General features: G+C 39.5%; 8 protein-coding genes and 1 non-coding gene across 14 annotated transcripts; 6 read left to right on the forward strand and 3 right to left on the reverse strand.

Annotated features, from left to right (window-relative positions):
* Positions 1 to 12,022: 12,022 nt before the first annotated feature.
* Positions 12,023 to 27,165, forward strand: gata4 (GATA binding protein 4). The gene is made up of 6 exons (XM_017723834.2): positions 12,023 to 12,679; positions 20,444 to 20,610; positions 22,213 to 22,338; positions 23,895 to 23,976; positions 24,368 to 24,498; positions 25,249 to 27,165. Exons 1-6 carry the CDS (start codon positions 12,148 to 12,150, stop codon positions 25,372 to 25,374), a joined length of 1,164 nt encoding a protein of 387 aa, XP_017579323.1. The 5' UTR covers positions 12,023 to 12,147; the 3' UTR covers positions 25,375 to 27,165.
* A 2,434-nt stretch (positions 27,166 to 29,599) lies between these two features.
* Positions 29,600 to 46,266, forward strand: fdft1 (farnesyl-diphosphate farnesyltransferase 1). Of its 2 annotated transcripts, XM_017723836.2 has the most exons (8): positions 29,600 to 29,850; positions 31,730 to 31,827; positions 32,764 to 32,947; positions 33,518 to 33,646; positions 35,152 to 35,343; positions 38,943 to 39,119; positions 40,602 to 40,754; positions 45,174 to 46,266. In XM_017723836.2, the coding sequence occupies exons 1-8, from the start codon at positions 29,752 to 29,754 to the stop codon at positions 45,390 to 45,392; spliced, it is 1,251 nt and encodes a 416-aa protein (XP_017579325.1). In that variant the 5' UTR covers positions 29,600 to 29,751; the 3' UTR covers positions 45,393 to 46,266. The 2 variants fall into 2 exon arrangements, with proteins under 2 accessions (XP_017579325.1, XP_017579324.1); XM_017723835.2 differs by lacking the exon at positions 29,600 to 29,850 and having other exon boundaries at positions 31,523 to 31,827.
* A 986-nt stretch (positions 46,267 to 47,252) lies between these two features.
* ctsbb (cathepsin Bb) lies at positions 47,253 to 57,278 on the forward strand. Its single transcript, XM_017723827.2, has 10 exons — positions 47,253 to 47,324; positions 47,682 to 47,805; positions 48,088 to 48,173; positions 49,123 to 49,237; positions 49,343 to 49,458; positions 49,623 to 49,708; positions 51,181 to 51,324; positions 52,731 to 52,847; positions 53,484 to 53,612; positions 56,935 to 57,278. Exons 2-10 carry the CDS (start codon positions 47,683 to 47,685, stop codon positions 57,009 to 57,011), a joined length of 993 nt encoding a protein of 330 aa, XP_017579316.1. The 5' UTR covers positions 47,253 to 47,324; position 47,682; the 3' UTR covers positions 57,012 to 57,278.
* A 308-nt stretch (positions 57,279 to 57,586) lies between these two features.
* On the reverse strand, positions 57,587 to 57,658 carry trnae-cuc. The gene has a single exon. It is a non-coding gene; the product is annotated as a tRNA-Glu (tRNA).
* Positions 57,659 to 57,881: 223 nt separating this feature from the next.
* On the forward strand, positions 57,882 to 79,060 carry LOC108443283 (nuclear receptor coactivator 7). Of its 4 annotated transcripts, XM_037537736.1 has the most exons (16): positions 57,882 to 58,234; positions 58,962 to 59,083; positions 63,069 to 63,250; positions 65,634 to 65,704; positions 66,549 to 66,656; positions 66,989 to 67,087; positions 67,224 to 67,349; positions 67,721 to 67,905; positions 68,414 to 69,234; positions 70,517 to 70,688; positions 70,814 to 70,961; positions 71,094 to 71,219; positions 75,653 to 75,805; positions 75,979 to 76,074; positions 76,678 to 76,751; positions 76,847 to 79,060. In XM_037537736.1, the coding sequence occupies exons 2-16, from the start codon at positions 59,046 to 59,048 to the stop codon at positions 76,980 to 76,982; spliced, it is 2,535 nt and encodes an 844-aa protein (XP_037393633.1). In that variant the 5' UTR covers positions 57,882 to 58,234; positions 58,962 to 59,045; the 3' UTR covers positions 76,983 to 79,060. The 4 variants fall into 4 exon arrangements, with proteins under 4 accessions (XP_037393633.1, XP_037393634.1, XP_037393631.1 ...); XM_037537737.1 differs by lacking the exon at positions 57,882 to 58,234 and having other exon boundaries at positions 59,040 to 59,083; positions 68,447 to 69,234; XM_037537734.1 differs by lacking the exons at positions 57,882 to 58,234; positions 58,962 to 59,083 and adding an exon at positions 59,607 to 60,151.
* Positions 79,061 to 79,062: 2 nt separating this feature from the next.
* Positions 79,063 to 86,316, reverse strand: irf4l (interferon regulatory factor 4 like). Of its 2 annotated transcripts, none has more exons than XM_037537738.1 (8): positions 86,287 to 86,316; positions 85,811 to 86,015; positions 85,518 to 85,704; positions 85,053 to 85,135; positions 84,760 to 84,880; positions 82,867 to 83,199; positions 81,809 to 81,912; positions 79,063 to 79,784 (listed from the first exon to the last, which is right to left on the reverse strand). In XM_037537738.1, the coding sequence occupies exons 2-8, from the start codon at positions 85,982 to 85,984 to the stop codon at positions 79,530 to 79,532; spliced, it is 1,257 nt and encodes a 418-aa protein (XP_037393635.1). In that variant the 5' UTR covers positions 85,985 to 86,015; positions 86,287 to 86,316; the 3' UTR covers positions 79,063 to 79,529. The 2 variants fall into 2 exon arrangements, with proteins under 2 accessions (XP_037393635.1, XP_017579268.1); XM_017723779.2 differs by lacking the exon at positions 86,287 to 86,316 and adding an exon at positions 84,388 to 84,495 and having other exon boundaries at positions 85,811 to 86,019.
* An 8,997-nt stretch (positions 86,317 to 95,313) lies between these two features.
* On the forward strand, positions 95,314 to 100,248 carry bphl (biphenyl hydrolase like). Its single transcript, XM_017723777.2, has 7 exons — positions 95,314 to 95,521; positions 95,845 to 95,936; positions 96,361 to 96,527; positions 96,793 to 96,946; positions 97,817 to 97,948; positions 99,347 to 99,470; positions 99,625 to 100,248. The coding sequence occupies exons 1-7, from the start codon at positions 95,442 to 95,444 to the stop codon at positions 99,713 to 99,715; spliced, it is 840 nt and encodes a 279-aa protein (XP_017579266.1). The 5' UTR covers positions 95,314 to 95,441; the 3' UTR covers positions 99,716 to 100,248.
* Positions 100,249 to 100,529: 281 nt separating this feature from the next.
* Positions 100,530 to 102,678, forward strand: psmg4 (proteasome (prosome, macropain) assembly chaperone 4). The gene is made up of 3 exons (XM_017723778.2): positions 100,530 to 100,918; positions 102,142 to 102,217; positions 102,467 to 102,678. Exons 1-3 carry the CDS (start codon positions 100,730 to 100,732, stop codon positions 102,586 to 102,588), a joined length of 387 nt encoding a protein of 128 aa, XP_017579267.1. The 5' UTR covers positions 100,530 to 100,729; the 3' UTR covers positions 102,589 to 102,678.
* An 858-nt stretch (positions 102,679 to 103,536) lies between these two features.
* LOC108443241 (solute carrier family 22 member 23) lies at positions 103,537 to 121,648 on the reverse strand. The gene is made up of 10 exons (XM_017723776.2): positions 120,497 to 121,648; positions 118,327 to 118,430; positions 113,965 to 114,119; positions 112,656 to 112,824; positions 110,390 to 110,517; positions 110,175 to 110,277; positions 108,852 to 109,063; positions 108,677 to 108,709; positions 108,435 to 108,558; positions 103,537 to 107,103 (listed from the first exon to the last, which is right to left on the reverse strand). The coding sequence occupies exons 1-10, from the start codon at positions 120,911 to 120,913 to the stop codon at positions 106,740 to 106,742; spliced, it is 1,809 nt and encodes a 602-aa protein (XP_017579265.1). The 5' UTR covers positions 120,914 to 121,648; the 3' UTR covers positions 103,537 to 106,739.
* Between the last annotated feature and the right edge of the window lie 11,668 nt (positions 121,649 to 133,316).

Raw genomic sequence — 133,316 nt, forward strand, 5'->3', positions numbered from 1 at the left:
ATGCATGTTTGCTGTAAAAAGGATTTTGATGTGACAGAATAGAAGTGTTCAGGATCTCGGCATTCAGTCCAATTCAGTACAATTTTTGAAGCCAGTATTTAGAAAAGTTTTACATTTTTAGGAAATACTTCTAGACAACATATTTCAAAATACATAACATTAAAAAACCCACCATCTATGCTTATTTATTAACTATTTTAAAATCAATGCACGGTGTGTGAACATATCCTTTAAGTAAGAACTCAAAAACGGCTTCTTTACAAACACTGAAGTTCTGTCCAAAAGCCTGAGTAATCACTATGATGGTTATTAATCCATAAATCACTATGATGGTTATTAAACTCAGTGTTATTAAACTCTGTTACTGCCTCAGCAGACTGAAAACCAGTGTGATGTGCAAGTTATTGATCTCAACATTATTAAACTATTATAAGTGTGAATGCACTGAATTAAGTAGTGGACATGTGTATTGCTCTGGAGTCAAGTCACATACATGCCGTCAACTGAAAATGCCATAGCTACCCACATTAAAGTCAAATTTGTAAGATTTTGTTGTTGGGATATGGCAAATTCTAACATTAGAATAATCTTTTTTAAAAATTGTGAGTTTATATGGTAATATGTCTGCTTAACTATTCCGGTCCCCTCCTTAAGGAAGCCAAGTATTTTTGTATTTATATTCCCATATGTGATCTGGAAAAACAGTACTTTAACAAATTCAGTAAAAGTGCTGGCAGCATTGGAAACTTAATCCTCATAAGAGAGAAAAAAGTCCTCTCGTTTTTTTTGCTGTATTTATGTTTATTTGTTTTAATTCTAATGTGTCAAGTGGTTGCAAATGAATCAAACATAACTATATAAACATAATGATTGCCAAAAGAAGTAAACATGAAACATGAAAAATAAATTGATATGATAATGTAATATATATTTGTGTGCAACACTTTTGCAGACATATTTAAATTATTAGCCTTTTTTTTCAATGCATAAACCTCAGATATTTCATCCTGCTCAAGGCATAGACAGGTATTCAGTTGAATTTATAATTAATTCCATTAATAATTAATTACGGGAATTCCACTGATTTTTTTTCAAAAGAATCTGCAAAGTTAATTCATGGAAATGTCAGTACACAAAAACAGAGGGGTTTGATGTGAAATGCCAACTAAGATTTTCCATTTTATTTACTATCCAAACTACCAGTGAACTTACATGCTATGTTCTTATAAGGTAAAAAAATTATAAATAAGTAAATTACAAAAATTTTGCATTTCACATCAAGCCTCTTTGAATGACTTTGTTTACATTTCAATGATTAAATATAACAGAAATTTTAAAAGATGGGTGGAATTCCCCTTCAAAGGTATTTCATCACTTTCATGGTCCAGTTCTGGTCCAAGAGCCAGCTTCAATTGAACGGTTTGGCTGCCTGAATTTAGTGCACTGAATGGAAAAACATAATGCAAGGGAAAAAAAACAAACATTGTACTTTTGGCAGCAAAATGTTACAGATATTTATAGGTGTATTGATGGGCTTAAGGCAGGTCAAGAGCGTCCCCTTCATGGTGCTCATTAGTACTAATCTGGCTTTGTTACATGGCTACAAAAGGATAACTGTAGCTGATCTGTAACATATCCATGACAACCTATGTAGGTTTTACCACAAAAACCCTGATAACTACATTTTAGAACTTGTTAGTAGCCACGTAAACACGCACCCATAACATCAGCATGAACTCTCATCCAATATAAATGTATATTAGCCATGAATGGGGAATCTGCTCCTACTCATTAGCCACCACAAAGTATGTCTAAATAAGCTGTATCATTATCTCATATGATTTTAAATTAATACTCATAGTTTCTTTCATTACCAATAAGCTTTATCACCAGTCTTAATAGCACTCTACCTCTATAAATAAAGATTTGATATTTTATAAGTACATGAATTAAATCACCTTTAATGGCCCAAGACAATTATACTGAAAATGCTGTTTAAATTGGAATAAAAGTTTATTTTTGTAGAAAACCCTAATATCAGAAATAATACAAATGTGTTTATGTGTGTTAATGTGTTCACTTACCCATACCCAGCCCTCTTCTCACAGCAGTCCAGTATTATTATACTTATCAAGTAATACCTGGTTTAGCTAATCAATGCTTCATTAAATTAAATTAGGAGTGCTGGTATGCAACTATGCAAACTATTCAATGACTGCGGAGCCTGGAAACAAGTCTTTCTCATAATATAGCAAATACTTTTTTGAAAACAAGACATTCTTTTTAATGTCATTGTCTTTATGTTTATTTGTATATATTCTAATTTTATGTAATGTTTCAGAGGCAAAAACACACATTGACAAATGTGTTTGTGCTTAAGTGCCTAAGACTTCTTAGCTGTATGGTGTGACCAGCCAGGTAGTGGGTGAGTTGTTGTGAATTACCCCACCTAGTACAACGTAACTTTGCATGTTTGTAAGATATATAATGCTCAAACATTCTTTGTCCAGATATTTAATGAAACATAATGTAAAGTATGTGGGTAAACTCCAGTTGCCTTCCTGCTGTATGTGTGACTAAGGCAGAGCGAATAAACAGCTGTAGTGGTGGACTGGCCGTCGGTGAGACTACCGTTATCAGCAGCTCAGTGGGCTGCTGGCCCAGTGTTTGCTCGGCCGCCGGACTTTGGTCTGCTCTTATCTCAGGGTGAGGTCCTGGGACCAAGCCACCCCCCTCCATCTCTCCATCCATCCATCCATCTCTCTCTATTTCTTTCTTTCTTTCTCTCTCTCTGCCACTGTGGCTATAAATAAAAATCTTGGATACAGTGACCATGAACACAGTGCAGAAGACAACAAGTCAAACACACCCACCCAGTCATGAAACAGTGAGCAAAAGCAGTCTATTGGCTTGGCCATTCTGTCCATGAATTGATATAATGGAGCAATAGGACAATACATTGGCTTGAGCTTGTCATATTACACTGACTGGAACATGACAACCTGCCCTTTGCAGAAAGTGGAGTATTGTTAGGGGGTGGAGCGATACCTGAGACTTCCTGGGAGCTGATTAGTGAGCAAAGGAGGAAGTCAAATATAATGTCACATTTGTGAGTCCAACCATTCTCACTAAGCTTCAAAGACAAACCAGGCAAACAAGAAGCTCATCTGCCCCACAGTTTATAATAACACAAACACGAAGGGTCATAACCTGCCACATACTCCAAAGCAAAAAAAAAAACAGAACCAAATGCACAATAAGCAAACATAGTTTGACTGAGTCTTGTGTAAAACATTGATTATGAGCACATGTTCCTTCCAAAACCAACGACCTATCAAAAAGCAGATAACCTACTCCAATAATGTTTCACCTGAAGGTTTGATGAACAGGTCAGAGGCCTCTTAGAAAAGGCTCATTACGTTGATGACAGATAGACATGATTAAACGCGGTCCTCACAGGTCAGCCAAAGCCAGAGCATGACTCTGCATATAGACACACAAGTAGGGCATCCACTTGGCCTGATTCAGGTATAATTGATTTGGTGAGATAGCGCCCTGTTCAGATAAGCTTAGAGAATGCACTTGTAAGTGATGTCCAAATAGTACACAAAGCCCATTGATCAGCCTCTGTTTCATCACACAAACACACATATAGATTGATGGAAGACTTGAGTGCAGCAAGGTGCAGAAACAAACAAAGGTCAACAGGCCTGGGCAGAGTAAGATAGTTAGTGTTTAGGGTCTTCAAGGGACAAAAATGAATGCTTGTAAAGTTTTTAAGCTTTAACTGTGTTTTTGTGTAAAGACCCATCAAAGGGCACATATTATATATCAAAGCCTAGATATCAATGAAATATATATATATATATATGGATGGACGGATGGATATATATATATATATATATATATATATATATATATATACACACACAACCCCAATTCCAATGAAGTTGGGACATTGTGTAAAACATAAATAAAAACAGAATACGATGATTTGCAAATCCTTTTCAACCTATATTCAACTGAATACACTACAAAGACAAGATATTTAATGTTCAAATGGATAAACTTTATTGTTTTTTGCAAATATTCACTCCTTTTGAATTTGACGCCTGGAAAACGTTCCAAAGAAGTTGGGACAGGGGGCAAAAAAAGACTGGGAAAGTTGAGAAATGCTCAAAAAACTGTTTGGAACATTCCACAGGTGAACAGGTTAATTGGAAACTTGGAGTGTCATGACTGGGTATAAAGGGAGCATCCCTGAAAGGCTTAGTCATTCACAAGCAAGGATGGGGCGAGGGTCACTACTTTGTGAACAACTGCATGAGCAAATAGTCCAACAGTTTAAGAACAATGTGCAATTGCAAGGAATTTAGGGATTTCATCATCTACAGTCCATAATATCATCAAAAGATTCAGAGAATCTGGAGAAATCTCTTCAAGTAAGCGGCAAGGCAGAAAACCAACATTGAATGCCCGTGACCTTCAATCCCTCAGGTGGCACTGCATTAAAAACCGACATCATTCTGTAATGGATATTACCACATGGGCTCAGGAACACTTCAGAAAACCACTGTCAGTCAACACAGTTCATCGCTCCATTAGCAAGTGCAAGTTAAGACTCTGCCATGCAAAGCAAAAGCCATATATCAACAATTAAATGATTCCAGTTTTGGAAACTCCTTTTTTTCACACTCTATTGCTTATCTTATATCTGATCTTGTCAGAAATATCGACCTGAGAAATTAATAACTTGTAATTAATAGTCATTTCTGACTGAAAATGAAATAAATGAAGGATGATCTCTAACCTTTGCACAGTACTGTATTATGCCCATGCATCTGTCACTGTCAAACCAGTAAAATGAAAATGAGAAAAAGTGGAAGAAAAGCAAAATAAATGATGGGGAATGGAGATGGATATTCTTACTGTTTTCTATGGATTAGTTTGGCAGTGGCTTCATCTGAAGTGGTCTTCCTGGAGCCATGGGTCCAGCTGGCCTGTGCCCTTCAGGAAGCAGGGCCAGAGGGGCCAGCAGGGGCCAGTGACCCCCTACAACCTGGGTGTCTGCTTAGGCATGTGAGACATGTAGGAGATAGATTTGAGAATGCATACAGTACATATGAACACAGTTATAGTCTCCAACTATTACATTCCACTATCTTCGGTTGTCTTCCTTAAAATTCTCTGCCCACTCTCTCAGAAAACAATCAGAACACTTTCCCCCCTCCCATTCAGAAACACTAAGTTCCATCACTCCTCCTCCTCACTCCCTCTATCTGCCCCTTCCATTCCTTCAGCCAGCACCTCATTCATACATATACTGACAGTGTTCTGGCATTCAGGCATTACACAGGCGCTGCTGAGGAGCTTTACAGAAGGTTGCTTTTCGGACAATCCTCTGCTGATGCTCCTGCACACACACACACACACACACACATACACACACACACACACATACACACACACACACACACACACACACACAAACACACCCCACACTTTCTCTTTTTCATAAATTCATAAACACATTCAGTTCTTGTGTAAGACCTATTACATCAGTGATGATTATACCGTGGACATTCCTCCCAAGGGATAATTTCCTATTTCGTTGATTACCCACAATATAAAATCAACCCCCCACCTCCCCTATCTTGTCAGCAGTACTATAAAATTAGAGGCAATTAATGGTCTTGTGTACGACCTGTTACATCAGTGATGATTACACTGTGGACATTCCTCCCAAGGGATAATTTCCTACCTCCTTGATTACTCACAACATAAAACCAACCCCCCCCCCCCCGTTAGCTGTACTATAAAATTAGAATCAAATTAATAGCAATGACAAGCAGTCTTAGTTATGTAAATGTATAACTGGTTAATTTATGTAGTGCTTATAATTGGATGCCTGTCTGGGGTTGTATATTAACTGTAATAAGTTCAACAACCAGTTCAAAAACCTACCTAAATACCTAATAGGCAACATAAGCAGCTGCCTAGGGACAGCCACCTATTACTGTACCACTATGCATGATGCTAAGATGCTCGAGTAAGGAGAAAAAAAGAAAATCATGCCCCCAAAAAGAATGTGTGCATCAGGAGCCAAAATAAATGTGCAAAGAAGAGCATTTATATCAGGTAAACAAAGAATAAAAGGGTCATTGCTTGATACACCACCAGTGTTAGATTGAAATAAGCTGAAAGTTTTCAGGGTAAGCAAAGAAATACTGCATTGTGAACAGACCCCTGAACAGGTGACCTGTAATTTCTCTCAAAAAAAAATTTTTTTACAACTCCAAATGAGAATATAATCATCAGCAATAAACAATTAGCCAGTTATAAATGTACATAATTAAGATGGCTTGTTTGCTTTACTTTCTATATTTCTCATGTTTCATGCATTTGGCTGGCTATGTTTGCCATAAATGCTACGCTTTCATGTGCATGCACCTGAGCATTAATCTTGCTTGAGTAATGAGTATCTAAGACAGAGCAAGCTGGAAAGTAAAGCAAGTTAACCAGGTCTGTGTTTGTTACATGTATCAACAATGTAAGTAATGTACTTTTTCTATGCCACCAAAATATGTCGTGTAAATTCACAAAGTGGGAATGAACATGTCCTTCCTGTTTCCCCAATGTATGGTAATGTACAACCCTATTTCCAAAAAAGCTGTGTAGAATGCAAATTAAAATAGAATGTAATAATATGCAAATCATGTAAACCATATTTTTAAAAGAAAATACTACAAAGACAACAAATCAAATGTTGAAACTGAGAAATGTTATTGTTTTTTGAAAAATATATGTCCATTTTTAATTTGATGCCAACAACACGTTCCAAAAAAGTTGGGACAGGGACATGTTTACCACTGTGTTTCATCACTGCTTCTTTTAACAACACTCTGTAAGCATTATATATATAGGATTTAGGATTTATAGGATTTATATATAGGATATAGTATTTCATTTGGGGTCTCCTTTGCTGTATTTTTCATTTCATAATGCAGGTCTGGACTGCAGGCAGGCCATTTTAGCACCCGGACTCTCCTACTACAGAGCAATGCTGTAGTAATACATGCAGGGTATGGTTTGACACAACTTCCCTGAAAAAGACATTGTCTGGATTGCAGCATATGTTGCCAAAACATCTATAGCTCAGCATTACTGATGCCTTTACATATGTGCATGTCACCCATGCCATGTGTACTAATGCACCCCTATACCATCATGAATACTGGCTTTTGAACTGTGCACTGATAACAAGCCAAGTGGTCTTTATCCCAGAGGACACAAAGTCCATGACTTCCAAAAAGAATGTCAAATGTTGATTTTTCAGACTACAGGACACTTTTCCACTTCCCTTTAGTCCATTTTAAATGTGCACAGGCCCTTAGAAGGTGGCAGCATTCCTGCATCCTGTTTATATATGTTTTCTTCTTTGTGTTTTAGAGTTTTAACTTGCATTTGTGGATGCAGTGACAAACTGATTTCACAGACAGTGTTTTTCAGAAGTGTTTCTGAGCCCATGCAGTAATTTCCACTACAGAATCATGTCTGTTTTTAAAGCAGTACTGCCTGAGTGCCCAAAGATCATGGCCAGCAAATACTGTTTTATGGCCTTGGCCCTTGCATATAGAGATTTCTGCATATTATTTTAATCTTTTAATGATATTATGTACTATAGATGATGGAAAAAAGTTCTTTGCTATTTTATGTTGAGAAATTTGCTCGTTTGCTCACTATTTGCTCATGCAGTCTTTCACAAAGTGGTGAACCCATCTTTAATTCTGAAAGACTTTTTTATACCCAATCATGTTATACTGACCTGTTGCCAATTAACCACGAGGTGTTTTTTTGTCATTACACAACTTTACCAGCCTTTTGTTGTCCCTGTCCCAACTTTTTTGGAACGTGTTGTTGGCATCAAATTCAAAATGGGCAAATATTTTTCAAAAAATAAAAACAATTCTCAGTTTCAACATATGATTCGTTATGTCAATGACATTTAGGGTTTGAATTATTTGCACATCATCGCATTTTGTTTTTATTTACATTTTGCACAGCTTCCCAAATTTTTTGGAAATGAGTTTGTAATAAGTAATAAATGTATGTAATAACTACTTTTAGATACTTTCTATTTCAATATGATGAGGACAATATTCTTGTGTTTTAGGGAAAACTCTTAAGAAAAGCATGACTTGATGTTTGTATTGCAGGGTTATGGGCCTGAACAAATCCTCAGTGCATGCTCTCACTAGTCAGCATGGACCCCCCAGCTCTAAGAGCAATATTATTATGTTTCTGTTTGGATTATCAGCAGCCAAAAGTTACACATTAATAATTCTGTATTTCTGAAGGGGCAATAATGTGTTCCCTTCATGGGGGTAATGGGCAAGTGACAACAAATCAATGCAGCTTCATGTGTGATCTGAGGCCTGGGTGTGTGTAATAGAGCAGGAAAAGAAATCTTTACTCTCCAATATCCTATAGTTTTTAACCTGTATTCCCAGAAATACCACAGGTGTGAATATTTAACAAAGAAAAAGGGCAAAAGGGGTAAGAAAATCTTTTTGAAATGAAACAATCTAATAAAAATTTCCCAGTGCTAGGTTCCTTTTATTTAGACTCATTTTAACTCCACCTTTCACTTCCACCAAATCAGAGACCTTAATTTATTCAACCCCTTAAATGGCCGGGCCCACCGGTGAGCCTGAAGCTTTATTGCACACTTCAGTAACCTAAGAATAACTCAGGCACATTGCATTGAAGACCCTGAATACACAAACACATATTTTCTAAGCCACTTATCCTTCTGGGTCACGGGGGGAGCTGGAGCCTATCCCAGCAGTCAATGGGCAAAAAGAAGGAAACACCCTGGACATGCCGCCAATCCGCTGCTGGAGAGATACTGAATAATAAGTCCTAATTTAATAAGCCTGGGATTCTTAAGGGGTTAACTTTCAGTCAAAAGGCCAGAACAAGTATAAGTGATTTATTTTAAAGAAGATATTTCTGATGAGACTAGATATGTGACCTGCATGAGGAAAAGGGAGTGTCAAAGAAAAAAAAACAGTAGTTTCAAAAAAACTATTAAAGAGAATATATAACTCCTAACAACCTCGCAAGATCTTTTATACCATTAAATCTGTCACAGTGGGATAAATAGCACTTAAGGTTTTCATCTTACCTCTCTTGTTTCTGATTGGAAAAAAACACAGGTGCTTCTGTCCATCCTTCCACAAGGAGCAGACAACTAAATGCTATGGGTCTGAAAGGATTTGTAGCTGTCAAGAAGCTGATACTGAGAAAAGGAAAAAAGAATAACAGTTACAAATCTAACAAAAAAGCTGCTGGTGTTTTCAGAATAATGGAATGACCACCATAGAGGCCATTTAGAGTGCTCCACTACCCTAAAAGCTGCAGCCAAGAGTGGCTCTGATGTGATCAGAAATTGACTACTGATGGAGAACTAGAGGAGGCCTAAAACAGGTGGGCTACAGTAACTGGACAAGAGAATTGTAAAGCTTCAAGGTAGGGATTTCTGATAAAGTGGCCCATAAATGTGTATTTTGCTATGGTATAATGAAATCTCTCACTGCTTCCACAGCTGAGAAAAACTCTCCAGAAAAGTACTCAAAAGCTATTAAAGTAATACAGCCTTGAAAAAAAAACAAACTTTAAAGTCAGTATAAATAACTTTGCTAACCTAACCTAAATGAGGTCATTTTTGGCTGGACAGACAGATAAAGCAATAAATGTGTTCATCCTCAGAGTCTCTTTAGTGAGGGGTAAATGAGAGTATCGAAGGCTCTACCCTGCTACTCTGCCTGTCAGGCTCATGCTGGCACGGAGATCTGCCCAGTGGGCACTACAAAGCCAGGGTGGAACCACTTAGTGGTCACTTCAGTGGGCATCAGATGATGGCTGGACCCACAGAGCCATGTGCTTTGAGGATGGGGATGGAGCCTGGAATGAAACAGTGTGATAGGGCAGCTTCTGCTTAGTCTCCTCTGCCTGGGTCTACGGTCACTGCAACACTGCTACACTGGAGGCTGTGCCTCAGTGGGGGAATAGACAGACTAGTACAAACAACACAGAGAACAGCCATAAAGGAGAGAAAGTTTTTCCAGACTCCAAACAGCTCCATGAAATTCGTAGGAAGTACCTTAGAACACAAAGGTGCAGAGCATCTTGCACCTATCATGTGTAAATAATTGGAACTATAGTATATTGTAAAAATAAGTAATAACTATATTATATTACTATACAGGCCCATATTTGTTTTTATGTATTTGTTTCTATGTATTTTATAAACAATCCCCATACAGGCTCAGGGAAACAACTGAACAGAGAAGCTCATCATTTAGAAGTGATGCAGAGGGAAGTGGAGAGAGAATGATGTGAGGACGTGGATGGCGGCTAGAAATCTGTCAGCAACAACAACAGCGACATTTCCGACTCTGAAAACTCTGGACAATAGTGGCGTCGCGCAACGGCCTTCAGCAACGGGCAACACATCCATCACTGCTGACCCTTAACACCGTGGTGACTGAAGTGGCCCATATTTCAGCATTATTTATTTGTTGTTGTTTCTATAATAATAATAATAATAATAATAATAATAATAATAATAATAATAATAATAATAATATAGTAGTAATAATAATATTTCTAATATTCTTTAAATCTATTTGTTTCTTAGTCTAATGTCTCCTTAGAAAGTAAAACTATGTAATATGTATATGTAATAATACACTGTTATTATTATTATTATTATTAATATTATTATTATTATTATTAATAATAATAATAGTAATAATAATAATACTGTTATTATTGTTATTATTGTTGTTATTATTATTATTATTATTATTATTATTATCATTGTCCTTATTTCTGGAATTACTACTGCTGTACTTTTAATATCATACAATTCGTTCTATTCTTATTATTAGTCTGATTTAATCACTGTATTCACGTTGATTTTGAATTCAAATCGTGTAAATAATACAATTAAATTTAAAAAGGCTGCATTATCAAAATATCCTGACTTCATTTTTGCTTTCGATTGTCAGATTCTGGTCATTCGGTAATGAGAATGACAGAGAATGTAAAGAACAACTGAACAAATAAACAAATAATGATATTATTATCTGATGTTGTTGTTCTTCCTCTTCTTATTATTTTTTTATTGTTGTTGTTATTAATAATTGTTATTAATAATGGCAGTGGTATTCTTGGTGTTGTCGTCATACCAGTCCATTTTAAATAATGTTTAATGGTTTTACTTTTTGGTTTTACTTCCTCCCTCCCAAACAAAGTTGAAGCGAATCCTGGGGGAAAACAGCACAAGTTTCACCGAGTCTTTTTAATCTAAATGTCAACAAAAGCCACAGAACACTAGCTTTCACTAATCCTCTGTGGTCATGATGGGCCCAGCTACGTTTAGCTAATCCAAATAATCGTAGCACGGCCTTAATATCGCACAGGCAGAGAAACCAGACTGAAGACATCATTAACCAGCCGATTTACACTGAAAGCACTTGTGCGGTGCTTCGAATTGACATGATTAAAATGTGCCAAGTGGTTGAACATAATAATAAATGCCGAAACAAGTAAAAGCAATTGTGTTGGTGCGACATGTTTTTCTTTGTTTGAAACCACCTTTGGTTTCAGTGACAGAATGTAGCAGAGTAAGTAACATGATTTGATTTAGTGGTAGAATATTATAATCCACATGTTTTGAAAATAAATTAAAATATGGAGTAATAGATCTAAGTGAGGCGGGAAAATGAAAGAGAGAAAAAGAGAGAGAGAGAGAGAGAGAGAGAGAGAGAGAGAGAGAGAGAGAGAGAGCGATTCTCCAAGTTTCTCCGCTTAGCTCACTCCCCCTCTGTCCCCGCTCTACTCTCTCTCTCTCTCTCTCTCTCTCTCGCTCGCTCTCTCTCTCTCTCTCTCTCTCTCTCTCTCTCACACACACACACACACACACACACACACACACACACATGCTCTCTCCTCCTCCTTCTGATTCAGGTGTGGGTTTTCTCTGAAGCTCAGTGGGCTCGCCATGCTCTCGCTGAGGGGCGTCCTGCGCTCTCCCGCACCCTAACGGCAGCAGCTCCCGCACTCGCGGCCTCGCGCGCCATGTATCAGGGTTTAGCCATGAGCGCGAGCCACCACCACGCCGCTCAGTCCTACGAGGCGAGCTTCCTGTCCTCCGCCGCGCCCGCCGCCACGTCGCCGGTGTACGTGCCGAGCCCGCGCGTGCCCGCCGTGCTCCCGGGGCTGCCCTACCTGCAGGCGCACGGGGCTCCTCAGCATGCAGCCTCCTCCGCGCACTCAGCCTGGGCGCAGGAGCCCGTGCCTTCTTCCTCCTCCTCCTCCTACAGCACCGGCGGCTCGGTCAACTCGTCGCACGCGCCGCCCGTGTCCCCGCGCTTCGCCTTCCCCACCAGCCCGACGCTCGGCTCCGGGGTGGCTGGGGCGCGAGAGAGTCCCGCGGGCATCCCAGGGAGCGGTGCTCGCGGCCTTGGGGCCTCCTACCACCCGAGTCCCTATTCTGCATACGTGAGTCCCGGCATGGGTGGCACGTGGGCCGCGTCCCACTTCGACAGCTCCGTGCTGCACGGCCTGCAGTCCGGAGGCCAGAGCGCCGCCGCCAGACACCCGAACCTGGGTAAGAGCTTCAGAACAAGATCATGGCAGGTTGATACGGGTGAGAATTTACTGCAGCTGTTGGACAGGATTGCATCCTGATTGCGCGCGGCTGCATCCGCAAATTTTTGCACACTCTAAAAACGCTTAGTCAGTTCAAATGAATAAATGCTTTGAATTAAATAATGTTAAGCAAAAATGTTGTTAACATGGACAAAAGCAACACTTCATATCAGTTCAAGCCTTAAAAACAACTCAATTCAGCTCCTGCCCTCTGCACTTTTTACAGTAGGCAGGAAGGTTTTGAGCTTAGTGCATGACTTTACGATATACAAAGAATCTCTTACTGATGGAATCAGACATAAACACGTCTGTTGCGGTTATAATTTAAGAGTTTAGTATTTTCTTGTCTTGTGTATTATTTTATCTCAGCATTTCACAACTCAATATCATATCCCAATTCTACATTCTCTATAAAGAAATATATCTAATTATATATATATATATATATATATATATATATATATATATATATATATATATATATATATAATTCTATATAATACGGCACACGATTTTAAGCTGACATTTAAAGTGTTTTGATCTTGCCTTTGATCTGGTGTGAAGTGCATTATTTTAATAATAAAAAAAAACTTAAAACCTCTTTTAACAACGTAACTCAGCATTGCTATGATGTGATGTATAGTATATACATGTATATACTATATATAGATGTGAGTATAAGGACTTGTTTGTGCAACAAATTCTAGGTTTTCATTTAAGAGTTGAGGGTTTTGACTTCGCCGTCGTGAGTGATTAGAGTGATCAGGACCTATGAAAGGTGCCTGTTCTTTGTGGTGGTGATCAGATCGTGATTAAATCACATGAAGTCGCCGCTTGTGGTCACGTCTTTTAACGCAGTTGCTCTTTGGTTGAGCTGATCTTTCAGCATAAGCCTTATGATTTGTTAGGCGCAAGCTCCGGTTCTAGAACTGATAAGTCGCAGTGGCTGTTACAGTAAGGTGGTTATATTCAATAGACGGAGCCTGCCCTAAACTGTACCCATCAGAGTGAAACGATAGACATTTCACTATTCTAAATATTTATTGCTCTTCCTGGACACGATCGCGCACTGCTTTTTCTACCCAAATTTAAGCAAGAACTGAAATATCCATTGTTTTTCTGGTGCATTCGAAGTGCAGTATTTCAAAACGGGCTTTAAACTGCTTTGACTCGACATGGCCATGTAGTGATTATACAGAAAGATTAATGCCGTTTTTTTGACATGATCATGAGGTGGTTTTGTGTCATCTTACAGACAAACAGGAGGGAATGTACTGCACGACCCTGTCGCACGACCCTGTCGCGATTGTACATCCCAGTCTGAACATTTAGGTTTAAGACTATGAAACGTGTTTAAGCGGCTTCGCCTTGCATTGTTTTTAGTGCACCTGGTTTCTGGTGCACTACTGGATCAGAGTTGTGCAAAGTTTTCGACATGTAATTACAGCCGAACACTGGCTGTTTATAAGTGATCGTACAGGTAATAGGAGAGAATTTACTGCTTTTTATCGCGCGTTAATGGTGCCAAGTTAAGGCTTATAATTCTTCAGATATGCCAAAAGGAAACAAATCACGCTGTGATGAGGAATAGCTGGCGCACGTGATTGTAGAGCTCATTTTCTTATCCAGTGCCGCTGAGCTTGATGGCCTCGTGTAAACTGACTCTGTCTGACAGTCATTTTAGTTATACTCTGTGATGCTCCTCATAATCATTATGCTGTTTAATATTATTTAAAAATGCAGATTTGCATTATTTTAACGAATTCAGCGGGAAATATCAACGACACCTCATAATTAAAGCGTCAAATTCTGAGGGCAGTCATTTACCCGCACTAAGTGACAACAACAACAACAACAATAATAATAATAATAATAATAATAATATCAACAACAATAATAATAGACATTAACAGACCCATTATAACTTTGTTATATATTTATAAATTCATATACTATTTTATTTAGTAACTATAACTATTGCATGCACGTATGTGTCTTAAGTCAACGTTCAAAATGAAAACACACTTAAGTGCACATCCTCAACAGAGAACACACTTCTGTACATTTTAATGCACAATTATTGTTTATTTGCTTTGACCATAGCATAGCGGGGAAAAATACAACATAAAATGTAACAGGAGCAAAAGTTATGGCACAGTTAATATGTGCTTGTTTTTTCAAACATGCAAAATTCAGCAAAGTAACAGTAATTGTCCAATACGTTTTGCAGAAAAATGTCATATTTAACCAGGGCTGTTCAAACTTTTACATACGTCTGTATGAGCATATGTGCGTATATATGTAGGTTATTATTTGACAAGGCTCAACGTTTCTGTTGATTGATGTCGTGCTGTGTTTGTCACATCACTGTTCACTGTACACTGTCCAGTATTATCCTATTGTTTAACGACCTTCACTTCAAGCTTCCCACATTACTGTGGAGCTCACGGTTAAATCTTTATCTAATATTAGACATAATTAAATGATGTACGTCCAGATTCCAAGCGTTTACTTGTGCTTTGATGTGTAGTGGATAGCCAGGTGATCATGCTGAGGAACTGGATTTTATCCTGTCGTCCACTTACTTCGCGCTTTCTTGCTCTGGTTTTTGTAAAAAGCAAAAACAAGAAAAGTTTCCAAACTACACGCTCTGCTCCACTAAGACCAGCGGTTAGTCTTCGGATAGAAAAGAACAAGCACAAACGAAACACTACACTGTAAATGCGCAGCTGTTCACGCAAAAAGAGCTACGTGTAAAAACGTCTTTCGCGCTTAAACGACAAACTCAAAAAGAGGTGATGTGTAATTGACTAAGAAGACTGTGGAACTAGTATTCTAAACACTAGGCTGTTGATAAGTAATAACACTACGACAGACAGAATTTGAGCTTCTTGACTCTTGCGGCTAATCAGACATGAATACTGTTCACGTAGCCGCGAAAGCATTTCGATAGCAGGTTAATGAAATCATCCTGGTATAGATCGCCAGCTGAGTACCTTCCTACCCTGGACCTTTTATGCCCAAAACAAAAAAAAGCTGAATTTACGCTTCACTTTACGTTCTTAAAGGGAAACTCCACCATTTAAAAAATTGTATGCATAATTCAATCGTTTACATGTAAATAAAGTCATTTAGAGTGGGTTGATTTGAAATTTGCCATCTTAAGAAACTTACCGGATCAGAACTGCTCACGGTGTGGGTGATGGGAACCAGACGTCCGAAGCGTCTAAAAGCTACCTCACCAAATCTATGACACAACATGGTTCCGAGTACATTGTCTGATGCCTGAGACATTGTTTTACTATAGTTCTGAAGTTTTACGAAGTTTTGTGTTAAAACATTTTTTAAAAGCCTTTTGTGGCAGAGACGCACCTGATGGGCGATGTAATGAAAATAATTTAAAAAAAAAAATTGAACTACTATTTTAACATCAAGACAACGTTCAGAAGACACGTGTAGGTTTCCCAGTCGCTTTGAGTCAGGAATAGCATGGCTACTGTGTTGCAGCCGTTAAGCTTCTCTACTGTGAACCACACCACATAAAAATCTTTGTTTACATCTCATTGACTGAATGATGCAGAAAATCATAATAAATATGTCTTATGTTTTAATGCAGGCTTAAATACTTCCATGAGTGTCTAACAGTGAAGTACATGGATTAAGAAAAGCAATAGAGAAATCAGTTGGGTGAATTTAAAGTATCAGCTCACTAGATACTATTATAGCTCTAGGACATTGTAAGATCTCAGTGTGTGCTTTATCCAAAAGCAGTCCTGTCCATTAGTTTAGAAGTGCCCACGATATAAATCGTCTGTAAAGCACAGGCATGATCACAAAATGTTGGACCAATCTCCCCAACATGTGAAAAAGCAGAATAATGCTGGCTTAAATATTACCCATCTGTTATCTAATCCTAAAGTCCTGATACTGGCCACTGATTGCAGTCTTGCATTGTTGGCTATGGGCCTGCATGTGTCTGACATACAGGGATACAGTATCAGGTGGGTTTGGAGGTGGTTACCCAAATACCAGCTTGCTATCAGTGGGGTACAGGACACAGAGTGGACTTTGAGCTTGTTAATAATGACCATGTCAGCAGGAAAGAAAGAGAATGGAGACAGCTTGCATGCGCTTGAGTTTTTTGGTGTTAACTTCTAAGGTTTGGGACTATCAAGTTCTAACCTTGCTCTTAGCATCACTAAGCAGTGTGGTGATAAATATCATTGGGTAACTGTTGGGTTAATACATAGAACAGCACTGTTTAAAACAAAATGAGTGAAATTAAAGGCATACCCATTCAATATACAATGCTGAAAGTCATTAAAAAGAGTGGAAAACGAGCAATTCAGGGCTGTAATGCCTATCAGAAAAAGGTTGGAATAGGCACTTGTTACCCCAGAAACGATCAGCTACATTTAATTCTTTATACCACCATTGAACTTGAACAACACAATCTGTTATGATGTATCAAAGGACACAGTCATGGGTTGAACAAGCACATACCTTTGACTCAGTTTTACGTACTGCTATATAGGCTAATATTATATATTCTGCAGTAAGTAATGAAGCAATAAAGGGTGTGACCAGCCTATCTGTCAGCATTTCTCTAGGTCTATGGTCTATCTGACACATTGCCAGATGTATGGTTAAGAGTGATCAGTGTGATTGATATTCTATAATTAGGCCAATGTTCACAGCAAACGTAGAAATCATGAGTTAATCTCCATTTTTGAAGCATCTTTGCATAATTCAAATGTTTAGATGCTAACTTGCTCATTTAGAGTGGTCAGATGTGAAATGTGCTATTCTAGACAACCTTGCCAACCTGAATTTTCTGACCAGTAGTGCTGATAGGAACCAAGGGTCACACTTGTTTACTGTCCAAAATTACCAGTGAATGTGCAGGTCTTTGAGTTTTATACATAATGCTGATAATGGTAAAAAAAAATGGTAAATAAATATATTCTAAAAATATATTATAATGTATTATTATATATCATAAAATGTATAAAAACCCTATCTTTTAAAAACAATGCCTTAAACATCTGGTAATGTATTTGTAGACATTTTGTGTAATAGACTACTGTGATGTAGCTTTCAGAGGCATTAAGTACTTCAGCTCCTATCACCATTGATGGGAAGTATTCTTGGCATTATGAGAAAGAAATAGAGGAATGGTTACTCGTTATCGGGCCTGGCCAGATCATTTGTGAAACATGAATGAAAAAGGCAGTATTGGTATTACTTGGTACTGCAAGACAGCACTCAAAAATGTATTAGATTGCTGCTGGTCTGTGAAGCTGATTAGTTTGTCTAATTAAGTTAAAGTTTCAGCTTCCTGAGAATAAGGCCATCGTGTCATTTTGCAACATTCATAACACACATCCTTTCATGTATTTCCAGTGAACTTTGTTCCATGATCAATCAGCTAGTCTAAATATTTTGACAGGTTCTATAATTGCCACACAGAAATCATTCTCTAAAGCCTGCTTTCTCGGTCTGGATGAACACAGAATCTGACTCATGCTGTGTGGATAAATCAGATTTAGTCCAGTCTTCTGCTTGCAACATATTGGATGCAACTAGATGTTTGTATGATAGGTGGCTGCTGGCACCCGAGGTTGAAGAAAACACTGTCAGTGCTCTTTTGTTCATTGTTCTTCTCACACGTGCCAACTGGCTCTCGTAAGTCTCAAGGTTAGAACCGTAGCAATGTTTCTGTGAACCTTGGGAAGAGGCCACTGTTTGTCTCCAGTTCAGCAACATCCAAATTCCTTACAGAGACTCAAAGTAAGTGTACCCTCAAAGGTACAACAGTGGTTTTAAGGTCCAATAGTGTACCTTATGAGTTTTTCCTAGTGGAAAAGTAGATATTTGCAGAACAGAACATTAATATAAAAAGTCTGGAGATGAGACAGTGTGTGTGGAGTCATTACAGCTTAGAAAATATCATTTTCAAGGATTCTGGTACAGTTATGTCCCCTGCCTAAAGGTACCATCACAGTGACAAGAGGGGTACTGCCCCAGTGATGGTGTCGTACCTTTTTTACTGGGAGTGTAGAGAAACATGCAGGCTTGGATTTCTTTACAGCGGTGCTGATAGGATAAAACTGATAAGGCATTAAACTCTTCTTATGACCACTGCAGTGAACAGTTCTGAGACAGTAATTTACACTAGAATGGCATATTTTCCATCAAACCACTGTGACGGACTTTGTTTAAATCTTAATGATCTAATTAGGCAGAAATCTTGGAAAAAAAACTATTTGAATTTAAATTTAATTCAACAGTTGCAAAATTCCCAGTTAATTAGGCTGATTGTTTCTGGAGTATTAAATGCTTAGTTCAAACTTTCTGGTACGCAGCCACTTTTTCTGCACTTTTAGTGTTATATATTGAAAAACATATATTATCTTCAATTTTTTAGCCGTGTATAGAAACAAAAATTCTCAGTTCAGACATTCAGATTGGAATCAGACATGTGATGTGTTTAATGCTTCTAAAAAGCTACAGCACAAAAAGCTGAAACAGTTACAGATATATTACCTGTTGTCTAAGAAATTGTTTAACAACAGTGCAGAGATGGCCTGAAATGTATTTTATGATACTGAATATGCTAGTTGGAGAGGTACCTGCAGCGAATTGTAAGGCAAAATAGTCCCTAACGAAAATTTTTACATATTCACCACTTTTTTTCTATTATAAACATTACATACAAAGACTTATGCAGGTTTATAGGTCATTTTGGACAGTAAACAGGGATGGCTATATTTGCACTGTAAACCTCATGAGCCCTGGTTCCTATCACCACTACTGGAAAATCTGAGTTGAATCTAAGTTTCTCTATAATGATCTTAACGACTGACGCACTCAGAAATAAAAAAAAGAAAAGTAGTGCTTTATATGATGTCTATGATTCATTTGTTTCCTGAAGGAAACAAATTTCTACTTTCCATCCACCACTGATTAGCACTTCAATGTATAGTTTTATTTTTAATTTTGCAGTATATTCCATAGTTTAATTTTTTTTTTCAGCAAAAGTGCCCAGGCCCTTTTTGCTGTGAGGTCATGTTGCCCCCTGATATAATAAAGCTAAAATATATAATAAAACTGAAAATATTGTAATGTAAGCAAGCTGTACACTTTTGTGGCATGTATATTTTTAAGTATCTATATTTATGTTGGAAGAAATAATGTATTTATAGACATGAAGAAGCACATGGAGGGTTAAGAGCCCTTGTGTTCAAAGAGATTAACGTAAGTTAACACAAATTCTGCCTGACACAAACTTAATGGTCACTCGAAAGACCATGAATAATATTCTTGGAAAATAAAACACATCAATCTTGGATTATAAGGAAATAAACACACTGACTTAAAGTGTCCTCTCTATTCTCCCACTTGTTTTTACTGATCCATCCTTCAGCAACACTGTTAAGAGCCCCTCAGGGACTCTGTGTGATGTTTCCATTTATAAAGATTAGCTCAATTTCTGCTCTATATACAGAGCAGCCTTTTTATCAAGAGAGGACCTGTCTCAAACTGAGAAAGAGCAGACCCCGAGCAGACCTTGGCACTAAAGTATGAGAAATAGCCCCTCCTGCTGGTCAAAGGAATAGAGCACAGCTTGGTCTATAGAATACAGCTGGAGTTTGCTCATGTATGTGTCAGACAGAAAATGGACAAAATAATATTCTTTATGTTTCTGTCTTTGTTTTTCCAGAGCTGTTTGATGATTTTGCTGAGGGTCGAGAGTGTGTAAACTGTGGGGCCATGTCCACTCCCCTATGGCGGCGAGATGGGACTGGTCATTACTTATGTAATGCTTGTGGTCTTTATCACAAGATGAACGGCATCAACAGGCCACTGATCAAACCACAGAGACGACTGGTGAGGCTGTGTTAAGTCACATCACCTACTGGTTTTTTAATTGAATGGACAAAATGTTGAAAACAGTGTAATATCATTGTGTGTGAGGTTATGATAATTCTACTCATGTAGGGCTGAACGATCTGGGGGAAATATCTAATTGTGACCGGTACAGTGACTGCAAATTATATGTAATTATTTTTAAGAAAACTAAGCTCCAAGCCTTGTTTTGTTGAGAAAAGCACACCTATGTTTTTGGATTTGAGGCTTGATCGGTGAACGTGATGTGCCCGACTGCCAATTCATTTGATATAGAATATAATGAAAATTGCACTCTTTCACACTGCAATTTTAATATAAGAGTCATGTGAAAGTTTTCATATTGAATTCACACGAGAAAGAGCGCAACTTTCTTTTTATTCTATATATGAGTTGTTCCAAGTAATTTTAGACCATTTCAACTAGTCCAGTCATCTTGAAATTTGAGTGCAACGTAAGGGACAGCACAGTTTGCATTATGCAGAAAAAAACAGTACAAATTGGGACAGTAACGATACATTATATGATTATAATATACTATATATAATATACTCATCTATGAGTCACAAGTTTCATTAAAAACAAATAGTGAAAAATAAGAAAAAAATGTAAAAATGCAGAAATAAGAAAAAAAGACATCTTAGGTATCCATAATGATGAACAGTGCTGTAGATTATTCTAACATAACTAAATGTACAATATATTATGGCAATTAGAGTATATTATCCTTGAATAACTTCTTGCTGTTGTCAAAATCTTGAAATATTCAATATAACATCTAAAAGTACCTTATAGTTCAGAGTTTAAATCATCACTGTTAATAGGCATTATTATAAACAAAATAACAAAATATATTATTGTAAAAAGCAGTTCCAAACTTTGACAAGGTAACATGAATGTCACATTATTACCTCTAGAGGGTTCTCCAGAGATGTCTAAATCATATGAAATCTCATTGTGGAATCATGTAAGCATTGAAGAGAATTGTTTTAGCAGCCGTCATCACACACCAGCAATCAAAAATATCAACAGCACTAATAACCCTAGTTCATATTTAGCACTGCTCAGTTATGTGTGTACTTCAGAAGTTTCTTTCTAACTAGCAGAGCTGTTAGCAAAGTCCAGCAAGGCACCTGGGCTAAGCTCTACAAAAATAAAGGAAGTATATACTGTATAAAGCACCACAAAACCCACAGCTACCTCTGTTCCCATCCAAAACCACTTTCATTTTCAAAAGTTGTTATCTCTTATTTGTGTGCTGAATTAAATATTTCTATAACAAAAATCTCAGTCTGCTACATTTCTACTAAAGGCTTTATCTTTTAGCCATTATTGCAGACAAGGATAACAGAGTTTTGCAGAACAACATACTATTAGTTCCAAAAAAAGGTCTCTCAGACATAAACATTTAATGGTATTCCATAAAGACATATTTATTTGGAAAACAGGATAATGTCCATTCTGAACGATGGCTGTATCACAGAACTGTCACTCTGCTCTTCTGCTATGAGAGCAAGGCTGCAGCTACTACAACTAAATGACAAATCATCTCTATCTCTCTCTGACACATATGCTCCTACTCAGTCTGCTTCCAGGAGAGTGGGTTTATCATGCACTAATTGTCACACTACTACCACCACTCTGTGGAGACGAAACGCAGAGGGAGAGCCTGTCTGTAATGCCTGCGGACTCTACATGAAACTGCATGGGGTAAGATACAGCGCCACAATAAATTCCCAATCAATATGATGAATGATTATTAAACTATGACCAGCAGTGGGACACACTGAGGCAAAGGCCTGAGGTCCTAAATGGATGACAACTATGTCATCCTGAATTATGTCATCAATTATGTCACAGTCAGCATGTTTAGTGTCCAACATTTGTTTCATTACTCTTGCACTAGAGCTATGAGTCAGGTTCATAAAAGTGTGCAGCAACCACGCAAAATGTGCAGCATGGTAATTAAGTCACATAAAGTCTGTAGTGGTCATCTGCGGTCATCTCCTTAAAGTTGTGTTTTTTTTTAACATGTGTTAAAAAAAGATCAAACTGAGAGGTTGATGAGCTGCTCAGTGAAGTGCACAATGAAAGCTTTTCAGATACATAGTAGATAAAGCTTCATTAATTCAGAGGAAAATTAAGAACAAAATAACACATTCTACCTTGGTGGTTGTTAAGTGTTTACCAAGATGTTGCTAGGCTGTTGATAATGGTATCCCAAGTGGTTGTTAAGGTGTTTTTAGTGGCACTACATAATATCCCAGGTGGTTGCTAAGGTGTTGTTAGGCTGTTGGTTCTTCAGATTGACAGATTCTTCTATTGTTACAAGCCTGACGTTGTAACAATAGCAGAACCCTTCTTGGTGCTATATATAACCCTTTTTAGAAAGGTTCTATATAGAACCATACACAATGCATTCTCCATCAATCTGAGAAACAAGTTCATGCAAAGAATTACTTAACCATGGAAATGGTTCGTTGAGTGTTTATGGTTCTATATAGAACCACTGTCTGTACTAAAGAACCATTGAAGAGCTATCTGTTTTGAGAGTGAACTCAGCAAGTTTTGTGATTCAAGGCAATTAATTAACATGATATTAACTGTAAGAACTTCTAGCCACTGTCAAAAGTGCTGACAAGACAAAAAGAAACCAAAAAACTATCAATATTTTACAGGGAGTCCCAGTGTTTGGCAAAACTTATTTTTTGTTTTTTAAATCCAATTAGCAGAACTATATTTCAAGGTGCTGGAAAATACTTTATGCATAGATGGCCATGCTCATTCACAAAATTACATATTATTGCTCCAAGTTCTTAAAAGGCACTGTGCTATTAACAGTTATTTTGTATTAGCTTTGTATCTTCATTGCAACGCTAAAGAAGCAAAATTAGGTCAGCAAATATGTCTAGGCTGGATGACTATGTTTTTGGTAAAGGGAACAATGCTTAACTATGCATTTAACCTTTTAAACCCGGGTCAGCAGTTCTGATCTTGGAGGGCAAGAGTCCTCGATCTTTGGATGAACTCTTTACTTAATTGCTAGATTATATATCTGTTTTACAACAGCAACATCATCCAACTGTGCTGGACTCTGGTCTTCCATGACTATAATTGATTGATAGGTTCCCATGCTCTCTTATACCAACATGACTTACTTATTAGCTTCATAGTTGTGAAAAAATAATAATAAATGAATAAGTCTACTACTCAAAGGATCAAAACCAGCAGTGAATCTATTTTTATACAAATCTTTTTCCTTGCAGGTTCCTCGCCCTCTTGCTATGAAGAAAGAAGGGATTCAGACTCGCAAGCGCAAACCCAAAAACCTCAACAAGTCCAAGCCTGGTATGACAAGCATGCTCTAATATACATGTGTGCAGTCTTGAAGAGGAAAAGAGATGAATATAATCATGAACAATATAATGTTTGCATGTTCTCCCTGTGTCTGCGTGGGTTTCCTCCGGGTTTTCCGGTTTCCTCCCACAGTCCAAAGACATGCAGTCAGGCCAATTGGACATGCTAAATTGCCCCTAGGTGTGAGTGTGTGAGTGACTGTCTGTGTCTGTCTGTCTGCCCTGCGACGGACTGGCGACCTGTCCAGGGTGTATCCTGCCTTCCGCTCGATGACTGCTGGGATAGGCTCCAGCACCCTCCACAACCCTGATGGAGAAGCGGTATAGAAAATGGATGGATGGACAAATAATAATAAACCTTTATTTGAACATATGATTAACAGGGACCCCTGGGACTGAAGGCCACACTCCCTCTGGTGCAGCCAGCACTAGTGGCACTACAGCAGAGCCCCGCGCCATCAAGACTGAGCCAGAGACGCCTACTCTTTATTCCCATCATAACATACATACTCAGGTAAACCAACATACACACGCAGTTGACTAAAAAGACCTGATTTACAATTCAGTGATTTATTATGTTGCATCTACCATACGCTGCATTGTGCAGTGAGCAACATGTTCAGTAAAACAGAATGATGTTTAATCTTATACAGAGACTCAATAGTTTTATTTGTTGCAGTTATATGGTCCATTTGGAGAAATTTGTTCAGGTGTAACAATAATTCACTTCAATAAACAAATAAATAAAGTACTGTGAAAGAGTCAGAGACCATCCTTTCAAGGCTTTACAGGCTGATTCTGAAGTCTGTAATTGGGATTACTGGGATTGTAAGCAGCAGAAAATGCAACTAAATTCAAAGATCAGACTAAATTAAACTAAGAAAAATGCAAATTTCTTTTAAAAACTGAAAACAAGCTTCTAAAAACAATGAAAGCTGTAATAAAGGCATAAGATGAATAAACTAAATACAAAAAAAGATATTCTGCTTAGTTGATGAGGTTTCTAACTGTCTGTTAAATATGTTTTCTGCTCTTTTTCTGACACTGACAAATGAACTAGTACTTGGGTGTTTTGATGGGAAATTGAAAAGAGTGGTCTCTGACCTTTGCATAGTATACTGTATATACACAAATAAATAAATAAATAATACAATAGATGACTGCTTGAGTGATGGAACCTTAGCTGACCAAGAACACAACGATTACCAATCCTAGCTGTTAATGCAGTCACATATTTTGTGGTTTTGTATGTTTTTCTTCCCAGGTCTCTGCTATTCCAGCCTACATGGGAAGCCAGTATGGGGCATCATCCCTGAAACTCTCCCCAGGAGGCCATGCAGGAGCACCCACCTCTAAGAGTGAGCCTTGGAACAGTCTGATTCTTGCTTAGGCACCAATGTGACATCCTATGGTCAGATGCTGCACTTTCCGTGAGGACCAGCACAAGGCCTGAGACATGTCAGACATGGAGAGCAAAGAGGAACTGCCTGGCAACCAATCCTCAAAACCAAGCAAACACAACCATGAGACAGTGGAAGATACTGTAAAATGGATCTCTGAATTTATCCTATAAGAAGCAAGAGAACAGAGGATTTCAAGGATTCAAATCAGAGTCACTAAACAAGCAACAGAACTGATTAATATAATAGAAAGAAAATAAGAACTTGGCCTGTCAAGGCTAAAGAACCTTTGGACAAACAATGAAGATGACTGACACCAGAAACCAAAGACTGACAACAGGAACACAAAATATCTTGCAAAATCTCACAGACTGATGGATTTACTCCTGTAAAGTGCCTTTAATATTTATGACAAATATAGTGACAAATAGACAAGCAATATAAGTTTTTACTGTTAGCTTTCTAGCATTTGCCACCTTTTAAATAATGTTATACTCTCAACTTTACAGGTAAAACATGGCAAAGCGATAACTTTGCAGGCTGGTAATGATTCTTATTAGTGGCCTCTGACTTTAATATCCCTGATGTTCTACTAATGATAACAATTTGGGTGATTACTTCTAGCTTTGCTTACTTCACACAAATACTCTCCCAGTCCGAGGGTCACCTTTGCCAGAAATATGTTGCACATTAAGAAGAATCTGGCCCATCTAGCAAGAGAAAAGCCTCTTAAAGAGGACATTCAAGCACAGGCAAAGCACTCCTTATATGAACAAAGGTAGCCCACTCCTAACTGTTTGAAACAACAACATAAGGATATATTCTCTTATATTATATTAGCCAATATTGTTCCAGCAAAAAACTGTAACTTTGTACAGTGGTGTTCTTTAATATATAGTACATAACACACAAAATCAGGCAAGAGGACCCATGGTGTTCCCACAGTGGGAATTTTAAAATTACCCACAAAACTGGTCCAAAACTAGACCACTGTAACTAAAATGAAACTATAAGAGAACTCTAAAGAGGTCCAACACTTGCATGGACCTTTTAACATTCGCATGAAATATCATGAATTTTGTAGATGTCACTCATGGTTACATTTACATAAGATCAGTCTTGTCAGAATGAAATCAAAATCAAGCCACTTCATTCATGAAAACCAAAGATCTTTATCAGAAATCTTGAAAGCAATGTTTATAATTATGCACCAGAAATTCTTCCCTTTCAGGTGACTGCATTTATTGATTCCTTTCCTCTTAATTTTGAGGAAAACATTTACCCTTAATATTTATTGACGTAATACAGGGTCAAGTCATTACTTTCTTGTGGCACAGGGTCCTAACTGTGGGTGAGGTCAGTGTAAAGGAGGGATCTCCATTATACTTTAAACAGTGTTAGCATTTTCCTCATTTGTTTATGAGGAAAACATTCTGCTTGTGTAATTTTCCAACAGTATATGAATGTGTATAAATGTATGTAGGCGATGTATAGACACCTAACTCCATTATAGTGCTTTACTGTGTAGTAGAAAGACACCATGTGGATGGAAAAAAGACCATGGGGGCTTAAACATGGGCTACATTTTAGTGAACCAGTAAACCAATAAAGAACCATGTGACCACACTAAGTGCAAAGGACTATCATGAGCTGTGACAGTGACTATCACAAGCATTGAAGTATTTGTGCAGTAATTGATTATTAAAAAATTGATTACTATTTTTCTTTGTTATTTTGTCTTTGTCAGAATTTATGGAAATAAATAGATTCATTAAACCCTACAGTGTCATTAAAAACAAAATGCACTTAATTTCATTTCACAGTTTCATTACCTAAGAGATGGTGTCTGCAGTGGGTAATTCAGTTTATGATTACATTAAAAGGGACTTCCATTTTTCAAAACATCTGCATAAATTAAATGATTAAGATATAAACAAAGTCATTCAGAGTGTCTTGACTTGAAATATTCTCTGTGCTGTGAAGAAATTTACTCAAAATTGTGAATGCTACATCATGCTACATCATGGAAAGTTATTACATGGTTATGAATATGCTGCCTGACGCCTGGGATATTGTTTTACAATAGTTTTGGGAAGGCTTTGGTATAAAATGTGTTTCTGAAACACATTCATGGCGGGAAAGTACATGCAGTACATGCAAGTACATAAGGCAAAATAGCTCCCAAAGAAAGCATATTTTTTCAGACATACCACTATAAACATTATTTTAAAACTAAAGAGGTTTTAAAATAAAGGGAACACTTAAACAACACAATATAATTCCAATTAAATCAAACTTCTGTGAAATCAAACTGTCCACTTAGGAAGCAACACTATTGACAATCAATTTCACAGCTGTTGTGCAAATGGAATAGACAACAGGTGGAAATTATTGCCAATTAGCAAGACACACTCAATAAAGGAGTGGTTCTGCAGGTGGGGACCACAGACCACTTCTCAGTACCTTTCTGCTTTCTGGCTGATGTTTTGGTCCCTTTTGAATGTTGGTGGTGCTTTCACACTCGTGGTAGCATGAGACGGACTCTACAACCCACACAAGTGGCTTAGGTAGTGCAGCTCATCCAGGATGGCACATCAATGTGAGCTGTGGCAAGAAGGTTTGCTGTGTCTGTCAGCGTAGTGTCCAGAGGCTGGAGGCGCTACCAGGAGACAGGCCAGTACACCAGAAGACGTGGGGGAGGCCGTAGGAGGGCAACAACCCAGCAGCAGGACCGCTACCTCCACTTTTGTGCAAGGAGGAACAGGAGGAGAATTGCCAGAGCCCTGCAAAATGACCTCCAGCAGGCCACAAATGTGCATGTGTCTGCACAAACGGTTAGAAACCGACTCCATGAGGATGGTATGAGGGCCCGACATCCACAGATGGGGGTTGTACTCACAGCCCAACATCGTGCAGGACGCTTGGCATTTGCCAGAGAACACCAGGATTGGCAAATTCAACACTGGCGCCCTGTGCTCTTCACAGATGAAAGCAGGTTCACACTGAGCACATGTGACAGATGTGACAGAGTCTGGAGACGCCATGGAGAGCGATCTGCTGCCTGCAACATCCTTCAGCATGACTGGTTTGGCAGTGAGTCAGTAATGGTGTGGGGTACCGAGATGAGATCCTCAGACCCCTTGTGACACCATATGCTGGTGCGATTGGCCCTGGGTTCTTCCTAATGCAGGACAATGCTAGACCTCATGTGGCTGGAGTGTGTCAGCAGTTCCTGCAAGATGAAGGCATTGAAGCTATGGACTGGCCCGCCTGTTCCCCAGACCTGAATCCGATTGAGCACATCTGGGACATCATGTCTCGCTCCAACCACCAACAGCATCTGCCACAGTTGCACCACAGACTGTCCAGGAGTTGGCAGATGCTGTAGTCCAGGTCTGGGAGGAGATCCCTCAGGAGACCATCCGCCACCTCATCAGGAGCATTTTGACTTGTTTTAAGGACATTACATCAAAGTTGGATCAGCCTGTAGTGTATTTTTCCACTTTTTTGTGTGTGACTCCAAATCCAGGCCTCCATTGGTTAATAAATTTGATTTCCATTGATGATTTTTGTGTGATTTTGTTGTCAGCACATTCAACTTTGTACAGAACAAAGTATTCAATGAGAATATTTCATTCATTCAGATCTAGGATGTGTTATTTGAGTGTTCCCTTTATTTTTTTGAGCAGTGTAGGTTCAGTGGTCACTTCAGATAGTAAAATAAAATGGCTATATTTGGGTTGTAGACATTGTGACCCCTTGTTCCTATCACCACCACTGTAAAGAAATTAAGTTTCTCTACATCTGTTTTCATATTGACACACTCTGAATGACTGTTCACATTTCAAGGACTGAAGTATCCAGATATTTTGAAAAATCGAAGGAAATCCCCTTTAATAGATATTACATGATAGATAGACAGACAGGCTCTAAATGTCGATAACAAGTATTTACAGACAGAGGTCGTGCAGCTATGGTTGCTCTGCCCGCTCGGTTCTCTCAGAATCACCACACAGTAGTTTATAATGTACTTACAGTGAACTGTCCAATCAGAGGCTCCGTACTCTGTAAGACCAACACGCACTGTCAGGGGCGGGACATCACACCAGCCGCTCTCGAAGCTTATTGGTTCGAGGGCGCTGAGCCCATGATGCCGCTACCAATCACAAAGCTCAGTCGATCTGACGATTCGCGCGATTTGAAGGGATTGTATTAGCAAATGCAGACGGGAGGGAATCCTGTTCTGCGAGCTGGTGATATGCTACTAGGATGGATAAAAAGACCGTGGGGTAAAACATAGGCCACGTTTTTAGTGAACCAGCGCCGAGATAAGCTTTTTCATCGTATGTAAAAGTAAGCACAACAAAATGGATATTCTTAAGTCTTTAGGACATCCGGAAGAAATATACAACCTGTTTAAATTCAAAATGGGAGGCTGTCGCGCTGTCATGCCCAAATTGGATTATGTGAGTAAAGCCTTTTTCATACTTTCAAAAATATTCTTCTCAGGCATAAACAATATTCCAGCGACGTGCTTCACAAAATCCTTCGACTTTACCACATCGTAATGCAGATCTGGGTTGATGTATCTGTATTCATTTCAGTCTCCTGAGTTAAACCGCGCATCTTCAGGGGTTTTGAAGCGTCACATTCTCTCTGCATGTTCCATTTTTTCCGAGACTAAAATAAAACACATAATCGTTGACTGAACGGGGGATGTGCATTTGGACCGGAACGCCATCAGCAACAGAGATAGCACGTCTTTCTGACATCTTTTGTCGACAATACCTTACAGAACCTACGAAACAGAACCGCTGAGGAAATGGCTGGGCTGTCATTATATAATAAGCTTAGTTCTCAGTGTGCGCGTGGTGTGGTGGATTCGCTGCGCATGTTTGACAGTTAATCCAATGATCTCCATGTTGAAGACACCTAGGAGCAAGTCCTCTTATCCGTTTTCAGCTTTTTGGGTTTTTTTTTTTTGCAAACCTGTTTTGTCCTGATCACTATGATAGATTAGCTTTAGCAGCACCAGGTAACGTTCGAAAATGGGCCAGTATTTGTAATAAAGAGCTCTCTCTCTCTCTCTCTCTCTCTCTCTCTCTCTCTCTCTCTCTCTAAGACAGTAATTAAACAGAAGTAGCTGTAACCACAGGCCTGAGTTTTCTGATTATGTAACTTGTTAAGGATCCCCAAGTGAGAGATAGGCTTCCTGCAAGATAAGACACGCCCACTCCTTAATAGAAAACGCCCACAATAATAATATCATTATCATCATCATCATCATCGCTTTTTCGTCAATAATGTGTAGGTAGTTTGACCGTTTTTCCTTGCCACTGCTGCCCCTGGCTTGCTCACTTGGTGGGGGGGGGGGGGGGGGTTTACATTTCATGCTAAAACTGTCTTTACTGGAATTCTGCTTTGTGACTACATCAGTTGTAAAAAGCGCTATACAAGTAAATTTTGATTTTTTTTTTTATAAATTTTAAAGTTTTTTTATTGATACTACGAATTCAAACTCAGTTACCTTAAATGTTCAGCAGCTTGCAAACTTATTTTGTGCATTTAATTAGGGCTTTCTTTACCCAAATATTGTCACATATTCCAAAGGCAGAAGTAAATGCTCATGTGCTCATTGTAGTCACCTGCTTGCTGTCGACGTATTTAACGTCGACTCAATCAAAATAATTCATTATTGCCTTTTATGCTGCTGACATATCTGCATTTGATTGCATCAACATCTTGACAATAGAATAAATGTACTCACTTTATGACAAGGATGGATGTGTAAGTGATACTTATAGTGTTATAAGTTGTCCTTTGCTCTACTCGACGTGCGATGACGTGAATCAGTAAACAAGACGGGCCTATTTTGGCTCTAAAAAAGTGGGCGGGGCAAATCTAAGGCAGAAACAAAGCACGAACGCTGCGTGGCGCAGATCTACAAAGTCTACTGAACTGAGCGCTGTGGTTACATCTCAAGTTACAACTGTTTAAATGTCAGTGGCTGATCCTCTAGCTCGCTCGCCACTCCAACTTTATCTCAGCTGGCAGCGACACTCACCCTCCACGCAACTTCAGCGCTTCTGCTTCCCCAAACTGCAATGACTCTATAGCAAAACCTGGGGAGAACTGCACATGGCAGGAGTTTGTTGCAAGAGCACGGCGCCCTTCTCCGTGTTCAAGCGCACGCTTTCGGTGCGGGGCTCGGCTTCGGCCCCACGACCACCCGCCCTAGTTGTGGGGAGAAGGGGCGTTCAGGAGGGCTGCTTGGTCGCCCGACCCCACCACTTAAAACTCGCCGGCCCTTATCGACACGCTGCGTGTTTGTTCTTTTCTTGTCAGGAGTCCATGAGCGAGACTTTGCGGACATGCTATGTTTATTTGAACCAGACCAGCCGAAGTTTCGCCGCTGTAATCCAGGCCCTCGACGGAGAGTTACGGTAAGACTTCCACTTTTTTGCCCTAGCTTGTTTATATATCAGAGGCGTGTCTGTTGCTGTAAATAATGTGATAGACCTACTAAGACCGAAAGCTCCAGTGGTCTTAATAAGACCAGACACGAGCTGTAAACTGTCGCTCTGTTCTTTTCCGTCCTCTTACAGTTTCTGCGTATGTCTGAGCAAGACCGTTTAGTTCACGTCAAATCATTTAAACTGTAAGGGTTGTTAAAGTCTCCTCATGAAACGTGTCAAACTCCTCCCTCCCACTCACCAAACACTGCAATGGCCCGTTTCCTTTTCTTTGCGGCTCGGCTCCATGTTGGTTGGGAGGATTGACATGCAAAGAGTTTACAACTTATCTGATGTAAACAGCGCGAAAGATTGTGCTGAAGCACCATAAACTTTAGTTAATTGTGTATGTTATGGTTTAACACTGACAAAAGCCCTGACAAGCCTGGTGGGTTGCAAGCTGGTTTGAGAGCTTCAAGATCTGACTTGCTTTATGGCTGCATGTTGCTTGGAGAAGTTTGTACCGCAACAAAGTTCACGTGATTCACTTGCAAACTATATATATATATAATATGTGTGTGTGTGTATGTGTGTATATGTATATATGTATACTACTTGAAGATTTGTAAACATTCCATGTTTTATTATTGACAAACGCACTGATTATGTTCATTGGTGTTGCTTGCAAAATATATATTTATATGGCCTAAGCAATATTTGTCCACAAAGCATGCACATGGTCATGTAAGGTCAGAGCAGGGCTTTAGGGCATGAATTATTTTAAGCAGCTGGTATGCCATGCTGCTGTTGTACATTTCGTTGTTACAATTCACCCGTGCTTTCAAACATCTCTGAAAGATGCATCTTCTGGAATTCTAATTGCTCTCTCTCGTTCTCTTTCTCGCTTTCATTTTTTCCATGTGGTAGTCATGCTGTATGTATATTCTACCTGGTTCTTCGGGCCCTGGACACAGTTGAAGACGACATGACCATTCCTTTGGAGAAGAAGGTTCCACTGCTGCATGACTTCCACACGTTCCTCTATGAGCCAGACTGGTGCTTCACAGAGAGCAAGGAGAAGGACCGACAAGTGCTAGAGGACTTTCCATCGGTAATACATGAATCTGTGCCCAATAAGCCTGAACAGCATAGCAGTGGTCACCAACCCTGCTCCTAGATATATACCCTCCTGCAGAGTTTACCTTCAGTTGCCTTCTTTGGTCCTTGATTACCTGAAGGTGGTGTGTTAGGCATGGTTTGGAAGTGAAATATACAGGAAAGTAGATCACCAAGATGGTTGGGGACCACTATTTAAAGTGGTAGTTCAGCAAAAAAAAATCTAATTTATCCAGTTTTCCCGTTGCCCAAAGTGTAGATGTCAAGCCAAGACATGTTTGGTGTCTGAAGTTTCTTTGTTTGCTTTAACACTGGAGCTATGAGACTAGCTAACAAGTAATGCAAGCATATGACCAGCATTGTGCAAACTGCATACCTAAAACATACACATATTTCAAACTGCATCATGGTTATACATCATTTTAACTAGCTTTGCATTACTGATAATGTGTGATGAACTGCTATCTATACAAAGGGAACTACACTAAATGACGTGAAGGCCCTGTGACTTAGATAGTAATGATCTTATTCTGTCTAGAATGATCACTGATTTTTCTCATTTCAGATTTCAGTAGAATTCAGGAACCTGGGCCAGGAATATCAGGATGTGATTTCAGATATTTGCCACAGAATGGGGGTTGGGATGGCAGAATTCCTTGAGAAGAAAGTTGGCACAATGCAGGAGTGGGATAAGGTAAACTTTAACTTGCTTAATAGTGCATATTTAGGAGTGATGCACAGCTACCACTTTTTTCTTGCTAATACCCTATACTTGAGTATGCGCCAGTATCAGCCCCAAAATTAGTTATGTTTAACCTAATTAGCTTATAGGTGCAGATATTTATACTTTTCCACTTTTTAAATATTGCAATTTGGTAAAATCTGTGTTCTTTGTCACAAATCAAAAAAACATATCAACCTTGAATGAATGGCATTTACTTGTTGGTGTACAATTTCAGATGCTTAAGTCTAACATCTTGTTTATTTACTCTATGCAGTTAGTATTTACTATTATATAATGAGTAATAAGAACCGAATATAACAGAGGTAAATGGAAAATATTTTTTTGCAAAATAGTTAAAAACACAACTGAACAGTTTAGAGATAAAACTGTGGTCTGTACATGTAAGCACAAAACCGCTTTTCTTGGTTGGCAAAAAAATTGTGCTGAATGTTTCAAATCTGAATTTCTGAAGTCATTTGTCTCATACATGCATCCCGCTCACTCTCTGTACATCAGACTCTAATTCTCTCAGAATGTAAAAAATATTCACACATCTTTAGCAGTGGCTGAGCTATGGATTTCTTGGCTTTGTTGAAGCAAAAGGCTGTGATTTGCCACTGCTGCAAGATGCAGCTTACTGTTGAGGTGCAGCGCAGGTGGGGCTAGTGAACACAGATCTCCAGCTTGTGGAATGCTATGCTAAAGGCTAAACCAAGACTAAAGGATGTCATTACCTCAAGAGACCGACAGTTCTTTCCAGGTGTCTTTCAATATGTTCCCTCCCTCAGTAACAAGCTTGGCTAATATTAACTCAGACTGTAACTAACTACATAGCAGGAGTTGAGTGATTACTGAAAAAAGCATGGTTCAGCTATTGTGGTAAGTTGGTAAAGCTTGTATGTTTTACACTCTTTGTATGTTGAGTTATCTGATGTATTTGTGACATTTCAGTGAAACAAACAGCTTGGAAAGAATTCCATCTAGTACATCACCCACTACTACTGCCTTTCTATGAAATACTGTATTTTGCCATGAACATTAAGTTTATCTACTGATGAGCATGTATGCGCATCAGAAATTGCTTTGTGGCATCAGTCATTGGTATCATTAACCGCTGATACAGATACTGTGTTTAAGTGACCTTAATGCTGCCAATTGGCTCCAGTTTGCTTTTTTTAGTTTTGCACTGGAGCTAAGAAACTGTTGTAACTAAGAAATGGAAGATTGTCGCTATCAGTTTAACGTGTATGCTATTTGTCTAAATTATCACACTCTCACCCCGAACTGCACTAAGTTGTTACATAGTCTCACATAAATTTGCTCATATAGTTTGTGACATTGCATCACATACAGTTATCTATAAAAAGTGGGTAAAGTACAGACAGAGTTCCATGTTCCAGATTGCTGCCATTACTGTTTTTAGGTATGCAATGTACTTTTTGTTTTTAATGAATGTGATGTCTTCTCCTCTGCAGTACTGTCACTATGTGGCTGGTCTGGTAGGCATGGGTCTCTCGCAACTTTTCTCTGCATCCCAGCTGGAGGACCCTGAGGTGGGCCGAGACACTGAGCTGGCCAACTCCATGGGCCTTTTCTTACAGAAGACTAACATCATCAGAGACTACTTGGAGGACCAGCAGGAAGGCCGGGTGTTCTGGCCACAGGAGGTCAGATTGATCATATCATGAAATAATACCACTATACACTAGGAGGTCTAACAATTTATTAATTTTGTAATTTAGTACAACATACTGATGTCTCAGCTCAGTATATAGTTCAATAAGAAGTGCCTAAAATGGTATATAACATAAAAGTACAGTATCTGTCTCACGGAGGAGTTTTGCTTGATCCAGACTTGTTTCTTAGCAGCACATGTAAACAATAAACAAACCTGTGTTTTGTACTGTATTAGAGTAAAAAAAAAAATAGGGAAACAGAGTCCCATTTTTAACATCCACAACACTGAATAATAACTGTTTTCTTCTTAAAGAGAAGGATGGTGTATGTGCAGCATACCATGGCAGCCACAAGCTAATATGTTAGTCAAAAGCTCAGACAATAGACACAAGTTAATATACCACGAAGATTGCACTTGAATTCCTTGAAATTTTGATTAATTCAAATATTTCATTTACTGCAGTCTTGTTGAATGTGCTGTTCATTGGTCAGTGTGTAGAGTCATCTCAGATACAACACGTGTATTGTTATAACCCTACTTCTACTTTACTTTTAGTGCTGTTGTGTATTGCCCACTACCTAGATCTTAAAACAGTAGTGCTAATGTGGCAATTCTGTCATTGTACAAGTCTGTCGTCATACAGCCAACCCTACTAGTGGTGGTGTTTGTGGGTTTTTTTTTATTTTTTTTTATTTTAGATTTCTCTTCTGCCCTAGCCATAGTTTGACTTATGAGAGGCTTGGTAGTTTGTTAAAGACTGAGACATGTTTATGTAGGAAGACAAAGGGGGAATCCCTGTCCTCTGCAGCCCACATGGAAAAATAAGAGTTGTGACAACAGAGGTAAATAAAATAACATGAGTTTTAGTTCATTTTGGCAGCTATTGCCATTGAGCCAGGGAAAAAGATGTTATTGGCAAGCATATCAGTTGGCATCTGTGTGAGCACAAATAGAGGATGTTGATAAGATAAGATAAGATAAGATGCATTTCTTGTCATTGCACAGTGTACAATGAAATTGAGCAGCAATCCAACAGCACTTTCTACACACAAAACAATTAAACATAAGGATAAGTATATAAAGTGCAGAATGAAGAAAATTTGTATAAAAATCTTAAATATAGTTTTATAGTCCATTTCTTTATATATTCTAAACAGACGATGGACAATAGAAAGTGAGGTAGCAGTTAGTTATTGCAAACAGATGATGTCCCGATTGAAATGTGTCCTTCAGGATGTGGGCAGCCGATGATCTGGGCCGTGTTTATGACCCCCTACAGTGCTCTCCTCTCTGCCGCTGAGCAGGTGCTGTACCACGTTGAGATGCAGTATGTCAGCACATTCTCAATGGTGGAGCGGTAGTAAGACACAAGCAGCTACTCCTGAAGTTTGCTTTTCCTGAGAATTCTCAGGAAGTAGAGCTTCTGCTGCGCCTTCTTGACCACTGCCTTGGTGTTGGTGGGCCAGGAGAGATCTTCAGAAATGTGTATGCCCAGGAATCTGAAGGAAGGGACTCCTTCAACAGTCCTCATTGATGTACAGTGGTATGGGGACTGCTTCTTTCCGCTGGAAGTCTATAATGAGTTCTTTTGTTTTTGAGGAGTTCAAGGTGAGATTATTTCCTGAACACCACTCAGTCAGTCCCTGGACTTCATAGGCGGTCCCATCTTCTGCAGAGATAAGTACAACCACTGTCGTGTCATCCACAAACCTTACTACGGTCTGGAAGGAGTGGGTTGGGACACAGTCATAGGTGTGCCGAGCATAGAGAAGTGTGCTAAGCACTCACCCCTGTAGTGCTCCAGTGCTGAGTTTGAGGGTGGAGGAATGATGGAGACCCAATCTTACAGACTGGGTACAGTCTGTCAGAAAGTCTTTGATCCAGAGGCAGGTGGGTTGTGAAAGTCCCAAGTCTGAGTTTGGTCACCAGTCTGTGGGGGATGACTGTTAAAAGCTGAGCTGAAGTCTATGAAGAGCATCCTCACATAGCTCCCCTGGTTCTCCAGGTGTGTGAGAGCTGTGTGAAGAGAAGTGGTGATGGCATCTTCTGGGGATCTGTTGGCTTTGTAGGCAAACTGGTGTGGGTCAAAGGTGGGTGGGAGGATGGCTCTGATGTGATGCAGAACCAGTCTCTCAAAACACTTCATTATGACCAGTGTGAGTACGACCGGACGGTAATCATTGAGGTCGTTGATGGTAGTCTTTTTTTGGCAGTGGAATGATTGTGGCAGACTTCAGACAGGGTGTGATGATGGATTTGGACAGGGACCGGTTGAAGATTTTTGTAAAGACCACAGAGAGCTGGTCTGCACATACCTTCAGCACCTTTTCTGTCACACCATCAGGACCAGCAGCTTTTCTGGGGTTCACTGCCCTGAGCACATGTCTCACCTCATGCTCCTGCGCAGTGAGGATGTGGGAGACTGGTGGAGGCCTTGTGTCTGTCTCCAATGCTTTCACCTCATAGCGAGCAAAGAAACAGTTAAGTTCCTCTGTCAGTGAGGCGTCACCTTTTAACTGTTGGGCAGCTTCTGGTCTTGTGATTGGTGAGGTGTTGAATGCCCCTCCACACCTGCCGTGGGTCATTGTTGTTGAAGCAATCCTCAATTTTCCTCTTGTCTTAGCCTCCTTGATGCCTCTCTTTAGGTTGTTTCTAGCTGCGCTATCAAGGGCTCCATCACCAGACCTGAAGGCAGCATTCCACTCATTGAGGAGAATTCGGACCTCCTTTGTCATCCAGGTCTTTTGGTACACCCTGATGTTTTTGTCCACTGTAACATTGTCCACACAGTTTTTGATGAAGTAGAGTACAGCTGATGTGTACTCCTCCTGATCCTCAGACATCTCAGTTGGTCCTTTCGAAGCAGTCCTGCAGCTGTGAGGAAGCTCCTTCAGGCCATGTCTTGGTAGTCTTTGTGATGGGTTGAGATTTTCTTTTGAGGGGGGTGTATTCAGGAGTTAAAAATTTAGAGTAGTGATCTGATTGGCCCAGATCTGGTAATAATGTTGATTTAAAACTGTTCTTTGAATGTTTGAGTAGACCTTGTCTAATGTATTTCTCCCCCTCACAGTTACAAGGTTGTTAAAAAACCAAAATATGAATATTGCTACATGCAAGCTAACAGTGCTGTGCACTTTACTGACGTCATAACAGTGGCACCTAACCAAAATACTGCTCACACACTAGCGGTCTTTGCATACTGTGGTAGTTAACTTGACTTCGTCATAGTAGGCTACCGTTTGAGTAGCTGGTGTGTTGTATAATTATGTTGAAGTTTAATAGTGGGCTTACTTTCATGACCGGTCAGTGCCCAGTAGCGTTAGCTTGTAGCATGTATGGAGCATAATTCGTATAGCATGTATGTAGCATCAATCATCTGCTTAGACCCAGAGCTCCTAATACGGGCATGATGGTAACTACAGAATAACACGACTTCAGAGGGCTGTTATACCTACATATTTGAGATGTTATTTACCAGAAAGGTTTACCATAACGCATATTTCTTTAATACTCCGATGTAGCAGAGGATTTACTGTTGATTAAATATTACAGTGTTGCTAATAATAGCTGTGTGTGCTTATCCAACAGGCATGGAGTCAGTTTGCCTCTCATTTGCAAGACTTTGCCCAGCCGCAGAACCTGAGCTCAGCCCTGGCCTGCCTCAACCTGCTGGTGACTGATGCCCTCCGCCATGTTCCTGATGTCATTGCTTACCTGTCCCGGCTTCGCAACCAGAGCGTCTTCAACTTCTGTGCCATCCCACAGGTCAGAATGCCATACAGTATTCACACCTCAGATCAGTTAAGGTCTTTTATATGTTTCTCCAGGGTAGGGCTGGGTTTAAAGGATTGTTGGTCAAAGGTACTTCTTCATATGCTTGTTTTAGTTTGCATATATTCATGTGGTTCTTGTAAAACTGCCTGTTTGTTTTTGTTTTTTTTTTTGTTTTTTTTTTTTAAATACTGAGCGCATCTATTCAAATTCAGTGTGAGCTAAATTATAATATGACAAATACTGACTTGTTGCAGCAGCTACATATTGGGTGAATTTTCAGAATCAGCAGCATTTCTCTTTTTAATCTCAATGGTCAATATTATTGTTCATGAAAAAAAGAGATGCTTGTTAAAAAAATACAATTTTTAAATGAATTTTATGAGTTTGTACGTTCCTGGAGCAAAGTTTCTTGCTCCAGTAACGGTGGTATCTGAGCCTAAGTGATTGTACTTGATGGCTTCTTTCACATCAGTTAAACGTGTGAAGTTAAACATCAATATTGGCGAACAGCATCTAAATGCAAAAACAATGTAGTTGGTCAGGACTGTCCACATTGTTTTTCCACATCTTCAAGTCATCCTAGTAGAGATGGCATTGATCTGATACCAGGTATTAATATAATGGCGATATCAACAGAAAATATTGGATCAGGTTTCTGATGGAGAAATTAATGTATCAATACAATCCTGTAACAAATCTAGCCTGAATTATCACACATTCACGCACGGTCATGTTTTCATGGGCTCGTAGTATTTCAATAATTTTGGCATGATAGCCTACTTTTAGATACTCATCTTAATTGAAATGATTTGATGAAAAATAGTTGGTTGTGAAGTTTAGGAGGAAAGTTTCAATATATGTGTCAGTATGGAGAAGGAAAAAGTAGTATTGTGCTCCACATTGTAGCCTATCTCTGAAAGCTGTCTTTTCAGACAGAATCATTCAAAATAATTTCAGTTTCAGAAGATATAGCTCAAATAAATAGGCCAATATCTGCATTAGACAGCAAGTTAAAAATAAAATGTCTGAATTATTTTCACACAACCATTAAATCAGTGTCCAGCATCAGTTCTCCAAATTTCATCTGACATCATACCCACAAAGTCCTTAACTCTCACACCTCATGTGCTGTAATTGAGACCCATGATCGGCAATACGTACACCAAAGGTTCTAACGGCTAATCTGCTCCTTCAAAAAATAATAAGACACTTTATAAAACGTGCTTGCTCAAACTTTCCAGTGACACACAATGCTAATATCAACATCCCTTATTTGTACTACCTTATCAGTAGACATTACACACAAATACTCAATACACCTGGTTACTTATGCAGAAAATAAGGAAAAAAATGATTCCATTAATATGGAGAAAATTGGTCAAGGTTTAAATGTAATAGAAGTGAGATGAGGAAATGTCATCCCAAAGCAACCCCAATGTTTTAATAAAGAACGCTTTGTGTCTTTCTCACCAGGTCATGGCAATAGCAACTCTCTCAGCCTGCTACAACAATCCGCAGGTGTTTCAGGGCGTGGTAAAAATCAGGAAGGGACAGGCTGTCACTCTGATGATGGAGGCCACAAACATGCAAGCCGTACAGAGCATCATTGCACAGTACACTCAAGAGGTGGGTCCTATTGTAGATGTACTGCATTTTGTCAGCTGATACAAAGGCAATTAGGTAACAGTACTGATTATAGATCGAAGGGTTTGGTATGAGAGTGGAACGCTTCTGTAATGTCATTATTATGTATGTTTACTTGTGAAAAATTTTCAGTCACCTTCAGGAACTTTCCCTCAAGAAACATGTTGTGCTCTATGTTGCTTCAGGAAACTTGATGGGAAACAAGTTTGAAAAGTACCAAATAGCAAATTAAACTTCATTCTTAATTACTTTTTTATGGTATATGTATCTAATGCATTGAAAAAGTGTGGCTTACTGGCTGGTCATTTACCATTCTTTCTCAGCACTTACTGGATGTTGAGTTAGTTTAGACCAAATGCTTCCTCATAATTCAAATCTGGTGCAACTCCAAATAAAATTTCAGGAACAACTTCTTCTTATCAGTCATGTTTTGAGTAAGAAATAAAACAGTTCCTCCAGAGCGCGATACTGGAATGAACACAGAGCAGTTGTAGAGAAGTAGATGGTAAACACAATACAGAAATCTGTTCAGTACGCCACACAAACTGTTCAGTAATGGTGGACAGTATGACACGTGCATAATTAGGTCAGTTGAATTGAATTTAGTCCAGTTCAGTCCATAAAACATTCAATAAAAGTCAGTGTAAACGTAGGTTTATTATCATTGACCAATCACAAAACATATATAATGTGTCCACATAGGCAATCTATAATAGATTATAAAGTTTGACCTCAAGTGGCCATGAGGTGCCGCTATAGAGCACAAACAAAATAAATTTTGTCTTATTTTAAAATAAATCACTGTTATCAACAATATCATTGTTTACACTGAGGACATTTTATGAAATACAAAAATTAGGCCAGTTTAATGAATTTAGTCTAGTTCAGTCTATTTAACATTCAATAAGTCAGTGTAAATGTAGGTTTTATTACAACCCCAATTCCAATGAAATTGGGATGTTGTGTAAAACATAAATAAAAACAATACGATGATTTGCAAATCCTTTTCAACCTATATTAAATTGAATATACTACAAAGACAAGATATTTAATGTTCAAATGGATAAACTTTATTGCTTTTTGCAAATATTCACTCATTTTGAATTTGATGCCTGCAACACGTTCCAAAGAAGTTGGGACAGGGGCATGTTTACCACTGTGTTACATCACCTTTCCTTTTAACAACACTCAAACTTTTGGGAACTGAGGACACTAGTTGTTGAAGCTCTGTAGGTGGAATTCTTTCCCATTCTTGCTTGATGTACAACTTCAGTTGCTCAACAGTCCGGGGTCTCCATTGTCGTATTTTGAGCTTCACAATGCGCCACACATTTTCAATGGGAGACAGGTCTGGACTGCAGGCAGGCCAGTCTAGTACCCGCACTCTTTTACTACGAAGCCATGCTGTGGTAACACGTGCAGAATGTGGCTTGGCATTGTCTTGCTGAAATAAGCAGGACGTCCCTGAAAAAGACGCTGCTTGAATGGCAGCATATGTTGCTCCAAAACCTGTATGTACCTTTCAGCATTAATGGTGCCTTTAGAGATGTGCAAGTTACCCATGCCATGGGCACTAACACACCCCCATACCATCAGAGATGCTGGCTTTTGAACTTTGCGCTGATAACAATCCGGACAGTCCTTTTCCTCTTTGGCCCGTAGGACACGACATCCACGATTTCCAAAACAATTTGAAATGTGGACTCATCAGACCACAGGACAGTTTTCCACTTTTCGTCAGTTCATCTCAGATGAGCTCGGGCCCAGAGAAGCTGGCGGCATTTCTGGGTGTTAGTGAATATGGCTTTCACTTTGCATGGCAAAGTTTTAACTTGCACTTGTAGATGGAGCGACGAACTGTGTTCACTGACAATGGTTTTCTGAAGTGTTCCTGAGCCCATGTGGTAATATCCATTACAGAATGATGTCGGTTTTTAATGCAGTGCCACCTGAGGGATCGAAGGTCACGGGCATTCAGTGTTGGTTTTCTGCCTTGCCGATTACTTGCAGAGATTTCTCCAGATTCTCTGAATCTTTTGATGATATTATGGATTGTAGATGATGAAATCCCTAAATTCCTTGCAATTACATGTTGAGAAATGTTGTTCTTAAACTGTTGGACACGCAGTTGTTCACAAAGTGGTGAACCTCACCCCGTCCTTGCTTGTGAACGACTGAGCCTTTCAGGGATGCTCCCTTTATACCCAATCATGACACTTACCTGTTTCCAATTAAACTGTTCACCTGTGGAATGTTCCAAACGGGTGTTTTTTGAGCATTCCTCAACTTTCCCAGTCTTTTTTGCAGGCATCAAATTCAAAAAATGTTTTCTGAAAATATTCAATCAAGTTTATCCGTTTGAACATTAAATATCTTGTCTCTGAAGTGTTTTCGTTTGAATATAGGTTAAAAAGGATTTGCAAATCATTGTGTTCTGTTTTTATTTGTGTAGTAGTAGTAGTAGTAGTAGTAGTAGTAGTAGTAGTAGTAGTAGTAGTAGTAGTAGTAGTAGTATCCCTAAAACGGTATGTAACTCAAACTTGGAGGGTAGGCGCAGTATTCCCCCACCACTCAGGCAGGTGAAATGGCCCTTCTTGACCTGGTTGTGGCACTATAGATCAACATTTCACATTTTGGCTACAGTCACAATTATACATAAATGCACTACTCCATGTATTTAGCTCTGCCCCCATATTTCTCATCATAATTGGAAAAATATAACATCTACATTTTTATATTCACACAATGTTGGTCTCAACATGTTTTAGAGGAGTCTGGAGGTCAAGAATTAGCAAAAAACTTTGAATATTTGTTAAAAATATGGATGTCAAGAGCCAATTAAGACTCCCTGGGTTTAGCTTAATTCACACAAATAGCTACAGATCGAGATCAGTTCAATCTATCTAGAAACAAGAGACCACAAATATGTCCGTTGTGCTCTGACTGTGATCAAAATCAATATGTACATTCATAATAATCAGCTGAGAAAACATGACATTTGGCTTGAATTGGCTTAAGCTGACTCTTACGATGGTCAGTGTCCTGCCAACACTTTGTAAACATATACATGTTACTTAACTGTGCAGAAAAACCTGTAACTTGATTTGAGCAGATCTAGTTCACAGTGGCAGATGTTCTATTTTTCCTGGCCACTAGAGGGAGCCAAATCGTTAACTGCAAATGTCAATGTTGAATGAATGAAGGGAATATACAGTCAGTGGAAAGCTTTACTGTAATTATCCTTTGGTAAAGAACATTTCTGAATGTTATGCATTCCACTGAGTCAGCCAATTGTGCAAACACAAAGTTAAAAAAAACTTTGTTTGCATAGTTTTTAAAAAAGTGTTTTTTGAGAGTTTTTATCAAATTAAAAGAAATCTTTCAAAAATCTGCAGTTGAGGTCATTTTATTTACATTGATAGAGATTTTTTTTTTTTTTCCCATTCATTTTAAGTACAGTGTGGCTGCAACATTTTGAATAAATTGGTGTGAACTGGCTTATTTTAATTCGCCTTAAAAGGTTAAAAATACACAATTGTCTTATAATAACCAAATTACCACCTGAGGGTGTGTTTATCATTTAATTTTCAATTATAGTCCTCAATGATCACAATAATTGCAAAGTGGGAACTAGTTCCCCGAATGGTGTTTGGTTCCTTACTGCTCCCTACCAATAAATTGTCTCAAACAGCTCTGCAGTGGGCCTCTTGTGGTTCAACAGGCAAACGTCTGAAACGTCTTCAGTTTCACTTCACTATGACAAAATGATGACATTTTGAATCTTCTAATCTACACTCCGTTATTTAAAGCTTGTAACAGAAATAATAAGTAGGGCTGAAAGATTAAATGGTTTTATAGCGAAGTCATAATTTAAGAGTGCAGCCATCTTATTGCAAGAGTTTTACTTTTAATTACAGCATATACTTTAATTGAGAAAATGTAACCTAATAATACAGAGCTTGTGCGATGAGTCTGATATATTGTTGCTTTTTATTGATCTATGTGCTGTGTACATAAAAATGACACACTGGTGGCACTGACAGCAGTAAAAAAAATAATAATTAAAAAAATCTAACCAGCATTCGTTACTCTGAGTAAGACAGCATGTCATGTAAAGTCAAACAAGAACAGAAGGCCTAGAATTTTTTTTGCTCGCAAAATTGATACCTCCCATTGTAAAGCATGAAAATGACAGTGGAACCAACCAATCATAGTTTGTTGTGCTGGTGGTTAGTGTGATACATCAGGACTTCAGTTCAGGTTGTAACCAAATCCAAAACAATGTAAAAGATTGCTTGGCCTAGGTACCACAGAGAAAAACATTCCTGATTTGTTCAATTGTTCAATTGTGCACTACTTATTGGACTATGTAAACTGTTAACTTTGATGTTCTCCCCTTAGATTCTGCAGAAAGTCTCGCTGTCCGATCCATCGCGGGACAAAACACTGTGTATCCTGGGTGTGATCCAGGAAAAGACACTTTCTAAGACAGCACTGCCCTCCAGAGCCCACCACCTCTCTCCCTTCTACCTTTCTGCTGCCATGCTCCTTGCTGCACTCAGCTGGCAGTATCTCAGTGTCACCCAGTCCCCAGGCAGCACCGACATGCAGGGCAGCTGAGTCTGTCCTTTTCTCCAAAGCACCCTTAGCCCTAATGAGGCATGTAATCACATAGATTCTTGAAAGTAAGCTCCCCCATCACCATCCTGACCTGCTGCTCTGCAATGACCTCTCAGCTATATCAGCCATCAAAGACTCTAGGAATGTTTAAAATATTTCTAGTCTTTCACTGGAAAATGCAGTTGTTTGTATTTGATGCCATTTGCAGCATCCAGATCTTTCAGTGATGTAATTCTGTTCTTTTGGATTTTTCTGTTTGGATTTTGGTTTTCAGACTATTTATATCAATTGACTTCACCTTATTTACTGGTCTTTCTCATTAGAAGCACACTTAAAAACATATTATTGTTCTTTCAAAAATGGTCCTGTAATTTCTAAATATCAAATCACAGTAGTTGTGACCATAAAAGGTTCTGTTATATAAGCAGTGGACAGCATGCATGAGACAACCTTGTGCAGCCATTGCTTTTAGCACTTTTAAAGTGACACCTTCGTGAGACGTGTGTGTTTCTGAAAATCTTATATCATTGAATTTATACACAGTCATGTATTCATTTTCAAAACTTTTTGACAGTTTCATATTTTGGTTCAAGTTTTCAGAGTGAATGTGTTTTTGTTTTTTTTTTTTTGTTTTTTTGAAACAACGTGGAAATGTAGGTAACAGAAAACAAAGCGACCCATTTTAGATGTTATATGTCTGAGATGGATAGATGGACTGCAGCAGTCTGCTGCAAATTGTTTTAGCTGCAAAGCTATGTAGAAAGCTTACTAGAAGTTTGTACCTAAGCAAAGGTAAAATGGTAATAACATTGCTATGTAATGTGGGACTTTGATTTGTACATATTTCAAAAGAAAATAAAAGTGTAAAAGTGTATGTTGCGGTTGTTTACTTGGTGCAGTGGTAGTCAAACAAAAGACTGTTCAGTTACTGTGTAAACATGGCAATCTACAATTTATAGCACCTAAATCTGAGACCAGCTCAAAGGCCATGAAGTAGCATTCAGTGTCAAGAAGGCTGACGCCGTGATTTTGCTTTGTCATTTTAAGAAGTGAATGTTTAATTTTTTCTGCGTTTATTTCTTTGAAAGCGGAATAAGATACATTTCCATGTAGCTCAAAGCCGTGAAGGCAGTCAGTTTCCATGTAGCTCAAAGCTGTAAGTGTGGTCCTGATACAAGTCTAATGCTTATGTTGTATAAATCTTTAGCTGGTGAATTAAATTGTAAAGAAAACAAATTGTGTCTGTATTCAGCCCAAAATATATGCCAGAGACAGTTTGCCCTTTCAGCTAGATAAAAGAAGCGAAGTTAAGGCATATAGATAGCCAGCTAGTTATCTTACTTGATTTAGATGGTCAAAGAAGGTATTCAGCTTCCTAGCAGTAACATTAGTTATGTAGCTTCCTTCTGCGTTCACCAGCTAGAGAATAATTTAAAGAATGAATAAACAGCCTGCCACCCCAAAGCTGCTGCAGTTTTTCAAGAAATTCCTTTCCTTGTGTAAACTGGAAAATCTCTCTCTTGAGACTATTGTGGCACCTGCAAAGGATGTGAGTAAACCTGGTAACCGTAGCGAAGGTTACTTTTTTTTTTTTTTTTTTTTTTTTTTTTTGTCCGGAGTGTCTCTTTAAAGTAGTACTTAAGAACAGGGTTAGGGTTGAGACAAAGGTTAAATATAGGACCAGTTTAAGGTTAGCATTATGACAATGGTTGGATTTATAATGAATTAACTCCGTAATATGATTCTACCGGCAATAACTGACTCTTCTTTAGTGGTCTAAGTCCAGAGCATCTCATATAAGTCGTGTGATATGACTTCATAAAATCACCTGACACCTGTGACAGCTAACCACATGACATAGAATAAGGCACAAGGGTTCTTAACTGCCACAACCTAGAGTTATCATTGTGGGGGAGAGACAGAAACACTCAGGTAAGTAAGCCATATTCATCTTATGCAGTAAAAACAACATAACAAGTGACAGTAAATTTTTAAATGCATTCTTGTCATAGTAACAATTGATGGTAGTGTGAATGAATGCATATGTTATTGATATTCAAGCAAATAAAATTATGATTGCACAATAGAATGTGAGAACTTTTGGGGAAGAAATGTATTTATGTATATTTTTCTCACTGTTTAACAATAAAAAGTGAACATATGTTTGTGAAGTAATTATATGTCATTCTTACAGTAATTCTTGCTTAATCCACTTTAAAGAGCTGGAAAGGCTTGTATTTTTAACCACTGACCAGGAAAAAATGAAAATGTCACTTGTATCTTCCTCAGGATGTCCCGACTCATCTTCTTGTGCCTTCTGTCGCTCATGTCCTTCACCTGGGCCAGTTCACACACCTCCCCGCTGTCCCAGGACATGGTCAACATCATCAATAAGGCCAATACTACATGGACGGTAATATCGGTTTGCTTATTTCTTTTAGACATAGAGGTAAAGTGTAAGAAAGAAGCAGAAAATGTATTGGTTCTAGAGATAATACAGTAAACATTCTGTTACAAATACTCATGTTTATTCTGTTACTCATACATAAAGAACTATATAGTTTGGTCTGAAGCTTTGAGAAGTCCTCATAATGACACACCACAAAGATTTTAAATGCACCTGGTGAGCCAAACTGTCTTTCCCCTCTTCCTCTTTCTTTCTGCTCTTGTTCATTTCCCCCTTTTTTCTCTGTAGGCCAGGCTAAATTTTGACAATGTGGACTACAGTTACTTGAAGTCACTCTGTGGAACCATATTGAAGCGCCCCAGGCTCTCTGAAATGTGGGTGATAGCCATTCCTACCAGTTGTCAGCAGAAATATTGATAAGACTAAGATCTTACAGATTTTGTTTCACTATTAAATATTTTTATTAAAAATGTAAACTTTTAAACACTATTAAGTTTCTTTGTAATTTGCAACATTTTATTTCTTTTTCTCTGCAGAACTGATATACAAAATGTTATTATTTCATGTCTTTTTTCTATGTCTTGTGCACATGTTTATGTGCTACAGGCACATGCAAATGTGTGAAGACACCCTGTCAAATTGCATGTTTTGTTGATTTTAGGGAAAATAATTTAACATCTATCAATTTATCATCTACAGGGAACAAATTTAATTTTTTTTTCTGCAAATGTAATTCCTTAAAATTACATCATTTAAATTAAACATTTGCAGGACATTCTAGACCAAGGCCTTAGGAATTCTGGGAACCAAAAAATCTGTAATTTTAAGTTAATTGTCATTCATTAGAAGCATTCTTGTATTTAATTCTGATTTGGATGAAAACAAAAGGGTTAAATTCTTGAAATGCCTAGCAAAAAATTGATCAATCAGGAATTAATCAGCATAATTTTGAAGTGACAGAGGAATCAACGCATCACGTTTTTGATTTCCAATGGGGGAATCAATTTTGTGAGAAAAAATGTCGCTCTAGGCCTTCTAGAACTACTAAATACCTCACTGACTATGAACACTAGCAGTAGCCTAAACACTGGGTTGTCTGAAATGCACAAAAGCAGAATCAGGTTTTTACCCCTGTTCACTATGAAGTGATTCACACTGAAACTCATTTGCTTCATATAAAACATGAAATTACTTTTAGAAGCTTCAAAGCTCTTAAAATTTTACTTGGAAAATCAACAAAACATGCAATGTGAATGGAGGTCTTCAAACATTAACATACAACTGTATATATTTTTTTTCCCTGTTCTCCTTTCATCCTTGTAGGGTCAGGTTTGAGGAAAATCTTAATTTGCCAGATAGCTTTGACTCCAGAGATCAGTGGCCCAACTGTCGCACCATCAGTCAGATCCGTGACCAGGGCTCATGTGGATCATGCTGGGTAAGCCCTTCACAACTGCCTACAAAGCCAAGCCCTTCCTTCACCAGCCACTTCTTGATTATATTGCATGATTATAATGCTGGTGTGGTTCATTTGTTGATCTAGGCCTTCGGTGCTGTTGAGGCTATATCGGACCGAATCTGTATCTACAGTGGCAGCAAAGTCTCAGTGGAGATCTCTGCAGAGGACCTGCTCTCATGCTGCGATGAGTGTGGGATGGGGTGTGTAGTCCACTTACTGAATGTTGTATTTTTTACTTTCTGACACACAGAATGGCATGCAGTAAAGATATTTAAGTCCTGTGAAATGTATGGCATCTTCTGTGTCCTGTGAGTTCTTCAGTATGTTTTGTTTCATATTATGCTTGATTTTTTTTCTGGACCAGTTGTTTTGGAGGTTTCCCAGATGCAGCTTGGGAGTTCTGGACCAAAACTGGCCTTGTGACTGGAGGACTGTATGGCTCCAATGTTGGTGAGTTTTAAATGTTTTGGCCTGGCCTCATTGTGATGCAAAAGTTTGGGTGCATTAAGTCAAATTACAAAAAATAAAGAAAATGTGGCCTGTGCAAAACGTTTATATTTTATGTTCTACTTTCCCCATTGCGTTCAGTTTGCAGAAAAATGCCACATTTTGACTTGCTCCCTGTAGATCATGTGTTAAATTATTTTCACAAGTAATTTGACCAGGGGTGTCCAAAATTTTATGCATGAGTGTAGCACATAAAAAAGTGAATGGAATATACAAGACCCAGAAAGAAAAAGACTGAAATAAGTAATTAAATAAAATTTAGTACAATATCAGTTCTACAGAGAAAAAGATGATACATGTAGTAGAAAAGAGACAAAAACTTTTGCAGTCCCATCTTTACTGGACATTTTATATTGCTACTTGTGCAATTTTATCCTCACGATTCACGAATAGCTAGTATATTTAATAATATACAACCATAAACATTAGTTTAGACACAGCAGTAGGGTGTAAATAAACAAATTGGTACTGGGAAGTAAACACAACAAGAACACATGGACAGGACAGGGAGCCAATCGTTACAGACATAATGGATGCAAAATATACCATTTAGTAATTATTAATGTGGCTTTGGCCTTTACAACACTGATATTGCAGAAAGCTGCAGTATTCAAGTGAGCCCTTCAACAGGCATTAATTGTGTTATATGTTCATCCCGTCTAACCTTAAAAACTTCAGATGAGTTTCTGTGGGTGTTTTGATGTGTCAGGTCATTCATGTGAAATAATTCTGGCCAAAATAATGAAAACTTTAGTCACATCACAACAAAAGTTCAACATTGTAATGGGTATGGAATGTATTGTCAGGCATATCACATCTGCAGTAACTAGCAGTATAATCATAGTGTGGTATTTTGTCCATATTGTGCAGCCCCAGTACTCACATATACAGAAGGCAAAAAATAAATAAATAAAACTTTACAGCAGGGGTCATCAAATAGATTTGACCTGGGGCCAAATTCTCACAGTGCAAATATTCTTTGTGCCAAGACCCCAACATCCCAAATGCCCCCCAAAACACCCCTATCATATATATACACCCCTATCATATATACAACTCTTGACACAATTTTCTTTTAAAACTGTAAATATGTGTGCAAGATCAAAGAAATACAAAAACAAATAAATAAATATGAATGATATGATAACAATGATAACAAATAACTCTAAACAAGTAAACATTTCAGTGCCACGTAATTTTGAGCCTGAGAACTCTCTCACAGGCTCAGTCTGGCCCATGGGCCGCTATTTGATGATGAATTTTACACTGTATCTTGTAGTCACCATTTGTTATTTTGGTGAAAGAAACATCTTTATAGAACAAATATGTAAATAACTAAAACTAAGCAATTATCACAGGTATAAAGTTGGACATTGTTTCTAGTCAGTAATTTTCTAATTGCCCATATGTTGCAGGCTGCAGGCCCTACACAATACCTCCCTGTGAGCACCATGTTAATGGCACACGGCCACCATGCTCAGGTGAGCAGAAAACCCCTGACTGTGTGAAGCAGTGCATTGATGGATACACTCCTTCCTACTCCAAAGACCTGTTCTTCGGTAAGCATTTCCAACTGAAAATCTGACATTAGCATAAACTAAACATATTTTATTTTATGTGGGGTTTACAAGAGATCATTCATAACCAATTAATGAAAGTGATATGGTTGAATAAATTATCATACTTTGCATATTTATAACTGAAAATGCACACAAATGCCAACGTCACTATTCTGTTCACATACACTGTATTTCCAAAAGTATTCAGTCACCCATCCAAATCATTTAATTCAGGTGTTCCAATCACCACAGGTGTATAAAACCAAGCACCTAGGCCTGCAGACTGCTTCTACAAACATTTGTGAAAGAAAGGGTGGCTCTCAGGAGTCATGAAGTCCAGTCATGAAATTTCCTGACTACTAAATATTCCACAGTCAGCTGTCAGTGGTATTATCACAAAGTGGAAGCGATTGGGAATGAGAGCAACTCAGCCACAAAGTGGTAGGCCATGTAAAATGACAGAGTAGGGTCAGCGGATGCTGAGGTGCATAGTGCACAGAGGTCACCAACTTTCTGCAGATTCAATCACTACAGACCTCCAAACTTCATGTGGCCTTCAGATTAACTCAAGAACAGTATAGAGAGCTTAATAGAATTTCCATGGCCGAGCAGCTGCATCCAAGCCTCACATCACCAAGCTCAATGCAAAGCATTGAATGCAGTGGTGTAAAGCGCTGTCACTGGACTCTAAAGCAGTGGAGACTTCTCTGGAGTGAAGAATCATGCTTCTTCATCTGGCAATCTGATGGATGAGTTTGGGTTTGGTGGTTGCCAGCAGAACTGTACTTGTCTGACTGCATTGTGCCAAGTGTAAAGTTTGGTGGAGGGGGGATCATGGTGTTGTGTTGTTTTTCAGGAGTTGGGCTCGGCCCCTTAATTCCAGTGAAAGGACCTCTTAATGCTTCAGCAGACCATAAGGTTTTGGACAATTTCATGCTCCCAACTTTGTGAGAACAGTTTGGGGATGGCCGCTTCCTGTTCCAACATGACTGCAGATCAGTGCACAAAGCAAGGTCCATAAAGACATGGATGAATGAGTTTGGTGTGGAAGAACTTGACTGATCTGCACAGAGTCCTGACCTCAACCTGATAGAACACCTTTGGAATGAATTAGAGTGGAGACTGTGAGCCAGGTCTCCTCATCCAACATCAGTGTCCGACCTCACAAATGCGCTTCTGGAAAAAGCATAAACACACTCCTAACCCTTGTGGAAAGCCTCCCGAGAAGAGTTGAAGCTGTTATAGCTGCAAAGGGTGGACCGACATCATATTAAACCCTATGGATTAAGAATGGGATCTCACTTAATTTCATATGCATGTGAAAGCAGACAAGCGAATATTTTTGGCAATTTAGTGTATTATGCTGCTATGCCCATAGTCTATTTTGCTGTGTTTTTCCCCTGCAGGCCAGCGCTCATATAACATTCCCTCGGAGCCCAAGCAGATCATGGCTGAGATATACAAAAACGGCCCTGTGGAAGCAGCCTTCACTGTCTATGAGGATTTCCTGCTTTATAAGACAGGTTATTTTCATCAACAGCTTTGTTGCTGATACGTATATGTCTTCTAGAGCAGTGTTTCTCAGTCCTGGTCCTAGAGGCCAACTGCCCTGCACTTTTTATTCTTTTCCCTCATTTTCCAATATCTATTGGATTCATAATGTGCTCTTAAACCACAAAATTGTTCACACCTTTGTGCTCTTGATTGTGCATAGATTCTGTTCTTATCTACGAACAAATCCCACATAAGAAAACATAAATGTCAGAATCACTGTTAAAACTGTTTGAAGAAGAAATTTGTTCTTAAGAAAGACTAGTGAATGATACCAATTGTGTTAAAGGCCTCCAAGACCCCAGCTGAAAAATACAAGGTGTGTGGACTCAGTACGACTCAGAAATTATAATTATGGGACAATTATGTTTCCTGAATAGAGGCACCCTCACCCTAGTGAAAAGAGGGGTACAGCCCTCTTAGTACCTTTTTTCTGAGAGTGTACAGTACTGCTAAGTTGGCTGTATGTGAACATCTTCAAATCCAGTTCTTAGCTTTTTTCTAAAATTGCTAATCAGAAATTAGCCCACTTATAAAAGTAGCATCCAAAGTGCCTTTTAAAAATCTTTCACTCAACCTCCATCTTCTTTAATCCCTTTTCCCCCAAGGAGTGTACCAACACTTGACAGGAGAAATGCTGGGTGGACATGCCATCAAGATCCTTGGCTGGGGAGAGGAGAATGGCACCCCCTACTGGCTGGCTGCTAACTCCTGGAACACTGACTGGGGAGACAAAGGTAGGAATTCCACCTTTTTTTATCCATCCATCCATCCATCCATCCATCCATCATCCTCCGCTTTTCCAGGGTTCAGGTTGCGGGGGCAGCATCCTAAGCAATGAGGCCCAGACCTCCCTTTCCCCAGCCACTTCCAATAGCTCCCCGGGGGGGATTCCGAGGTGCTCCCAGGCCAGCTGGGTGATATAGTCATGCCAGCGTGTCCTGGGTCTTCCCCGGGGTCTCCTCCCAGGTGGACTTGCCTGTGACACCTCCCGAGGGAGGCGTCCAGGAGGCATCCTAACCAGATGCCCAAACCACCTCAGCTGGCTCCTCTCGACGTGGAGAAGCAGCGGCTCTACTCCGAGTCCCTCCTGGATGACCGAACTTCTCACCCTACCTCTAAGGGAGAGTCCAGACACCCTGCGGAGGAAACTCATTTCAGCCGCTTGTATTTGTGATCTCATTCTTTCGGTCATTACCCAAAGCTCATGACCATAGGTGAGGGTGGGAACATAGATCGACCGGTAAATTGAAAGCCTTGCCTTATGGCTCAGCTCTTTCTTTACCACAACAGACCGGTAAAGAGCCCGCATCACTGCTGACCCAGCAACAATCCACCTGTCAATCTCCCGCTCCCTTTTACCATCACTCGTGAACAAGACCCCGAGATACTTAAACTCCTCCACTTGAGGCAAGAGCTTATCCCCGACCCCGAGAGAGTTCTCCACCCTTTTCCGCCTGAGAACCATGGCCTCAGATTTGGAGGTACTGATTCTCATCTCGGCCGCTTCACACTCGGCTGCAAACCAATCCAGCGAAAGCTGACGTTCACGGCCTGATGTCCCAAATAGGACCACATCATCCGCAAACAGCAGTGGTCACCAAACTGGACACCCTCCTTCCCCTGACTGCGCCTAGAAACTCTATCCATAAAAATTATGAATAGAATCGGTGACAAACGGCAGCCCTGATGGAGTCCAACTCTCACTGGGAATGAGTCTGAGTTACTGCCGGCCATGCGAACCAAACTCCTGCTTTGTTTGTACAGGGCCCTGTACACCTTAGTGACTTCGCTAATGGACAAGCCTAGTCCCGTGTCCCCAGACTCTGCCTCCTCACTGGAGAAACATGTTGGTGGGATTGAGAAGGTCCTCACAGTATTCCTTCCAACGCCCAATGACATCTTCATTCGAAGTCAGCAGCACACCATCTCCACTATATATAGCACTAGTGGCACACTGCTTTCCCCTTCTGAGTCACCTGACGGTTTGCCAGAATCTTTTCAGAGCCAACTTAAAGTCACTTTCCAAGGCCTCACCAAACTCCTCCCACACCCGGGTTTTTGCCTTGGCGACGACTGAAGTCACAGATCACTTGGTCTGTCGATACCTGCCAGCTGCATCTGGTGTTCCACAGGCCAACCATGCCCAGTAGGACTCTTCTTCAGCTTGACGGCATCTCTCACCTGGGGTGTCCACCACCGGGTTCGAGGATTACTGCCCGACAGGCATCAACTACCTTGCGGCCACAGCTATAGTCAGTGGCTTCAACAATGGAGGAGCAGAACATGGCCCATTCTGAGTCAATGCCCCTCACCTCCCCCGATATCTGGTCAAAGTTCTGACGTGGTGTGAGTTGAAGATCAATCAGGTTCTTCTGCCAGACGTTCCCAGCAAACCCTCACTATACGTTTGAGTTTGCCTGGTCTAATTGGCATCTTCCCCCACCACCTGATCCAACTCACTACCAGGTGGTGATCAGTTGACAGCTCAGCTGTCCAAAAGCTGTCTCGAGTGTCCAAAACACATGGTCGCAGGTCCGATGACATGACTACAAAGTCAATCATTGAACTGCGGCCTAGGGTGTCCTGGCACCATGTGCACTTATGGGCATCCTTGTGTTCAAACATGGTGTTCGTGATGGACAAACTGTGGCTTGCACAGAAGTCCAAAAACCCATTCCCCAACCCAAAGGTGTAGGGAAGCTACCCTCTTGTCTACCGGAGAAAACCCCAACATACAGGCTCCGAGTCGAGGGGCTATGAGAACGCCCACACCTGCCCGCCGCCTCTCACCCTGGGCAACTCCAGAAAAGAATAAAGTCCAGCCCCTCTCAAGAAGATTAGACCCAGAGCCCAAGCTGTGTGTTGAGGTGAGCCCGACTATCCGATATCTCTCAACCTCCCACACCAACTCAGGCTCCTTCCCCACCAGTGAGGTAACATTCCAAGTTCCAAAATGTTGGGGGAACTCATGTAACTCCTTCGGGCTGGGCCTGGCTGGGCACCATGAGTAAATGCCCGGCCACCAGATGCTCGCTGGCGAGCCCCTCCCCAGGCCTGGCTCCAGGGTGGGGCCCCGGTAACCCTGATGCGGGCAGGGTACACAAATCCTGATTTGGTTTTGTTTTCATAAGAGTAATTATGGATCACACTTTGTCTGACCTGTCACCTTTGACCAGTTTGCCCTGGGAGACCCTACCAGGAGCTTTTGCTCCAGACAACATAGCTCCTAGGATCATTCAAGCACACAAACCCTTCCACCACGATAAGGTGTTGATCCATGGAGGGGCCTTTGTAATGTCTTATGTGTATAATATAGTGTTTTATATGCCAGTGTCAAAGATACATTCCCATTTTTTGTCAATGAAACGGTCAATAAAATATTCTGATCTGAGTCGATGTGAAAACAGTCAGTTCACGGGTCATGAAGTCATTTCTGTAAATGTTTGCCTCTTTGCTATGATTTAAAAAAAAATTTAAGGCAAAAAGCTATTTTCAAATCTTAAATAAATGTCTCAGGCATAAGATAATGTACTAGTATCCATTTCATGTAACAATCATCTATGATGAATCTTTTTGCCATCTGTCAACAAATTTGTGGCCATTTCTTTCTGTGAGGGGGCTTTTAAAGGCTTTAAACACTTTAAAATGAGGTGTTAAACAACACATGCTTTCTCTTGCTCTATCAATGTGTTCATTGGAGACAACACGTATTGTTTTACTTTTAGTATCGAATGTGTTAAATCAGAAAACATTGTAACACAAGAGGTTTAAACAGGTACCACAAGTGACTGTGTTGTTATTTAACACATCACCTATTCGAGTGTGAACTGAGAGTCCCTACTTCTGCCATTGTACGCAGTTCTGACACTGGAGTTTCTCATTAAATCACTGTTCACTGATAAGTATGGTTGACACCATATCACAGTAATAGTGTCTATTTTTCAATTTTGTTTCATCTCTCTGTCATTAGTTTTCAGTATCCCATCCATCACAAGAGAAAGTGTTGGTGTTTCAAACTGTTGCTTCCTAATCCTGAAAGCTTTTTCTCTTACACAGGATACTTTAAGATCCTGAGAGGACAGGACCACTGTGGTATCGAAAGTGAAATGGTTGCTGGTATTCCCAAGCTATAAGAGAAAATCTGCTCTCTCCACTGATCCAGACTGGAAACCGGATCCCTTCATGAAGTAGTGCAATTATCAGTCCTAGATGAACAGCACTGGGATAATTACTTTGTAATTATACATCACAGATAAATGATTTCAGATGCATTATGGCTTTTATAAATTCTATACTGTAATTCTATTCAGGTGGTATCATGAAGCACTGTATTAAAATCTGCTTTTAAAGAACTTTTAACAGCCAGTATAATAAAAAATGAGGTAATTACTCCTCTCCTTCCCCCATGAGTGATGTTCATTGTTTGATGTTCACTTAAGAATTGTTTTAAAAAAAAGATAAGCAACAAAGGCTATGAAAAAGTTTACTTTATGCTGAAAGTGTGAAAGCATCAGTATGATACGTGTTCATCAGTGGGGTAAATGTAGTCAACATGTGCAAAATCTTATAGAATTTCAATGCATATAAGGTGTCACAATTATTGGTATTCTTTTATTTTGTAACTAGTAAGTACACCAATGGTAAGTCCAGATTGAATTGTATTAGTTTATTACTCAGCTCTGTTGAAACGTATTGATGCAAAACGCTGTTCCCTGACCGGGAATCGAACCCGGGCCGCGGCGGTGAGAGCGCCGAATCCTAACCACTAGACCACCAGGGAAGACACAATAATCCAACAGGACATTGTTGTCAATATCATTAACCATGTTGAATGTTCGTTGGTAAAATGTAGAAAAACTCCAAAACACAATGTTCTGTCGGACGAAATAAAAAAAATCCGCTTTGCATTGACATTACGTAATGAGGAGACTTGCTTAGCTGGTGTACAGTATGTGTACGCAACGTCAACCTGAGAGGTGGAGCAGCAATAATCTGGCCTATCAGCAAATCCGCGTATAAATAAACGTTGTTGGCAAACCTACACTGCCCACCACGGCGCTTGACTGCGTTACACCTGGCTATGGGTTAGCCATTACATAAACCAGCGGACCTACTGACGGCGTCCTAGCACTGTAGCGTCTGGTTAAATATTGTGTGGACTTTATTCCAGAGCGTTTTTGCAGGAACGTCATTCGGGCGCAGCGAAAAACTACGAATAGCTACGACGGGTGGTGCTAAACCAACGGAAATAAAAGACCTCGCTAACCAGCCAGCCAACGTCTGACGAGCTTCGGGGATAAGTGTTGTCGTTGGTGATGATGGTGGTAGTATGACACTACAAGATGTAGCATTATAGGTGAGTGTGTCACTGTTGATGTTTATTAAAACGACTACCGTTAACCAGCTAGCTAGCATAACAAGCTAACGAACGGGTCAACGAGGAACGCATTTTCTGTATTTCTGTTTTGCATTAATTTCCATGAACATACAGAGTGTGGTGTTTAATTCATGGCTGCCTAGCAGCTAACCTAAAGCCATTGTCTGTTAAGCTAACGTTAACGAGGGAAGGATGAAAACAAGATATCTAGCTTAGTTGTGAACATCAGCTAACAGGTTAGCTTTTAACATCGTATTCTTTTGTGACCACGGGCAACTATCATAATAGTAGATATAACGTTAACACGATTGTTTGCGTTTTGCTAGCTTTTGGCTGGGCTAATCGAGCATGTTTCGTAGCCAGTCAACGGAATGTTATTATAGAGAGGATGCTGCAGAGGTGTTCATTAAAACAAGCGGTCCAAGCCCTTTTCTTAAACTGTCGTTTATACGAGATTCTGTAGCTAGCCTTTCCACATAGGTTACATAACCTAGCTAATCTAGTTACATGTCTTTATTGGTCTGCTAGGTTTGAGGGGGTGCGAACTGTAATAATGTTTAAGATCCGTGTTAGCCCTAAGCTGCTTGTTGTAACAAACTTTGCGTGAGCCACTGACCCATGTACTGCCTCATGTACTGCCTCATGTACTGCCTCATGTACTGCCTGGAGATGGCATTTATCTCATGTGCATGTTTTCGTTTTGTAGGAAAGGGGTCAGGACTTCTTCTGAACCAGGAACCTGGAGTTTCCTGCCTGCCTACGAGTGTCTTGACACCTTTTGTCCACCGCAATGGAGAAACAGGAGAAGAGGCCTGGCTATTTTGCCAGGTACTTTAACCGAAATGAAAGGCTGTGAAGGAAATGGAGAAAGGGCCAGGCAAATGATAAGCAAAAAAAAAAAAAAAACATAATTTAACAATGTGCTTAATATGTTTAATGATTTCAGTCACAGTAAACAGTGCTTCAGCATAAAATATTGTTGTGGAGTGATTAGGGAGTAATAGCATTGTCATGCAGAACCTGGATATTGGAATTAGATTGTATACTTTAAGGGCCTTTGACAACTCTGTAAGCAAACTGACTGTGGTGGAATCTTGTCACATAAGCAGTGCTCTAGCATAATGCGTTCTTTTTTAAGGTACTGTAATGTATGCCAAGGATAATGGTCATAATAGGCAGTTACATGGATTCTTTATTGGGAGACAGGGGAAATTGAAAGTGGGTCAGGTAAATGTAGAAGAAGCTGATATGCCTGCCTTTTTCCTTGATCAAACATGTGACTTAGTTTTACACTTGTGGTTTTTTTTTTTTTTTTTTTTGGTTTTTTTTTTTCCTTTGCTCCAAGCAGTAGTATTCTAGTGGCTCAGGTTTTACAGCTTCGTCTCAAGCAGATATGATTGGTGTGTAAGCTAAATGTCGCCAAGTCTTTTTTTCTTATGAAAGGAGTGTTGTTCAACTTGTGGATTTTCCCTTTTTCTAAAGAGGAAAACAATAGCCACACAATTCAAATTGTTATCAGGTACACAGCTAACATTGGCTGCCAAGTCTTCACTGGAAAACTTTCACTCATGCCTGCTGTAGCTTGCTCTCTCTCCCTGTCGTGCGCTTGCTCGCTCTTTCCCATCTCTGTTGTGCAAGCTGGCTGTGGTACGTCCACACCCAGCTAATCGAAGTGCAGGAGAGGGGAAGCGGAGTCATGTTTGGACATCAGACCGGCAGCAGCTATGAGGGCAGCAGCAGCTGTGACAACAACAACAGGAGCAGTGGGACGTCAGGCAAAGACATAATCACCAGTGCTGCCAAAAGCAGTGCCGGTAGTTCTGCAGTGGGAGTTCCCCAGCTCATCGGTCTGTTTTTGAGGTTTAAAAGCTACACCGAACACAGTACATTCGACTGGTGAGATGATTGTGTGGCCTGTGTGTCTTAAGGGAGTGCGTGGGTGTTCTTCTTTCATCCTGCACTGCTTAATGTCCTTGTGCCTTATGTGGGTAATGAACATTTTCGAGAATGATATTTCTGGCATGTGCATGTGTATGCAGAAGACATTGTAGATGTTTCTAGAAGGCTTGCAGAGACTGTATTTGTGGGTTCCAGAGTGGAAGCTTGAGAAGAATACTACAAAAGAACTTATTAACATGGAGTACATGGGTATCTGTCTTGGTCTATAACGTCTCTTTAATTGTCCTTTGCATTTGTTGGCCAGGGTCAAATTTTGTCAATCAATGTTGCATGGTTGGCTCATACTATGTCCACAATAAGCTTCAATTTGGTAATCTCACTTGAAGCCCAGAAGTAAGGCTTGATTTTATTTTTTATAATTAATTAATGTTAATAGATCTGTTTGCCTTTTAAGGTGATCGTATGTTCCTTCAGAGTATAGGCATATACTTAAGGACAGTTGAGTCAAGATAAAGACTGAACTAGGACTAAACAATATGGTTGATGCTCTGATATGGAAATTGTGGGCCAAAGCCAATATCCATTGTCCATATATGCCGATGCTGATGCATATACATCTGTAAAATGTGGACATTTAGATGAGATGCACCTGGATTACCATTACAGAGGAATGTAACACTTGTTTGTATAAGCTTACAAATGCAGTAAAATGAGCAAAATACAGACATTTTAGCACAATAGCTAAGCATTCCGCTCTTCTTAAGTAAAACAAGAAACATCTGTCCAATGCCAATATTATTTTAAAGCAAATATTTGTGAATACTGATGTGATTCCAATATCTTCTTGCATCTCTACAGGTTTCTGTGATTTTTAAACATTGTGATATTTAAAAGTGAATAATAGGTTAGATAACTATTCTTAAATGAAGAATGTTATTTTCCTGTAATTTACTTACTTATTGTGCCACAGACTACACAAATATTGTATATTCAGATCCACAGTACCTCTCTGGAACCTATCAGCACTCTATATGCAAATACTGGAAAAGAGCAAAGGAACTTGAATATTCTCTGAGACAATGGCAAGCGCCAGTGGACGTGTTGCATCCAAACATGTTGCATACAACACTTGTGCGCCAAAAATGTGAAACCTTTGTTTTTAATTAAGAGATGCACATCAGTATCAACATGCAGCGGTGCTAGCCACTCTGGTAGCCAGTCTTTTACGTAAACAGACAAATGCTAAAGCTAAGGTTACTATCCCAGCCTTTTTCAGCTTGTATCTTTCAGCAGGAAAACAACCAATGTATGAAGATAGTAAATGAGGTAGTAAACAGATGCCAAGTGTTATAAGTGATATACTTTTTTTCATGCTTTATTTTGTTTAGTTTATACAAGTAGATTGTAAAAATAAACCTTGTTTTATGGGCTCCCCTGCCAGCATTCTATAGCAGCACTCTGCTACTTGACACAGCTCGTATGGTGTGCAATGACCTTTCCAATTCCCCCTCCTGCCCACATTTCAGCAGTAATGAATTTCCAAACTGTGAAATATCACAGACCAAAATGCAAAAGAAATTGACATGGTCAACACGCTCTTGGATTATTTAAAATGGAGAAGGCAAAATAAATCTTAGAAGCACTTTTAATGCATTTCTCCTCTTGATTTCATGCACAAAAGACAGAAAATGGGTCAGTTCTGCTGCCATTTTTTAAAATGGAAAGTTGTATTTGCATTTAGGCAAATTAAAGAGTTAATTGTTTCAGAAATATAACCTTACCAAAACAGGACTGTTACTTTGGCCCAAAATTCATAATGCATATCGAACCCTGGACCAACAATTTTTGTATCCCTAGTCTACAGGGAGAGAATAAGGCCATAGTACATTATTCTGGTGAGGGTTAACTGGCATAATGTGTCAATTATATTGCTGCATATTTACAATTGCAGTATAGCTTCTGGTATATTTACAACATGTTAGAGTGATCAGACTTCATGACGGACAGTGTAACACTGAGTGATGAGGTGTATTGCATATTGTGATATCAGTATTGTCATGGTAATGATCAATATATGATATACTGTGCAGTCCTGGACTGAACCTATTGGACATTTGATATCATCTGTTTCATTTGAGATCAGCCTTGTAGCCTTGGCAAAACTAGGCTTTTTAGCATTGTGATAAGTGATTTTGAATATTAGTATTTGATTTGCTTCTACTCATTGTGTTCAGAGCCAGCAGGTGCTTTTGTTAAGAAGGTTTTGCATTCCACACACAGGAATTTCCTTGCTAGACTGCTTCAGTTGTGGAATGTTTTGCCACTGTTAGTGCTGAAATCTTTAGCAGATGTGCATTGGTGCATTGTTGTTTGAGAGCAGGCAGTGCAGTGGCAGTTGCTCTGTCTCCAGCTTTATCGATTGACATCCCTCTTACTCCATTAGAGAGCTCATTGCATCCCTCCTTTCTGTTTCTCCCTTCCTTCCTCTCCACTTCATCACTGTTTACATTCCCATACATATGATACAAAATGCCCATTATTTATTTATCCAGTTTTCTGACTCATCTTATCTTATTTTCCAACTCCTCATCGGATTTCTTAGCTGGTCCATAAAGCCATCTGTGAGCTGAACTGCAGAGCTATTAGAGCCAGGCTCAGCCATATTGGCTCCCTGTGCCTCAGCTTTGCTTCTCTTAGAGGTCTGTCAATAAAGTGAAGAGAAATGCCTGCTTTTCCAGTAATAAGTATAATAGGGATGATGTGAAACATTGTGGAAAGAGAAACTGTGTTTCTGTGGTCTTTGTAAACTGCCTTGGCTGCAGCAGACCATCACATCATTTGAAAGTTCACCATTCTTATTTAAGCTGAAGTTTAAAGTGATGCACATTCTGTCATGTCATTGTGCGACTCTCAGGCTGAAGAAGAGGCGACAACTGAAACAGAGCCAGTCGGAAAAAGCGGTGACTGAGGAGAGCCATTCAGATCCAGAGTCAAAGGGACCAATCATCTACGCACCTGCCCCCACCGAACAGCTTCAGAAGAACCCAGAAGGAGAGAAGTGCAGCAAAACTGAGAGAACTCTGAGAGAAGGCTCAGGTAAGACATTTATGCTGCAGATATCTGCCAGTGAGCTTCTCATGGAAATTCAGAACTAACCACACAAACGTGTGTATGTGAATGTAATGTAAACCCTCAAAAAACTCCTGAATAGGCAATAATGGTACTAGCAGGTGAACGATCACGTGCTGTTTGCACAGGAAGTTGCGTAACCAGACTGACAAATTTGCAATGTTATGCCTATGTTATTGCTCCATAGGATCTAGATTATCCTGCAGTTTAAATCCTAATTTAACATACTTGATGTTTAAGATAACATACATTCTCATACTACAGTATAAAATAAACTAAATTGGTCTATTACACTTGTCTCATTGTTATGCTTGATCCATACCCCATCAAAGTTCTCAGAATTTTTCTATTTGTGTATGCATCTGTGTGCAGTAACAAACACTCAGGCATTAGTGTTATGCACATATGCATATATAAAACATAAGTAAAATAAATAGAACGTATATTTAAACCAGGCTGTTGGCAGTGATGTACCATGCAGGCTTCCTTGCTGACCACCCACTGGCTGTATGCATATTAGAACACAGTCTGTCATTGGTAGACATCAAAGCAGTGGACATGCCACTAATTTTAGGGGTGTGCCACAACTACCTTAGGATATCCCATCCTTCTTTTGAAAATGAGGTATGGGAAAAGTCACAGAGCGGTTCTAGGTGCTGTTGTTACTAAACTTCATGAAGCTTTGAGAATCTGGGCTCAGGATAGTAGATCTCCAGGCCCAAGTCCTAGCAGCAAGATTTGGAATAGTTTGGAATATTTTTTTTTTTCTTTCTGTAAAATTTAAAGTTTGATTGCAGATAAATATATAAAATCTTTTAAATATACTAGTCCTGTGTGCTTTTACAGCGCTAAACTGTTTAATAACTTTTTGGTGTGAAGTTTATATTTGAATCTACATTCATCCACTGTTATCAAATATTAAATAACAATAACCTCTAATATGACAAGTGATACAAACTTCTGCACGATACTTTTAGTACTAAATTATGCCATTCATCATCACCATCTGTGCTTCCCCTTTAGAAAGCATCATCTGCCACTGTAACCTAGTACTTGAGATACCAGCTAGAGCAATATAGCATTATAATAATATTTGATAGCTTTCCCTTTAAAACGGTGAGGGGATCTCCATACATATCCTTTGACATAATTACTTGCCTTGTAATAGGTCCTGTAGTTGCAATTCAGCTTTTTAATTAGTTGATTTTTTTCCATTGCCATAAATACAAAGTGGTATTTATTATTATTATTATTATTATTATTATTATTATTATTATTATTATTATTATTATTACTTTTTTTAAAATTCGTTTATAAGTCATGGCCATGTCCTTCTGTCTTTGTATGCATGGAGTGTTTGTGTTTGCACACAGCTGCAGAAGCTTATTACACAGTCTATTGAACTGCGCCACAGCAGGCCTCTGTACACAAAACCTGATCTGGGGCTGAGCTAGCCAGAAATTACAGTAATATTACTGAATGACTGCCACTAAAACGCTTATGGTTTGGAAACGGACAATTAGGGCTATGTTGATGTGTCTGCCTGCATTTGCTTGAACTTTGAAGTTTTCAAGAAGAAAAATGCATAAAGCCATAGACTTAAGTTGTTGTTCAGTCTTTATGCCTTTTTGCTGACCTGTTGCAATTAGATCCACACATAATCAGTGGAAATAAGCTGTTTACATTAAACAACACAAGTAACGGCTTAAATTTAATAGGTGGTAAACAGTTGTTTAACCATAACACAGCAAATTATAACCAAGCAAATAGTTCTACATGTTTACAATAATCTTGTTTTCGCCTCCTTTCACTTCCTGTTTCACTTGGATTAAAAAAAAAAAACAGTAACGTATCATGCATGTAAGTTCCTTTTGTCTTGCATGCTATGGGGAAAACCAAAAAAAAACTTGAAAAGCAAAAGAGACAGTTGTTTACATTTCAACTCAGTGAAGCTAGACAAGCTTAACGTGCATTATGTTCAGGTTAGTAGTGTAATGACTTGTAGGAAATCATGCATATGAATAATGTTGAAGTGCTCTCAGTGCCTACATGCTCTTTTAATGCTCCATGACCATTATTATCCATAGTAGAAAATATTGTTTTTGTCCTGGCCAAAGGAGACTATTGCTGCAGCTGCTAGAAAAGGGGAAAAAAGCCAAAGATGGTAAAAGAAATGTTGTGGTGTTAATGCATTCTCTTATTGTAATTTTAATGAAGGTAGATGATTTGTTTAGCCTGCGTGTCCCCGTGACTCATTAAACCCTGAAGTTTACTAAAATATGGGTGTGTGTGTTCATTTTAACCATTTTAACAGGGCCTGTTGGTTAATGCTAACAGCTTTCTTTTTCAGAAAGTGAATGCAAATCCAATGGCCAGGTGAAGAAAGAGAAGAGAAAGCCTCCAGGCACAGTAGAATACACAGTAAGTAAATTTTCTCTTATGTTTTGGACATGGACATGTTCTTTACAAAGACAGAAAAGCTGTCTAGTTTTAGAATTATTTGTTTATTTAAATGTTTTATTCCATTCCAAGTGACACGTTTACATTTCAGAAAAAACATATTTGAGAGAGAAAAAAGAGAAGGAGCCAAAATAAGAAGGGATGATGATGTGGGAAAGTGTGTATTTTCATTACAAATCGATTAGTATAAGGCATGGATGCTCAGGACTAGCTTTCTCTCTGACCTATTGTAACTAGCAAATTCAGGACTCGCTTTCTCTGACTAGACAAAGCATTTTTTGTAAGTCGCTCGGGATAAGAGCATCTGCTAAATGCTGTAAATGTAAAATGCACAGGTACACAAGGTGCCAGTATGCCAACAATAAAAACCTCAATTCAGATATTTGTTCTTCATCCAGGGAAGATAAATTCTGCCTGCACGGAATAATATTGTGCTCAATCAGTTACTGTAGCCTTTCAGCAACATTTGATCTTGGTATTTTACCTCAATCCCTGGCCCATTTGTAATCCTTATTTATTGTAAAATTAGGCAACCGCTCAAGATTAATAGTCCACTAAATCATCTTCTTAGCTACTTCATACTTTAGCTTTTCAAGCATTGCTCCAATGCCTGTTTGTTTTTCCCAAACAGGCCTGACTAATGATTAGAATTCAGTCTGGGATCATAATGTGATTGTTGTTGTTAAGCAGTTTGAATCAGTTTATTGAAGAAAAAAAAATGGATTCAGCTGAGACACAGTTTATGCTTGAACATGATGGAACTACATTTTTTGTTAATATTTTCTATGAAAACATCTGTCTACAGGTGGGCCCTAATGACACCTTAAACGGTATTGCATTGAAGTTTAACGTCACCCCGAATAAACTTGTGCAGCTGAACCGCCTCTTCTCTCGCAGCGTGGTCCCTGGTCAAGTGAGTTTTATGTGCAAGTCCTGGATTTACAGAAGACTCTTACCTCTTGCTGCAATCTCTGTCCTTTCTTCAAAATTCTCAATGTCACAAGGTCATGGCATAAGCATTATAGCCTTATGACAAATACAAACACAGATGCTGGGACACATTCATTCATTTTTTTTTCTGACTATCCTTCCTATTCAGATTGACTGACTGATATTGTGGGGTATTATTTATTTGTTTATTTTTGGCGTCTCAGTTCCTCCATATGGTGACAGACCTGTTGTGGTGATCAGATCTCTTCCATGCCTGCTTTTTCTTATTTTATTTTATTTTTTTAATTTTTACAGAAACTCTTTGTTCCTGATGTAGGCCAGTCAGAAACTAGCTCCTCAGACAACGCTTGCTCTGATTCAGTCAACAAAACCGCATCACAGAAAGATTCACAGGTATAAGGACTTAGTTCTTCATAAGAATTTATTTAGGGCATGTTATGTTAATTTACTTTGTTTGTTTTTGAATACTTTTCCAGCAGGTAAATCTCCAAATTATTAGTAATCAGCACCCTTGCTGTATGTTTTGTAGAATGGCAAATCTAGCTGCAGATCTGGGACACAACGGCATCGGGAACTCTCTCCACCCTCAGAGGACGAAAGCCCTGCTACTGTCAAATTCCTCAAGATGAGCTGCAAGTACTTCACTGATGGCATGGTGAGAGGCCAAAATTACATTGTTACACTTAATCCATCAGACTGCAGAGGGCCAGTTGTGTCTTCAAATATCCATCCATAACTTGAATGGCTTTCTGTGACCTGATCTAGTAAACTGTAGTGGCCTGATCTAGAGCTGCAGTGCTTGGGAATGGATGATATGAAGCCTTTGGTATTTTTTTTTTTTTTTTTTTTTTTTTTTGTTTGTTTGTTTGTTTGTTTGTTTCCTCGAACATGAACCTCCTTATGTAGCCGTGCTGCAAATCCTAACTGTATTTGCTTTGCTTTATTTTGATTATTCAAAATCTCAACTAACATAGTGGAGCTGTGATTTGAACTAGAAATTCCACTGCTCTCTTGCTCGTTTTACAGGGAGTAGTGGGTGGTGTGATGATTGTGACACCCAACAACATCATGTTTGACCCACACAAGTCGGATCCTCTGGTCATTGAGCATGGATGTGAGGAGTACGGACTCATCTGCCCCATGGAAGAGGTGCTCTCCGTGGCTCTGTATGACGACGTGTCCCGCATGAAACTTAAAGACGCATTGCCATCGTAAGCAGCAACTGCTTCTCTGACTGTCCTAGCTTCCTTAACTCATTCTGCCTATTTCATGTACTGCAGTGTTATAATGTCAAACAATATTCAGCAGATAATTATGTACTATGCGGTAGGTTTTGTATACTTTTCCCAAGCATGTTACTATGTCAGGCTCCTCTGTTTCACTTGCCCTACTGGCCACATCACTCTGATTTTATTTCCATTCTCCTTTTTCTTGCTATAACCCTTTTAATCATTACCCCTACACATGCATTTTACTATATATATTTTTTATTTTAGTATATCAATTTATTATTTATTACTTCTTATTTCTTATGTTTACATCTTTTGCCATTAGTTTCACTTTATTCTTTCCTAAGTTTATTACATTTTGCTTTAGTTTCCTTAAGTTTGCAATTTGGTTTTCATGAGTTTGTCCTTCATTTTTAAGTTCTCTTGTTTTGGTTTGTTTCTCTCTTTAATTTTCCCTGTCACCTTCACATGACACCTGTTTCAACGGTAGCGACATGCCTCAGGAAATGTGTCCATTATACAGGCCAGGTGAATGGGTGGAGCTTCCATCCGAACATGACCTGAACCCGTTCAGCCGCTACGAGGCCCTTGGGCAACCTAACCGTCCAATTGTATTAGACGACATTGAGACGACAGTTTCAGAGACAGCAGAATGCCACCCTGCAGACAAGTCACCATCAGATGAAGGATTTACCGAACTGGAGCTCATGCAGAACGACTCTGGCGCAGAGAACGGAAGTGCAGAGATGTCTCATAACAAGCCGGAAATTGCCAACATCACTTGCTTCAGCCTGGAGGAGGCATCATTACAGGTGGTGAGTGACTCTGAGGGGGCAAAGGTAGTAATATTGCCCCCCTCAGATGAAACCGTGAATGCTGTGAGGTCATGTGACAAAGACCAAGAAGAGGAGGAGGAGGATGAAGGACTACATAATCGTTCCACAGATGAAAATGTGGAGACAGATGGGAACAAACCCAGCACACTGCATGGTGGAACAGAGCTTAATGAAAATGGACATACAGTTACTACACCAGATGAGCTGAAAGATACAAAAAAGACTGGGATGCAGATTCCTACTCTTGAATCTTCTCAGATGGAAGTAGCAGCCGGGGACCACGTGGGAATGGTAAGCCCTGGAAGTATCACTGAAGAGAATGGTAGTTCTTTTGGACCAAGCCATGAAGAGGACAAGGAGACAATCAAGGGACCGAATTCTGAGCAAGAGCTGTCAGAGAGGGAGAAAGAAAGACAAACAAATGAAGCAGAGATGAAGTCATGGCTGCTGAAAAGGATGCAGGGACCAATCGAAGGTAAGCAGCTCATGAAAAGGCCACTGAATGTTATGATGCTTCTCACCAACTATATTTGATAAAATACAAATTACAGGCTTTTATTGCCAGAAACTATCATAAACGAGATAGTAGGAGATATATAGCCAGAGCTCTCTTCACTCGGCACAGGCTGACGCTCACAGGAAAAACAAACTGTCAGAGACACATGCATGAGGCTAAAAACATGGCCTTCTAGTCACAGGTAATTTGATTAAGGGGATTTTTCCTTCTCTGTAGTTAGTCACAGTCTGATCTTTCTCAATTGGATATCATCAAGTTGTTATGGTTAAGTGTGTCCACTTGGCAGTAGTCTTGTTAAAGCCACTGGGCTATAATTTTAAAGTATTTCATTGTGTTTTTTTGTTTTTTGTTTTTTTTAATACCATAGAGAATATCTATGGTGGTTGGCTCCTTTTTTTTAATTTTTTTTTTTTTTTTTTTTTAATTTGCATATCTTCACAAGGGCAGGGAGAGTGCTTTTGTTTGTTTTTGTTTTTTTTTGTTTTTTTTTGTGTGTGTGGTGTTGGGTTTTTCTCTCAATTAATAATTAAAGTACAAGCTGTCCTGTTATACAAGCACTATCTTTAGCTTTACAAGTGATCCCACTTGTATTTCAACAAGTGAAGTCTTAAGTCTCTTTCTCTGATAATGTCTCTGAGTTGAAAATAGTTTGTGAGACTGACTTGACATTGTTCTTTGATTTTAGTGGTTGATGCCTATTCTAACAAAACTAAAGACAGGTAAAAAAAAAAAGTACAGATAGGCAGATATCATTAGAAAATGCTAGAATTTCTGGATTGTCAGAGGAATTCGATTAAATCCTGTAACAAATCTAGCCTGAAATAGCAGTATAGTCATATTTGAATAGTCTGAGTGTGATGGCTTTTAGATGCTCCTCTTAAGAGAAGTTTAGTGCAGGACAATATGTTGATATTTATCGTTAACATGATAAATTATATCATATGTCACAGTATGTTTTCTTTGGGTATATTGTGCATATATTGTCAGAATATTCACAGCTGCATGTTTCTTTCCATAGAGAGCACAGTTGGGCCAGTTTAGCTGGATTTGGTGCAGCACAGGATGTGAAATGTTGCCTAAAACCGTTTCTAATCATAGCTTTTGATAGACTTTTTTTTTTAATTGTGGCTATTTTGTCTTTCATATTAGACATCAGAAAAAAAATTCTTACTTCAGTATAAAATGGTTTATTCTAAAAGTTGTAGCATCACTTTTTAAATTATACATGTCCTCTTGGCAGACATGCTACTTTCCACAGAGGAGAAGAGCAAGAATCCACCCATGTTTCTCTGCTTCAGAGTGGGGAAACCCATGAGGAAATCTTTTGCTGTTGGTCGGACCTCTAGTCCTGCCCACTCATTTGGAGGCAGGGGAAAGCAACCAGAGTACTGGTTTGCAGTACCACAGGAAAGGTAAATTTGTGTGCGTATGTGTGTGATGATGTATTTTTTTTTTTTCCCTCTTTCAAACTTGAATGTCTTTTTAAATGCGCTTTATTTAATTAATTTGTTTGTTTGTTTGATTTATTTATTTATAGAGTGGACCACCTTTACTCCTTCTTCATCCAGTGGTCTCCTGATGCGTATGGGAAAGATGCACAGGAGCAGGGCTTCGTGGTTGTAGAGAAAGATGAGCTCAACATGATAGATAACTTCTTCAGTGACCCAGTACCACGAAGCTGGGAGGTGAATTGATGTGACTTCTGCATCATATGGGTTTTATTGGTTTAGGTGTTTTTTTTTTTTTTTTTTTTTTTTTTGTTTGTTTTTTTTTTTTTTTTAGGCCAGATATTTAATATCATTTAAATGTTCCCTCAGATTATCACAATCAATGAAGCAAAGAGGAGGCAGAGCTTTGGCAGCTTTGAGGATGAGGAGCCCCTGGACTTGCTGCCTATGCTGATGGACCCAAGCACACTACTTGAGGACACGCACATCGAAAAGGTTTTAGAGCAACACTTGTAGACTTCACCCTACTCTGCAGTTAATACATTTTAGAATTTCAGTTTATTATCCTTTTGTTAAGTGTGTAACACAGTGGTTTAGTTGGCAGGGACCCAAGATTGTTAACTCCTCCAGAGACCCAGTACTATAAAACTGGGAGGTGAATGCATGTGAATTTAGACTTCTGCATCGTAAGGCTGTTATTGATGTTAAGGTTCTGTAGGGGGAGCTGACACTCAGTTCTTACAGCAGTAGTCGCAGCAGTAGTCGCAGCGGGGGGGAGGGGGAGGGGAGAACACTTCTCAAATAGAATGGAGTTTGGGGGAGGGGTAGGGGAGAACACTTCTCAAATAGAATGGAGTTTGGGGGAGGGGGAGGGGAGAACACTTCTCAAATAGAATGGAGTTTGATAGTAGAGTAGAGTAGAGTAGAGTAGAGTAGAGTAGAGTAGAGTAGAGTAGAGTAGAGTAGAGTAGAGTAGAGTATTACCAGCACCTACTCTGCACTTGTGGAAAAGTTCCATCCATCCATCCATCCATTATCTTCCGCTTCTCCGGGGTTCGGGTCGCGGGGGCAGCATCCTAAGCAATGAAGCCCAGACCTCCCTTTCCCCAGCCACTTCCACCAGCTCTCCAAGGGGGATTCCGAGGCGCTCCCAGGCCAGCTGGGCGATATAGTCGCGCCAGCGTGTCCTGGGTCTTCCCCGGGGTCTCCTCCCAGTTGGACTCCCGAGGGAGGCGTCCAGGAGGCATCCTAACCAGATGCCCGAACCACCTCAGCTGGCTCCTCTCGACGTGAAGAAGCAGCGGCTCTACTCCGAGTCCCTCCCGGATGACTGAACTTCTCACCCTATCTCTAAGGGAGAGTCCAGACACCCTGCGGAGGAAACTCATTTCGGCCGCTTGTATTCGCGATCTTATTCTTTCGGTCATTACCCAAAGCTCATGACCATAGGTGAGGGTGGGAACGTAGATCGACCGGTAAATCGAGAGCCTTGCCTTATGGCTCAGCTCTTTCTTTACCACAACAGACCGGTAAAGAGCCTGCATCACTGCTGACCCAGCACCAATCCGCCTGTCAATCTCCCGCTCCCTTGTACCATCACTCGTGAACAAGACCCCGAGATACTTGAACTCCTCCACTTGAGGCAAGAGCCTATCCCCGACCCAGAGAGGGCTCTCCACCCTTTTCCGCCTGAGAACCATGGTCTCGGATTTAGAGGTACTGATTCTCATCCCAGCCGCTTCACACTCGGCTGCAAACCGATCCAACGAAAGCTGAAGTTCGCGGCCTGATGTCCCCAATAGGACCACATCATCTGCAAACAGCAGCGATGTGACCCTGAGGTCACCAAACCGGACACCATCCATCCCTTGACTGCACCTAGAAATTCTATCCATAAAAATTATGAATAGAATCGGTGACAAAGGGCAGCCCTGACAGAGTCCAACTCTCACTGGGAACGAGTCTGACTTACTGCCGGCCATGCGAACCAAACTCCTGCTTTGTTTGTACAGGGCCTGAATGGCTCGTAACAAAGAGCCATGTACCCCGTACTCCCGAAGCACCTCCCACAGAATACCCCGGGGAACACAGTCGAATGCCTTCTCCAGATCCACAAAGCACATGTGGACTGGTTGGGCAAACTCCCATGAACCCTCCAGAATCCTGGAGAGGGTGAAGAGTTGGTCCAGTGTTCCACGACCAGGGCGGAACCCGCACTGTTCCTCCTGGATCCGAGGTTCGACTATAAGCCGGACTCTCTTCTCCAGTACCCCTGCATAGACCTTGCCAGGGAGGCTGAGGAGTGTGATTCCCCTGTAGTTGGAACACACCCTCCGGTCCCCTTTTTTAAAAAGAGGCACCACCACCCCAGTCTGCCAATCCAGTGGCACCGCCCCCGATGTCCACGCAATGTTGAAAAGGCGTGTCAGCCAAGACAGCCCCACAACATCCAGAGCCTTGAGGAACTCAGGGCGGATCTCATCCACCCCCGGAGCCTTGCCACCAAGGAGCTTCTTAACTACCTTAGCGACTTCGGCCTCAGTAATGGACAAGCCTATTCCCATGTCCCCAGACTCAGCCTCCTCACTGGAGAACGTGTCGGTGGGATTGAGAAGGTCCTCAAAGTACTCCTTCCACCGCCCAATGACGTCTTCAGTCGAAGTCAGCAGCACACCATCTCCACTATATACAGTGCTAGTGGCACACTGCTTTCCCCTTCTGAGTCACCTGACGGTTTGCCAGAATCTTTTCGGAGCCAACTTAAAGTCACTTTCCAAGGCCTCACCAAACTCCTCCCATACACGGGTTTTTGCCTTGGCGACAACTAAAGCCGCAGATCGCTTGGCCTGTCGATACCTGCCAGCTGCCTCTGGTGTCCCACAGGCCAACCATGCCCGGTAGGACTCCTTCTTCAGCTTGACGGCATCTCTCACCTGGGGTGTCCACCACCGGGTTCGAGGATTACCGCCCCGACAGGCACCAACTACCTTACGGCCACAGCTACAGTCAGCCGCTTCAGCAATGGAGGAACGGAACATGGCCCATTCTGAGTCAATGTCCCCCACCTCCCCCGATATCTGGTCAAAGTTCTGACGGAGGTGTGAGTTGAAGATCAATCTGACAGGTTCTTCTGCTAGACGTTCCCAGCAAACCCTCACTATACGTTTGGGCTTGCCTGGTCTGACCGGCATCTTCCCCCACCACCTGATCCAACTCACCACCAGGTGGTGATCAGTTGACAGCTCAGCTCCTCTCTTTACCCGAGTGTCCAAAACACATGGCCGCAAGTCCGATGACACGACTACAAAGTCAATCATTGAACTGCAGCCTAGGGTGTCCTGGTGCCATGTGCACTTATGTACATCCTTGTGTTCAAACATGGTGTTCGTGATGGACAAACTGTGGTTTGCGCAGAAGTCCAAAAACTGAACACCACTCGGGTTCAGATCAGAGAGGCCATTCCTCCCAATCACACCCCTCCAGGTCTCACTGTCATTGCCCACGTGAGCGTTGAAGTCCCCCAGTAGGACAAGAGTCTCCAGGAGGATCACTTTCAAGCACCCTTCCCAAGGACTCTAAGAAGGCTGGGTACTCTGAACTGCTGTTCGGTGCATAAGCACAGACAACAGTCAGGACCCGTTCCCCAACCTGAAGGCGTAGGGAAGCTACCCTCTCGTCCACCGGAGAAAACCCCAACATACAGGCACCGAGTCGAGGGGCTATGAGAAAGCCCACACCTGCCCGCCGCCTCTCACCATGGGCAACTCCAGAAAAGAATAAAGTCCAGCCCCTTTCAGGAGATTGGACCCAGAGCCCAAGCTGTGTGTTGAGGTGAGCCCGACTATATCTAGCTGGTATCTCTCAACCTCGCGCACCAACTCAGGCTCTTTCCCCGCCAGTGAGGTAACGTTCCAAGTTCCAAAAGCCAGTTTCAGCAATCGAGGATCAGAACGCCAAGGCCCACGCCTTCGGACACTGCCCGATCCACAACGCACCGAACCCCTACTACTGCCCCTCCCATTGGTGGTGGGTCGATGGGAGGGGGGACTCATGTAAGTCCTTCGGGCTGGGCCCGCCCGGGCACCATGAGTAAATGCCCGGCCACCAGATGCTCGCTGGCGAGCCCCTCCCCCAGGCCTGGCTCCAGGGTGGGGCCCCGGTAACCCTGTTCCGGGCAGGGTACACAAGTCCTGCTTTTGTGTCTTCATAGGGGTTATTATGGATCACACTTTGTCTGACCTGTCACCTAGGACCAGTTTGCCATGGGAGACCCTACCAGGAGCTTTTGCTCCAGACAACATAGCTCCTAAGATCATTCAAGCACGCAAACCCCTCCACCACGATAAGGTGGTGATCCAAGGAGAGGTTGTGGAAAAGTTGATTGCCCAAAATTATTTGTTATTTTTTCACTAAAATGTTTTTATATATCAGTCTTAAAGCAGTCACACATTTACAGTTTTATTGCAAACTTTGTCACTGCCAACCCCCACCCCAAAAAAAGCAAATTGGAAAAGGTCCCACACACAAAAAGCATGCAAATGCTGCCTCAAATATCGAGAAAAGGTACTGCAAAATCAAACCATTTTAGCCTGTAACACTCACAGAAAAGCTGCAACATCTTTAGTGGGACTGGTTTAGTAACGGTCCTAGTTTAACACAAGAATATACTATTTATTTAGTCATAAACAATTTAACCAGCTGAACCATGTATGTTAGAATAGAGTTAGCTTTAAACATATAGAGAATGGGTGTTTTTGTAAGGATCACAGCTAGGTGTATGCTTATGATTTAGGTTTAGGCCTAACCAGCCACATGAGGTCATTGCTCGGTAAAATGATCTGCCGAACCATGACGTGTGATGTCTCTCAAAAATAGCCAAATAGGACTAGTTTGCTCAAAATTACATGATTTCGTGTTGACCTCTACAGCTGGCTGCTCGACTTCCTGCCCGGGTTCAAGGCTATCCATGGCGATTGGCCTACAGCACAGTTGTGCATGGAACCAGCCTGAAAACTCTGTACAGAAATCTTGGGGAGGTGGACTGCCCTGTGCTGCTGGTCATCAAAGACATGGACAACCAGGTATAAACGGAGACACAAAATAACTGAGCCATAGCTTCTATTGCTTGATAAGACCAGATACACAACTATGTGTTCTATTGAGTAAGCACAGGTAATACATTTGGTGTCAAGTTACAGTGAAACATAATGATGTTAACATGGTGCTATTTGTTTTGTTTGTATTCTTGCGGCAGGTTTTTGGAGCTTTTTCCACTCACCCGTTCAGAGTTAGTGAGCACTATTACGGCACAGGGGAGACTTTCCTCTACACTTTCAGCCCTGAAATTAAGGTGTGTTTGTTGTAGCTTCTTGTTGAGGAAGCTTGTTTGCTCTTTAAAATTGAGGGGCAAGATCAAGAATCTACTGAGGATTCATTTCTTAATCTTTCTCAGTTAAAACGTAACCGTTATTGCAGCCATGTTCAAATCAAAGTATGCTTTATCACACTGCTGTTTCTCAGCCAGTATACTTGTGATAAATAGAGCAGGACATTATATTGTGACTCTAACTCAACAGCACACAGAACTGTCTGTGCCATTATAAGGCTCAATTTCTGCTGTTTTCCCTCACAGTTCTTCTTAGCAAATTATGCAGAGCAAATATAAATGTATCATTTAGTACATTCCGTTTCCTTCCTCCTTCACTCAGTTCATTGGTTCCATCATGGATTCATCCATGGTCATACTGGGGTAGTAATTTGCAATAATTTGTAAGGCTCACTGTTTTTCACCCTTTTCTTAATTCAAGTACACTAACTTGGTAAAACTACTTTCCTCTTACTATTTCTTTGCAGTGAAAAAAAACAAAATGCAATACACCAATGACATTACTTTTCATTAATGGCCATCACAACTTGTCACTTGGGAGTACTGATGTCTATTTATTTTTGAAAGATGTTTCGCTGGACTGGAGAGAACTCCTACTTTGTGAAAGGAAACTTGGACTCTCTGCAGATAGGAGGTGGAGGGTAAGTTTAAATTGATATTAGGTTGGTAAAGTTGGTAACTTGGTCTAATTTATTAATTAAGTCTGTGCTCTTTAACTTCCATTGTGTCTTGCTAGGGGTCACCTTGGTCTGTGGCTAGATGCTGATCTGTATCATGGCACAACCTCCAAATGCTCTACCTTCAACAACCAACCACTGTCATCACAACAGGACTTTACTATCCAAAACCTGGAGGTCTGGGCCTTTGAGTGAGCTCTTCTGCACGTATACACGAACACATACACGAATATACCTGTACATCCACATACTGTGAGAAATACACGAACACTTGCATTCAGCTCACGGCATGTAATATAACAAGTTCAAAACATGCTCTATGTAACGATTTTATCTGAGTATAGGTGGCTGTTTGGATTTACACTGTTCCAGGTGGGCACTAGTTTTGATGTAATAACTGTTAATTGTACAAGTTTACCAGGTGGTAATCAGATGTTTTTACTGTGGGTTAAACCAGGCTGTATTTGACTGCTTTATACATTTTAAGCCTGGCCTAAGCTGCTGTTTTGTGTTGGTCTGAACTTGTTTAGACTTGAGGGAAGGGTAAGAGAGAAGCAGGCTTCTGTCTGTGCCTCACTCAGACTGCCTTAATGTCACCCACCACCCTCACCTGTCCCAGCATGCAATAGTGTACACAAATGCTCTGCAGAAATATAACCACTGCTTAGAAGGCTGTGACGGCAGAGGCTGTGTGTGTCATGTTGCAGTACTTTAGGAACGAGTTGAAATTTTGTGCAAAAATACATTTGTAAAATCTTGTGGGTTAGCCAAGCAGGGATGATGCTGTTTACAGAAGGGAAATGTGGCCAGTGAAGCGGCTTTTTGGCATTTTTTTGGGCTCTGAAGACAGAGTCGCTTGACTCAAGCTGACTAGTATGGATGCTGTCCATATGAAACATTCCATTTGAGAAAAGGGAAGCAAGAAAACCATTGTCTTTGACCAAAGTGTTTCATTTACTTTTCATGAAAATTTTTTTATTGTTTGTGTTTTTTATGTTTTGAAATGAAATTGTCTTTTTTTTTTTTTTTTTAATGGAATGTTAAACATAATCCCTATATGTGAGAACTGTCACTTTTGGTTTTGTATGCTTTTGTGATTTTATTTGGTCAACATTGAGAGTGTGAAAGCACTTTCTGGAAGTAATGTCAGTATTATATTGTGCCACTGATGGCATTGCTCCCTATTTCACTGGTAGTGTTGGAGAGCTTTCACATATAGATTTCATACACAAATGGCAAAACCATTTCTGAGAAGGTGTCAACGAATCCTTAAATGGAAAAATACTAGCCTAGCTGATGATGAGGATTGAAAACTAGCAGTTGGCAGCTGGCACTATTCTACAATGCTAACTAGTTTTCATCCATGGGTAGAAGGGCTGCACAATATGGACCAAATACCAATTACTACCTGTTGTGATTGCATATAGTTAATGATTGGCTGGCATTGTTTGACCAAAATCATCGGTTTGATGGATTATGTAAATGCCTTGACTCTTCCAAATACCCCACACTACACAATAAAACACTGATTGATGAGCTCGCTTGCATTTCTCAGTGAGGTGTATGTTGAAGCCCAACTGGTTAGCTTCATTAGCATTTTTTGTGAAGAATATATCCTATGACAGGCCCTTTGCTCAAACAGATTTGCTTAATTCTGGCAATAAATTATTAAATTAATGTCAGAAGCACCATTTGCATTGGCACATGTGAATGTTACACTGTTACTACTTTTGATCATGTGAAATTGCAAATGGAAGCTAACAGTTTGAAATGACATGTGGTTGAACCTGTATCACTTGATTTTGCCAGATATGCAGGAGGGAGCCAAAGTGAAGTTGAAAATGGGGAGAGAAATAGATTTGTAAAAGGAAAGTCTTTGTCAGATGGTTCATGATTGGGTCCCATCACTACAGTCCTAAGTGTCTTTTTGTGGTTAGTTAGCCTATCGGTGTCTTGAGTCCTCCATTACCTTTGACTAACCTTCAGTTTGCTTTGTGCTTGGTCATTTCATTTCACTACAAGACAGCAGTGTGCACACTAAACTTCCCACTGATTCATGTTAAACAGCCCTCTGTATGTTTAAATGCCCCCATGCATAGGGGAAGATTTGTCTACAAACCATTTCACTTTAAATTTTCCAAAGAGTGTTTTTCTGTTTCTCTTTGAATCCAAAACTTATTGATGTCCAGTTCATGTAGTTATCATCATTGAATGTTCTATTTATTGTTGCTATGGAGTGAATTAAATAAAGAAATAAAGCATAATGACACTCATGTGTTTGTTGTTTGAATTTTATTTTTTGGTCTTGTTGATGGTATAAATCCAGGATAATGCTTAAAATGTTAAGGGAAAAACATTCTCCAAGTGTCAAACAGATTGATGTATGTAGACTTATGTTAATGCTACTCTGAACACATTTCCACAAGGACTGAACAGTTTTGCATTTTCTCAGTTGATTCCATGAGCCTTGTCAGAACATTAAATTAAATCTAACTGCTGTTGTATTCAGACTTTTGTCACTGCTGTTTGCATCCTCAAATCCCCTTGTTTGGGTTGTTTATAATGAACAAGAAAGCTGTTGGCAACTGTATTCCGAGTTGCTGTAGAGAAGTTTCAGGAAACAAATGTTCTAAAGCTGATATGAGTAATAAAGTAATAGAGCTGAAAACTAATGTCAGCAGATGGAAGTAAAAATTGTACTAGAAAAAAACTTCTTAAAAAAAAATCTTATGCATTTTGACTCTATGAAACAAGTCTGCTCCTGTATTCAGTCAGATCACTCTCCCTCTTGAGTGTACCCTGCTCTACAGACTGGGTGGAGAGAGGCCAGTCCAGCACAGTGTTGCCATGGGGCTGATGGGGGCTGTTGGAGGGGTATTCCAGCTGCTGGGGAGGCAGCTGGTCCCAGAACAGTGGTGCAAGCTCATGAGCCCTCATGTGATTTGTGCTGCTTTGCTGGCAGAGGAGGAGCAGCTGGCGAGCAAATAATGGCTCCACCTGCGTGGGGAGAGGAAAAAAAAGTCATGACTAATAGTCATGTTAGCACAGTGTTTCTGTAATTCAGGCAATGCATGTTTCAGACGAATCACAATCACAATAAAAGAAACAGTTCTGCAAAAAATCAAGTTTTTGATTTTCTGTTTACCCTAAATGCATCAGCCAAACATTTTGATCAGCTAAAATGTTCAGTGTGCAAATTTGTGCATTTTTAGGTGCCATTTTTGCTTCTTTAGTTTAGAACTGGAGCTGCCGTCATTCTGCACAAGATGATTAAAACAGATGCGCCGTAGAGTAACATGGGTACAGAAGATAAGCAAGTGAACTCAGTCATTAAAATGGGCAGTTACAAATTTGAGGACCACATTTTTTGCACAAATGTGTTTGAACTTAAATATACACATGAAGAAATGCAACCACCAGATGCTGGATCCATCAGTGACTCTCCAGACCCACCTCTTGTCTTTACATGGAATGATATGCGAGTACAAGGTAAGATGGAGGAAAAATTAAACACCGCTTACCTCAGATACCCTTTACTGAGGTGTTATTTTAATTGGTACAGATGTAACTTTACATGTCTGCATCAGTAGGCAAGCAGTGGTACTACCTTTAGATTTCTTTGTTTTGTTTTTGGAAAGTGGAATGCAACACCTCATTTTCCTCGGTTTGTCATCAGTCGATATGCAATGACAGTTTCTTATAGCAAACAAGCCATAAGATAGAGGATGCCAACCCAGATAATCAGAGCAATTTTGTCCTGAACATCTTTGGAGCCACAGCATTTTATTGGTGTAACGTTCTAGCCTTTACTGTAAATGTGTCTGTCTGTAGAATAAACATATTAGGAAACGAGTTGGAGTGCATATAAATACAAATGAGTCATCTCTATGTGGTGCGCAGACTGCTGATCAATCTTCAGGGTTAAACGTGGGTGAATTAGCAGTTATACCAGAGCCAGTTAATGCGGAGCCCAGCCTCTTCCTATTTCCCCCATTATATCAAAAACAGGACTGCAGCATTCCAGAGGGCACCCATGAGTTCTCAATAAATGAGGCTGAGCAGAGCTAAATGGCTAAAAATAAAAAGATTAAAATAGTTTCGAATCACAACCAGAACCTTCCTTTAATTTTAGAACATAGAAGCTTGTATTTCACCAAAAAAAAAAAAAAAAGGTCCTACAGCAAATGGGCTTTTGGCAGTGGGATGCTAGCATTACTGCTACTGAGTTCTTATTGGTGGGTGAGCAGAGCAGCTCAATTGCTGTTGGTACTCACTGACATGATAAATGCTCATAAGGAGCGGTTATAAAGTCCTACAACTTCAGTTCAAAAACGCTTAAAAGTACAACAGTGGTGTCGAAATGTTTTTTGTTGTTCTAAGTTCAGGAAATGAATATTCTTTCATAGTAAATATGTTTAAGCATTTCTAAACTATGATTCTGCTGAAATACTCAATCTTAACCCAGTCACATGTTGCTGACCCCTGCCTTAGGTATTAATGTGCTAACACTACATACCCATGTAGTGATGTTTTCACACCTGGAACTCCTAAAGCTTCAAAGCAGAAAGGTATCAGAAAGCAGGAAGTGTGTACTTAAATGTGTCTATCCATGCCATTAAAATTTTTTTTTTAGTAAAACAAGTTTAAGTACTTTAGCGATGTAATCTGAAGCAAATATGAAGATTTGCTTGCAATATTAGTGGAAACAATTTGTTGAAGTATTTGGTGTATGGAAGGCTATTGTCTTTTAATGTTGGTTACCATCTAACAGATGAACAGCTTCAGTTTTGAGTTAAAGAAATAAAATAAGGACGCCAAACATGTTTGGCTGATGAGTTTCACTTGGGGCAAGTGGAAAAATATATATAAAAATATAACTAAACATGTAATAGGATTGTTAAAATGCTTAGAAATCTTGGTATTTTAAGACGGGAAAAATTGCACTAGTTTCATTGAACAGTACTATAATTACTCAGTTCCAAATGCTGGTTTATGCATTTCCAACTACATAGCAGCTATACCTGCACGGTTATGGGCCTCCTCTGGGTGTTGTGGCACTCCTCAAAAAACAACAGCACCTGGAATCGGGGCAAAGGACGTGCCTGCAAATAACAGGCCTGTAGCTCTGAAAGAGAGAATGAGAATGATCATGAATGCAAGAGGCCATTCTTCCTCTTTTTCTCTCATCTGCACACTGCTGGAATCTGGGGACTGCCACCTGAGCAGCACAGCAGGGGACAGTTGTGCTCTGGAAAGTCCAAGCCACGTTTGCATATCACCTAACAGTACTCCATCACCCTTCTGGGAGAAAGGGTCAGTTGTTGTATGAGTAGTACTTTTTCCACTGAATTACAGAAGAAGTAATGAACAAGAATGTTCTTTCTATATTTATTTATATAACAAGGACAAACATTGTTACATAAAACACAACACACAAATGTATTGCATCTATGTGTTAATGTTGTGCAAGTTAATTTTTAGAATTACCAAGCGCTAATAAAAACTTTGCCAGAAAAATTACATTTTTTTGCTCTTTTTCTCTCCCTGAAGTCCACTTATGTTTATCTGTCCACTTATAATGTATTTGACAAGCTGAAATATAGAAAATAATATAGAAAATGTTGGGTGACAGAAAATAAGCAGTAACATCACTCTTTAATGCTCCTAAAAAGGCCTACTTTTTTTTTTTTTTAAATAACGTTTGTGTGGGTTTATGTACCAAAATAGCCATAATTAATTTTAATGTGGCTATTTCTCAACCTCTCTTTAAAAGGCCATTTTTGTTACTGTGGCTTTAAGATAAATATTTGTAAATGGCCTCTGTTTTGATTGGTTGCCTTGTATTGCCTCTTATTCAAAAAGCAATCCACACTGAAACACTCCTTATAACCCCAGGATGAATGGGTGGAGCTAAACACAAATAACTGAAAATAGGCAGTGTAGTTATATGCAGTGCTGATTGAACAGTACATTTTGAAGCTTTAAAAATAATTACATCAAATTCTTCTTGCAAAAGCAAGTAAAATTTCATTTTCCATATTATATGCCCTTTAAAAGATGTTTTTGTGATTGTCCTAACCTGCAATGAACAGCTGAGTGTCTAGAAGCTTGCTGGTGTGGTCCCTCTCCAGTTTGTTGGGCTTGTCAGTGTAGGGGGCATGTGCCCCCTCCCAGTAGACCCTAGCATTGCAAAGACGACGGGCACACAGGCCTTCTGGAGCCATCCAGATCAAAACACCACGCTCCAGCTCACTGCCCTCACACTGTGGAAGCGGCACCAGTTCTGGTCCTGTTGGGCCTCCGTAGGCCTGGTTTTCCTCATAGGGAGCCAGTCTGCAGCCCTCCACACTGAATACAGTCACATCTCTCACCAGAGAATCTCCACTGTACACACATACCTGTAGCCTGGGGTCTAACACAGGCAGAGGGATTAGAAAGTACATCATTTTACATATAGTATTAGTAAGATACAGATCACATTCCTTTTGACCTTCCACTTGAGCTGGATTAGCTATTATGCTAGCTAACATATTTGCATAAAATTGCAGACAGACCAATCGTTTCATGTTGTTTTACCTCTTACCTTTAAACATGTTTTTAGTGCAGCTTTAAAAAGGTTTTTAATAGGGTTTTTGTTCAATGCAATGCCTGCAGCTAATAACAAGACTTGTAAAATTCTTCACTAAGTACTCAGGACTCGACTGGACCGGCCAAACCCAGAGACTCGAAACTTGACTTGGACTCGAACCCCAGTGGTTCGAGACTCGACTCAATCAACATTTATAAATGTGTTGGTTTTATATATAAAAGTCCTTAAATGTTTTTTGTGGCACTGGCACGTGATCTTTTGATAGGGGGGGGGCGGTTCTCATCCCTCCCTTTTCATTACTTACTAGCAGCTACACACCAAGTCACAACATTTCACACACACAGAGGAAATCTGATTTAAATATCAAATTCGATTACACTGAAATCCGCAGAATGAACTAGTGGGTCCGCAGAAAGAGGCTACATTCAAGCCAATAATTGAAATGTTGCACAAATGTTTTTCACCAACCCTGTACACAACAACGCTCCATCACATTAATTAAAGCACTTCTGACAAAATGAGTCTACAGACTAATCTTAAATGCCGAGCAGATTCTCGTCGCTGCGTATCATTTTATGGCTATATTTTAAATTTTGCAAGCATGGAGAATCATAATGTCTGTAAATAAGTGTCAGGCATCTGATATCTTTTTATCATCTTATGTCATAGTTATATTTTGTTTCTTTGATCAGGTACATTTAACTCCCTTATAATAATGCCCTGGATAATCTGCAGGTTTTGTGGCTATAGCTAGGCAAACATGAAAACACCTGTGCAACCTTTGACTTTAATCTATTTGTATTTACATGGTTTACTTGACAAATGCATTTCAATCATCATTTATCGCATTTCTTTTAATCAGAAAAAAAAAAGTATCCTCCTCAAGCAAGTGTCCAGACGTTTATGCACATTTTGGTGATTTTATTACATTTTCTTAGTCTTTTTTTTATTATTCAATGTCAGAATATGCATAAAAGTGAATGGACAGAAACCTAGCCTGTGTGCGAGTACCTGAGAAAGCCAGAGCCTCTGCTGATCGTAAGTTTGGGTCGAAGTTAATGGGGAGTGGAGGAGGGTCAAAGGCACTGCAGCTATAAAAGGAGCCACTGATTTGGTAACCTACACCAACACCAAACAACACCAAAATACATTTTCATAAATACACTGATATCTGTATCAGTGAAAGATAAAGATGAAGATAAAAGATAACCTTCACATGAAAACTCCAGTTCCCCTTTATGTTGTGTGTAGATTTCAAAAATGACTCTTTACATCAAGTAACATTAAAGTTTAGCATTGAAAAATGATATTTTGTCTCATGAAAAGACATACATTGAATTTACACTAGGCTTACAAATGCACATAAACACATAGAGTCAGTACCATTGTCCCAGTGTGGAGCAAACGAGTTTTGGTTGTAGGGAGAATGAATGTCCGAAACGTGAGTCTGCTCTGGCAGGATGTCTCTCCAGCCTCTCTCCGCTGGAGACATGAAGTTACACACCTGTGCCAAAAACACATCAGACTGCTATGGGTCAGTTTCTCAGACAGGGATTAAACCTAGTCATGAACTAAAGAGCATTCTCAACAGACATTTTCTCTGGAAAGGATTTCTGCAGTCCAAGACTAAGCTTAATGATTGGGGACAGATAAGTGGTAGGTGAAGTGGAGTTTACCTGACTTTGCAGAGGGGTGTATGGTGGGTACGCTGGGTAGCTGTGAGGGCTTGTGAGAGTGGAAGTCTCATAGGACTTTGACCCTGAAACACAACAAGGAGGAGAAGCGATTTGCGTGGTGAAAGAGATTCAGATACAACCATAAGGTTACGGAGTAGAATCGCCGGCTTTCCACCTTAAATGGTGCAGCAGTTACATGCTCGTCTTTGTCAAGCGCCAGAATGTGACTAATTTTGGACTCTTAAGGTGGAACGGGAAACTCGAATTCGAATAAAAAGCTCACAACCAAACTACACAGCCAGAGAAACAAAAGCACGAAAAGCTAACGTGCGCTCGCGCGTCCGCCAAGAACCAAACAACTGAAGAACAAAACAAAAAAAAAAAACAGGAAGAGAAACTGGATTAAAAATATTTTTAAATGTAATGCTACCACGATCCAACTGCAACGAAAAGGAGTCGACCTACCTCTCTTAGTGCCCTCTGGAATCACCCGATAAACTTTGTACGGGTCGGATGTGTCCAGCTGGCTTCTCTCCACGAGCTCCTCGAAGTCGTTGCTCTTGTTGAGCGCGCAGCGCAGGCGCGTTTTCCATGTGGGGGGGTCAGGCTTGTCGATGCCCTCGCGGTATTTTCCCTTAAATAGCGCCCAGGCCTGCAGGGGACGGGACCGGAGAGCACACAGCGCGATCAGGAGACTTTCACCCGACTCATTCCTCATCATTTCTTCACATTTCCCGCATATCCTGCATATAACTCACCTTAAAGAGCGCAGCATCCTCGTCCCTATTGTAGTCCTGCTTGCCCGCGTGCTTCCACGGGATGCGGAACACGGTCTTGTCGCTGTCTTCCCACACCAGCCCCGGATATTTCCCCCCGTCCACCTGCTCGATCAGCCACTGCCGCAGCTTACCGTTCCCGCTCAGCCCTGACATGCTGCAATACCGTCCAGATAACCCGCTGTAACTGAGCAGAGAAGAAAAAGTTATGGAATGAATGAAATTAATGAATTAACAGAGTTTATTATTATTATTATTATTATTATTATTATTATTATTAATCATAATCATAATTTATTCATTTGTAAGCATATATTTTAAAATATATTAAAATATTTTATTAATAAAAAATACAACTACTGTTACTAATAACAGTATAAATAACAATAAGAACAAAATGAAAAAGTGATTAGTTATTAGTATTATTATCATAATTTTACGAAGAATGATGTCCTTACCTCGCCCACCAGATATTTTGACATTTGAAACTCATCTCGTTCCAATTTCACCCGCAACTTTCCTGATTATTTGCGTGCGAGAGGCGCAGCGTCATAGGCGCTCAGGCCGTGGCCAGATGTGCGCCAGTGGTTCCACGAAAGTTCATCACACGCACACACACACACGTTCGCTCAACACGAAACGAGTCTACATGAGTTAAAGATTTTACAATAGCTTTGAATATGTATTGTCAAAGTTAGCTGGGCTAACCATCTAAATGTCAGTGTGAATGACATGCTCCACTGCTGTGCTTTCTTGGGAAAGGGGCCTCTTTTTGCTATTTGAAAGAGGTACTGTATATTCCTTAGTCCTGACCTGCATCTAAAACTACATACTATACTATACTGTACTATACTATGCATGTATAATATTGATGAACGTGAAAATGGTTAGTATGCGATTTATGCCATGGTAAATAAAATGAGTCTCTCACTTCTCAGGAATAGCTCGAAGGGCCAAATTCCCCTCGACTGTGCTGAGAGCCAGGCTGACACTGCACATTTTCTGTTCAAAGTTGAGTCACATCTGTTATTTGATGCTAAACATTCGTTCAGAAATGACTAGACCTGAACCCTGAATACCCTGAGTCCTCAGGGACCTGAATGTTACTCAGCACTCAGCATTCACACACATACACACACACACACACACACACGCACGCACGCACGGACGCACGCTCACACACACACACACACACACACACACACACCACACACACACACACATGCACGCACGCACATACACAGATGATGTTAGAATGTTTAGGTTGTGCCTTGACAGTTGTAAAAAGTGCAATAGCAAACTATTTTTATATTAACTATTTTTATATTAACTATTTTTTTCTGTTTTCCTCTTCATTCATTAATTCATTCATTCATTCATTTGTTCATTCATTCAGTTCGACAGTCAGTCAGTTGGATTTGTGCCAATTTTGGAATAAATGTGTTTCAGCACAAAAAAATAAAGGAATATTCTGTGTTGTTTTTGTTTTGCTCTGTGTGATCTCAGGAAAAGAACTGAAGTGATCCATAAATGACAAGAAACTGGCAGAGAGTATGTGCACATATTACAGTATGTGCACAAATTGTACAATTGGAACCGAAAAGTTTGTGATGGTGATGTACAGCACATGCCACTTTAAGAATATAACTCTATTGTATTAAAAATAATGACTAGTTGATAGACAAATATATTAGCAGTTATACCCATTTTACTAACTGATTTGGCCTGCAATCTAGCCGCTGTCTCCTTCGTCCCCCTCCCTCTCCTGTCACCGAGTCATTTTCCCAGAAATCTGTACATCTTGCGGTTGATGGTCAGGTATTCAAATGAGCCGTACCCTCCCCCAGGCCACCTGTTCATATCTTTATGCTGTACATCAACGATGCCCTTCAAAAACACGCTGAGTCAATACATTACCAAAGACTAACGTGTGATGTACTCTTCTAATGCAATTGTCCCCCTCCCACAAGGCAATTAATCAGAGATACTCACTGTCATCATGGCAATGTATCATCAATGTTGAGTCATTATACAACCTGAACTGAAATTTTAATAATGATCTATGTATCTATTATTAAGTAGCTCTATACAAATTTTCAGAGATCCACATGTTGATTTCAGTTTGAACACACTCGGTTAATCTTCTTGTGCAAATCTAGAGGGGCTCGGAACAAAGGAAAATTGCATGTGTAGAAGTAGAATTACTGCCTGACATACAGGACTGGGCAAAAGTGGACTCCTTGGACACCTAAGCAAATGGTACCAATACTTTTTGTTTTCAAAAAAGCCAAGATGTTGTAAATTGGTTAGATTAGAGTTTCCAGATTTCTCCTTAATGCCACCAGCCATTGCATGTTTTTTTTTTTTTCAAATCCACCAGCAGCACACCTAATTTAATATAATAAGGTATTGTTTAGCCAAACCAGGTACTGAATGATAAGTACAAATGATACTCATCAAACAGGTGTTTGGAAATGAGAAAATAAGCACATTAACATGCAGAAAATCTTTTGCATTAATGATTAATGCTATTTGTATTTATTGTAATAGTGTTTTTCTATGACAGGAAACTTTCATATCATCCTGTCCAAAATCCACATAAATTGCAGTTGTGTTTTATGTCGAGGTAACAAAATATATATACTGACTGCTCTAATGGATTGAACATAAAATTCTATCATGATTTGGAGATTTGCATCAACTACTTCCTGCCAAAAAGGCATATGCTTTTGGGCAGTCCCATATAATATGCATAAAAGTATAATAAGATTTATCCATCCGCAGTAGAAAGATAGAGTAATGACGTTATCACTCTCTAGCTTACTCCCAAGAACCTCCCAAAATGTCTGAAAATTACATTAATAAGATATTCACATATTCATATTCAAATACTCATTTCTTTTCAATTAAGGAACAAATAATACCCCCTTCCCAATCCACCACAACCTTTTTTGCAACTGTTAAGCCAACCAGCCAGCCAGAGACTTTTCAGTGATAGGAAATCTAGAGTCATCATTAAGCAGGTGTAGGGTCCACAGGGACCTGCATGCAAGTCAATGAAGAGATGGATTCAACTACTTCCTTACTAAAAGGCGCATACTTTTGGGCAACCCTAAGTAAAATGCATAAAAGTCTCAAGTGTCCCATATGGAGAGATACAAAGGTGAGGACCCATTAAGTGTGTTACCCCGGGTCTCAGCTATGCTCTGTTGCAGATTTTCACATAATTGTAATGAAGATTAGGATTATATGAAGACCCAAAGACATCATCAAATATGTTGTTTAATATATATTAGAGGAATTTTCATACATACAGTACTGTGCAAATGTCAGAGAGCACCTTGTTGTTTATTTAATTTCCAGTCATAACAGCAATCAAGTACAAGTTATTCATTTTCCAATAGCAGAAAAATGTAGGACACCTTTTTTACAGAAAATCACACAAAGTTCCCAACACTATGTAAAACTCTGTGTTTAATGTTTACTCTTTAATTTTGTGCCACTATCCCTCCCACTATCCCTTAACTCCTCTATTCTTCCAGTCTTAAAATTAAGTTACAGGAGTGTCCTCCCAACAAAAGCCATTGCTGAAGAAATCACTGAAGTTATGTTCCTCTTCAAAGAGGCACTAACATTCACACAAGCAACTACTCAAACTCACCTTAGCTGCCTGGTACATTTCTTTCTCATGAGCTTCAACAATGACTAAAAGAGATTATAAATGGAATAATCTACTTGTATGGAAAAATTAAAACACAATTGAATTTTCTGGTCTTTTGCACATTACTGTAAATTTACATTTGCAAAAAAAAAGTTTTTTTTGTTGTTTAAAGTAATTTAAACTTTGTCATCTACTTGCAAAAATGCACTCAGATAAAACTCCTTAATGAAGATCTTATGAATGTATGTCCATAATGCAGTGCATAAAGCAGAACAGTGGATAACTGTTGTTAATAAGTGTTCTAAGAAATAAACTCCCTGAGTAAATAGTCATATGCAAAATATGTGTATTACATATTTTAATACATCCTCTCTTTTTTGAGTTTAAGACATTGGGGAAAATATTAAATGTGCCATAACTTTTGCACAGGACATATTTTACGTTTTCTTTTTCTCCAACATTGAATTCAGTGCATAAGGAGTAATGCATCAGATCGTGCCCTCTACAGAAGTGTGTTCTCTGTAGAAAATTTGCACTTATTTTCACTTACAAAAAAAGGTATGAAATTGTCACTGGGATGGTACAATCAAAACATGCCATTTCTGCCAAAAAAGGCTCAGGCTAGGAATAAGGAAATATGCATGATGTAATGTTTGCACCATTTCATATGTGTAGCATTTGTTAAATATTTTTGCTGCCTTGTTAAAACTATTTATCAGGGAAATAATGTTTCTACAAATACTACAATATAATAATAATAATTATAATAATAAAAAAAGTGATCAATATTGCAGTAAGACAAAATTTTGCTTTCCCCAAGAACAAATGACAAAGTTGTTTATTAATTTTGTTTACAAGGTTTGAACTTATTAATAGTTCTTACAGTACTTGTAAAACAACATTCATATTTCTTGTAAAATGTTGATACTGATTACTATGCAAATGTGTGATTAGTATGCATAACCGCATCCTGCAGACACACACACACACACACACACACACACACACACACACACACACGCACACACACACACACACACACACACGTCCCTATGTAACTTAGATATTATATGGACCTTTTGAACCAGATTTCAGTCTAAATCCTGGGTCATGACTTTTTGTCAAACATCTTCTAGGGCATGAACAGTTCTATATTGATTTTATTATTCATTTGTTTGTTTTTCTCTGTTTGGTTGTTTTTTGCTACTTTCAGTTTTTCTGTGATGGTAAGGAATCAGTTCAATACCTGACTGTAGTCATGTTTATATCTCAGGATACCAACATCCCCAAATTATTTAATATTGATAATATTTACTCAGAATCAGTTTCGCTATTTTCATTCAACTCGAGGTAAGCTTGATCCTTTAAGGTGAATTCTATAAATTTGCACAAAGAAATCTAAAGGTTCTTGAAAAAAATCATTCAAATCAGAATTGGTCACAACAGTTGTGATCGTGACACCTTATGCCTGTGAAAGATACTTCACAGAACACTATTACATGGAAATTATTACAAGTGTCTTGCCTGTGATATTGTTTTCTGATAGTTTTCCATTAAAATGCATTCTTTTTGTTCATTTATGGTGGAGAAGTAAACGTCGCGGCCAAAGTACCCAAAGAAAATTTTCTACAAATGAACCATTACATGTAAAACCTCAGAAAACACAAGTAAGTTTATTGGTAGTTTTGGACAGTAAATAAAATTTCTATATTGGCACTGGAGACATTTTGGCCCCAGGTTCCTATCACCACCACTGTAAATAATTAATAGGTGTAAAGTTTCTCTAACATGAAACATTTCACCTCAAAACTCTCTAAATGACTGTTTACATCTGAACAACAAAATTGTGCAGAAATCTGTGGTATCCCCCTTTAGAAATCATAGAAAACAATGCTAGACATAAAGTTAACTCTAACAGAGTGCATGGGGGAGACTTTTAGCTTAACTGCGGTACTTCTATTTTGAAACTGCGCCCAAACAGATATGTTCTGAAGAAATGGTATTCCTAATTGAGTATAATTTTAAATTCTCTTTCCATCACTATTCTTTTGAACTTTGATTTTGCTGTTCACACTCACAGAAACTGAAACATGCGCTCAAATATTGAGTCGCTGACCGCACTAGTTTTGGAGCGCTTGTTCTACCCTCCTTCCTTTCTCCTCCCTCCTCCTTCTAACCACCCTGCATGTTTCTTCCTCTCATTCTGAAACATCTAAATCTTTTCATATTAAATATTGAACATTGCAGTGGTACTTTCATGTTTTCATACGGAAAAAAGAGATATTTGTTCTTTATTAATGCTGATAACCTCTCTGTCACTCTCCCATTCTCTCTCTCTCTTTCTATCTCTCTCTCTTACACACAGACACTAATGTACTGCGTTACATAATCTGAGGTGAAAAGTCATTGTCTGGTGAGATTTTTCACACTTTCCATTTGCCTGTGAAAACAGGGAGAAGAAAGTCAGCCTTTCAGGTTTAAATTTCAGTTGTGAGATTTCTCTCTTGAAATAGACGGGGTTTCAAAACATCACTGCGGCTATGAACACAACCCAATGCAAAATTCATAACAAATGATTCATTAAAGAAAACAATATAAATGAATCAAATGGTGAAGCTGAAGAGTGGGTAAAGGATGGCCTACAAGTAACATGACCTATCAGAGTAATAATACAGTACATAGTCTACATAACTCATGAGTCTGTATAGAATGCTTCTGTTTGACGGTAGTTTTACAGTCTGCAGAGCCTGAAATTGTCCTCAAAAGCAGCTTTTTTTCATAGCTCAGGCATATTATTGGTACTCATAGTACTGAGACCAAATGAAGGCCAACTGACAGAGTTGCACATAATTCAGAGGAATTAAATATATTTAAGCATAATTCAGAAGAATTAATTATATATAAGCATTGCAACCCTGCAGAAATTTAGCAAACATAACATTCAAGGCCTGCTGACCGTAAAGGTCATTACAAGTAGAACTATCACCTCTCAAATGCACTGATCAGTTATCTGCAGGAAACCTTAGTAAATACAGTCATTCTTGCACAGCAACTGCACCCTTTGCCCCCCTGTCCTAAAATCCTGCAACAGCTGCTGCCATATTTGTGCTCTCACATACAAAAAAATACACACAGCTTTTTCTCATTTGAACTGAAAGAAAAACCGGAAAACCAGTGTTGCTAAAAGAGTCCAACACCTTGTTCCAGAAGCAAGAAACAGTAAATGTCCTAATCAAATGTGGTGCATGAGAGGAAGCCAGAGGCCATGTACCCTGGACAGATGTTTGCAAGATGGCTGAAAGCTGGGTACTTGGCCCTAATTAAAATGCATTTCTATTAAACAAAATGTAGAGGAAAGTTCTAGACCAGACAGTTATTTAATCAAAATTGTAAGACAAGTAAGCCACAACAAAGTACTACTGTAAAGAAAATAGGCCTGTCTTATGGTAGCATTGAATATATCACATTAGAAGTAGATTCTATAGACCAGAGACATAAAATACTCATGAGTGGCTAGGTTTAAATTCATCTTTGATTAGCCATTCTTTGTTTAATCTGTTCTGTGCAATCACTTTTCATGCAAACATAAATCAGTCAACATATCTTTATATCTAGATTTTATATAAGACATGAGCACAATATCTATAGAAAGGTAGAGTCACAGCAGTATATACAAAAACCTTAGGTAAAGAATATAGAAATTTATCAGCCCCTGGATGACTCAGCTGTTTTTTTTTTTAGTAGGGAAAACTTTAAGCTGCACAATGCCATGGCCTCCACTTTGTGAAACAGGCCTAGCTTTGCCAAGCTGTTAAGTAATGTCAAATAGGCTTAAGTGGTTTCTGACACCGTGTGACATATAGTACCGGGCAACAGTCACTACCCAAAAGAGACTACTCTCTATTTTTACTGCATTTTGCCATTAAGTACACGTTACTCATTTTTAGGTAATATGTCTGAGGAGATCAGATCTAGGATAACCCTTATGCACAAAGAAGGGGAAAGTCAAAAGAAAACAAACAAAGGAAAAACAGGGAAACAGGAAAGACAGAAAAAAACTGAACTCCTAAAAACCATGATAGACCTGGTAGACCACCAACACATTCCCCATCAGAAGAACTGATGAGATCAAATAAATTTGATTAGATAAAATCAGATACAATTAAATCTATCATCTTTCAGAAATAAAACAAAAACATTCTTAACTCATGCTTCAAATCGGAAAAAAAAACAGGTGTTTCTGTCCATCCTTCCACTGTGAGAAGAAAAGGATGTGTAGCTGTCAAGAACCTGTGACAGAAAGAAAGAATTTTGCAAATCATACAAAGAAGTTGCTGTTGTTCTGAGAACAGTGGACTGACCACCTCAGAGTCCAGACCTCAACAATCATAGAATATGTTTGGGATTACTTGGATCCTGAGAAGCAGAAAGTTCAATCCACTTGTAAGACTTTTGAATTTTGACTCAGACTCAGAATTTTGCCCATGCTTTTTATGCCCAAGATAACACATAAATACAATGTCAGAAACTGTACAAGTAAGTCAGTCTTAGAGCTCAGGCAAGTGTTCTGTGGATTAGGTATGCAATTTGTATAATAGTAATCGGTGGCTATAATCTTATATTACCTTGTTAGCTCTTAACCCCAGTGTAAAACTAAAGAAAGCAAACTTTTGACACTGAGCAAGGTCTCACTGATTGACTGAGTTTGAGGAAAGGGAGAAATAGTCTACATTTGATTTTTGGCTGAACTATTGCTATGAGACGTATACTGCTGAGGACAAATATACCCGAAAATCCCCTAAATCCCCAGCCTCATTCTCATATATATATATCACACACACACACACACACACACACACACACACACACACACACACACACACACACGTGCATATATATACACACACACACATGTTCCACTTACTTACACATTCCACTGACCCTCTGAATGATGAATCTCAAGAGAGACTGAGCAGGCCAGAGAGTAAATCAGGGACACCCCCACAGATCACTCCACCTGTGGGTGCCCCTGCAGCTACCCACACAAGTTCACACATGTACACGGACATTTTGTGTAATCATGTTGCATCATTCTTTTTCTTAACTGCTTGAGTAACTTATTATTGCTTGATTATTGTTACTTTGTAATTACAATTGTAATAGTATTTCTGTAGTAGTACCATATAAGGTAGCAACATTACATTTAACTCTATATAGTGCTACCATTAAGGGCCAAGCTGCCTATGCAGATGTGCGAGAGCCGCGTGACTGAGAAGTCCAGGTGACACAGCTAGGAGGCTGCACCCTATCGAAACTAGGCGCAGTCCAGCATGTCACCACATAAGGGCCTCAATGAGACAATAGGAAGTGAAAACCATGTATCAGCTCCTCCAGTGGCCCTCATAAACTGTCATAATCACGGATTGAGCTCACAGCAGGCAGCCACATTAATGGAACAAATCGATTTAGCTTTTCAAACAGATAATCTTGGACTGTACATTTCAATTGAAAGACTCATATATCGCGGAAAATCCTAACTTGTTTTGAAAAAATAAATATTTGAAATAATTTGTGTCAAAACATACAATTTACTACCATACAATATATATATATATATATATATATATATATATATATATATATATATATATATATATATATATATATATGACCATCTACGCTGCAAAACGGCTCGTTTTGAATGAATTCTTTTTATAATGTCACTTGTCGTTCTATGGATGTGAAGAACAGGAGCGGATCCTTCTTACAGGCTGGGATCCGGTTTTGTAGAAAGTGCTGATATGAAATTCAAAAATAGCCTCTCTGCTTTAGAAATGGGACCTTTTCGCACATTCGCAACACTGCCGTGTGCAAACAGACTGGATTAAACGTTTACTTGAATTTATAAGAGCACCAAGATCTTCCTCGTTTTTTTTTGTTGTGATTTTAGCTATGGCGACTCTTCTCTGCAAAAGAAGACTTTGCATATTCGCTGTGCTCCGAAGAGTCTCACCAAACGCACGCCTTTTTAGGTAAACAAGAAATGCTGTGACAGCTAGGCTAGCTTATCGGGTATTGGTATGTTACAGGATGAATGGTCCTGATCAGTAGACAGTATATTTCACTTCTAACTCAGTTCGAGTTTTACACAACCTTCAGAGATTTAGTCATTTAGCTACTGTGACCAGATATGACTCGAAATCGTGAAACTCGGGTTGTAATTTGCGTTGTTGATGAAAGGTGGCGCCAATGTCCTTCGGTCTGTCTGAACTTTAATTATGTGTACATCTACTTTAGCCCTAAATACTTGAGAGTAATGCATTTCTGTTGCTTTTTCCCTCACTATGTGCGACAGCTCTGGTAAAAAGAGCGTAAATGGAGTGGAACTTTTTTACCAGCAGACTGGGCAGGGAGACCACTCTGTGTTACTGCTGCCAGGAGCTCTGGGTGAGCCATTACCTTTATAACAGATCGTGGGCTCTGAAGATCCCATGTATTGTTGGGAATTTCAATCGGTCGATATCAGCGGGGAAAAAATGAATCTAATCTACTCCTGTAACAAAATTTGCTGTCAGCTATGTAGTTGTACTTGTAGGGCAGGGTAGAAGAGTTTTTAAGTAATTTGAGCATATCTTACTTTAAGATGCTGATCTTGAGTGCTTTAGTTAAAATAGCTTTTTGTTAAAAAAAGAAATATCAGAGTTATCTCAATCAAGCTGATACTCAGATACTAGGTTTCAGTACTGAGTGGTATCATGCCATCTCTAGTAGATTCACCAATCTTGAATTTTAGTACAACAGAGCAAACGTACACTTGCTATGCATAACAGTGTTGGAGGACACTTGTGTTCTGTTTCGTCTGTGTGGACAGGCAGTGGCCAGACTGATTTTGGACCACAGATGGAGAAGCTGGACAAGAGACGATTTACAGTGGTGGCGTGGGATCCTCGTGGTTACGGACGCTCACGTCCACCAGATAGAGACTTCCCTCTGGATTTCTTCCACAGGGATGCTAAAGATGCTGTAGACCTGATGCAGGTTAGAGGCTTAGAGTGCTTTTTCCCCTCACTCACATTTAATGAGAGGTAATGCAAAGTTGATTTTATGTTAGTTTGCTGTAGATGGTGAAAAGCATGCACATTTACTTTTATTTTTATTAAATATTGTAATATTGTAATTTATTTAGTTGTGTAAATTATTATGGAGCATGTACTTTACCTCTTGTTCTTATAAGTAAAGCTATGCAACCAAACTAAATTGCTCTACTTTTGGTCTTTCTCTTTGTCTTTTTTTTCTCTCTCAGGCTTTAGGGTTCAGGCATTTCTCCCTCCTGGGCTGGAGCGACGGAGGAATCACTGCTCTCATCGCTGCAGCATTAAACCCTGCCATTATTAAAAAGATGGTGGTGTGGGGCTCCAATGCTTATGTCTCGGAGCAAGATCTCAAAATCTACAGTGGTGAGACAGAGGAGAAGTTTACAATAGTGATAGCAGAAATGAACAAGACCATATCTGACATTCATTTTCTTTCGTAATTCTTGTGTTCAAAGCAGAGTTTTCAAAATAAGTATTCTCTGTGCCATCACGTATTGGATTCAGCTCCATCTAGTCAGAATTCTTTGCAACTAGGTATGTGCAGATTAATACCAAAATAGCAATACGTCCAATCTTTTTTGTGATCAGTTTTTATTACTTATGTCATATATCATGTAAGGCTTACATTCCTCTTCAGTGCAGACAAACATTTATAAGTACAGTCAAAATTACAGTCAATACAAGCACAGACACAGTAACTGTCACACTAATTGAGAAAGACAAGTATAGGTGATGCTTCCTGATGTTTTGCGTTTTTGTCAAAAAAGCATTTGAGCGAGAGAAAGAGATTTACTGTTTTACTTTTTCAGCATTATGAACCTTTTTAGGTCCCAACTGTACTGAGGTTTCACATTTTAGGAAGAAATCTCAGCAGCTGTTGAAGGCAAGAATAAACAGACTAAGCTTTTATGTCCATTTAAACATACACAACATGAAGGGTTATGTTCTAAGTACATGATGTCGAAGTTAAATGAATGTAGTTTTCTTTCAACTGAGCTGTCAAGTTTGCACTAAATACATTAACATTCCAGATACCATTGGCATATGTGACATCAGGTTACGTTTGAAACTCTGGTTGAGTTTAAACCTTAGAATCAGATCAGAGCAAATGATTCATTTTGTTCAAATGTTTCAAATGATTTGGAATATGCATCACCATGACATCACAGTCTGTTGAGAAGGAAGAGAGGGAAATTTTAAATTTAAAATCATATATTGGATACTGTGTTTCAGCGGTTAGAGATGTGTCGATGTGGAGTGAGCGAATGAGGCGACCAATGGAGGAGATGTATGGCCCTGAGTATTTCAGTCAGACATGGGAGAGATGGGTGGATGGCATCAGCCAGTTTGCACACAATCCTCAAGGTGAGACTAGGGTTCTGTTGGGGAGAGGGCTGAGAGGGGAATATACATATGTGTGTATAGACACACACACACACACAGATTCATCACTTTATTAGGTACACCGTTTCAATTGCTTGTTAACACAAATAGCTAATCAGCCAATCACATGGCCACAACTAAATGCATTTAGGCATGTAGAAGTGGGCAAGACAAATTGCTGAAGTGAAAACCGAGCATCAGAAGGGGGAAGAAAGGTGATTTAAGTGACTTTGAACGTGGCATTGTGGTTGGTGCCAGACGCGCTGGTCTGAGTATTTCAGAAACTGCTGATCTCCTGGGATTTTCACGCACAACCTTCTCTAGGGTTTACAGAGAATGGTCCGAAAAAGAGAAAATATCCAGTGAGCGGCAGTTGTGTGAACGAAAATGCCTTGTTGATGTGAGAGGTCAGAGGAGAATGGGCAGACTGGTTTGAGAAAGAAAGGCAACAGTAACTCAAATAATCACTGGTAACAACCAAGGAATGCAGAATACCATCTCTGAACGCACAACACATCGAACCTTGAAGAAGATGGGCTACAGCAGCAGAAGACCACACCGGGTGTCACTCCATTCAGCTAAGAACAGGAAACTGAGACTACAATTCGCACGGGTTCACCGAAATTGGACAATAGAAGATTGGGAAAATGTCGCCTGGTCTGATGAGTCTCGATTTCAGCTGCGACGTTCAGATGGTTGGGTCAGAATTTGGCGTAAACAACATGAAAGCATGGATCCATCCTGCGTTGTATCAACTGTTCAGGCTGGTGGTGGTGGTGTAATGTTGTGGGGGATATTTCCTTGGCACACTTTAGGACCCTTAGTACCAATTGAGTATTGTTTAAATGCTGCAGCCTACCTGAGTATTGTTGCTGACCATGCCCATCCCTTTATGACCACAGTGTACTCATCTTCTGATGGCTGCTTCCAGCAGGATAATGCACAATGTCACAAAGCTCATATCATCTCAAACTGGTTTCTTGAACATGACAATGAGTTCACTGTACTCCAATGGCCTCCACATTCACCAGATCTCAACCCAATAGAGCACCTTTGGGATGTGGTGGGAATGGGAGATTCGCATCATAGATGTGCAGCCAACAAATCTGCAGCAACTCTGTGATGCTATCATGTCAATATGGACCAAAATCTCTGAGGAATGTTTCTGACACCTTGTTGAAAGTAGAAGAATTAAGGCAGTTCTGAAGGCAAAAGGAGGTCTAACCTTTTACTAGCAACGTGTATCTAATAAAGTGGCCGATGAGTGAGTGTGTGTATATATATATATATATATATATATATATATATATATATTTATTTATTTATTTATTTATTTATTTATTTTTTTTTTCTTTTCCCTATCTTCCATTTTCTGTTTAGGTAATATATGTAGGGAGTTATTGCAGTTGATCATCTGTCCCACACTGATTGTCCATGGGGCTAAAGATCCAATAGTACCTTCCTTTCACCCAGAATACCTCCTACGGAAAATCCAGGGCTCACGGTGAGTGGCTGTCAGACAGCATACTTCCCTGGCCTGTTAGGCCAATATCAACAAGGCTGGATGTTGGAGAGAAAAGAATTAATCTAATTCAGTGTTGTAACAAATCTTATCACATCAGTGCTAATATTCTACTGCCATTTTCCTTCCCTCCCAGATTGCATGTACTGCCAGAGGGGAAACATAACCTGCACCTCAGATTTGCCACTGAATTTAACTCACTAGTGGAAGACTTCCTAACCGAGTGAAAGGTACCTGGGAAGAAACGGTCATGTGGAGTCGGTCCCTTTTGAGTACTGGCATCTTCCTTGTGCTCTTAAGAAGTTTTTTTTCTCTCTCACTGTTGGCCTCGGTTTGATCTTAATGATAATGAGGGACACAACAACCAAAATGAAAAATGTAACAATTGTTGCATCTGTTATAAACATGCTAACTCATCTCCTATGGTGGTGCCGCAGTAGTTTCCAAAGTGAGATGTTGAGGTTTAAAGACAAATATGCTCTTTTGATGTTGTATGCTGAAGGCGGGAGGTGGGCTGATTTTTTTTAGAATTTTTTTGTGGTTAGCTAATGGATAAAGATGAAACGCAGATAACAGTCATTACTGATAAGATGCTGGAAATCTTTTCCAGTCATCTAAATTCTAATCAAGAGAAGAGAAGGATCACTGGAGCAAGGGAAATGTTTCCCAGTGATTGAGTGATGTATTGAGTTATGCATACTGGCTTTTGTAATGAGAGATCATTGATGAATGAAAACATTAAAATGATATAAAATAATAATTTTTGTCAAACCATTGAGGTTGAACGTTGCATAATAAGAAAATTAATATATTTAAACCTGTTTATATGCTGGAATGCCCCTTTAAAGGTGTGGACCTGGATTTGTGTGAATTGAAGATGCTTTGTGACGATGTCCTGTTGTAAAAAGCACAGTACAAATAAAATAAACATGGATTCAGTAGAAGGACCAAGTCAGACCTATCAAAATCTGTATTTGAACTAGTAAGCAAAAACGAACGGCATTTTATGGTACCTACTGTGCAGACCGACGATGAAATGAAACACGCCTGAAATTCATTTTTCCCTCTTCTCGTCTCCCCAACGGAGGATGGCGCTGTAACACCAACGTTCTCGCTGAAGAATTTCTCAAGTTAGGGGAAGTAGAATCACTTGCACGCTTGAGTTTCGTTTTGTGATACTGGCAGCATGAAATAAACAGTTAATGTTAAGTTAATTTACTTACATTACAGCCATAATTTGGATGAATATGGAGAACGGGGCCTGCAGTGGCCAGTCAGCCGTAGAGGCCATCGGTGTTCATGACTTCTCGGAGAAGCTCCTGGAGCAGGTCGTGCATTTCCATGTGATGAAACTGACCGGTGGATTTTTCCTGTGGGTCGGCGCGAGTCCTGTGTTATCAAACCTGGCGGTTTCAATGAACAGCAAATTTGTAAGTTTTTACATGTTCTTACGGTCGATGTGTATTTTCAGTTGTTTGGCTGTGTAAAGGCTCTCAAGACGGGCAGACAAAGTTGAAATCGGTGCTATTTGCTCAGACGCTCAAATGTCCACATCATATAACGTTACTGCTTTTTGGGACTTGACAAGGACAGGAAGCCCGTTTCCGCCCTGGACAAAACCTATAGGCACTGGGTCATACTGAGAAAACGTTCCGTAATTCTGACTTAATATTTCAGAATTATAACCGCATTTCATTATTATAAATGAGATTCTATGCCAGAATGAACGTAAAATGTAAATTAAATATCTCAATTATGACTTAGTTTCTCAGAATTATGATTTTATATACTGCATTAATGACTTAGCATGTTATAATTATGACTTACTTTCTCATATTTATGACTTGGCATCTAGAAATAATAGCAATCCCTGCTGAAGAAAAAACAAACAAACAAAAAACAGACAAGCATGAATTCCATGATGGTCTTTGCTGGTTTATGCTGGTTCATGCTGGTCTGGTGCTGGATTACCATACCAGCATCCAAAACTACAACATATGTTGGTTTTGGTGGTGACCCTTCCATTCCTAATGACAAGCATGCCAGCATCCAAAGCACATGTCGCTGTTGTTGCAAGAAAACCTTGTATCTCCAAAATGGTAAATTTACAGGAGAAAGAAAAAAACCTTCTTACTTTTAATATAATTCAATGGAACCAGACTTTTTTGGGGGTCATTTTGGGCCATTTCCTTTAGTCCAATTATCATGAAATGAAAAGGACAATGGGTAGTTTTAAATTATGTCAACTGAAAAATGTCAAAAATGGTCAAAGGGTTTTCTTCCAACAACAGCGATATACTTGTCTGTGCTGGTTTTTGTAGTATTAATGTCAATTTTGAATTGGTATCGCAATAAGTGTTTCATAATTATGACTTAGTTTCTCATGGTTTTCTGAGTTAATTTCTCATGAGACAATTTTCTAATTATTATGAGATACTAAATCATAGTTATTAGATATAATCTCATTATTATGAGACAGCTAGTCATGTTAATGAGATGCTATGTCGTCATAAGGAGATATAAAGTCATAATTATGGGAAACTTTCTTATTTTTATGGCTTACTAAATGGCTGAATATTTTTCTCCAGTGGTGGGAATAGGCTTCTGTACAACAGCATCTCACTTGGCTAATACAAATGTCTTCTTTCACTAGGACTCAATGCCATTGTCCACATTGGTACTGGGGGATTCATCAGATACAACCCCAAACTCTTTGGCTCAAAGACTGAGTAAGTACTGACCACAATCAGTCTACATATCAGCCAAATGAAAATAGTTTGTCTAAAGTACAGTACTGTGCAAAAATCAAAGGTATTAAAGAAAATGATTGTCAAGTCAGTAAGCTGGGCAGTAGGCATTTAGCACTGCAATGATAAACAAGCAAATTTTGCAGTGTATATAAAAGCTATGATCACACTTAGTTTTACTTTCTTGCAAGGTTTATTTTAAATCAAGTATTTTCCTCCTTCTTTTTGCAGCAAAGAAGACGAAGAAGCAGGTGTTTGTGAGTTACAACCTGCCTGTGACAGACTCTAATCTAACACTGTTAGTGGAGAACAGAATAAGGAAGGAGATGGAACTCCACCCTGACAAATTTTAAACACTTTGGACTGTAAACTCCCCATTTTGTGCTTTTTCAGTATGTCATGTTTTGTACATAAGCAAGCTAATAAATGATAAAGTTCACACTTTTTGTAACTGTGCTGTTTTCAGTTTTACATTGCATACAGCAACACCCACCAGCCAGTTTATTAGAAACTGTTACCTTGTAGGCCCACCTTGCTGTAACAGCTTGCCATTGGTGGTCAGTTTCTGATTAGAGTCACTCTTTGCTGGATGTTTTTGAGTAGTGGACCACTCGCATTCTTGCAGTGACACTGATGTATTTAAAAAAAAAACCCAGAAGCACAGACACATACCAGCCCCACACACACCATCTTACCACTGCAATCGGGACATGGGAGATCTGATCATAAGTGGGCTGCACAAAGTATGAATGGGGTACAGTGTGTCTCAGGCACGTTGTAATCCGATCACCTTCGAAGGTGGTCAGGGATGTATATGACCACATAACCTCTGTAATATGGATGAAAAAGTGCCTAGCTGCATCTTTGATAGCGGCAATGTACCGCCTTGATCCACTGTCAGAAAGGAAAGTAGTTGCATAGTCTCCTCTCCTGTTTGTTTTCAAGTTGTGTTAGCAATCCATGCAATCTAACCTGCTGTAACAGCCCTTATATTTGGTTGAGGTTGTGTGAAAATTTGAATCTAACACAGTGAGAGACAAAATGCAAAAACTCTTCCAGCGTCAAAATCCAATCGTGTCAGAGGAGACACATTTGAGACAAGTGGAAATGCCAGGCACAAATGGCTATACACCTTGCTGTCCACTTACGATCAGATCACTTGAGATTGTTAATGCCAAGTGTGAGCTTAAGTGTTCTCCCTTCTTCAAAATACGGAGTCAGTGATTTCTTACGTTTTGCATTAAACACAACACACAGAAGTTTTTAAGAATGCTTATTTACTGAAATGTGATCAATAAATAAATGGTTTATCAAACACATGTATTCACAAGTGCAATGTCTTATAAAAATGGACAATTGAAAGAGTAATCCATGAATCTCGCTTTTGTGCTCTGCACATTACTGCTGACAAACACTACTGAATAAGCAGTTTAAGAGGAGTACATCTCAACTGTGGAGCCATGTCAGACTTCATTAGATGATACAAGCCCAACTTTATTAGCATTATGCCCACAATAATTGTTTTTTTTTCTTGACATCAAAAATGTAAGTTATATCTTTAATATGCTTTTGTTTATCACTTTTGTAAATTGTTGAAATTGGGTCCAAATTGGAAGTGAAAATTCTAGGTGAATATGATGGCTTGCTTGCGACAAGATCTCAGAGTAATGAATCTGATTTAGCTTTGTGTCTTAACATTTCCTAGTCTGCACAACACTTGAGACAAATGTGAATATTTTTCATGTTATGTGTCGACAAAATCATTTTAGTAACAGTAGAAATGCATTCTGCAATGTCTTATTCATTAGCTTTAGAATAAAAATTACATTTGGGATGAAGCCAGAGATTATATTAAGTTGCCACACCGCCCAACAGCAATTACAGGAAATTTTCAGCAGCCAATCAGGAGCCCTTACTCTGTGCCCTGCCCCACCTCTGAATTTTGTATATTTCCAAATGGAAACAACAACTGTTCTAGTGTACAATTACAAAGGATGTTCACGCTCACCCACACAAACACGATGCTCCAAAACATATCTGTGCATTCTGTAGACCTGGGCCCATTTTCCAAAAGCATCAGGGCATTAAGATCATTGTTAAAGGGGAATCCACTGATTTTTTCTAATTCAATTATACAAAAGATACAAAGATGTAAAGAAAGTAATGCAGCGTGGTTTAATGTTAAGTGCTCCACTGTAGAGAAAGTTACAGAATCAGAAACTGTTCACAGCGGCAATGCAAGAAATCGGACGCACACAATTCTAAAAACTACAATGCTGCTTTATATCTAAGGACACTTATATAGTACGGTTAGCATATCAATATCAATATTAAAATGAAAATGTAATATGGCAGTGTATTTGTATGTTTGCATTTAAATGACCTGCTCCTCTATGCAACATTGAGCTCAAAATTAAAATTCAAGTTCAGTCATGTGATTTTAATTTGCCATTTGGTATACTAGTATTGATATTTCATTCACACAGATTTAGATGCTTTGCGAGTAGCTTTGTTTAAATTAACATGTATTTCCGTAACTGCATATTTATGTTTAATGTAATTATCCAATATATTTGTTAAAATGATCAAATGTAATTGATCTTATATACATTTATACTCTCTAATAATGCCATTACATTGGATTATTAAAGAGAACACCAGGCTAAAAAAGATGGCAAAATTCAAATGTAAATGAAAAACAGCTCCTCACCTTTTAGCAATTTCATATTGCCACCTAGTGTGCAATGCAATGAGACTGCATTTTCATTTTCATGGACCTTCCAACCTGTCAATCATCTTATCATGGCTGGCCAACAGGACGCCAAGTGGAAAAGGCTGTATTTGAAAACATGGCAACTAAAATTTATAATTTATAACTGCTTTTGCATTAGCAGATGAGGCGAGGAAGAGAAATATATCTACTCGTGATGGTTAACGTCTTGACCTCATGAGAAAGTGTTTAATCGAAGGTTTCTGATTTTTCAATCTGGTTTATAAAAATGAGGCTAAACTTGGCTACTTTTCTCGCTAGTTTCTTTTTTGAATTGGAGTCCACCTTAAATAGTGCCACAATTACATTCGGGGGCCACAATGCACCCAGATGTCACAACAGCACTGTTAAAATTGGAAAGGACAGTCAGAAAAACAGGCTAACTTTGGCCTTGTTCCATAAACTGAGAACTTTTTTTGAAGTGATGGTAGATAGTTTTATAAAAACATAGCAATACATCCACATCTGAAGCTTACTATGTAAAGCTGTAATCTGGTCGAATGCATTTTCAAAAGCTCCTTGCCACAGAATCTTGCGACAAAGTGCAGATTACAATATGTAACTCAAAACGAGAGGCGCCGTTTCCCATTTGCATCTGAATCTTTCTAGCTTGGTGTTCTCTTTGATAATGCTAATTAAATGCATTATTAGAGAGTGAACATACATAAGATCAATTACATGTTAATAATTTATCATGAATATTGCATAATCACATTAACCATAAATATGCAGTTCTGGAAATACAGTTCAATTTAAATAAAATGTAAATTAAATGTCAATAATTGTATACCAAATAGCAAATTAAAATTGAATTTTCATTTTGAGCTGAACTTTGCATATGCAAGTAGAAAATTTAAATGCAAACATACAGACACACCACCAGTTTTACATATTAAATTTTCATTTCAATTATATGCTTCCTTAATATAGGGTCACTTTTATCCCTTTGGATAATAAATAATATGGTAAGCTGTAGACATTACAACCCTGGTACCTGTCAACACTATGGTAAAGAAATTCAAGTTTTCTATAATGCACCATTTCACATTAAACCACTCAATTACTTTATTTATTTATCAAAGACTGTATCATGCAGACATTTAAAAAAATGGGTGCAATTCCCTTTTAAACAGTAGAGAGTATTACAGGATGAACTACCATCTCTGAAAGTGAACATGGTCTTAACACTGATTGTTTTTAAGAAACGGGGCCATGGATTCAGCTTTTTTTCTCCAACCATCATAATCCACAGGTCTCTATTTCTCTCTCACCTCCTTTCACACACATGCATAAAACAACACGTATGTACAAATTCTAACTGACATGATTGCTTTTTCTGGACTTAGTGCAAAACACCAGGGAGGCTTTAGAAAACCTGAAAAACTATGTGGCAACTCCACATTGCCAACATCATCAACAAATTAACATCAACTTAGTGGTCATTTGAAAAATATAACTCCATTCATTGGATGAGTGAATCATTCATTTTCACAATTCTCCATCCATCCACATTTCAGCTGGCTTATGAGCTTTGACACAATATTAATAGTTATAACCTGTTTCATAGTCAGTGGTTCGTCATCATTCACTGGTTAAAAAGCTCTGGAAAACTTCCCTCATTTTAGTGGTTTTAACCTCATGATGCATCATGTGCTTGCGGGCCGATCCGATCATTTTTCCGCTGTTCTTCATATGGCCTGTGCTGGCTTTGATTTGAGCAACGCATGTATAGAATCAAGTCCTAACTCCATTGGCTGTGCTGCTGCTAGGAGCTGTGCTGTTGCTGGGGTTCACCGCCTGATGGAGGGGTGTGTCCTGAACACGGGAATACTCCCTGACCTCTGGTCTGGCCAGGAGGTGGTGCTGCTCTCCAGGGAGGAGGGGCCTGCGCAGTAGCCCCTCCCCCTCAGCCAGAGTCTCTGGCAACGGTTGACCTGCCGTCTCTGGCAGCAACGGAATGCAAATGATGCAGAGAAGGGTGCAGCAGGTGAGGATGACATGATGAAGGAAGAAGCCTTTCTGGTTGTGAAGCTCCATAAGTGGGGCCGTTAGCATGCCAAACCCTGCACTCGCAAGGACCAGACCCACACCTCCACCCCTATTCCATGCATACATAGAAGAAAAGGGTTAATATAGAGCAGAAAAGATGCCACACTAAGATTTCCCCCAACTAACAGCAAGTACGTGAGGATATTAGCATGAATATTCAATATGCGTTGTGGTGAATTTGATCTTATTAATTCTATAGTCATAACATTAATTTTTTAGAGTTCATTCTGTGGGCCTCTGACTAAAATGGTAGTAGGACAATAGGGTATCAGTGGAGCAGATAAAAGAGGCATCTGGCCAAAGGGCCCCCTGAATGATAAACAATGCAAGCAGATGACCAAGACGACCAAGAGTCATTTTAAGAACGCATGTTTATACCTAATATGGCTTGAGAGGATCCATACATTGAACTAGGGGCTATCTTAACAGAGAAACCAGATATGGGCTACACGACCACCGCAGGTATAAATTCTGGAGCAGGAATGAATGTAAGAGAGAGACTTTTGGCTGTCCTCTCCAAGCTGTCTCACGAAGGCTTGTCTGTGACTTCGACCTCTCAATGCTAATAAACATCTTCATATGCAAGAGACGAGTGTCACCGAAGAGTTTGTTCCTACACCTTCACAGCATCGCTACTAAAGAAACCACAGCGTATTTCTGTTCTTTTTACAATTCCAAAAAAAGTTGGGACAGCAAGTGAAATAAAAATAAGAGTAGTTTTGAGCCGTTTCACCTGGATTAATTGAAAACTGTGCACATATTCTACTTCCCATCATGCCCAGGAATACCCTTTCCATGATAAAAATGCAGTAATGCACAGCCTCGTGTGGCTTATTGCATTAATATATAGTGACAATACTGTGAACTACAGTGCTACGTGTTTAAATACAACACTGTGGATGCTCCTACTTATGTGCAATACCATTTTGATCAATGAACATGGAAACTTCTAAAGTTCACAACTGTACCCCAGAGTTCTTTGTATTTTTATATACATGCCTAGTCTATTTTCATACCCCTTCAATCTCACTATGTTTAACAAAGTTTATATATTATATATATATACACACACACACACACACACACACACACACACACACACACACACACACTGGAAACATAATTTTTTTTTACATAGCTTGTTCAATTTGAAGCTCTTGCATTTGAAAGAACAAAGCAGCATAACACGATTTCATTTAAATTTTGCAGTGTCAATAAAAGAAACATTTAAATCAAACAATCTGCATGTGTCCAAAAGGGAGAGCAAAACTGGGAGAAATATACAGACACACAGAGGAAGGAGAGAGAGAGAGAGAGAGAGAGCTAGGGAGGGGTGTGGGGGCGGGTCAGTAGAGAGAGAACGCTGACTGGCTGACTGACCTGATGACGGTAGGTGTAATCTCTGCGCAGTAGAAGATGCTGAGAGTGCTGACAGCACGTGATGAGAACATTCCAATGATAGAAAATGCCACAGAGAACCGCCGATTCAGAGTGTCCCTCAGAACTGACAAACAAGACGTTTAGAACTTCTCCACTGATTATATATGCATTTTTGTGTGTACAAATGAGTTATCACCACATATCCTTAAAATAATTAAATATGTCTATGAAAGTGATCTTACCCGTATCATGGCGAAGACTATACTTTCCAATTACTATTGTAGAGGAAAAAAAAAAAAAAAGACAAGCATCCTAATTAATACAGATTCCATTCCACATACAGACACAGTATTCCGTTACACAAACCCTGTTTGTGTGTGTGTGTGTGTGTGTGTGTGTGTGTGTAGGTAAACTCACAGCTGAGCAAGCCGAGCTGAAGCAATGAGGCTAGTGCTGTGATAATCATGAATGTCAGGAGGCCGCCTCTCCTGCCAAAGCCCACCACCACTGGACAAAGTACCACACATGAGGCCATGGCGATGCCTGCCAGAGCGTAGTAATGGAGGTGAGAGGTACTGCCCTCCAGAACACTGCGTGCAAAACAGTGGTGGATACCATAGCCAGTCAGCCTGAGAGAGAGGGAAAATATTAGATCAAGTATATTAATTAGAAACACCAAAAAACAAGACGCTGCTGTCCTCTTGTCCACAATTTTTAAAAATTCCATTTCATGACATAAGCCATAAGAAATGGAGCAAATGTGATAGAATCTTGTTACATACATTTTTATTACAAAGTTAAAAATGTTTTCTTTATTAAATCAATGACTATATTCACTATTTGTTAAGTATCTGGACACCTTAGATAAAGGAGGCAGATCCAGGGGTCCATAGACACAGGGAATTATAGTAAACTGAGACGTTAGTGCTGTCGTCCCGCTGCTCGCACGCAATCACTCAGGTTTGTGGATGGTGGAGCAGAGGGATGCCAAACTGTTTCAGAGTGCTCTTGTGTCTGTGTGTCCTTCTGGTTCTCTCCTTTAAGTAAACCTGTTATAGTCGGATCTGCCGGAGTCATTAGCCACACTCTGGAAATGTTCACATTCTCTTTTACATACACCCAAACAGAACAAAACTAATTCCATCTCCCTACCTTATTCTGAGTAAACAACCGCCCATCTGTCCAGCCAGACACTGAAGGACGACTGACTGTTGAGCTCTCCTGCTACCCACGCCCCAGCTACCACCACCTGCCTTGGACTAGCTGCACAGTTTTCATGGACTCCTAGCTACTACTACTGCTGCTACTACTACTACCACTGAATTTGAATTTGTCCAATATTTTTTGCTAAACAATATCAGGCTCTACTCCTTTGTGACGGCTTCACACTAGATATTGGAAGTCTGCTGTGAAGATCTGATCTGGAGAGTGAGCATTCTATTAACTGTGTTGTCTAATGCATTCAAAATCCAAATCAACAACCTACAGCAGCACATTAACGTTAATAAACACATTCCTCCTGCGTCCCAGCTATAGTCTCATTAGTAAAAATGTGCAACAAAATGTTTATAGTAATCATTTTGCCTCATTCAGTACCTAACCTCACCTATTAGTTGATACTTACATCGACTTAAACGAACATGATTTCACTTCCTCACAGTCCAACAGCATGTTTTTTTTTTTTCATTTATATATATATATAAAAAAATACCACACCCCCTCACACTCGTACATACTTACGAGTTGACACAAAGCACTACAGTGCTCTTCCACAGGTTTCTGGTGCTGCTCAGCTGTGTGATGCAGGAGGTTCTGGGCTTCTGCTGCAGCTCTCTGTCCAGCTCTGGACACAAGCATCATTCTCATCATCATCATCATCCCTGTCAGGCATCTTATCAGGTATGGCTATTCATTTCATCTGAGAATTTCCTAGTCCATGCAATAACACTACTCACCTGAAAGAATTCCATTAGGATCAGTTGCAGTGTCAACACCATTACTCCGGGCAATGGAGTACATTTGCTTCTTCGCTCTTTGATAGTGCTGCGTAGCCAACAACCAGCGCAGCGACTCTGGAAACACCCTGTAGAGAATGAGATGAGAGAAATCACATGCGTCATGATCCAAGATTAAGTAACCACCTGAAGACATTAAAAAAATCTTGTTGTCTGGGGGATGACCACTCCTTCTCTTCCCTCATATCATAACTTAAATTAATTCCATTAAATTTCATTACCCCTATTCCTCAGGCCAATGTCTTGGTTATATCTCTTAGTTAGGCCTGCCTACTGAAAAAAGTCCTAAAAAGTTACAAGACACCCAGTCAGTCGTTGGGGGGGCGGTGTCCATCTTGATGTCAAACTGTCCCTTTCTAAAATTTTGATGTTGATAGATCAAACTTAAATGTTTACACAGAAATGATTTATTTCTATAAAATACCAGAAGCAGCTTAAATGTCTTGAAGTAACACTGGCATAGGAAGATGTCAGATTCTAGAAACTTCTAGCATAAAACATACATTCAAGTACATCTGTTACTTGCAACTTGCAACATGCACTTTATGAACAGCTGCTCTGCATACTTGCACATAACTAATTTTTCTTTCAACTTTGCACATAAAACTGTACTTTCTTTTTTACTATTGTTTTTAATGTTACTTATTTTTTTCTATTTTCTTCTAAGATTATATTATATTATGATTATATTTGGTGAATGTAGGAACAGCAAAGTAAAAATTTCATTGTATAGTATAATTGCCTGTTCTGCTGTGCATAGGACAATAAAACTCTTGAATCTCTTGAAAAACATACATACAAACCCTAAGTAATCTCAGCAGTCATGCAATCTCTCCTCATACAAAAAGCATGAATAAAAAGGTGCAGTCCGAACCCACAAAACGAATCCAGGAGGAGCATGTTCAAAGATTACAGAGTTTCCAACACCTATGCTGCAGTAATTACTTAAGCAGCCACTTTCATCGCCCACTCCGACAACTCTTGCAGTATCAGACTCTAACCTCTCTGCTGCAGACTCCAAGAAACAATTGCTGCATCGTCCTCCCATGTACCACCCATAAATAATGATAAGAATGGGTGATAGACACAGGGATGTTTTACCACTCTGGACAGCCATGCTTCAGTACCAAAAACAGTTGATGCTTTGAAAAAGGAAATATTTATTAAAAGCTTTACATAGCCATTGTGTGGACCCTGCCAATTAGGTCCATCCACACATTTTCAGAGCTACGTCATGTCATTAGCTACTGTTAAGCTAACCTTAGACAATGTAACAGCATCTATGAAGATGGGCAGACATATATGGAAGAAAAATATATTTGAATACATTTGGAATATATTTTTGCAATGCATGCAATTGGGCAAAAATGTATTTGTTAAATATTTTTAAAATACATTATTCATATTTTTTCCCACTGTATGTGGTCTTAAAGGCTACAGATATAACTAAAATGACACTGAATTTTGTCTTATGCATTGTACTTTGCATTATTCATTGTATGCATGCAGTAAGACAGCACTCATAAATTGTAATTCAAATATACAAGATATATCAAGAGATCAAACGCATTTTCACATTGTATCAATACCTACAACACTTGCTATTGCCATATTAAAAGGTTAATTTGTTAATATTTAAAATTAAGATAGTAGAATATTGTTTGGAATATGTTGAAATGAATTTGTACAGTGCATTCTGTAAGTATTTTAGCCATTTTCATACATTTTCAAATGTACTTGATAAAAATATGTATGTAGTTATTTCTGTATGGTACATTATGTGTAATATTTCACCATACATTTGACAATAAATGTATTTTAAAACATAATTGGTTAATATGGCAATATGTTCTGAAATGCATTTTAGCGTTTGGAACATATTTCAGCATGGACTGCAACGTATTTGAAATACATCTCAAAATATATTTTTGGGGAGGAGCTAGGCAGTGGGAACCACCACTATCACCACACTATCACATCTGTCACAGTGGTTGAAGTTAACAAACTCAGACAAAAAATGATTTGAATCAGTTACTGACTGACCAAACAGATAGACAATCTCGTTGACAACTGTTAACTTAGGTCACAGGCTCATTCTGGCCAAAAGATGACATACTGAGGTCAGGAGCACAGAATAACAGGCAATGTCTACCCCCGGGTGTACACAACTTTTTCCCCTCTATATATACACAAAGCCTGATCTTACCAAACATATGGAAGCATGAGGACAAATGGGACGATAATGAGAACCTGAAGAATCTGCCAATCCCGGCACAGTGCTGCTAAGCCAGGCATCAGCAGCTGCCCACCCACCACAACCAGACTGGCAACCATCGTCATGGAGAAGCGCCAACCAGGCAAACACAGCTCAATCCCTAAGAGAGAGCAGCATGGTTATTAACACAGAGAAAAAAAAAAAAAAAAAAAAAAAAAAAAAAAAAAAAAAAACACACACACAATAAGACAAGAAGAAAACACTTCATTCTTTAATTCTTGTTTTGAAAAGCTTTGCTCCGTCTTTTTTTGCCGAGTGAACACAGCGGGGCTTCAAAGATGATTACGTTTTTGTTCAGCCATCTCTTCCTCCGTTTCCCTCTTTGTCTGTCTCTCTCTCTCTCACTCACTCACTCTCTCTCTCTCTCACACACACACACACACACACACACACACCTCCCTTTGTTGTTGAAGGGCCCCTCTGGTGCAGATTACCTCAGACCCCCTTCTGCCCCCAAACTGAAAGTGATCCACTACAGTAAGGACACTTTCACCCTACTCACCCACCTCCCTCCCACCTCACACACAGAATAGCTAATATAGCTGGATTCCTGTGACAGAGAAAACAGAGGAGGAAAGCAAATAAGATGATGCATACAATAGTAGTGTAGTATTGCTCTCAGTTCAACTTCAACTGTCTGTGTGCATGTTCAAAAATCATCACTCTAAATTAATTCCCACCAGACCACTTAATCATTTTATTAGGAGAAATAAAACAAAGAGGAGATTTTTGTGCAATTCTGACCACATATTTACATAACTTTGTCACTGTGTTCAATTAACCATTTCCAAACCTCTCTTTAAGAATAACAGTGTCAAGGTTTTAGTTTACTAGTGTGGCACTTAACAAAAAGAAGCAGGCCTGAGTCCAAATATAGGACACTATTAAAGTGTTTCTAGGAAGCACCTTTGGAACCTTCTAAAAACGTACTCTTTAAGCAATGTTTAATGATTTGCCATCAAAAACATGCTGCCTAAGCACTGTTAAATAACTGAATCAATCAAATACGAAAACAAGAGGGCAGCTGACATTTAAAAGCGGTTTGGTTTTTTAGATCTTTTACAAATAAGGCATATTAGCTACGCTAAGACCAAGGATGCATGTAATTGTAACATTTACTATATGCCCTGCACAGTATGAAGCAAAACACCGCCCAGCAGAAGAAGACATTTGAAGGAATCCACTACCTCAGCATTGTATGATGGTATGATGAAGGAGGGACAGAAGCTGTAAAACTTACTCAGTACAAAAAGGGAGAGCCTGATGGCGGCCAGGCAAAAACCCTCAAAGAAGCGAAGAGTACTAAACATGGCCACATCCACAGAGAACGCCACAGCCAAGCCGAACGCAAGCACGGACAACACCGACACCAGCAGCACCGGGATACGACCTAACCTGGGAGAGCCGGAGAGAAAGCAAGAGAGATGGGACGTAGAAGGGAGAGAGAAACAGAATTTTGTCAGCGCATGTTTAACTGTTCCTCTGAAAAGCTGATCACCACAGCATAAATATCAAAATATGGTTCACTTGAATTTGGGGCCCTTTCTTTTGGTCCACTCATCATGAAATGTATACATATTGTAAAAGACAACAGGCATTTTTAAATTATGTCAAAAGCTAAAAAATGACTAATTGAGATATGAGGTTTTGTTCTGACAGCAGTGATCGATTTTAAAGTTGTGTCAGTTTTATATTAAAGGTGTTTGCAACTATATGGCTACAATTCTATATCACGTACACAGTTACATACATTTTATTCAGAGTTTATGTAACTTAAGTAATTTCACAAAAGTACAAAGACTCCCATCTGAGAGCACACATTTGAATGCAATTAAATTAAATTGGCGTGAATATAAAAATAGAATATTTTGGTGGTGCTATGAGCTGTAGCTTGCTGGGCTACACTAATGCAGTTAGCCAGTTACAAGTTCAACCACCACAGTACAGGCTCAGTTCCAGTACATGAGGCTCAAATAATACATATTTAGAGGATAAACAATCTGGGAACATGCAGAGAGACAGATGGAATCAAAACTAGTTTCGTGGTGGGTGCTGTGTATGTAACTATTAGCCTGTTAACAGGTAAGTACTTGTTTGTGTAGTTTTCTTCACTATTTCTGAACCAAACCAAAGCATTTACATATGCCTATTAAGTCTACAACAGTTGTGTGCTGCCCTTTCGCACTGAAGTTATGACAAGGCTTTCAGCCCAGACTGCTTTTTGAATGAGACACAATGCAGGGCAGCCAATCAGAACAGGGTCATTTACATTTATCTGTCTCAAAGGCAAAGAAACAAAAACAACCTGTATAATTCTAAGGAATAAAGAGCAGTTGGGAAACAATAAAAAATGAATAAATAAATAAATAAATAAATAAATAAATAAACAAATAATTGAAACCATTTTTGGTACATATACCCACAGACAAATGTAATAAGTAGACCTCAGGGAAGCATGTAGGATATGGGCGCCCCCCCCCCCCATCGAGTGAAAACAGGATGTGGTGTTTCACTCTGAAATATGTCAAATTAACGAAGAAAACATTTCTCCATTTATGTTCACTTAAATAAATAAGTAAATCTGCCACGTCCAATATTTGGTTGCAAATCCTTTGCAGACTGCTTGATGTCTGTAACCCATAATCATCACCAACTGCTGGGTATTTTCCCTGTGATGTTTTGCCAGTTCTACCAGGCCTGTAATAAAACCATTTTCAGTTCAGCTGCTTTTTTCAGGGACCTTTTCCCTTTAGTCTTGTCATCACCGTGTTTCACAGTGATTAATTGACTAGGCAAGTCTAGAACATTCTACCTTTTGGAAGTCCTGAAACCCCACAGTTCGTTTAGCAGAATGTTGTCCTGCTGAAACTTAAAGCATTGTCCAGTAAGTTGGGCCATTTGGTGGAAGCCAAATAGTTATTTGCTTAATCATTTCACAATTCTTCTACATCACATCAGTGAGGACAAGTGTGGCACTACTAGCCTACAGCCCAGAACTACCCTGTTTCACAGACGAGTTGGTAAACTTTGGATCAGGAGAATTTTCTTTTGCCAGATGTTTCTCCTTCTATCAACCTGAAGAAGTCTACTCTATCTGAGAACCATACAGGCTTTGTGTGCTTTTTTGATGCAGTCCAGAGGATGACTGGGTTCTTTTTGAAGTCTTGGTTCCTCTCAGTGTGTCTTCTTCCTGCTTTTAGGTAGTTTTCTGTTTTTAGCCTTGGATCCTATCAGTGATTCTTCCTCATACTCTTCCTGTCAGTGTTTCTTTCTCTAACAGTTTAGCAGCTTGTTTCAGGGACATCAGTAAGTGAAAGGCTCGGTATTGTTCAGGTTGATTAATTGACTAAGCTATTCAAGAACATCCTGGTTCTGAGTCTTTGTTCCTCTTGGTGGTTCTTCCTCATGCTCTTGGGGAGAGTTTCCCTTTCAAGTCTTGGCTCCTTTCTTTGTTTCTTCTTCGTGCTCATAGGAAGGTTTTTCTTTTTGAGTCTTGGTTCTTCTCTGCGTTTCTTCCTTTTGATCTTAGAAAAGGTTTCCTTTTTAGCCTTGGCTCTTTTGTGTTTTTTTTCCCTCCTCATGCTCTTAGGAAGGTTTTTCTTTTGAGCCTTGGTTCCCTTCAGTGTTTCTTCCTCATGCCTGGAACACTGTTCTTGCCACAATTGCTGCCGGGTTCTGCATTACAGAATTGATTTTGCCACACTTGTCAGAGACCTGTTTGGTTCAGGTCTTACTTTTTTTTTTTAACCTCATGATAGCCTCCTTTACTGGCATTTCCAGCCCTTTGGTCCTCATACTGAGATCACAACAGCCTAGCTAAACTCTCGATTTGTTAGCTCACTTGCAGCACAAATTAATGAAGGTCCATCACAGTTGGCAACTGAAAAATTAAATATCCATTTATATTTGATCTAAAATAGGGAAATTCTGTATGCTGTAAAATGTGCTGTAACTCCAACATGGCTCACCACATTTTGAACACAAAAGCCCTTTAATTAAAGCTGCAGTCTGCGCATTAATTTCACAGATCTTGTTTCATTAAAGTGTCTAAGTATAGAGCCAAAACAAAAGCATGTCCTTGTCCAACAAAATATATAGTGCATCACCTCACATGTCCAAAATGATAACTTTAAAGGAAAAGGAAAAAACATGCTTTACGTTTAATGCAAGTCAAAGGAACCAGACTCCTGAAAAAAATATCTTTGATTTTTTGGCACCTCTAGAAACCGAACAGATTGTAACCAAAGCATATTCCCATTTCTATTTCTAAGTCCATCTAAGTGGAGCTCCTAAGTGATTTCCTTGAGCATAAACACAAGTTGATGCAAAGGTCAAATTCTCTTACTCGTTGATTAACATGGGACAAGTTGGGGCACACATAACTTGATAAATCAGGCAAAGGCTTAAAAAAAGCTACGCCTGAAAATGTCATATCCAAAGTTAGGTCGATGATTAAGAAGTTTAATACAGTTGGAGCTGTAGAAGCAGACACTAGTTTATTGTTAGAGAGGCAATTTTTTCCAAAAAAAAAACACAGTTTAGGATTTCCAGAAGATCGTAGAATTTTGAGGTGTATAAGTCTCCACTTCCTCTATGGCAGCAAACAATGGAAGGAGTGCCAGAAGCCTTTTCTTTAATCTAACCAGAAACAAACACCTGAAGTGTGCTAGACACTACTGGAACTTTGACTGATACAGAATTATCTGATAAGCAGAGACAAAAATAGAGCTTTTCGGCAACAAACATTCAAAGGTGGGTTTGCCGTTAAAATAAGGATGGTTATAAAGACAACCATGCCCACTATTAAGTATGGTGGAGGAATTGTGATGTTTGGGGCTATTTTTCCATCCCAAGGCCCAAGGAACCTTAACAACATCATGGACTCCACATTTCAAGAGATTTTAAATGAAAATCTGCCTGTCTCTCCCAAAAAGCTAATATGGGGTCAGGGTTGGACACACCAACAGGACAATAATCCAAAACACACATCCAAATATACCCAAAATTGGTTATTGTGCTCAGTGATCACAAAATCAAGCTTTGGGCATGGCTATTCCAGTCAGAACCTAAACCCTCTTTATAACCTGTGGGGAGAGCTCAAGGAGAGGGTCCTAAAGGGAGAACTTTGGACCCTGGAAGATGGAGAAAGAATCTGTGTTAAGGAGTGGTCTCCTATTCCTTGCTTTTTATTCTCAGTCTCTAATCAAGCATCATAGGAGAAGACTCATTGCTGTTATGAGGGCAAAGGGAGGTTGCACAGGGCTGCCAATATTGGTGACACGTGGTTTTGTTAACAGTATTTTTTGATAAGTGTTAGACTGAGTTTACATCAATTAAAAGGTTTGATTTTTTTCTTCATATTTTCAGTGTAGGACTGAGCCAATTAACCACAATTATGTTTTTCATAGCATTTTTTCTTCTCCTCTTTACTGAATGTGCCAATAATTATAGTGCTGCCTACTTTAACTCTCCACTGAATGATCAGACTTTATCATTCACAGATGAGTTAACATGAATATGTTTCAGCAGGGAAAACCAAAACAAAAGTTCCAAAGACGGGGACTGAGAACCTCTGAGGTAGAGGGTGCACTGTAAAGCTTACCAGTCTGCCATAGCCCCCATCAGCAAGTAACCAAATATGGACCCCACCAGCAAAGAGAACTTAGCAATGTGGACCTTCCACTCTTCATCGCACACAAGCTGCCACTGTAGAGAGAGACAGGGCGTTACCACAGTGCTCACACACATCTGCAATAAAGCTCAGTTATACTACAGAGATGTTTGTTTAGAGCTTGCTAAGTAATACTTTTAAACACATACCATGTACTTAACTACTGAAAAAGTATATACTTATTCTGAAGAGTGGTGGAAACTCTTCTTATTGAGTTTACAATACAGGTGCACAAAGTAAACTCATAATTAAGCCACTTCATATTTGCTAAAACATAGTCTGGCACTTCAAGATAGTAGCATGATGTTCAGACTAGTGAAAGGAAACAACAATTAACAGCAAGGATTAAAATGCATTTGCACCACATGTCTGGCTATTCATTCGTCTCTAATTTCAATACGCAGAGAAGTCATGCATTTTGAGACATTAAGTGGTTCATTAACATTCATTAGCATGTCTGTCAGCCTGAAAGAGTCTTTAACATACACAGTAAAAAGCATCAGGCCAGGAGTGCGAAAATGGCCTCACGCACACATACACAGCACGCCATGACAGCATGCTTCATACCTAGCTGAAATCTCAGCCAGTACCTCATATATTGCATGATTAGATATTTGGATATTAACACAAAGATTGGTTAAAGGGGGAGTCCACCATTTTTTTCTAAAATATACATAGTATAATCACTGAGATGTAAAGTCATTCAGAAAGGTTTGATGTGAAGTAATTCTTGCCGAATGATTTCTTTACCGTGGTGGTGACAGGAGCAAATAATGCAAATGTAGCCATTTTATTTACTGTCCAATACCACCACTGCTCATACAGTGATCTGAGTTTTTTATTTATTTATATATATATATATATATATATATATATATATATATATATATATATATATATATATATATATATATATATATATATATATATATATATATATATATATACACATACACACACACACACACACACACACACACACACACACAATGTTGATGTTGGTAAAATGTCAGTGAAAAGCTAAAAATTTCAGTGTTTTCTTTGAGACCATTTTACCTTATAACACCCTACCTCTCTGCCATAAAATTGATTTTGGAATCTTGAATGGAACTCTCCTTTAATGCACAGCCCATTTTATTGTAGATCATCCACGACCAGCAAGGAGTTGCAACTCAATTGTGGAGCTGCAGGATTTTAAGGCAATATTTGTGATGTGGAACACCCTAATAAGTGTGAATACACCTCCGATTTCTCATGAGAAGCGGTGGTCACTCAAGTTACAATCATATCAGTCTCATCACTTACTCATCTTATCATAAAGATCCCGAAAGTTTCAATTGTTCTGGATCACAGGGTCTTGGGTTGAACACACGTTGAATCCCTCTAAAACAACCCCGCCATCAATCACCCCCCAAACACAGACGAATCAACAGGGCCCCCTCCTCCAGAATACCCTAATCTTATCAACAGACTGTCGCCAACTGCTGAGAGAACACAACGTATAGATGTATTGACGTGTACTGCTGAGTTTGTCTTTGATACAGCAGTTTATCTATGTCCGAACGGTTATCTGTCCCAGACTGAGAAGGGTGGGTGGGTAGGCCCCCCGGCCAACATTATCAGTCACTGCAGCTGCCCGCGTGCATCTGCTGAGTGCACGAACCATCAAGTTGTCATAAAAGTGCCAATGTAATCCTGAAATTAGTGTAACTTCGCTACCTGACATGCAGACCTGATTCCTCACGGCCTAATATAACTGAGCAAAGGCGGTGTTAAAAGCAGGTCAGACTCAGAAATAGATTCTGCGCTGCCTTTATTAATTAATAAATAAATAAATAAATAAATAAATAAATACCAATGTAGCCTGTTAAAGATGTAATCTGTAGTTAGCGGGGCGTGTCTTGCCTCAGGTAGCGGGTTAACGCTAGTGCTTAAGGTTGATGTAAAGCCAGTGTCAGTGAACACATCAGGGGGGAATGATTCACGCACTGATGTTCAAATGTACGAGCAGCCTCTTATGCCGTAAGAAGGGCTAGAGGCTGGACTACGCGTAAGATCTCGTCAAGGACGCGAGGGTAGCAGCGCAGAGTTATTTCCTTACCTTAGTGACCACGTTCTGCTGCAGTCCTGACTGCAGCTCGAACCTGCCCTCGCTGCACATGCACGGCGCGCTGTCGTTAGCGCTCTCCGCGTCTGCCACGAGCGGCTCGGGCGCGAGAAGGAGGCTAGGGCTGGGGCTCGCGCTCGGCATAGCGAGCCCGCTCTCGTTCCTCGCGCACGCGCTTTTGGGCTGCGCCAGTAAGAAAGAATCGGAGAACTGGCTGAAGGCAATGAGCAGCGCAGGCACCCACGTCAGAGCCACGAGGCGCCGCTGGTATGTCCCGAAGCCGCCGAGGAAGGGCAGCACGGCGGCGTCCACGCGCGACAGCAGCTTGGACGATCCGCGGGGTTCCGGCGTCTGCGGCACAGCGCCGTTTTCCGACAGCTGGTCCAGTCCGTCCAGCCGTAGCGTGGCCATGGCTCCGCCGCCGTTTCACATGCACTCCGCCGCGCAAGCACGGTCTTTTGTCTCTGCGAAAGAGCCGGCACGCCGACACAAGCTGCTGCGGCGGAGAATGGTAGTCTTTTTAAGCACCTCGAAGCTACGTTCGGCAATCCACACTTAGATAAACCCAGTCCAATAAAGAGTGTGCTAGAGGCCAGCTCAGTATATCGCCCAAATGTGGCAGATCGAACTGCATGTGCCAACTAGAGGATGGGGTGCACGGCATGCCTTTCCTCGCCTTTGTGATCCTCCTCCGGCTTTAGATCACGCCATCGCGGCGCTGCGCGAGCTGATGCAGCTGCGTGCCGGGAGCTCCGATTGGGGCAGCGTGAAGTAAACGAGGCCCGCCCTGCGTCCCCCAGGGTCCGCAGGTAATACACCTGTCTATGCGCCGATCGCGGGCAGGTGTGGCTCCGGCATCCATCCCTTAGTCCTCTCCACAATTCCTCCTCACATTGCGCCTCTTTGTATCGGCGCGCATGAGAGCTCAGCGGTGTACCATTTGGAAAACGCAGCCTTAAACACGCTCTGTTTGAGGTCAGCTGCTATATTTCCCTTTCAACCACAAACCGGTCCTGTTTCTTAGCGCGGGCCGTTGGCTACACGACCATTTTCGCCGGCGATTCAATTCAATAGCCTCCACATAACCGGGCAGCGCACGCCCGCAGCATCCAAATGAAACGCCCCTCTTTACAGCCTCCTCGCCTGCTCTGATTGGTGGAGACGCACGGGACGATTTAGCCCGCGGCGTATGATTGGACGGAGGAGCAACAAAGAACCTTTGTGTGGCCTCTTGCCCCCACGCTCATATTGTAAACATGCCGGCGTTGCACCCAAATAAGTTAAACGTCGAACAGTCCAACCTCGAAATAACCCCACCGTAACCCCGATCCAAACCCTTCAGTGCCAATTTAACTCGTGCTTGACGACTCGGTGGTTTATAATACTAGCCTTACGTTGTTCTTGCGTCATGGTTTGATCCTCGACTGCTACAAAAAGCAGGTTTCTTCATTCTCTTCCCACTTAGGATGAATTTAGAATGAATTGGTTATATAAACAGGAGTCCCCCCTCCCCATAATGGTGTTGAGTCTTCAGACTCAGAAAAACTTGAATAAATCAGGACCAACAATGTTTTAAAACGTCTCAAAATCTTTTTTTCACTGCTTTATGTAAAAGTGCAGCTTGGTCTGAAAAAAATAGGCTTACATTTAAATGTTAATGAATTTCTTTTTATTGAAATTACTATTGTTGTTCTTTTGTCTATAAGACTTATATATGTGTAAATAAAAAAAATATACAGCTTTTAAACTTAAAGTAACCAGGTTAACTTAAAATTGAGTTCATTGAAAGTGACAAGAAGAACAATGTGCTTTACATTTTACAATTTGTATTTTTTCTGAAGTTCAATTAATTCAACCTTTCAAGTTAAAGGGTTTACTTACTTCCATCCATCCATTTTCTAAGCCACTTCTCCTTATTTACTTTTTAAGTTCAAAAGCTGTGTGTGTAGAAAAGCATAACTGTGTAGAAAGTGGCATAAAGACTAAATGTTATTCTTACAATGCATATTATCATTTAACTTACCTTGTACTATAGGTACTAGCTAGGCTAGTTTTGCTACGTTAGTCACAGGACATATCTACTTCGGACTATATTACACCATTACAGGACAACCTATTGAGGTTTATTAAATACTTAGCCATGCTGGCTGGGAAACTATGATTAGGCTGTCACTATTTTCCATTTTTTTGTGGATACATGGTGGGTTTAATACACTCCATAGGTCCAGTGAGTTAACAAAACACAATGTTAGCTAGCCAGAGTTGGTAGTTATCCAACTTAGATACATACTTTAAAGCAGAGGTATATACGTTCTCTGAGATGCCTGTGAGGCCCAGTTCCCATTGCTAAGCTACAATTGGACAATTCAATTTGATTCAGGGGAGCAGTTTAGCCAGAGTCTCAACTAATGAACAAAGTTGTGTTTTCAATTCTGAGTTTCAGTCTATAATGCCAATCGATATTTTATGTCTGTCAACATATCACATACAATGACAGCAACATCCAGAGCTACAGATCACAAGTTAGTTTTCCTAACAACAATCCAGAAAAGCCAGAAGGCACACTAGAAACATAGTAATACTGACTTAATCAGTGGTGCTGTCTAGTACCGTAATGTCAATACGGCCTATAGCTTGTCTTATTTGCATGTGGAGTCATCAAACTGACTCTGAAACTGTGGACAAAGCCAAAATGCTATAAGGAAGAGTCTAAGAGGTAATAGCGGTGAAGGTGCAGAAAAATCCTATAAAATTTCTTTATCAATGAGGACTAAATTTAATCAAATTGACAAATTGATTTCATATAACAGATTTTTCAACTTAAACATTTAAGGTGAATTGAAAGTTTTGGCTTACCAACTCAACTTTTTTGGAATAGACAACTAAAGGAATGATACAATCTTATCATTCTAATTTTGTTGTTTTTTTTGTTTTTTTTAAATAAATGGCCATTTTGAAATGGATGTCAACAGCACATTCCAAAAAAGTTGGGACAGGGGCATGTTTACCACTGTGTTTCATCACCTCTTCTTTTAACAACACTCTGTAAGGGTTTGGGAATTGAGGAGACCAACTGCTGTAGTTTTGAAAGTGAAATGTTTTCCCATTCTTGCTTCATATAGGATAGCACTGATAACACGTTGAGTGATCTTTAGCCCGGAGGACACAGCATCCATGATTTCCAAAAGGAATTTCAAATGTTGATTTGTCAGACCACAGGACACTTTTCTACTTCACCTCAGTCCAGTTTAAATTAGCTTGTGCCCAGAGAAGGTAGCAGTATTTCTGGATCCTGTTTGTATATGGTTCTTCTTTGTGTTTTAGTTTTAACTTGTATTTGTGGATGCAGCAACAAACTGTTTTCACACACAGTGTTTTTCATAAGTGTTCATGAGCCTATGCAGTGATTTCCAATAGAGAATCATGTCTGTTTTTAAAGCAGTGCTGCGTGAGGGCCCAAAGATCATGGCCAGCAAGTGCTGGTTTTTGGCCTTGTCCCTTGCATACAGATTCTCTGAATTTTCTAATGTTATTATGTACAGTAGATGATGAAAAGCAAAAGTTCTCTGATATTTTACATTGAGAAACATTATTACATTGAGAAAAATTGTTGCACTACGTGCTCGCACAGTCTTTCAAAGAGTGGTGAACCCCTACTCATCATTACTTCTGAAAGACTCAGCCTCTGTGGGGTGCTTTTTATATCCAATCATGCTACTGACCTCTTGCCAATCAACCACCAGATGTTGGTTTTTTTTTTGTGTGTTTTTTAGCATTACACAACTTTACTTGCCTTTTGTTGCCCCCATCCCAACTTTCTTGGAATATGTTGTTGGCATCAAATTCAAAATGGGCATGTATTTTCAAAAAATGAAAACAATAACATTTCCCACTTTCAACTTTTGATATGTTGTCTTTGTACTATTTTCAATTAAATAGGGTTTAGTTAATTAAATATTATCTGCACATCATTGCCTTTGTAATTACATTTTGCACAGCATCCAAACATTTTGGAAATGGGGTTGTAATTTGAACACATATAAGATTAAATGTATCATTAAACCTGCTGGTGCCATAATACTAAAATATGAATCCAAAATGCTTCCTGTTTTAAAATCATGTTACTGATATTCCCACTTCTCCTACCAAGTGTGACTGTTTCTATACCAATACATCTAAGGGCTTCAACACTGTGATTTGACTTTATAAAGTGTCTAACTACCGGTGAATTAAGGACCTTCCTCCTGTTACAGATCTTATATTCTGATAATCTGTGTTTATTGGTCTTGATATCTGTTCAACATATCCAATTAAGCATGGACACAATACAAATTAAATAACATTGTTAGAATTACAAGTAAAACAAGTTTTAATCAAACATCTTTTACCAGTTTATGGATGTGTGAGAGGACCATTTTTTTTACCAGATTATTACATACAGCACACTGAATGCAAGAAAGACAACCTGGAGTAACTGGAAGTATTGGCTTTTCCTTAAGATGACAGTTGGCATGTACCAATCTGACTTTTAGATTACATGCCCTAAATGAAAAGAAGGACAAACGTTTGACAAACACTTGTGAAAGTTTGAGATCAGTTTTTAGAATGTTAGTCTTGCTGAATAACTGATTTAATCTAGTTACTTTCAAGCCCACATGAAAGGACACAAGTAACAGCAAAGTTTTTATCTTTAGAAAACTCTTGTGTATAAAATTTTAATGAATCCAGTCTATGTTTAGCACCATTCAACCAAGACTGTGGATAACGATGTGACTTAAAACGATCAATTATTTCCTGTGCATACATTTCATAACCTTCATCACAACCACAAAGTTTGTTAACATGACAAACCTGATGAAAAGGTAAACCTTTTTCAGACATAGGGGATGAAAGCTACGTGTGGCAAGGAAAGGGTTTTATTGGTTGGCTTTCTATTTATTCCCTACTGAAATCTGAATATCTCAATGTGAGTATTCAAATAGTCCACAAACTCCTGTAGCTGTCCTTCTGTCCCTTGAAAAATATTATCAATATATCTTCAGCAAAACTGTATACACTCCTGGAAAGGACTGTCTTTATAAATGTAGCATTCTTCAAAACGTCCCATAAAAAGATTTGCAAATAGTTAGGTGCCATTGCTGAGCCTGTGACTAAACCCCGTATTTGAAGATAATAACCAGATTCAAAAAGAAAATAGTTATCAGTCAACAGTGTGCCAGGGACACTTTTCAATTTACACTTGAAGGCTTTCTTCCAAAACGCATTAAATGCAACTTTCATGAATAATAATAAATTTCATTTATTAACCTTATTTATTGGGAGTGGCTTTTTAGTCATAGGGAAAATATCAACAGGATTGTACCGACCCCAAAAATCGCTCCAATAGAGCTATCACACTTCTCATACAAACATTGTTCCTCTCTTATGAGTTTGTGATAACATTGGCTGAGTTGGTCAGAAAACCATGGGTTAATCCTGGAGTTAAATGTGTCTCTAAAAGATAAATAAAAGATAAAAGATTTCCAAGGTATTTTACCTCAGAAAGCAGCTATAGCAGTCTAATCAAATCAGCTTTAGCCCCTTTTACAACTGATGTAGTCACAAAGCAGCTTCATAGAATTCCAGTAAAGACGAAGTTTTAACATGAAATGTAAATCCCCATTCCCCCCTCCGAATGTGGTTTCAGTGATCCGATCGTATTTCGCTCATAATGCGTCATAATGGTGTTTACATCTGGCTTTTCATATGAAAATCCGAAACACCAAGACCGCGTGTTAATGGACAGTGTAAACAGGGTCAATGGGTGCAAGGCCACAGCCGTCCAGCCAGAACTAGGTAGAGGTTTTCCAACAAGTACAGGCAGGCCCAGCTGTGGCAAAATGAGGCCTGCACAGGCTACTTTGTTTTCTCTGCCAACTGTGCCAACATAAAGCGGAAACTAGACCAGATGATTTTGCCAGCTGGGAAGGTGTAAAAAAATAAGAAAAAATGAATCCACAGGCACTTTGACGATACATATGGCAACCGTAGAACGTTCCATCTTTAAAAGCTACTTTCCAACCCAACAACTCATTGTCTGCTTTAGCTTTTGTGTCATCCAGATGAACCATATGGCTTCTCTGATGTGAATGGACGAAGAGTAGAGTCCAAGGCAGACTGCTGTACTGTTGTAGTGGCGCTGGCTTTGACCTTGCAATAATGCAACTTCCATTGGGGGGCGCACCGATGAAGAAATACACTTTAATCACCACATTATAGGTTATATTTAGTTTCCTGTGTTATTCTTTAGTTTTGGATGTACATTTGGTAGTACAGACTGTCAAGAATCATGCACAACTCTTTTTTTCAGTCTCGTGTGGCTGACACAGGTTTATATTGCATTTTAGTGGGAAATATAGGCTCCATGGCTTTTGCAGACACATAGATCTTTCCTGCAAAACCTCTCGTCATGTTGAACCACTTCAAGTATAAGTGCCTTGAAGGCTCCATGCATATGTGTCTTTACCATAAAGGTATGATAAAACATAGAGTATTAATATGGAAGACAAATGATGAGGAAAATTAGGAACACTTGAATGTCACTCTTCTTGGAAAAGCCATGAAATGGTCTTCAACAAGGGCACCACAAGAGGGCACCATTCATTCACAGACATGAAGGATGCCCTTCACAGAAGCTGAATAAAGACATCCACTGTGAATTAAGGCGATTCTGTTGCTGGTTTTGTTATATGGAGTCCATCTCGGCAAATAACCTTCCATGTGGTGGGTGGAAGTGAAACATTATTTAAGCTGATCAACAAAGCATATGATTACGGGTATATATATAAGTGTTGCTTAAATCCAGTAATGAAACGTTCTCATTACAACGGATGGAGAGGAAGGACAATCCTCCCTCCTGAAAAAATCACATGATGTGAGCTGTCACCTGGCCTATGACTGCATCAGTGCGTGTGTGGTGTGTTAGCCAATTTGTCAGGGAAATGGCCAGACAAATGAAGCAGCCTGTAGAACATGTCCTTGACAGTTTAGGCACACACTGGCTGAGAACACTTTTAAATCGAGCTGTAGAGGGCGAAAAAGATGCTGCTATGTTGCAGCACTGGGATCTGGCCTAGCAAAATCAATTTGGAGGGGCTATGACGTTTTAAAGGGCCTATATCTTACATTTTTCTTACAATTCTTTTTTTTCCCCCCAAGGACCATTTATGGCTTTTGTGTACTTTTATGTACCTAAAACGGCCCTAATTCTTTTTAAGAGGACCATTTTCAAACGGTCCTTATTCCATAGAATTACACAGGTTGATTTGTTGCTGTGCCTTCAAAGTCAACGTGAATTGCAAATCATAATGCATTTTTATACCGTGGCGTATAATACAGTATTAGGGAGGGTCTCTGAGCGAGCTGGGCTGTGATAGGTTAGATGAAACATGATATTATTGCTAAATATTGTTTTCCCTGCCCGCTAACGCATGGTAATATCATAAAAACTCAAGACGTTTTCGAGGTAAGAAAAAATTACTATACTTCGATTTAAGATTATGGGAAAAGTAGAGTTTCATCTTTTAAACTATATAACACAGTGGAGCGTGCTTAATATGACCAGGGACATGAAATGACCTGGTAAAAAGGTCAGTTTTGTTTTCAGACCGGCTTTAAAACTTTAAGACTAATACATGTATATGACCTTCTTGTATCTGAGCCTCATTGAAAAAGAAGTCCAGGCAAGGGCCGTCACTAGAAGTTGATGGATCTGGGCTTAGCATGCTCCCACAGGAGAACATTTTTAAAGTCCCAAAATGTCTAGAAAGCTAAAGCTAGAAAATATACCATAAAATGGCCATTTGGTCATACTGACATATTGACAAAGTTTGTATTAAGTGCAGAGCTAATATGAGTATTAAGTACTATATTCATCCACTTAGATCAAGCACAGATCAAGCAAAATGACTGAAGTCAAGCAATGTCATCTCCTCTCTCTAGGACAAGCCGCAAGGTCCCATATTATCCAGATACACAGATTAAAGATCAGTTCAGTCTCAGCACAATCAGAAAGAGTGCTTTTATGTTGGATAAGCTAGGTAACAGAATTTCATGCTCATAGAGACAAATATTTTCTCACTTACGTTCAGTTAAATGTACTATTCATTTTAATTGAAGGCAAATAATTCACCCTAACTTTCTTCTTGATCATTAACCTCCATCAGCCTCTTTCTTTCCCCCTCTTCATTTTACAATTATGGCATTTGGCAGATGCTTTTAGCCAAGGACTCTTACTGGAATAGTGTAGGGTGTTTACCCAGGCAGGGATTGAACCCTAGTCTACAACGTAGAAGGCAGAGGTGTTACCCACTACACTACACCACTCACTCTATTTATCGTTAGCTATACTTTATTTATTTATTTCTGCTTTTTCTGGTGAAAATCATCTGACTGGCCCAATTTCCATCTACAGTTTGAGGAATTTAGAGACATAAATTTGTTTTGATCAACACTATATGATTTTTCCCTGATAATAGCTTACTGTAAACAAATATGCAAATATTGGTGCCACTGTTTCCACATAGGCTACAGAAGAGACATATAAAAGCAAAAAATATAAAGAGTGGTCAGTAACATTATTTCTACCACTGTCGCTCATTCACACTCTCACACACTATGAAGTTTCTTTAAACTAGTTGGCTTGTCAACTTTGCCTCACATAAACCTAAAGTTAGCAAGCTAGCTAGCTACCAAGCAACCGATTAAAGACCTGATATATTGCTGCTATACTTATCGTATTTGCCACAAATCCTTATAGGTAGGTATCTTCACTTTGTACCTACTTACTTTTTCACGCTGTCTGTTATAGATTTTCAATAAGGTCTAATGTTTATTTTTGAGGTTTTAGACAAAATCCTGTCTTCAGTTTCAGCAGTTTCTGACTCAGAGACCCTTCCCAGATCTGATATGATTTGCTTACAGTTCATAAGGTATGATTTGACTGGCCAAGCTGAGGGTCCAACTTTTGATGTTTACATTAGTAAATCTCTGGTAGCACAACAGAGGCAGCGCTGCCTTGGGACAGCAATACCTCCCCAATGTTGTACCATGCTATCATAGTACATTGTGGAGGATGATGGCACAATTGAATGATGAATGAATGAGAATACATTATAGATAATTTGAACTAGTAATGTACATTAATTTGGGCAGGGAGGCTAAATAATATTAAAGCTGTCCTAACTAACACATAAACTGGCAAAGGGCTGCCCATAGTCCTGACTAAAACATTTCTTATTATTACTCCATGAATGGTAGGGGCTAAATCATTGTAGGCTGAACAGGGGGCTATATGTAAATATGCTGGTGTTTGTGACAACACAAAAGCAGTGAATTCAAAACCAATTAAAATATTTTTTTTACAAATTAGTGTACATATAGGCACTGTATAGAACTGAGAGTGAATGGCATGGTTTGATATTTTAACAAATACACAAATCACCACATCAGTGTTACTGCAGTGCAGGGTCCATGGGGGTCCTGACTATTGAAGAACAGGGTAAAAGGGGGACTAACAAAGTAATGCAAAGAAACAGATGGACTACAGTCTGTAATTGTAGAACTACAAAGTGCACCTATATAGTAAGTGGAGTTGATAAAATGGATAATGAGCGTAGAAACAAGGAGGAGGTCATAATGTTATGCCTGATCAATGTATTTTTACGTAGTACTCCAGACATTTTTATTTAAAGAACAAGATTCATTAATCATGTTGAGGGTTTGCATTTGGAGTTTTGTTAAGGAGAATTGATGTATGACATGTAAACCATTATCAGTTTGGAGTAATTTTTAAAGGCAGAAATAGGCAAATTTGCACAGGCTGTGCATTTGTTCCTCTCTGTTTAAAGCCTCAGAGTGCTCTCGTTCTTTCTCTGCACCCACAACACAGTTTGCTATTCATTATTAATGTAGTTAGGAACAGTTGTCAGATGCCTCAGTAACTGAGGTGGAGCGCAGTCACAAATCCAGCACTGACCTCAGCCAAGAGAATGTGTGTAGCATGTGCTCACTGCAAAAGAGAGGTGGGATTGGCTCTTTCACACAGATGTATGAGCAGAGTCAGACCTCACTCATCTCTCATGTATGCGTGAACCTTCCTTCATGCTCTCTCTCTCTCTCTCTCTCTCTCTCTCTCTCTCTCTCTCTCTCTCTCTCTCTATCTATCTATCTATCTATCTATCTATCTATCTATCTATCTATCTATCTGTCTGTCTATCTCACCTAGTGGCACTTCTGCTCATAGCCTGCTGAAAAAAAAAAGACAGTGGAAGCCTGTTTAGAAATTGAAGCAGACTGCGTCTTAACATACTATAATCAATATAATCATATGGAAAGGGAAAAAAGCAGAAAATGTGTATTTAACAGAAAATTACACAGAAGCCTCAACAACTAAATATATTTTTCATTTTACAATATTTCAGCACTCTCAGAGATTCAAAGCTCTCAAAGCTTTAAATACTAATGTGAGTTTTGGTAGTCAGCTAGGTCCTGCATGGTTCCATTTTCCCTAAATATTTTGACAGTTTTTAAGCTTTGGAAATAACTGTTTTCTCATAACTTTCCTTATCTTTTTAAATCGATTATCTTATATCTAATCTCTTCAGAAGTATCTCTTTTAGTTATTTTAGATACACACAAGAAAGAACTTTGCCAGGTGTAATTGGGTGTAATTTGTGTGAAAGTTAGTGTGGAATTACAGTGGCAGTAGGGTGTACATAGTCAGTGTGCTGTATGTATACACACACACACACACACACACACACACACACACACATATATATATATATATATATATATATATACTGCTCAAAAAAATAAAGGGAACACTTAAACAACACAATATAACTCCAAGTAAATCAAACTTCTGTGAAATCAAACTGTCCACTTAGGAAGCAACACTGATTGACAATCAATTTCACAGCTGTTGTGCAAATGGAATAGACAACAGGTGGAAATTATTGGCAATTACCGAGACACACTCAATAAAGGAGTGGTTCTGCAGGTGGGGACCACAGACCACTTCTCAGTACCTATGCTTTCTGGCTGATGTTTTGGTCCCTTTTGAATGTTGGTGGTGCTTTCACACTCATGGTAGCATGAGACGGACTCTACAACCCACACAAGTGGCTCAGGTAGTGCAGCTCATCCAGGATGGCACATCAATGCGAGCTGTGGCAAGAAGGTTTGCTGTGTCTGTCAGCGTAGTGTCCAGAGCCTGGAGGCGCTACCAGGAGACAGGTCAGTACACCAGGAGACGTGGAGGAGGCCGTAGGAGGGCAACAAACCAGCAGCAGGACCACTACCTCCGCCTTTGTGCAAGGAGGAACAGGAGGAGCACTGCCAGAGCCCTGCAAAATGACCTCCAGCAGGCCACAAATGTGCATGTGTCTGCACAAACGGTTAGAAACCGACTCCATGAGGATGGTATGAGGGTCCGATGTCCACAGATGGGGGTTGTGCTCACAGCCCAACACCGTGCAGGACCCTTGGCATTTGCCAAAGAACACCAGGATTGGCAAATTCGCCACTGGCGCCCTGTGCCCTTCACAGATGAAAGCAGGTTCACACTGAGCACATGTGACAGACGTGACAGAGTCTGGAGACGTCGTGGAGAGCGATCTGCTGCCTGCAACATCCTTCAGCATGACCGGTTTGGCAGTGGGTCAGTAATGGTGTGGGGTGGCATTTCTTTGGAGTGCCACACAGCTCTCCATGTGCTCGCCAGAGGTAGCCTGACTGCCATTAGGTACCGAGATGAGATCCTCAGACCCCTTGTGAGACCATATGCTGGTGCGGTTGGACCTGGGTTCCTCCTAATGCAGGACAATGCTAGAACTCATGTGGCTGGAGTGTGTCAGCAGTTCCTGCAAGATGAAGGCATTGAAACTATGGACTGGCCTGCCCGTTCCCCAGCCCTGAATCCGATTGAGCACATCTGGGACATCATGTCTCGCTCCATCCACCAACGCCACATTGCACCACAGACTGTCCAGGATTTGGCAGATGCTTTAGTCCACGTCTGGGAGGAGATCCCTCAGGAGACCATCCGCCACCTCATGAGGAGCATGCCCAGGCGATGTAGGGAGGTCATACAGGCACGTGGAGGCCACACACAATACTGAGCCTCATTTTGACATGTTTTAAGGACATCATATAAAAGTTGGATCAGCCTGTAGTGTGTTTTTCCACTTTAATTTTGTGTGTGACTCCAAATCCAGGCCTCCATTGGTTAATAAATTTGCTTTCCATTGATGATTTTTGTGTGATTTTGTCAGCACATTCAACTTTGTACAGAACAAAGTATTCAATGAGAATATTTCATTCATTCAGATCTAGGATGTGTTATTTGAGTGTTCCCTTTATTTTTTTGAGCAGTGTATATGTATAAAATGCTTCCAGATCATTTCATTTACATTGACACAGTTAACAGCCGTGTGTGTATGTGTATGTGTGTGTGTGTGTGTGTGTGTATATATATATATATATATATATATATATAGCAATATCTAAATAAGCCTGAGGCAGAGGCGTGCGCTGCTGTGAGTCACCCTGTAAAGCCTGAACTAAACATTTAAAAGTCAGAGGTACTGGAACAGAATTGGCAGGAGTTTCTTAGAAAACATCATATATCTTTACATATTACATCATACATACAGGCTCAAAAAGAAGGTCTGACTTGACGTTTAAGTCTTGATAAAAATATGATGACAGTAGCAGGTAATTAACTAACATCCTCAGAAGACATATCCTTCACCAGGTTTTGAAAGAGTTCTCT

The sequence above is a fragment of the Pygocentrus nattereri genome, chromosome 4 (genome assembly GCF_015220715.1).
Source record: "Pygocentrus nattereri isolate fPygNat1 chromosome 4, fPygNat1.pri, whole genome shotgun sequence".
NCBI classification, from domain to species: Eukaryota; Metazoa; Chordata; class Actinopteri; order Characiformes; family Serrasalmidae; genus Pygocentrus; species Pygocentrus nattereri.

Bases quoted from the DNA above. Each gene is read 5' to 3' on its own strand.
- LOC108443283 (XM_037537734.1), top strand. From the start codon at position 59,952: ATGTTTGGACATCAGACCGGCAGCAGCTATGAGGGCAGCAGCAGCTGT. The intron at 67,906-68,413 runs GTAAGCAGCAAC...TTTCAACGGTAG, and splicing joins CTTAAAGACGCATTGCCATC to CGACATGCCTCAGGAAATGT. The intron at 76,075-76,677 runs GTGTGTTTGTTG...TATTTTTGAAAG, and splicing joins CTTTCAGCCCTGAAATTAAG to ATGTTTCGCTGGACTGGAGA.
- bphl (XM_017723777.2), top strand. From the start codon at position 95,442: ATGGCGACTCTTCTCTGCAAAAGAAGACTTTGCATATTCGCTGTGCTC. The intron at 97,949-99,346 runs GTGAGACTAGGG...TTTTCTGTTTAG, and splicing joins GTTTGCACACAATCCTCAAG to GTAATATATGTAGGGAGTTA. The intron at 99,471-99,624 runs GTGAGTGGCTGT...CTTCCCTCCCAG, and splicing joins CGGAAAATCCAGGGCTCACG to ATTGCATGTACTGCCAGAGG.
- irf4l (XM_017723779.2), bottom strand. From the start codon at position 85,984: ATGTCAGGGCTGAGCGGGAACGGTAAGCTGCGGCAGTGGCTGATCGAG. The intron at 85,136-85,517 runs GTAGGTCGACTC...GTTGTGTTTCAG, and splicing joins TCCAGAGGGCACTAAGAGAG to GGTCAAAGTCCTATGAGACT. The intron at 79,785-81,808 runs GTATAGCTGCTA...CTCCCCACGCAG, and splicing joins GGAGGCCCATAACCGTGCAG to GTGGAGCCATTATTTGCTCG.
- gata4 (XM_017723834.2), top strand. From the start codon at position 12,148: ATGTATCAGGGTTTAGCCATGAGCGCGAGCCACCACCACGCCGCTCAG. The intron at 20,611-22,212 runs GTGAGGCTGTGT...GCTCCTACTCAG, and splicing joins TCAAACCACAGAGACGACTG to TCTGCTTCCAGGAGAGTGGG. The intron at 24,499-25,248 runs GTAAACCAACAT...TTTTCTTCCCAG, and splicing joins ATCATAACATACATACTCAG to GTCTCTGCTATTCCAGCCTA.
- psmg4 (XM_017723778.2), top strand. From the start codon at position 100,730: ATGAATATGGAGAACGGGGCCTGCAGTGGCCAGTCAGCCGTAGAGGCC. The intron at 100,919-102,141 runs GTAAGTTTTTAC...TTCTTTCACTAG, and splicing joins TTTCAATGAACAGCAAATTT to GACTCAATGCCATTGTCCAC. The intron at 102,218-102,466 runs GTAAGTACTGAC...TTCTTTTTGCAG, and splicing joins CTCTTTGGCTCAAAGACTGA to CAAAGAAGACGAAGAAGCAG.
- fdft1 (XM_017723835.2), top strand. From the start codon at position 31,523: ATGGCAGGAGTTTGTTGCAAGAGCACGGCGCCCTTCTCCGTGTTCAAG. The intron at 31,828-32,763 runs GTAAGACTTCCA...TCCATGTGGTAG, and splicing joins GCCCTCGACGGAGAGTTACG to TCATGCTGTATGTATATTCT. The intron at 33,647-35,151 runs GTAAACTTTAAC...TCTCCTCTGCAG, and splicing joins CAATGCAGGAGTGGGATAAG to TACTGTCACTATGTGGCTGG.
- LOC108443241 (XM_017723776.2), bottom strand. From the start codon at position 120,913: ATGGCCACGCTACGGCTGGACGGACTGGACCAGCTGTCGGAAAACGGC. The intron at 112,825-113,964 runs GTAAGTTTTACA...GCTCTCTCTTAG, and splicing joins GCTCTCCCTTTTTGTACTGA to GGATTGAGCTGTGTTTGCCT. The intron at 108,710-108,851 runs GTGAGTTTACCT...CCTCTACAATAG, and splicing joins TCAGCTCGGCTTGCTCAGCT to TAATTGGAAAGTATAGTCTT.
- ctsbb (XM_017723827.2), top strand. From the start codon at position 47,683: ATGTCCCGACTCATCTTCTTGTGCCTTCTGTCGCTCATGTCCTTCACC. The intron at 48,174-49,122 runs GTGGGTGATAGC...TCATCCTTGTAG, and splicing joins CGCCCCAGGCTCTCTGAAAT to GGTCAGGTTTGAGGAAAATC. The intron at 49,238-49,342 runs GTAAGCCCTTCA...TTGTTGATCTAG, and splicing joins GCTCATGTGGATCATGCTGG to GCCTTCGGTGCTGTTGAGGC.